The sequence below is a fragment of the Colias eurytheme genome, chromosome 17, assembly GCF_061535395.1.
Source record: "Colias eurytheme isolate Ceu_HAF_F1 chromosome 17, ilColEury1 Martin Lab GWU primary, whole genome shotgun sequence".
NCBI classification, from domain to species: Eukaryota; Metazoa; Arthropoda; class Insecta; order Lepidoptera; family Pieridae; genus Colias; species Colias eurytheme.
In genome coordinates, this window is record NC_142996.1 from 3873130 (window position 1) to 4017308 (window position 144179).

The 144179-nt window shown below is 34.0% G+C and overlaps 12 protein-coding genes, 1 long non-coding RNA gene and 1 pseudogene across 16 annotated transcripts; 6 read left to right on the forward strand and 8 right to left on the reverse strand.

The window, feature by feature from the left end:
• Window positions 1–1809: 1809 nt before the first annotated feature.
• Window positions 1810–28610, reverse strand: LOC149901143 (estradiol 17-beta-dehydrogenase 11-like). The gene is made up of 7 exons (XM_090111806.1): window positions 28362–28610; window positions 18147–18541; window positions 7129–7253; window positions 6070–6180; window positions 5250–5497; window positions 3709–3825; window positions 1810–2112 (listed from the first exon to the last, which is right to left on the reverse strand). Exons 2-7 carry the CDS (start codon window positions 18451–18453, stop codon window positions 1947–1949), a joined length of 1074 nt encoding a protein of 357 aa, XP_089967932.1. The 5' UTR covers window positions 18454–18541; window positions 28362–28610; the 3' UTR covers window positions 1810–1946.
• Window positions 28611–32968: 4358 nt separating this feature from the next.
• LOC149901144 (short-chain dehydrogenase/reductase family 16C member 6) lies at window positions 32969–37749 on the forward strand. The gene is made up of 7 exons (XM_090111894.1): window positions 32969–33091; window positions 34477–34760; window positions 35693–35808; window positions 36128–36247; window positions 36499–36660; window positions 36928–37127; window positions 37426–37749. Exons 2-7 carry the CDS (start codon window positions 34490–34492, stop codon window positions 37520–37522), a joined length of 966 nt encoding a protein of 321 aa, XP_089968020.1. The 5' UTR covers window positions 32969–33091; window positions 34477–34489; the 3' UTR covers window positions 37523–37749.
• A 121-nt stretch (window positions 37750–37870) lies between these two features.
• LOC149901145 (chitinase domain-containing protein 1) lies at window positions 37871–42100 on the reverse strand. 2 transcript variants are annotated; one of them, XM_090111362.1, is made up of 7 exons: window positions 42014–42100; window positions 40410–40620; window positions 40131–40311; window positions 39763–39969; window positions 38785–38946; window positions 38410–38647; window positions 37871–38054 (listed from the first exon to the last, which is right to left on the reverse strand). In XM_090111362.1, the coding sequence occupies exons 1-7, from the start codon at window positions 42055–42057 to the stop codon at window positions 37913–37915; spliced, it is 1185 nt and encodes a 394-aa protein (XP_089967488.1). In that variant the 5' UTR covers window positions 42058–42100; the 3' UTR covers window positions 37871–37912. The 2 variants fall into 2 exon arrangements, with proteins under 2 accessions (XP_089967488.1, XP_089967487.1); XM_090111361.1 differs by lacking the exon at window positions 42014–42100 and having other exon boundaries at window positions 40410–40868.
• Window positions 42101–42272: 172 nt separating this feature from the next.
• ChLD3 (Chitin and LDLR binding deacetylase 3) lies at window positions 42273–50720 on the forward strand. Its single transcript, XM_090111359.1, has 10 exons — window positions 42273–42429; window positions 42555–42627; window positions 45943–46115; window positions 46468–46604; window positions 47270–47395; window positions 48146–48354; window positions 48654–48773; window positions 49010–49167; window positions 49826–50070; window positions 50330–50720. The coding sequence occupies exons 1-10, from the start codon at window positions 42339–42341 to the stop codon at window positions 50606–50608; spliced, it is 1611 nt and encodes a 536-aa protein (XP_089967485.1). The 5' UTR covers window positions 42273–42338; the 3' UTR covers window positions 50609–50720.
• A 1680-nt stretch (window positions 50721–52400) lies between these two features.
• LSm7 (U6 snRNA-associated Sm-like protein LSm7) lies at window positions 52401–53308 on the reverse strand. The gene is made up of 3 exons (XM_090111802.1): window positions 53136–53308; window positions 52860–53043; window positions 52401–52596 (listed from the first exon to the last, which is right to left on the reverse strand). Exons 1-3 carry the CDS (start codon window positions 53166–53168, stop codon window positions 52460–52462), a joined length of 354 nt encoding a protein of 117 aa, XP_089967928.1. The 5' UTR covers window positions 53169–53308; the 3' UTR covers window positions 52401–52459.
• Window positions 53309–53416: 108 nt separating this feature from the next.
• Window positions 53417–74954, forward strand: brun (trafficking protein particle complex subunit brun). Its single transcript, XM_090112066.1, has 17 exons — window positions 53417–53880; window positions 53964–54054; window positions 54158–54388; window positions 55058–55350; window positions 58660–58836; window positions 59375–60004; window positions 60283–60447; window positions 61120–61280; window positions 62272–62509; window positions 62790–63280; window positions 63866–64158; window positions 64481–64562; window positions 70099–70220; window positions 71940–72109; window positions 72511–72705; window positions 73626–73833; window positions 74679–74954. The coding sequence occupies exons 1-17, from the start codon at window positions 53691–53693 to the stop codon at window positions 74905–74907; spliced, it is 3966 nt and encodes a 1321-aa protein (XP_089968192.1). The 5' UTR covers window positions 53417–53690; the 3' UTR covers window positions 74908–74954.
• Window positions 74955–76842: 1888 nt separating this feature from the next.
• LOC149901149 (uncharacterized) lies at window positions 76843–78016 on the forward strand. The gene is made up of 3 exons (XM_090111714.1): window positions 76843–77040; window positions 77142–77334; window positions 77564–78016. Exons 1-3 carry the CDS (start codon window positions 76964–76966, stop codon window positions 77960–77962), a joined length of 669 nt encoding a protein of 222 aa, XP_089967840.1. The 5' UTR covers window positions 76843–76963; the 3' UTR covers window positions 77963–78016.
• A 19-nt stretch (window positions 78017–78035) lies between these two features.
• Pif1 (Pif1 DNA helicase) lies at window positions 78036–80899 on the reverse strand. The gene is made up of 3 exons (XM_090111715.1): window positions 80026–80899; window positions 79546–79709; window positions 78036–79115 (listed from the first exon to the last, which is right to left on the reverse strand). Exons 1-3 carry the CDS (start codon window positions 80777–80779, stop codon window positions 78120–78122), a joined length of 1914 nt encoding a protein of 637 aa, XP_089967841.1. The 5' UTR covers window positions 80780–80899; the 3' UTR covers window positions 78036–78119.
• Window positions 80900–91324: 10425 nt separating this feature from the next.
• LOC149901151 (uncharacterized) lies at window positions 91325–92473 on the forward strand. Its single transcript, XM_090111824.1, has one exon. It carries the CDS (start codon window positions 91352–91354, stop codon window positions 92183–92185), a length of 834 nt encoding a protein of 277 aa, XP_089967950.1. The 5' UTR covers window positions 91325–91351; the 3' UTR covers window positions 92186–92473.
• A 36-nt stretch (window positions 92474–92509) lies between these two features.
• LOC149901152 (uncharacterized) lies at window positions 92510–108614 on the reverse strand. 3 transcript variants are annotated; one of them, XM_090111567.1, is made up of 16 exons: window positions 108122–108613; window positions 107774–108013; window positions 107256–107443; window positions 106596–106734; window positions 104681–104806; window positions 102322–102486; window positions 102048–102146; window positions 100953–101039; window positions 100274–100382; window positions 99707–99917; window positions 99220–99325; window positions 98603–98723; window positions 97871–98029; window positions 96372–96528; window positions 94643–94744; window positions 92510–93993 (listed from the first exon to the last, which is right to left on the reverse strand). In XM_090111567.1, exons 1-16 carry the CDS (start codon window positions 108378–108380, stop codon window positions 93949–93951), a joined length of 2313 nt encoding a protein of 770 aa, XP_089967693.1. In that variant the 5' UTR covers window positions 108381–108613; the 3' UTR covers window positions 92510–93948. The 3 variants fall into 3 exon arrangements, with proteins under 3 accessions (XP_089967693.1, XP_089967695.1, XP_089967694.1); XM_090111569.1 differs by lacking the exon at window positions 107774–108013 and having other exon boundaries at window positions 108122–108614; XM_090111568.1 differs by lacking the exon at window positions 100953–101039 and having other exon boundaries at window positions 108122–108612.
• Window positions 108615–114644: 6030 nt separating this feature from the next.
• Window positions 114645–116346, forward strand: Ada3 (transcriptional adaptor 3). Its single transcript, XM_090111830.1, has one exon. It carries the CDS (start codon window positions 114886–114888, stop codon window positions 116278–116280), a length of 1395 nt encoding a protein of 464 aa, XP_089967956.1. The 5' UTR covers window positions 114645–114885; the 3' UTR covers window positions 116281–116346.
• Window positions 116347–120313: 3967 nt separating this feature from the next.
• LOC149901154 (uncharacterized) lies at window positions 120314–121033 on the reverse strand. Its single transcript, XR_016457668.1, has 3 exons — window positions 120936–121033; window positions 120470–120608; window positions 120314–120354 (listed from the first exon to the last, which is right to left on the reverse strand). It is a non-coding gene; the product is annotated as an uncharacterized LOC149901154 (long non-coding RNA).
• Window positions 121034–134123: 13090 nt separating this feature from the next.
• On the reverse strand, window positions 134124–134739 carry LOC149901155 (uncharacterized). Its single transcript, XM_090111967.1, has 2 exons — window positions 134708–134739; window positions 134124–134501 (listed from the first exon to the last, which is right to left on the reverse strand). The coding sequence occupies exon 2, from the start codon at window positions 134493–134495 to the stop codon at window positions 134124–134126; it is 372 nt and encodes a 123-aa protein (XP_089968093.1). The 5' UTR covers window positions 134496–134501; window positions 134708–134739.
• Window positions 134740–141844: 7105 nt separating this feature from the next.
• Window positions 141845–144179, reverse strand: part of LOC149901156 (uncharacterized) — an 8854-nt pseudogene continuing 6519 nt past the window's right edge.

Below are 144179 nucleotides of genomic sequence, written 5' to 3' on the forward strand. Positions count from 1 at the left end.
CATGTGTTTAACATTTTGTGAAAAAGTCACTTAGAAGTTGAAATGAATAAGTCACTTTTCTTTTGAGTAGTACATATAATTGTTTATCCCGTTGTTTCGAACAGCAACGGGATAATACAACATTACAATATCCAATAGTACAATACCTTCAACATAAAACACCAGAACAATCCCTAATAACCATTAGTGCCATATCACACTAGCGGATTGCGAGCGGTTTCAAAGCGGAGCGGGTGCGCAACGAATACGTTGCGGGCGCGCAACGAACACGCCGCGGTTGCGCAGCGAATTCGTTGCGGACGCGTCATTTTGTATACTCTCGCACAAAAGCCAGCCCTTCCGCCTTGCCTAACTTCCATTCAATATTTCCATCGTTTCTGTAGCACTCAATTTTTTAACCGTACTGTGGAAATGCACTTACTTAACAGTTAACTAAAGATGTAATAACAACTGGAGTTGTTAAAAAAAGGTGCTATAAAATTGAATTACTAGGACTTTTAGAATGTACCATACATTCCAAAAGTATGTAACGACTGACCAGTATAATCTCTCCCATAGCAACGTATGTTATAAAGAGATTTTGTGAACCTAATTATGAGCAAAGTGATAGTGAGTTGCTGGTTGCTTGATAAAATTTTCTATTCACTGCTATTTATCTAATAATAAGATAGCCCTGTTTTAGTTAAGGAGCTTTAACATTTATTTCACTAATGAACTTTCTTAATGAGCAATTAAGTTATCTGATTGCATTTCGACCAAGATTTAATAGATAAAACAATACCCTAAACATTAACATGTTATGAAACTCGTAAAAAATAATGATCTCATAATTATTATACTATCACAAGTTATAAGTAACAACCAGCACGGATTCCATTTTGTTAATGAGTGTACATGACTGCGACGTAAACGTTGCGCATCTGCCACGCGTCCGCAACGAATTCGCTGCGCAACCGCAACGTATTCGTTGCGCACCCGCTCCGCTTTGAAACCGCTCGCAATCCGCTAGTGTGATATGTCACTTAGAGTTTCTCCACCAATAATGTGCGAGGATGTGTAAGCGAGGAATGTGTTTGTAAATTACCAATAGTATCGGGGAATAATAAAACGAGCGACTGAAAATAAAGTGAGCGACTGATTAAGAGATACTGATTTAATAACTTGAGCGGTATGAATTTGAGTAATCGACAAATAAACTAAACAAGCAACGAATATTAATTGATAATAAAATACAGATTGAGCGTACTAAAGGAGGATTGTGATTAATCCATTTGATATACAATTAGAATTCTAACTGTGTGATTACATTACTATATGAGCGACTAAATTACTAGTTGAGCGAATAGATTACTAAGTGAGCGACTAAATTACGCTCATCTAGAGCGACTAAAAACACTAGAATAAATTGTTTAAATAGTTATTTGATAAAACTTTCAAAAACAAATTGAACTGATAGTACCTACTCTGTCCATTATAGTATTTTTCAAAGTGATTTTTCTATTCGAAATACCTTGATTAAGATAAAATGCCACTCAGTATAAATAAATCATATGCCAAATAATGAATATAATACAAGACGTAATTTTGTCACTCAAACAATTAATATTAGGTCGCTCAAATATTATGAAGCTGCTCATTTTGTATTTTAAGTAACGTAAATTAATGTTTGTTAGTTGCTGATCTCTTAATTTTTCATCGCTCGCAGTCAGTCGCTCACTTAGTAATTCTGTTACCCCAATTAATTATTTTTGATAACTAAAACTTTAATTTACAGTCACTTGTTTAAATACTACCCAATAGTATCGCTTCTAACGCTAAACGCTTAACTTCAAATTAAATGAAGCGATATGATTGGTTATTTACAAACACATTCCTTCCATCCTCGTACATTATTGGAGGAAAAGCACCCTTATTCATCATTCGAATAAAATAAGATTAGAGCATGGTCAGACATGTCGGTCGTGTCTAGCGGGTGGGACTAAAGTCATTGGACGCGAGTCCTTTCCGGGCGTGGGCGCGTCCAATTTGTGTTTGGGCATGGGCATGGGCGCGGGCATCGCGTCCGGCACGAGACCGCGGATCATTTCGGACGTGCATGCCCATGGGACAATCCTGCAATGTTTATGTATTGTTATCTACTTACCTTTGTTGTTGTTACGTTGTATGTTACTTATCTTTAAAACGGCATGCATGTTCTTGAGATATGGTTAAGAAGTGAAGAATATAAATTTTAACTGTTTACAATATAATAATAAGTACGAAAGTATAAGTAGCTTTCCGCCCGCGGCTTCGCCCGCATAGTATAGGAAAACCTCCATAATTCCCGTTTTCGGAATAAAAACTACTAAAGTAAATTTAAATTTTTAGATCTCAGTCTTTCTACCAAGTTTCATACAAATTTTCGCATTTAGTAGTTACGAAAATGTACGTACATATTCCAATTCATAAAGATTCTTTTGTATTAAGTTACATTTGCACATTTTATCAATCAAGAAAACCCAGCTAATTATACAATCTCAATATTTATAATTTTTATCGATCTAGTTTCTAGATATAGAATTTAACGACTGCAGGTATAAAGTATAAACACGAAATCTATTAAGATTTCATTGACCTCAGCCAAGGCCTTCAAAATGTTTTAGGTCAAGACTGAGTAGCTATGTATCGCGTCATTTACGACGTTGTATGCAGTTTTGTAAATTACAAGATTGGAGATAAAGTTTATTTATATTGCCATTTCATAAGCCCGGTATGGTAGTTTTATGGTATCCACAATAAACATAAGTTTATATTGTTTTATTTTTATGTTATTGTTATTATTCAACCAGGGTCAAGAAACTCAATTCTGCGAATGATACTATGTGTGAATTTATAATTCTTTCATAAGAATTTTTTAACTTTAATTACTAAAAAAGTTTCTAGCACCGTGTCAAATATGTAATTAATAATAATCAATAATGTTTAAAAACGATTCAAGGTATTGTTTCCTTCCTGTTTACAGTAACCGACGTTGCTTGAGAATTCCTTTTAAAAGAAGTCAATGTGCAAATTTGTTCCGTTTTACGGTTTACCCGTGAATAGGAAATAAACTTATATTCTCAAGTTCAAAAAATTGTCAAAATGAGGAAATGACTCACTGTTATTTTTTTTTCCTTAAACTTATGTCAACTTATGTTTATTTCCTTTGGAGCCAAAACTTTCCATTAGTGAAATTTTATGTTTGATTGCAATATGAATATTCTAAAAACCAGTCTCTGTCAGTTCATACAAATTGCAATACTTTTACGCAATGTGGTTGATTTTTCAACATTTATATAACACTAGCTGCCGTCTGCGGTTTTGCTTCAATTTTCATACACTAATTACACATTATCATATAAATTGAACCAATTGAAATTGGAAACAGATTGAGCCCACTTCGATTTTGTTTTGACAAAACACTTGTAATGGCCTATTTTTCTTACAGGTCTAATCCCAAGTCTAAATTTGATACTTTCTAAGATAAACCCAAACAAATTAGTTAATTTGTACTACTTTATTTACCTATATGTCGCTAGAAACGCTTAACTATTTATGTACCTAATATATGTAGATAGATAAAGTTTCAACAATATAGTAAGTTCAACTAGACTATTTTCCATATGGATTACTAAACCCAACAAACAGACAAATTTGATTATAATTAAATAAAAACACAAACATATTTACCATTTGAAAGGCAGCAAAAGTCTGAAGTATGCGGGTATCATGGCGAGCCGCTCGTTGGTCCGTATCGCGTACACCACGCGATCCGCCACGTCATTGGAGTTCAACTGAGGGACGATCCTGGAAACATTTTGTATATATTTAATGATTTTTTTTCGTAATAGTGTACTTTGCTCTAGTTTTCAGATAGATGACACGTTCCGCATTCATACCAATTTCTACCCTCTTTTTCACTCCATCATTTTCAATATCATTATGATAGATCGAATCAAGCAAAGTGTATCATAATAAACATAATATTATGTACCCACATAATGACATACATTCACACATAATATAAAAAAACTTGACAAATACATACCTGCATAATTAAAATACCTACGATAAACATACCTTCTGGTATAATTGGATAGTCAAAGCTCAAATACTACGCAATTCTAACCGCGGCTGTACACACTCGTCGAGAGCCTCTCGTCGAGAGCCTCGGCCGAAAAGACTCTCGTCGAGAGCATGCCTGTACACACTCGTTCTAACATTTGAACTGAAGACTTACACGAGAATGGACGTAGAAAAAGCTGCTGCTATTTGTCTTTGTGCCGTGAGCTATTATAATTTTTTAAACATTTACTATAAAAAAAAATTCTCAAACCATGGAGAAAAAGAAGATGGTGGATGATTACCATGCACCGCAGTAGAAACAGGGAAATAAATATAAAAACTTCCTGAATAATGTATTTTATTGTATTTTTAAGGAATCAATAGAAATGCTTCTTTGTTTCAGAAGTACAATGGAAAATCAATTGGCTGAGTTGGTGGCAGAACCTTCTGGCCAATTTAAAATAAATCCATAAAAAATAAGTTCCATAAAAAAGGTTCTGTTTGATAACACTCCAAAAACTGTAATTCTCGTTCATTAGACCACATAGTGAAACACGTGCGTTCATAAATAACGTCAGCGAGCAACTAACTGAACAAGTGTGTACATGCTCGCTCTCGTTTGCCTCGCGAGACTCAACGAGACCCTTTGACTCGGGCGCAAAAAACCGACCAGTAACCGAGACAACCGAGGCGAGACACGAGAGAGCGAGACAAGACGAATGCCACCATGTACATACTCGTTCTCGGCCTGTCTCGGTGTGTCTCGGCGAGTGTGCACAGCCGGCATAATAGGAAATATCTATGGAATTTCATTTGATACGTGGGTATTTTTTATGATTTGTTATTGTTTTTAATATAAAAAGCATACTGTACTTACTATACAGAATAAATTACTAACTTACTACATATTTTTTTTCTTCCATGATTCATATAGGTATGAAGCTTTTTCATGAATAAAATTGACTAACAAATGAATAAATACTAATTTTTAACTAGAGTCATTGTTATATTATTGGAAAATAATATAAATACGGCCCCTAAAAATCTCAAACGGGATAAGGGATTAACATATACTTACTATGTTTTAAACATTTACTTTTAATCCAGTTTAATTCAGATCCAGAAGTTAGGAACTAGCAAATCATTAAAACACATAAAACACTTACCTGGAGTTAACTTCTTCAAACATTCCCGTAGCTCTAATAAAGTACGGGCAGATGAGTGACGTATGGACGCCTTTTATTCCCTTGGACTCCAGTTCCACATTAAGGGCTTCATCGAACCCACACGCGGCGGATTTGGACGCGCAATAGTCGACCAATTTGGGGACGCCCACGTGCCCGGCCATGGACGCTATGGTCACTATATGCCCGTCGTTGCTTTCGATCATGTCTGGGATAAACGCTTTTACTGTCTGTAAGAGATGTTTATTGTTGTATATTATTGTATGTTGTTAAAATATGATAAACTCGAATCAAAATGATTCCTTGAATAAAGTAAAATATGAGATAAGGAGTTATTTAGGAATTATGTATTTGCAAAATGGCGCTATGGTCACAATATGCCCATCGTTGCTTTCCATCATGTCTGGGATAAACGCTTTTACTGTGTGTAAGAAATTGATTTTGATACCTATAGATTTAGCTATCAAATGTATCCTAGAAATAAAGTTTTGACAAAGAGAATACTGTTACACCTACTGTTATAATATATTGTGATTCTAAATTAGGTACCTATCAGCTGTGTTTACTTGCATGAGTTTATTTCATTTAAATTTATAATTTTTACGATAGATGCTCATAAGTTATAACTTATACATAACTGTTATTCTGTTTCGGAGACCTTGAATAACATAAAATGGAGTAACTCTATTTTTCATAATTAGTTTTACACAATAATGATTATGATTACCACATATTATATTAAAATACACTTGGATATAAATAATGGGATAAAAATAAATCAATGATAAAAGAAATGACTTACCCAGAAATGAGCCAAGATGTTCACATCAAACGTCCTTTGGATGAGATGGTCCGGTGTATCAAGGAGGTACATACCAGATACTACACCCGCGTTGTTCACGAGAAGGGATACCTATAATTTTAATAATAATTCTTTAGTTTCACAAAAACATTCTAGATAATTTTACGACACTATTTATATTAAAAATATCACAAAAATATCATGAAAAGTTATTACATAATAATAATATATGTATATGTATTATATTTCGAAGATTTCGAAGACCATAATAATTTGATTAAAAATTATATAATAAGCTGGTAGTTAAACCTTTGGTATCTATTATCTTAGGAAATCAAGAGTATCGTAAATAACATTACCTTGAGAACGGTCCTAAAAATGTAGAGACAAACAGCATTAAAACAAAAGGATTAAGTAGTAATTATGTGGAATGTCTTGCTTATAATAAAGCAAGATTCAAGATATCATGTGATATTTCAAATTAGGTTTTTCTCACACATAAATAGAAGCTATGATTTTTTTATATACCTACACTTAGCTAACAATTGATATACATATATTTTTTGCAATCATCTTTTCTCAGGAATAAAATCAAATCAGTTAAAATTTTAATTAGGTACCTAAGTTTATGGTATATATTTTGAAAAATAATCCATTCTTATACACATTAACACACACACATTAATGCAATAATATCATTTTCATTCCCACTTTAAGATTGTCTTATTTACGAGAATCTCCATAATGTTGTTTTTGTAAGCGTAAGTATTTCTCACACTCAAACGATTTCGTGAAATTGTTATGTAGGTAATAATTAACATAAACATTGCATTCTTATTATGTATGCTAATAGATAATATATGTAACTTGAGTTAATTAAAACTTGAACCTTGAACGAATCTTCTTTATTTGTAAGTATTTGTATTTACTAAATATTTCGTATATTAGTGATCGTTGAATGTTATCTGTGTTTCTACACTAATTAAAAGGTTCCCAACTAATGCAATATTAAGAAAACTGTTTGTGTTATGTGTTGCAATAAAAAGGTATAATTTTTACATTTCCCACGTCCTTTCGCACTTGGTCGGCAACTCGGTAGATGTCCTCCCGAGCGGCTAAGTCTACGACATAACCGTAGCATTTTCCTCCGATGCCTTTGACTAGTTTCACTGTGTCTTCAAGTCCTATGAAACAAAAACGTTGATTTTGAAAAACAGCTTCAAAATTTCAAATCCATTAAAACTTATCTGAAATAGGCATTTTCTTTTAATTTTAAGTGGGTAAAAATCGATGTATAGGAGTCGGTTAAACATATAGATGAACCTTATAAAAGTGTGTTAAAAATTAAATTATACATACCTACACCGTTATTCTGTATGTACTAGATAATAATTATATAATACGTAAAATATTTTACTATTTATAGTTTGAGGTTTTCGTAGATTCACATAATTCTTTGTTCACATTGGCCTACTGATACATTTGCTGGTCGGTCAATGATCGAATCCGTAATTGCCGTATAATTTATTACCTAGTTTAAACCGTCAATTAGTAGTAAAGCATATTCATACTGAAACGCATATTTATATAAACAACAACTAAAATTTCCGATTATTAAAAGAAAAAAAAGATATTTTTTTTTGTTATCTTACTTCGCCTGTTATAAACTACTTTTACAATCTTGATTATCTATTGATACGCAAATAATGCCTAGCCATTAGCTTTGAATATCCACACCCCATTGTACTAGATATATCGGGTTCTTGAATGCGTTATTATGAAAGCAATCAAAGGTAATAACTATAATGATCCAGCGGTGCAAACACAAATAGAAAACCTTGCTTTGTGCCCATTGTAACTTCAGAGGATGAAATTAATATAACGGATACAATATTCGTGAGGTATAACATAGATTAACAGCTTATTTACAAATGGAAAATACATAAGTAATATTATTTACAGTTTAATAAAAAATAAGAAAGGTTATTGACATGCGGAAAAAATAAAATTAAGCTTTGAACTTGTGTGCAAAATAAATTTAAATAATATTTAATTGCAAAAAGACCATTATTTCGACAGAATAATAAATTATGATTAAAGAAATATACCTATGCAAATACAAAAAGTATGAAATTTGCCATAATATATCATCGGCGAAAAACGATTATAAAATAACGGAAAATTAATCTCCATAAAAAATGTAAAGCGTATAAAATATTAATACTTTTTAGTTTTAATACAAAACATTGGACATGAGAATAATAATAATTTGTGTATATGTAAAGTTATTTCATGCCTATTTTATAGAATTTACCAAATTGTTTTACGCGCTAAGGTTTTACGTTTTAGATTCCCTCATATAAATAACAAGAATGTTAATCTATTCTACCTTTAACTCACCCAGATGCATCTCAAATAACATGTTTACTATAATGAAAATTATTATCATCTGACCTTTTTAAAATTATAAGCTATAAATGCACTAAGACCAGAAATGCACGTTATTCAGTCGGTACTATTAGCTTTATTTGTTTTTTTCGACGACTCTACAGTACCCTTTAGGACAATTATATTTTTTCTGTTTATTCTAGAGTAGATACAAACTTGTTTGTAGTTCAACATATAAAGCCTACGAGAAAAATACTCCTTACCATATTGCTTGTTACAGGAAAAACAACTGGCGTATAATTAAATAAAATTTAAATATTTCACAACGAATATAACTATTGAAAAAAAACTAACTAACTAACTAACTATGTATATTGTATGTACTTATCTACTTACCGCAATTATCTAGACTTTCAAGAAAACTGTAATAAGTTCAGTGACATTGTAAATTGCAGGTTGGAAGGCATTAACTTTCTATAATAACATTGACAATTACCTTGGTTGCTGTCTGTACGTGGCTATTTTATATTTTCATTTAAATATCGCTTGAAAGTACCCATAAAGGTTTATAGCCCTTGGTACGTAACTTTTATTTATAGTAGAACAACTGTAACAAAGTACAAGGTTAAACTTTTAAAACAGTGTTATTACTTTTATTAATACAAGAAAAATTAAATATATTTTTACATGAAATCCGTTTGAATGTTTTATATTTCCTAATTAATCAGAATTATTAGGATATCTTTAATTTATCTTACAGATTACAGACCCTTTTTTTATTTAGCTTTTATACCTATACTGATTCCCCCCGTCTTTTCAGGTCAGTGATTTTTATTTGTTTTATTCTGACATTTAATACGCCAATCAACAGACAATTTGTTGCTTGCTTCTTTATAAACAAGTATATTCTGTTTAATTTGGGTAAGAGCCACTAACAATGTTCTGGCGCGAAACACTTCTCAGCTTTTTTATCAAAATATCTTCATAGCTTAACGGTTAAATACAGCTTTCTTTACACATTACTGTTATGTGTGAATCGATCGTGAATAGGAACACATTAAGTAGTTTTGTTTAATGAAAGAGTTCAAGCACAACATGTTAATTAAACACTCAGCTGTATTTGCTCATTGTGAGTTAAGAATTCTATTGCAGCGAGATAATTATCGTCTGCCTTTGTACAATGTATTTCGTGTTCGTAATTGTCCAATACAAAGGTTTAGTACGTTAGACATAAGGAGGAATGAATCGATAAATTTTAATAAAATGCTGTAAACCAGAACATTTAAAAAGATATATAGATACAGATTCTAAAGATGGCGATTTTATTGTTCCTTAATTTAACATTTTCACAGGCATGATTCAGCCATGTCTTTAGAAGTCGTCGGTGATACCTACCTACTTTCCTACATTCTCAATATAATATGTTACAGGTACATATATATTTCCTACCTCTTATACAATTATAGAACACTTATTCACTGTTCATTGGCGCGTTCCTTTCCTAGTTTCGCAAGAAACCACTTCTGTAACGAGATTGATCTTTGAAGCGTGACCATAGCTCATGATAACTACTGTTTCTCACGGATGATACGAATAGATCGGCTAACTCACGTTTGTATCAAAAATATTGTTTGTCATCTCGCTCGTTAACAGCAATTGTTGGCCCAAAAAGTTATTATTAGTTACCTCTAAGAAACAATTAATTTTTTAATACGAGTATAATAAGGAATATCTCTCCTCTTCATCTTTTATGACAAAAAATAGTACTGAATACAAGACTCAAAAGTGTGTTTTATATAGAGATTGCTACTTCTGGCTGAAAATTACCGCGGTAACCTTTAATTAATATTTACCACTATAGTAATCTTATCTACTATTGCGTTTTTTATCTCTCAGTAATTCCCAAACTGGTCAATGAAAATATTCGTATGAAGTCAAAATTATTAACATATGGTGATGATTTATAACGTCATAATATAATAATAGCTTCGTCATTTTATAATCTTGTCCGATGCCGTGCTTTAAGTTTTTTGACCTACGATTTTCAAGTTTTGAATCTAATGAGGACAGAAGCTCGAAAGATAACGGGAATATTAAAAAATGTTTTGACGAACATACTAAATCCAAATAAACAAAAACAGAGCATGTGTGCCGAGCACACGTGTCAGAAGTGAAACTTCTTCGGCAAGATTCAAAGATACCTACCAAAATCGTCGCCTTACTCCATAACGTGACGGTATTGCTATGACGCGACCTTGAAATTTACTGTCAACGTGCAGAAGTTTCACTTCAAAAATATTTTAAATTTTTGCTCCCTTGCATGATTCAAGTAATATAAATCTTCAAGATTTAATTGGCAGTGGAAGTGCTAACTAAATATTTAAAAGTAAGACATGCACAATGATGTACAACTTCCATACTCTGTTCGAATTTGAACCATTTTGATCAATATCAAAAGGTAAAAATAGATACAATTTCGTAAAAATGTTACCTTTCACAATTTTCAATTTGCCGAGATATCTTTGGATACGTGAGGCAGGCGTACATACTATATCTATACAGCTATCTACATCTATATATGGTGCAATTGCAGGCTGTAAACATGTTCAATAGAATGTATTTTTTAATTAAAAAAAGATTATTTCGTAACCGATCTTGGCCCACTACACTTGGTGCGTTGTTCCAATCAATGAACGCGTTCCACTTGCAAAATAATTGTAAACTATCCAGCTTACCTTGAACATTTACCCCGTAAAACAATTAATATCTCAAATATAATGTACAAAAAACAATAATAAATAATAATAGAAACCCGATTTTATAAAATATACTCATGAAAATTGTAACGTTTTCGCTACGTTTCAATTCAATGATCTTTATAAAAAAACAACATCAAGAAAAAAATATTGTCATCATTTTACGTGTTGATTCGATAAAATTCCATGAATCAACTCTATAAACAGAAAAATACTAAGAAATTATCGTAAATGTTTAAAATCTACATAATATATTATTATTATGCCTCAATTTTCAACAAAAACTCCAAAATTCTATGAAGGCCTACTTCGAATTATAAAAAAACATTGGAAATTCCAAGGTCTAAGTAATATTATAAGGTTGCATATAATATGAAGATACGTCATACGACAAAAAACAAAAACATGTACGTACTTACATATATTTTTTTTTGTTTTAGAATGTTTTAACTATACCAGCTACTAGTTATTATTCTGTGACTATACACAGAGAACTTACACGCTTAAAAATACAGGTAAACATGTTTAGAAAATGGAATCAATACTTACTAGGGAAGAGGCTATTATTTGTCAACCGCCAATTTATACACGACCATCCAGCCTTACAAAATAACAGACTTATAAGTAGTTATTTTACATCATCAATATAAAGAAAGAAGGCAAATATATCATTATGTAAATCGCTTTCTGATAAGGGTTGGTTTGAAACACTTTTAAAAGATAAAAATGACTTGACGAATGAAGAAAGACTGTTCATACTTTAATGTTTTACGAACGATACTGAAACTTAATAAAGAAGTTTCACTTCAAAAATTTAATGGACAGTTTAATCGGGTAAGTGCTTTCATAAAATTAAAAGAGGTATTCCAAAACGAAGTCAACTTGAAAATATGTGCATAGGTAATTAGAATTAAATTGTGTGATTTTTTTAAAGCCTAATAATATATGGTGTTAATTCAGAACCACTTTTTTTTTTTGTGTGGTGTCTCTCAATGTTAGCCAGAAGGGCTTCTACATTTTAACGCGGACGCGGGGGTGATCTGAAGGTTCACCCTGGTAGCGACATGCACAAGGGCGTCCCCCCTTGACGGGGACATTCAGAACCACCTAAATGTTTCTAGTTTTGGATTTCCGTCAATATATCTTTGTACATTGAAGGTTCTAAGGAATTACCATAATATATGCATGACATCTCGAGGTTTATACAAGCTGTATTAAAATTGTCTATATATATAAGAACATATAAACCTTGCTAGAAATATTTAAATAATTGCGTTTTGTAGTATTTATGCGCATGCTGATGTACGTACTACGTGTACCATAGAACTGGAACAAATTGCACTTTACGCAACGTAAAAACGTATGTAGAACACGCTTGAAAGTCAAAAAGACCTAAAATCAAATTAGTCACAGTTTCTGCCTCTTGTAATGATGTCGACGTCTTGTTAGTTGTGTTTGATAGTGACTGCCCAATAGATAAGAAATGTTCACAGTTCGGTGGAATATTTAAGATCAATTTTATACTGATTTCCTTAATTTACATTTACTGATGTCGCCACTTTTCTCATTTAGACTCTTAAGTGTTCGTGAAATAATTATACATCCCCCATATCACACACTCAGGTTAATCGATAACTTACACGAACAAGCCAAATAATTAGTACTAATTGTTTACTTTCGTCGTATAAATGGAAAGAAACCAAGATACTTTTGTCAGCATAATATGCACATTTATATGTACCTTGAATTTTACGGATAAACAATACTCTTTCTATTTTTTTACTTATTTGAACTTATGTCCAAGTCCAATATAATAATAAATAACTGTTTTTAATATAGCAAAGTTAAATAAAACTAACGGATGTTACACAATCTAGCCATTTAATTGTTTATAATCATGATGACCATTAGCAAGCTATAAGTAATTACAGTGCATTAGTATACAATAAAATAAACAGTTACATTATTTACCTTGCATAAAGTATTCTCGTAATGCCTAAGTAAACTGAGCTACGATGAAATTAACTCAGATTACCTACTAATATTTTACGGAATGAATACCTCGGTATTTTTAAAATTGATCGGGTACCTATATAAATATAATATTTTTTATTTGTTTGTCTTTAGTACCTCGTTAAAAAGATTACCATTCACATTCAGAAATTTGTTCTTATAATTTATATTTAGTACTTCCTAGTAGTACAGCAATATCAATATACTATACTTAGTGTGGATATAGTACAGCAATACCTATATATAATTGGAATTTTATTAAATAAAACTGCATTTATTCTCTCATCCATAATTATTGCACATGCCATGTTGGCCTGTCGCATTCATTTCCTTAACTTTATTAATTATAAATATAAAAATGAATCGCAAAATGTGTTGGTAAGCGCATAACTCGAGAACGGCTGAACCTATTTCGATAATTCTTTTTTTATTATATTCCTTGAAGTACGAGGATGGTTCTTATGTAGAGAAAACGTAAACATGTACCACGGGCGAAGCCGGGGCGGACCGCTAGTTAATTATAAATATGGAACTATTATTCTATTATCTTCAGATTATATTAACAAATCCTTAGCAAAACATCATACGCTTATGTCAATTAGTATCGAAAGCGGATTCTATTCCTTTACGTTTTGACGTTTGTCTCGACGCTCAGTTTCTAGATATTCAATGACAAACGTCAATAGGCGAATATTATGGAGATGCATTCTGTTACGTATTGAGCGTGTAAGTTTACAAAGTAAATTTTCATTCAGTATATTTACGCCTTTCTCTACATAAACGAGGGACCGTTTACTTGAGGAACTGTTAAACAAATATTATATTTGTAACTTATCTTCACTTCACGTGAACAAAAGATGGAAAGTATTGGAGTTAAAGGTTATTTTGATTACTCTTATCTACTTCGAACGTTTATTATGCCAAATATTGTAAAGCATGCATAAGCATATTATTTTAAAATGTTTACGAATATTATAGTTATGTATTTGAAAATTGAAAGTAAAATTAATTTTAATATTTGTTTGATAGGGTAGTTTTATTACTAGATAGCTCGTTTCAGAGTTATATCCCATATATTCTGTGGTTATATATCCGTGATAAAATAGCCATGAACCGTTTTAATTTTACGATATAGAGCTTGTAGCCATCGCTCGTTAGAATATTCATATTTTCAAACTACTCTCTCTCAGAGATAACTCCTACGTTATTCAATAACACTTTTGCAAATTATACATGAATTATTTTATATTTTTACAATACAGTCATTGTTTTTTGCTATTGCTCTTTATATTTATATAAGTACATATACATAATATATTTTTATACATAATTGGTAGCAGATTACTGCTTAAATTGCTATTTACATTTGTGTGATAAAGATGATTAATTAGTTTTTCCGTAACTTTGTTGACTTTAATATTTTATTGTTTTCCATGTTTGATATATATAAGTATGTACTACGTAATTCTCATGCAGTCCACTGTATATTATAATTTTGTATTTACAAATAAAATTAACGAGAACACCTTGATCTCTTTGAACAGTTTTATACACGACCTCAACTCGCATGCATTCGTTATTGTAGATACGAGATGAAAATAATCTTAACGTAATAATATAATAAAATAATATAATATATAATTATAATTAATAAAAAAATAATAATAATAATATAATAAAATAAAATATAATAAAAATAATAATATAATAAAATAATATAATATATATTATAATTTGTGACAAGCAATTATTATTAGTACCATGAGATAATCGTTTAATAACAGTTTAGTAACGACTACTTAATTATACCTACGTCTTCTAGAAACAATAGATTTATATAAAGTTGAAAAATATGTTGTGTTCACATCCTTGTTAGAACAATTATGGCGCCAAGTGCCATCATCATTCAGTTTTCAGGGGCAAATACATCATAAAATTTAAAAAAAAAATATTTTACTAGTAGCATGATGATATATAGCCTATAATCTTCCTCCTTCCTTGTTTGTTTGTTTGTTTTAACGCGCTAATCTCAAGAACTATACTGGTCCGATTTTAAAAATTTATTTCGGTGTTCGATAGCCCATTTATCGAGGAAGGCTATAGGCTATATATTATCACGGAGCGCAGCTAGTGACTTAATAATCGTTTTTGTACCTATGTAATTTTTAACGACTTCTGTACTTTATAAAGAGATCGATGACTAATCTGGTACACACTGGCACAATGACCATGGTTTTGTTTAAGAACCTGTATATAAGTTATGGTATTGTTAAACTCCACTTGTTGGCATTTTTGTAACATTTTTCGGAACAAAATAACAGACAAGAGAATAAAGGTTCGCGTGACATGTTCGAACTACGGCCACGACGAAAATGTGTATTTCGCTACTTACGTAACATCCAAATTACTATAATAGGCAGTCTTATTATTTCTTTGTTTCATGCTGTCATATTTTGTTACGGTCTATAATTCTCGCATCTCAATGCTATATTTATTACATAACAGTGACCGCGAAAAGTTTGATTTACCTAGTAGATACCTACGCATTAATCGATTGCATCCAAATAACTATAAAATAGTTACCGTCTATCATAGTACCGTTAAGTACCTATTCCTTAAAGTAGATTGAAAGTGGTAGGACCAAATGTAATAAAACGTGATATGATCTAAAAATAAGTCATATTTTTTTATCTTACATTATGAAATAACCACATCATGCCTGATATATTGGCTATCTACGTAAATAATCATACAAATAAATGCTGTATGCCTACAATATAATGTTCGATTCATACGTAAAATGGATAATATTCTTCTTTCTTCTTTCAGATAACAATGATTTTATGAAAATTTCTTATTTTTAAGATTATAAATATACTTGGACACCAAGTCACGTTCTTTTGTTTTATCTATGAATTTACGCTGAGTTATACATATAATTATGTAAGTTGGAGTCGTGACATAATAATAAAACATTACAAAATGCATTAGTTCATATTAATAGTGCATGATGTATTAATTTTATTATGATGGACAATTGTATTTTCTATACTTTTCACTGTTGAAATAAAAAGAAGAATTATTATGTAGTTAATTCTTACAGAGGGATTAGTAATTTGTTATACATACCTACTTGTGTGAATAATAAATGTGCCTAGGCAATATTTTATTTAGGATTTTTTAACACAATCAGGAACCGGAACGAGTACGGTCATAAAACTTTACGCTAAAAGATTTAAAAACAGTATTTATAAAGCAATTTACACATAATAACGACGGAAATAATAATTATTTTTTTGTTCATTAACGTAATATTTTTACTTTTTATTGTCTTAGTGCTCTCATCTCTATTTTTATTGACGAATAAAAATAGGGTTGCAAAACGTAATTAATTATTTTAAATAATGATTTTAATTCCAAGTACGTTGTATGCAATATAAATATGTATTATGGAACATTTGCAAAATATAACCGAACATATGCAAGATACAATCGCAAGATTTCACAAAACAATTAAAATCAAATAAAATTGTGTTCCGCTGCTTGACTTTGATATAGTTCAGTCAGTCTCATGTGAATTAATGATAAATATTAAAAAAATTATAACAAAGTGGATATTTTGATCCGTAATAAAAACCATACATGTAATACATACATAGAAGATTACTTTAAGTACGGAGCCAGCCCTTTCTTACCATAATATGTATTATAAGTATGCTTATAAACATATGTACTAATTTTAAACAATACCATTCATGAACATTTTCATACTCGCCTGCAATAAACGTTATCAATTTTTATACCTATTTCTACCATAGTTAGCAGCATTTGAGGTCTTATTATAACGGATGATTAAATATTTAACAAACAATTTTTATTTTGGTCGGAATAAACATAAGCTGTTTAATTTTGGTACCTGATTTAAAAATAATTATGCATACAGAGCTGTCAATTAAAAAAAATCAATGTGTGCCAATATGGAAATAACAGCTGCATTTAAAAGCTTCTGTTCTGGTTTAATTACTAAAAAAGGCTACTCAAAATATATAAAGGACAAACCAAAATGGTAAGGTTGAATTAAATAAACTTTATGCCTATAAATAGGCGTAGAACATTTATCAATTTATAGACTATCGAGTAGTTAAAAGTATTCTAAATCTAAAATCGATTGCAATTCGTAAACATTAAAGAAAGCCAGAAAATTTTACTGTATATAAATGAATATAAGACGGCTTTAATGATCACTACAGACAGAAGTTAATAAACTTCACCGACTTTCCAAACGATTAACGCATAAATAAATGAACCATAAAATTTAGAGATGCATTTGCAATATATCTGCCTACTATTTGTAGGTCAAGACAAGCCGTGTTAGTAAAACGTGTATACTTTTTCTGTCTTGTAAACTCAAAACGATTAGTGCAAGGTCAGTTGAATATTAAACTATTTAGTAATGGTGATGATATAACATAGAGATTACATGGATAACATAAACAATAATTTTAAAATATGGTGTGTTCTTCAATATATAAGTATTTTTCAATGCAGTTTGAGTGTTTTAAATCTCTTTCAATTTATTAAAGGTGTAAGGTGACCAACTTGATAATAAACGGAAATTCGACCTCGTTTTATTTAAAGATTGCATTTAAAGTACTTATAAGATTCAATAAAAATAATTAAAACCCTATAATACACATATCTACCTATATCTTTTTAATAATGAATCACCAGTTAGAAATATTCATAATCTTTTTAAACTGTTAAATAAACAAACTATTTTTTTTAAGTCGTAACAATTATGCTAATGTAGCAAAAAAGGTGATTGTAATGCAAATTTCGAAAACGTGCTGAATATATGAATTCAAAATATCCCAGAATAGACGGTTCTATAAACAATGATGATATATGATGATTACTAACCTTGTTTATTTATATCCCATAGCACAACCACACATCCGAGCCTCGCGAGTCGCAAGGCAATAAGGCTTCCCAGACCGCCGCCCCCGCCCGTGATCAAGGCAATTCGACCCTTCAGGTCTTTTTTCGGCTTCCCTATGATCGATCTGTATATTCCTTGAAACAGATATCCTATAACTGTCACCAACGTTACAATTAGGTCGAAAATTGATTGGATCAAGGTGTATTTGTTTCTCATGCAATCTGGTATCTCCCTCGTCAAAGGGCCCGGCCTCATGCCATTAACGTACTCTTGAGTTTCCGTCGACATGTTTTTGATTGTTTTTACTTAGGTATTATATGTGTATGGTTCCTGTTACACGTGTCCCGTTAGTCATTACCACATTGGCATTTGTTATCTGAAAGAAACAAAAACAGTATTAAATATTATCTACTAAGTACAAATGGAAGCTCATGTAAATAATTTTTATTTAGATAATAAATTCTAGACCTATACTAAAGTGGGTCATTTGTAGAATGTCACATTTAACGAATATAAAGTGAATACTGAGGGCTCATTCTGACCTTAATTCGTTTTTAATAGCGAAGATTAAATCATTTGGAAATCACGCGTCTTCGTGAAATTAGTTTCAATTCTAACGTTAGCTGTATTATATCTAACTAGCTTACCGCCCGCGGCTTCGCCCGCTTTGACTTAAACCTAATAAATTATATATACTAAAACCTTCCTCTTGAATCACTCTATCTATTAAAAAAACCGCATCAAAATCCGTTGCGTTGTTTTAAAGATTTAAGCATACAAAGGGACATAGGGACACAGAAAGCGACTTTGTTTTATACTATGTAGTGATAATGGACGCATTTATAAAATTTTGCGAGGTTTTTATTTTAATGTTTAGTGTATATTGTATTCTAAGATTTCTAAGTTAAAAACGCACAAAATATGTATATATAGATGGGGTTACAATTATATTTACAATTAGGTATATTCTTGCATATAAAAAATTCCATTATAACATTATGTTGTGAAACTGGGACGATGGACTAAGATATCATGCATTTGAAATATTATAATTATAACCTTGTCAAAAGTCTCTGTTACAAAATATTTATGTGTTTGCAGAACTTGTTGGACCGGTCCTTTGCCCTTGACAATTTCCTTTGAATATCCGAGAAATTCGGCACTGTCTAATGCCCTTTTGGACATTGTTTTGTTCCTTGCTATGAAAAATTATCATGAAGGTAGGTAAATATTTGTACATAATAACTCAGGCCCCGGAATCACAGACACAATAGAAAATCTATTGTGTCGAGGACGGATCGGGCCATACGGGGCTCAATGGGTTAAAATTTATATAGTCCGGTTACCCGGTATGATATGCATAAAGCTTTACCTACATTGAAAAGTTTTAATGAATTAGTAGCACAGATTAGTAGGTATGCTTCTAAGTGTGATAAAAATGAGTTCCATAAACCTATTTCCGATGTTTAAAAAAAATATCATGTGTAGGTAGTACCTATAAGACATTTCTTAACGTGTCTCGCAACTTTTTTTTATTTAATTATGAACGCATATGTATGTAGAATAAATCAACGTTGAAAATGAATCGCATCGGATGTAACACACAGTGCACGCAATTTTAAAACATGCAGTGCCTACTCAGCGGACACAATGGAAATCACTTCACACCAATCTCTAAATACAGAATACAATAACTTTTATATTAATCATTGTTTTATCTTTTCTTTACTCTTGCTTTATTTTCGACATAATTTATACTATAATTTTTTATAAGGTGAGAAATAGTAAATACATATTACATTTTATAAATACATTTAAATTGCAATATACTTTATAACTCGAGGTTACATAATAATTGTTGAATATCTGCGCAATACATTTTCTTGAATACGAATAGATATGAACATGTTTTATTGGATGTTAAAAGAGCACTTTAATTGTATTGAGCGCCTTAGGCGCTAATTTTTGTGTACGAGACAGGTACTGATATTTTTAAATGAATCATTGACATGGAACGTGGTACAGAATGGTGGTATGGTAGAAGCTAGTCGTTTACTCCTTCATACGTCGACGACCATGTCGCAACCTATCGTCGGTCGACAGCGCAATATCATTGCACAAACTGTGCTTAAACTAGGGTTTTCACATATTTTTATTAATATAAAAATAATAAATATAGAATAATTTAAAAGGAACACTTCTTTCTTCTGTTCTAAGGCAGTACGGAACCGATTAATTACAGAAATTTGTTGCACTGATGGATGTTCTGAGAACTTCGAATAGTTTTCATTTTTCGATATGTACCTACTCTACGAAAATAAAAACAAACACACTAAGTCTAATGTCACTAATGACACAGTCTCAATTAAAAAAATATATCATCAATTAATAACCAATCTTAATCAAATGCTTAATTGGGACATGTTACTCCAGAAAAGCAAAGAAAGTTCTGGAGTCCAACTAGATAATATTTTCGAAATCATCTTTAATTATATTGTTATAGTGTTCTATTTTTATCTGGAAGAATGCGAGCAAAAGTCTTAGATACACTGTGTCAGAATACAGTCTATATTGTAGTTAAAACAAACATCATGCCACAGCATCATGCATTTGCAAACGCCAATCTTCCATATCATCACCTTTGACAACCCTATGAATAGACAAACTGTAAGGCTTGGTTCCGTCATCAGCCGAAGGTCATTATGATATTTGCGAATGTTCAGTGGCAGCAATAATTATTGCGTTAATGTATTAGCGTTGTTTTGATTGTGCCGCCTCCAATATTTGGCACTTCTTTATGTACATAAGCTAGATAAGTCTCTTTGGAGGTTAGCATTTACAAATAGTAATTGCTCAGTTATTTTATTCAAATTATCCTTGAATGATTATAGCTGAATGGCTGAATGGCTTAATAGCAAATCTATATGTACCTTAGCGTAAATGCTATCTTACTAGTTACTACACAGTGTGTACCTTCTACTCGTAAGCTTATCATTGCTACGTGGTTATACTTGCCTGTGGCGATTGGGCAAGCATTCATTTAATTTTTAATGAATGGGCATACCTATACAGGATGTGACTTTTAACGATTAAGTACTTAATTACATCCATTAGGTTATAAATTGTCATAAATTAAATTATACATAAAATATTCGTATGTCAAATAAGACAATTGATTTATTCAATAAATTGAACAGTTAACACCGTTACAATTCCGTCCGTTGTTTGTAAACAAACGAATAAATTAATAAGTAATGAATATTGAACACTGTGCACATAGAAACAAGTGTACGAGACCTTTATTTACGATCTCGTACAATACACCGGCGTGAAGGTTATCCATTGTATCTCCATAAACAAATTCAATACTAACACAATAAGTCTAGCCTTATAATGGGACAATTATTAGCAAACCCATTTAATTCGTAACTCAATACAATCACTTTTGTTTATAATCTATGTAGGTATTGTCCTACGAATTTACTTTTAAAATAATACTAAGTCGGTGCCTAAGAAGGGATATCAGATATAGATACAGGCTAAAGATAATATTGATCAGTCAGTGAAAGGAAAGCCTCGTTTATTCAAAATAAAATTAAAATACCTACTTGGGCTCTGTTAATACCTCTAGGTATATACGGATACCTCCTTGTTCCGACACAATGTGTAGTTCATTGACGCACGTGCCTTTGACGCAAAGTGTATAAGAAATATCTTCTCTACACGAATTTGAACTTTAACACTTCTTTTTTCAGATTGGTAGAATAATCGCCCTTATTATGAGGAAGATAAAGTCCGTGTTGTAGCTTCACATACACAATCATTGCTTAACTTTACTATTAGATATAATTAATTTAGTTAGAGTCATAACTCATAAATTCATAATATATGAGTAGGTAACTACGAGATTTGAAAAAAAACAATGAACTTGTTTGCAAAACTCGTTTTTGTTTAAATAACTTCTTTTGTAATAGAATTAGTAAAGTTTCAGACTTCCCAATATATTTGATACGTTTAGCATATTGCAAGTGAAACATTTTTACTATGTTATTATGCTAAATATGTACATACTTGCAAACAGGCAGGTAATAATTAATGTTTTACAAGTCTAGGATTTTTTTTGCCCTTTGCACATTAACCTTAAAAGGTACAACTACTTATATAAGTTGGGTCATGCTTAGGTATGGCGATGGTGTCCTTTTGTCGAGGTTCACCGTGACCGTGGTATGACGATGGTGTCCTTTTGTCGAGGTTCAATACAATGTTTTCCGTATAAACAAATATTTATGACGAATACAATGACGTACAATGGCCAAATATTACAACATATTTAACACAATGCTCTTTGCCTAAACGCCCTAAAGGGATATTTGATAACCGATTGTGGCTCTTTCTTGTAACGTGTTATTTCTACTGTTTATAAGTTATGGTGCCAAGGGGTACCAGTTTTGTAATATTACGTCAATATTATATGAGCTCTATGTAAAAAATACATTTTTATTCATAGTATTATTGTAAAAATAAATCATTCTCAATAAATTCATGTAAATTTTTGTGTCAGATGGACCGTCCTTTTCCACATAGATACAGACGCCATTAATCAGTCTGTATGTATACATATATAGTGAATTTTCGTAATATATTATATTTTATCTAGATCCGTTTCGAAATTTAAGGTTTTTTAGGTTATTGTGTAATCATTTTCAAACTAAAACAGCATATAGATAGATGGTAAGAAACTTTAATATTCGTTAGGTATAATACGATGGTGCAGATCATAATTATTATCTTTACGTAAAAGGTACCCTAAACAAAAGAAACATCATAACATATGTACGTCATCATGTTAGCATTCACGTGACAGTTGCCTAATTAGCACAGATGCGTAACACTTTTAGCTGAAAATGTGCTAATTATACCAATAGATCGTATGAATTATAGCTTTTCACAATTAGTAAATTACATAACTAAGTCAAGATACGGTTGTGATACGGTGAAGGACAGGTGTGCAATAATCCCAAATATCATTTTTAGTACCAATAGTTTCATCACTGCGGATATTTAATAATAATTTATAATTTATAACGATCTCAGCATGTGTTATAATAATTTCACAACTATTTGAGTAAGATGTAGGTGGCTATTAAAAATATGAGTTTGGAGTAAGGTTAGCCGTTAGGATTTTTTTGACAGTTTACGCAGGTGAACGACCGAATGAATGAATGTAAATTAATATACGAATGTAAATGAATATATATTTTATATTTTTTAACTGTTTCTATCCATAGCCAAAACAACTTTAACAAATAATCGAATGAACAAGTTGTTCGATTATGTCTGAGTTAGATGATGATTTAAATGAATAAAAGGTATTTACCTCCATCGTATGTTAATTTCTGAAACTGGCTATTAATTATACTTTTTGCAGCGATGTTTTAAAAATATAAAATAATATTCGGGTATCCGCTTTTCAAGAGATCGAACTTGGCGAAACATTATACTGGCAAAAAGTATATGGTCAAGTACAAAGTAAATTGTAGGAGTCAAGTACCTACAAAGTAAATTTTACGAATGTAGACAAAGTGAATAAATGCTTTTACAGAGTCAATTACATTCTTCCAGGAAACCTACCAGACAAGTGAAATGTCGGCGTGTAATTAACCTGCCATGTTATAAATGTTAACCTCAGGGGACTACGTTTTGTGTATATTATTCTTGTAAGTGTTATCACAGGATCGTAACTGGGTTAAGTGTAAATAAAGGCAGCAAATTTAAACAGGAAGTTAGGAAGTAAGTAATGCGTAACGTACCCTAGTTACGTAGGTATATAAAATTACTCAAACGGCACAAATACTCTGCCAAAAAGTTATCAATGAATTGTATTGTACATGTTTTAACATAAATTAGCACTTTGGTGAATAATAAAGTACTATACACCAAGTGTGTTTGCAGTTTTGTGTGTAGATTTTTATTATTTTCATTTGCATGAGGTGTGATGCAGTATTTACCGAGAGCTGCGAACCGTAACAGATTAATCATTTATGTTTTTACCACAGATAAATAATTACTTACTGCTACTATTAGTAACTTGCTATAACTCGTATTTATTATTATCGAGTTATTTGTTAAAGGTCAAATAATAATGTTTTTATAGAAACAAATGTTTTGCTAGGTAATAAAAAGCCAATTATTTATATCGGATATACTTACAACTATGACGTAGGCGCAGTCAGTCGTTTTCGCACGCAACAAACCATTCACCAAAACGTGTTCCGATGAAGAATTTATAATTACTGCATCATTATAAATAAAACCTGCCAGTTAAACACTACAGTTTGTGATAATTAAATCATATTAAGCAGAGATATACATCATCACGTTCTCAATTATAGAGTTTCGATTTCTTGACTGTCTGTAATATTGTCACTGAATGTTATCTTTAAAGAAAATACATTTCTTTAGCATCTTCAATAACTCGATACATCACATAGAGTAGGCCATAAAGCCTCAAGATTATAAATATTAACAATTTGACAAACCTGTTTTTGAAGTAGAACAAGTGTAAGGTCAATTTAGGCATTTCTTTTCTTTTTATGAACTTTCTCTCATACTTTCTCTAAACGATGTTCATTTGAATTATATATTTAATAAACGCACAATTTTATTGTATGTTTTAGTAGAAATTTTCTGTACAAATACCTACTTAATTGAATAAGCTTTTGAAAAAGGTACAAAATTACAAAAAAACAACCCTCATCAAATATGTGTTCATAATTAATAAGGATTCGTTAACGATTAAAATCAAAAGTGAAAAAAATTACTACCCAATTGTTCAAAAAATAAACGTCCTTATAAAGTAAAAAACATTTACCACACCTAAGGTCAGGAATTAATAATTCATTGCTTAAATTAATTTTATTGTTAATTGATAAATAAGTATATCAAAAACAAATAGCGGTTTTAAGGGTAAACTCCTTTCCAAGGATTAACAATTTATAGCAATCAAAAAGGCAAACACGTACGCAACGCCGGCATTGACCCACAATATTAACTATCAATACAAATTACCCAACAATTATTATCATTGAGTCTTTTATATTTTAAGATTTAATTGCTTTAGATATGCAATAATTGTGATATATTCATATTTATAATGTTTTTAATCTTATTCAATCTAGAAGAATGATGACTTTTGCATATAAATTGCAACTCCCTTCTAACATTGAGATTAGGGATACAATAACTAAATATAATTTTTATGTTTGTATTTTATGATAAAATATTAAAAAGTATATAATATGGTATCGATATTATCAAGTAGTCTAAGTTATACGTGATATAGGTGATGTAATTTATGTATGCATGATGCATTCAATCTTATTATGTAAATGAAGTACATAAATATTTTTATTTTAAGTAGGTAAAAGATTTAAGATTTAATCAAAATGGCAAAAACGAACCTTCAAAGAAGCAGGAATTAAAATGTTATGAAGAAAAAATGCTTCATACTGAAAACTAATGACGTAAATGTGAACGTTCGCGTCGGTTAAAAAGTTCAAAAACTTCCTGAATTTTTTTTATAAGAACCTTCTCTTTACAATAATTAAAACGAAAAAGCAAGAATTAGAAAAGGGAAATAGAGATTAAGTTTTAATTTTAATTGACCAGCGGATTAATTCGTAGCATTTGTTCTTTCTATAACTTTGTTTTGTATAATTTGTTATCAGTGAATATTATATTAACTCATAGGATACGTTAATTTATATACGTAAATAACGTTATATAAATATTTAAGCACAAAAAATTTCGGTCACAAGAAAAAATTACTATAAGTAGTTACGTTCTAATTGACATTTTGACAGAAAATTTATGTCACAAAAAATTATAAATGGCATACAATATGAATAAAGATTAACGTTTTATTTAATATTCCTACATAGGTAGATAAGTAAATGTAAAGATAATTAAGTTTTTATTTTCAGAAAACATATTATTTCGTTCCGTTTTTGTAAAATAATTTTGATGTAGGTATGTAATTATAAAATAAAAATTAAGGGTAATTAATTCTTATTTGGCAAGTGCAAATTGAGCAAAATATATGAGCCATAGCCGTTTAAATAATCATAAATATTGCGAAAAATCCATCATTTTTTATGCTTTTTATGAAACGCAGTAATTTTCAATTAGTTCATCATCAACAATACACATAATTTTCATTTATTTCTCCAAAACTGTTGAATGAGTCTCAAAATATATCCTCTATAGTAAATACTAAACGAGTACTTACTAGAGGCTAGGCGAATACCAGACGGCCTTCACTATTGCCTAATGCGATAACTCGCTTACACCTGATCATAGCTGGGAACCTATGCATCAAATATACAACGATAATCAATATTTTGGCGGGAAATTGCTTTTTCTTTCAAAGAAACTGTAATTTAGTAAAATAATAAAAAGTAAATTTACTCTTAATAACATATTTCCGCATTGTGTGATCATCAGTTGAGGCTAGCAGCTGTAAACTGATTTTTTATGTTATGCTCGTTATTGACAGGAAAAGGTTGGTACAGAAAATTCTTGGAAAATGGACGGAAAAGAATTTATATGAAAATTATAAATTATATGAAAAACCGGCGTAGCGTTTAATGATAATTTTATGTCATGGATTACAGGTTGGGTTTTTTCGCTATTACCTTAAAATTCTGCTAATTTAAGTTTTTGTCAAATTTGCATCACTAGTTTATTTATATATTATGTAGGTAGTATGCCATTAAAAACTCATCCTTATTACATAATTAACCCAAAAACTTGACAATCTACTTTTAAAATGTTTGTAAAACAATATGCCCATGGCCTACAGAAGATACGCTCTCAGCTGGTTTTAACAAATTTCGCAAATGTAAATAAAAGTAATTTTGTAATCGCAATATCGCTTGTAGACTAACCGGACTAGTTATTTTCAGAAACGATGATTTACAAAACATACATTGTGCTACATTTACATTGTAATACATTTAAGTTTTAACTTTGTTTTAATTTATAATTTTTATGTTTTAAAAAAAGTGATGTGATGATCCCATGTCCCCTAGTGGGGTAAGGGGCAGATGCATTATACATCTGTTTCACTGATCGATTTTCTTTTAGGGACAAGTAGGTGATCAGCCTTCTGTATCCTGCCAGACCGAGACATTTTTTTCTCTTCGTCTCCACCGGGAATCGAACCCAGGACCCCCCGGTGTTACGCTCACGCGTCAACAACTGTTTCTGTGATCTGTGAGGCGGTCAGTTAGGTCTTATTTATTTATTATTTTATGTTTAAAAGCCTCCAGTGATTTTCCGGTTTCGCTGACAAAAAACCTTTACCTAGTTACTCAATTATTTCATGCTTTGAAAATACATAAATTAAATAAATAGATATACCTATTAAGTATGTTTAGTTAGATTGTTATTATAAGATGTTTCAGATGTCTCTGGATATAGTCGGCTACACAATAAAATTACCTAAGTAATCAATAATTATTTTCTTAGAAGGAAAGAAACTATTTTCTGTGTCGCAATAATTAAACTAGTGTTGTAAATTTAATATGATGGTGAAACATAGTAATAAAAATTATCAAAATGAATAACATAAATTACAAATACTTACAAGGTACTTTAAAAACATAAAATATAAAAATAATGCTAAATGTTGTACGTATTTCGATTACCACACTACATTACCAATGTTATATTGAAATCAAAACGTTTCTACCCGCTTTGATAAATTAATAATTAGGATAATTTTACTGTTCGAAATTCTTTCCTATTTTATTGATTTGATAAATTGATTTTTTGGCAATTGTTATGATAAGGTCAAGTTTGGAAAGGCGTCGACGGCCAACAAGTGCTTGAATGGTAAAGAATAAAGGTGAAACAAATTTCTATTTCCTACAGTTACACAAAAAAGAAACAATTATTTCTCCATAAAAATCTTAACGTACTGTTTTGCTCAGTGTTAATTTTTAGAGTATGAACGAATTTTGTGTAGTTTCGGGTTTCATTTTCTGATAACATGAACATTTTGTTTTATTCAAAGTCAGTACACTGAGAACCGCGATCGCCTTGAAATACTTTCCAATAGTAGGTATCTGCTGGACTATGCGAAAACGTTTACCTAACATGACAACATTTAATTAACACTACATGCTCAAACTTACCTATTCGATTATTTTTCTTGCACTTTCGTAATTTGGGACTTGGAAAGATGATCAGCCTGACGCACTTTTTCACTTATTAATTTTATATTTTATTTTGAAAATAACGATGACAAAAGACTGTCATAAAATATGAAAATTTTAATTTTCGAATTTGGAACGCGTTACGCGCGGCTGTTGGGTCGTTGTTTCGAACTGGCCGGCAACAGCGCGCGATGCTGTGAATCGACTGTGTGACTGAGCATATCAACGTAAAGCGGGCTGTTCACTGCGCGCGCAATCTCAAAGTTCGACCCTCGCACCCTCTTCGAGATCATGACCTTCGTGCATTTCCTTCAGCTGCACTATCAATAACATGCGGTTAAAAATACAAACATGATATTTATAAAATATATAAACTTTTAAATTATGTAAATCTGTATACCTGAAGACTTTCCTTTCGCTACATTTCATAAAAAAAATTGATTATTATACGGAACTTTAAAAATTATAAAAAAAACTTAGGTATTATACCTACACATTTTTTATAAGTGGTAATTAAAATTTTAAGATGATTTAATTTTTTTAACAGTAAAACTTAGATGATTTTAGTTTTATTTAACATTAGGATTAAGAAAGCTCTATAATATGTCTTTTTAGAGCTTTGTCGAGTAAAAAAAGGTTATTTTTTTATCCCGTTTTAACCCGGGCGAAGACGAGCCAATCAGCCAGTTAAAATATACGTCCTACTTCCTAGTATATCGCCTGGAAGAAATCGCTGATAAGCGATAAGGTCACCTTTTGTACTTTACCGTTTACGTCCAATCTGTACTAACCTGTGGTACTAACAATAAATTATATGTTAAATGGTGTTAACAATAAATAATTAATTAAATTAATAAATATATTATGAATTGTGAGCATTTGACTCGTTTTCTCAGGGTCTCATAGAAAAAAATTCGTTTAGCAAAAACTAAACAAATAGGTTCGCAACGTTCGCAAAGTACCTATTAAATTTAAATATTTTGGTAAAAAAATTCAATATTCTTGATGAGGTTATTAGTGTTAAGTTTAGGTAAGTATTACGCATTTTCATAATATAAATAATAATGTATACTTTTTTGCCAGTATTGTATTCTTTTATATTGTATATCTACATATATCAATATAGGTACCTATATAATTATTTCTGACAAAATTATTTTCTAACTTTTTGTCGTAGGTATATATCCTTCATATATGCAACTAACTCGATAGGTATCCAGATTCCAGATTAGAATAAAAACCGTTGAAAATTTTAGAAAAAACTAATTCAAATCATGAAACCGGACGGAGCTGGAGCGAACATTGTGTTGTAGAAAAGGCGAAAGATGATGATGATATAGGTAGATTTTCTCGACTTCAAAAAAGAGGAAATTATATTAATATTATATTTCACTTGATTGAAATTTGAAATGTAATTTGTTAAAAAGTTCATAGATTTGCGCTGTATTGTATGGCAGGTAAATATAACAAGCGATACCTCCATGATACCTCCAATAAGGCCGGACACATTATATAGTGAATCTTTATTTTACCTTTTGATGCAGAATAATTATTACTGAAAGAATTAGATGGAACAAACTTGGCTGCACAGTATTACAATAGGAAATAATATTGTAATACTGTGCTTGGCTGTATCCGCAGCCCGCACAGCGGTTTTTATTCTCGCATATCAAATTTGCGAACACAGCCTCAATCAAGGGTCTCCTTGCAACACAGAGCGCCATCTATTGTAAATATTGAGATTTAACCGCAAGCATTCTATTTCTATACTCGAACCTGCAATTTGAATTCAGGTAATAAATGTTACGCCTTCGTTCTAATAGATGGCGCTATTTAATAAAAATTAAAAATTGATTTTTTCAATATTAATTTATCTATTGTATACGTAGTATATTATTATTAGTCTGTGCTATGGTCTAGTCACTAGTGAACTAGTGCATGCACAAGTGCATGGAATAGTAAGTGTAGTAACACAAATGCGATCTCTTGTTCCATAGATAGTGAAATGCTTTTGAATAGCTTTTCTTCTTCTTCTTTTTTTCAAATGGCAACTCCCGATCCCAGTGAGGACGGGGATAGCTTTTGTTAACATTTCATCAATTCAATGACAGCAATTCACGCACAGACACGCATCCTCGGAAGAACCATGACTTTTTTGTTCAATTTAATAAAAACAAATAGTTACCAACAAGATACTTAGGTACAAAGTATTTCAACCCACTCTGGTGGAATGTAATAACAAACGAATATGCTAATTGTATATTTTAGTTTGAGCATAGCTAAAGCACTCGGGGCTTTCAAATCAGTTAGTTTCGACAGCAACTGGAACAATTACAACACAAGAGGTAGGTAGGTATATTTTGAACAAATTATCTTACCAATGGAAAAACAACTCTATGGGATATACTGTATCATATACATCATGAGTTAAACAAGTAGCAACAAAACAAATAGACAAATAAATTATTTTAAATTCAAATATTTTGAGGGTAGATTGTTGTAAATTTTTTTTTTCAAAATAACCGTGTAGGTATGTAAAAAAAATTCTTGAATGTAGGTAATACTATGCCTAATATTATAAACTCGATTCTTAATAACTCTCTGATACGCTTTCACGCCTTGACCACTGAATCAATTTTGATGATATTTGGATCTGAGATAGACTAAAGAAAACAACAAACAAACGCTCAAACAAATACAGTAGAACTTTATCACAATAAGTTCAACAAAAGAATATCTTTCCATACCAGTATAGTAATCGATTATATTTAAATCAAGCGTTACTAATACAACATCAATACTATTATTGTCGGAAGGCATTATCTGTTCATCGCAGAATATATTTGCATAATGCAATAATTGCACTTTGCTAGTTTTGAATAACAATTGACTTTATAGCCTTTTTTTATGGTAACTACTAACTAATAATAATTATTTGCTAATTCTATTCCTGTATTTAAATGCTGTTAATTTATTAAACGTCAAAACACTTCCAAATTTAAAATTATGCAGTGTAGGCTTACAACAAAAAATTTATAGTGTAGAGTTGTCTGTGGTAGACTAGGTATATTAAAACTACTGCAGCAAAGACATGACTAAAATATTATATTCCTGCACCCTCTTATATATTATGACTAGCTATTGCCCGCGGTTTCGCTCGCGTTAAGAAGTACATATTACCTATTATAAATTAAAATTAGGTATCGTTTTTTTTATTATATCCCCCTGGAGGAAGAATTCATCAAAATTCTTTCTTAGCGGATGCCTACGCCATAACATCTAATTCATACAAACTTCCATCCCCTATTTTATCCCCTTTATAGGGTTGAAATTTATCAGAATCCTTTCTAAGGGGATGCCTACATCATAGTAGCTTTATGCATAAGTCTCAGCCTGTTCGGTTTATAATTGACAAAGTTTCATATACAATTTCATCCCATATTTCATCCCCTTAGGGGTAGAATTTATCAAAATCCTTTGATAAATTTCCTTAGAGGATGCCTACGTCCTAATATTACCTGCATGCCAAATTTCAGCCCGATCCGTTCAGTGGTTTGTATTTAGACTTTTAGATTATCCACGATAATTTTGTGAAGAATAATCAGATCATTTATGACAAACTAATCTAAATTATTCCTTTTATTACTTTACAAGAATATAAAATGAAAAAGCAAGGACGTAGTTAATTAATTATTATGCAATTAATTTCGTCAAATTGCACAATATTATGTTGTTTTTTGGTAATCTGCGACATATTTTGCGACTAGAAAGAACTTTGATAAAAATATATGTCGGTCTACTCTTCCATACACGTACCTACTATACTCTACTCTTTCCTATAGGCTATACCACCCTATACATACCTTTAAATACCGTAAGATAGGTACCTATAGGTAGTACTTAAATTGCTTTGAAGCACGAAAAAAAACACGCCATATGTAAACAATATCTACTTACAAATTTTTTCGTTAATATTCATTCACGTACAATAAACAATTTTGGCATATGCATTATGCACGCATGGTGGGTACATAGGTGCCTGTAGGTTGAACCATTATAGCCTATCAGTACGAGTATATAAAATTAAGAAGAGATAGACGTACCTAGTAGAGTAAATAAAATAAACTGGTAGAGTTTTTAATTTATGCATCAATAGATTCGATCAGCAACATTCATATACTTAGTTAAAAAATACGCTGAACTCATGAAATTATTGTATTATCACCTCTCCTTGATAAGCACATAAAATTTGAAATCTTTCCGTTAAAAGTGGGTCAAAATCGACTCTAAAATGAGTCGATTACATACAAACATATCTACAGATGAAGCTAATGGGAGCGTGCTAATAAGCTTTCAATTGACTATCACATTATTTTTCCATTGTATATTTACTATAATTTCTCTTTTCAACTAATCTTGTTAGTTATATTACATAGTACAATCTTATTAACATCAAGTAACTATATATAGACATTCTTATAAGTCCCGCAATGCATATTTTGTCTTATAAGAACTATCCCAAAAGTTCCCTTGAAACCGGGATCATTGGCTTCCAGGTTCTTGTGGACAAAAAATATTAGATGCAAATCAAAGTACCGTTAAGGAGAAAGCCTCAGAGTAGAGCACAGTTGTAGGCCAACCGACGGCCGTAGTACGCGTTGATTGTGAAGTGAACAACTTTATGTACATGATATTATTTATATAAAGAGGTACGTGTTTAATATTAGAGTGTGGAGTAGAGAAAAAAAATATATCTTTGATTGATATTTTCACAGATATTTTTCTGTTTTTATTAAAGTGAATTTATGATAATAAATTGTAGGTATTACAATGCGAGATAACTCTACATTTTTCTGTCAATTAGTATAGAGATTTGTATTTGTTTTGGTGATAGCTTTAGTAAAAATATTATATATTTCAGGATTTATTCAAAAATAAAAAAAAAAACGTAATTTTACCGTTCTTATAGTCAATTATATTTATTGCCATAAACGTTTATCGGTAAATTGAAAAACAACTTTCTTTTAGACAACCTAACTTTCTATATTATACTCACTAACAGCATGTATGCATAAAAATCCGCCAAAAGCATATAAATGAAAACAGAATGATACATTCTCATCTCGTAGAAATAGTCGATATCTCATTATAGGTATTAGAAAAAATACTCGCTATAGGTATACAGAGGAAGATTTTTTATTTGGGCATCTATCATAAAAAATGGTAGATATATGTCGGAACTCGGAAGGCATTTTGACCTCATCGAAAATATTTTTCTATGAAAAAAATATTCTCGAACATACTTGTAAAACAAAAACATCATCATCTCAATATATCCTTTATATACCTATATATATTTTAGTGGGTGTGTTGAAATTACTTAAAATAAAAGTACCTAATAGACCAATATTTCAAATAATACTATTAGACGAAGTAAACAAATAACCACTAGCATTCTTTTACTTGTAGAGCTAGGCGCCTAAATCAGTGAAGGCTGTAACTGACCTTTCCTAAGTAGGCTGCATGCATTTATCTAGATGTATCTATCAATCTACATTATCAATACAATATAGTCTTAAAATTATACATCTTGTTTTAAACCCAAAACTACTAAAGATAATTTGAATTTACATTACTTAGATATTTTTTTGAAATGTTGAATGAATGTCAGTGGTGCAATAGGTTCCGAAGCGAAGCGCTTTCATACATTAATTCATTTGATGTTTATCTGTAATGATTAAAAACATAAATAATGTTAATAAGTCTACAAGGCCTCCTTACTTAATCATTCTACCACCACTAATAGATGCTGCTCTACGCTCTACCACTCTACAACAACGTATACTTAGGCCTACACGTAGTATTATTATAGTCTTAGGATAGACTGACATGACGTCTAAAAATATGAATTAAAATAAATTAGTCGTAACATTAAAGTATACGTTAGTTTTTAAACCATTAACTAGGTACACAAAAAATATTTTGGTAGATTAGATATAACTAGGTATTATACATAGCGAAACGTAATATTTTTAAGAAAAAACAAATATCGCCATTTATGTTCATATCTTTATCATTAATTTTCTAATTTCAGTATAATTTCAAACATGATGACAGACAGCAAAATGAAGAAACCATCTCAAGTGGCGAGCATATTTGACATCGCGAAGGATACTGTCCTGTTCCTTGTATTATCATGTTACTACATCCTTGAATCTTTATTCTGGACGTTAGTTCCGAATGCTATCAGGCCTATGAAGAGTTTGAAAGGGGATGTAGTCCTCGTCACAGGAGGAGGGGGAGGAGTGGGGAGACAATTAGCAGTAAAGTTGGTTCGGCTGGGTGCTAAGGTCGTAGTTTGGGATATAAATGAAGAAGGTAAGATTTTATGCAAAAATATATTAGCAAGAGTCATAGTTAGGCAATATAGAGTCGAGTAAAAGAACGAATGTAAAATATTCTTTATTGGTGTTCGTTTCGGTATTCTGCTATATAAATATCTACCCAAGAAAGTTATAATAATTGCACACTTATTTTCTTTACTTTCTAAATAAATACTCCTGTGAAATACTCTGATCGTTTACTACCTACTTATTTTTTATGTCAGACGTCTGTACCTATACTAAATAAAATGGAAAAGTATCAATGTCCATTGGCTTTATTTATGAGAAAAACCAAGAGAAAAACAAACGGCAATATTAGGTAATTATGAGGTGCAAGTTGCAACATGAATAGAGATACGTGGCACATAATAAATATTCATAGACCATTCTCAAGACGTAAACACCAAACACACCGTGAATAATTAAGTAAAGAAGTCAACTGTCAACAAGAAGATAATATGTACTTACTTAATCATAAATTAATATTTTAACCCTTGGGTAGGTATTTAAACTTTAAGACTTTTTAAATCATTTCACTAAAGTTACGCAATGCAATACTCATGTTGTAAGAGAAAATAAATGGGTTTATTAGGTCTTGGTATCACAATGCCCATTTTAATATTCAGAATGGGTATTTAAGTACCAGTTAAGTAAGGTTCTATTGAATCCATGCCAGCTTTATTAGACTTCAATGCGACTTAATAAGTACTTATTAAATTACCTTTTTGACCCGACGTTCCGATCTCTTCGGTGAGCGCGGTCATGGCTAAAGCATTTAAACTCTGTTAATTATACATATAGGTATATAGATAATCTTTAATTTCAAGCACATTTCAAATACTCGCGTAAAATCCAACGAAAGATTATTAAGATAATTTTCAAGTATTTTCATTTTGTAACAATATACACTACATTTTTATTTTTCAGCATTACGAAAAACATGCACCGCCGTTAGAGATGAAGGATATGAAATATCCAGCAATGTAGTCGATTTAGCAGATCGGGCCGCAGTTTATAAAGCAGCTGAAAAAGTAAAAAAAGAGGTAAGATATATTAGAGGGATTTACATTATCATTTCTCATTTCGTAATGTACGAGTATGGCAATCGTCATTAGAGCTCGAGCGTCTACACCCACAAGTCAACGTAGTCTATAATTCGTTCGAAAGGTTAGTTCACTTTTAAGATTTTAATAATAACTTTATTTCTAATGAGCCCGTTAACCTTGCAAGTTGTTTTTCGATACGTCAACAATCATTAACGATTTAACGTGGAGCAACGAGTCGTAAAATAAATATTCAATTTTAAGTAACTAAGTATGTTATAATTAATTTGTAAGAAATATAAATGAATATTTATTTCAGGTGGGAAAGGTGGATGTTTTAATAAACAATGCGGGTGTTGTTTTCGGGGAAACTCTACTTGAGCTCAATGATACCGCCATAGAAACTACCTATAAAGTCAACATTCTATCCCATTACTGGGTAAGTACTAAGTATAATGACTCCATCGTCAACTCAAAACAATATTTCATTAATACGTACTTATAGAAAAATTACCATAAGAAAAATCCCTCTGGAAACTAAGAAAAAAAATATCTATCCATCTCGATTTGGACACACATAAGGCTGATCAGCTACTTGTCGTTAAAGGACATCGATCAGTGAAACACACACATATAGATGACAATGCATTTTATTCTTTTCTGTGTAAATAAAAAATGTTTTCTTTTCAGACGGTAAAAGCTTTTCTTCCAGACATGATAGAGACAGGAAAGGGACACATCGTTACTGTAGGATCAGTGGCTGGTCTGTTGGGAACATACCGGTGTACTGACTATAGCGCGACTAAATTCGCAACTGTGGGCTTTCACGAGAGTCTGTTTACTGAATTGAGGGTAATTTTATTATTTTATTTACATGAATATGCACTTGGTTATGTGAATAATTGCTCACAATTATTCCCCTAAGATATTTTTAATGAATATAAAAAATTGCTCGCGAGTCCGGATTCGAACCCACGTCTATCGCGGATCGCCGTACCGTGGCGTGGTGGCAACGCCCAGCCTCTCAGTGGACTATAATATATCTATCATTTGCGTAAAAAAAGAAATTGGTTAAAATAAACGTTTTTGTATTTTTTCATTTCAAACATTTTTTTTCAGGCTCATGGCCACAACACAATCCAAGCAACACTAGTATGCCCATACTACATAAACACGGGCATGTTCGACGGAGTGACTCCGCGCCTAATGCCAATGCTCGAACCAGACTATGTAGCAGAGACTATGATCGATTCCATACGGAAGAACGAGGTTAATTGCATCATGCCTGGTTCAGTTAGATACCTACTGCCTCTTAAATGGTAAGATCTGAATTTATACGATTTATATAACTACAAACTAGTTTGTAACGATTACTTTAGGGGACAATTAATGCTTCATCCTCTACAATAAAAGCGAGTTATTTAAATTTTGCGCATCATGGTTATCAACTGTTTTTCAACAAATTTTTACCATGTATACGGGGCTTTATAAACATGCTGTTATTTCAACATAAAAACTTTCACTTAAAAATATTAACGACTCGACTCTACATTTTTTTTTCTGTTACAATGATTGTCAAATTTTTTTAATTATTGTTTGTTTTTATTGGAATTTCAGCCTTCTCCCAGCAAAAATGTGTTGGGATTTGATGCACAGAGTAATGAAGGGGCCACAATCTATGATGGAACTGAAAAAGAAGCCACAAGCAGCCTAAGGCAAAACTCTGTTGTGCGAAAATGTGTTTTATGGCATAGGGCATTAAAGTATTAAGTTGAACAACATTTTAATATGTGTTTTGTTAGGATGAGGTAGTTTCTTTGTAAATAAAATTGATTATAGACTATTCAAATTCAAAGACTGATGTCTTCTGATCGAATTATTACGTTGTAGCGCGTAGTTTTAAGTTTTTATTTAAAAAATAAAAATTTCCATTTTTCCACATACATTTTTTCTTTCTCCTCTATATTCAACTGCCCTATCAAAAAAACCATACTTGTAGAACGTGTAAGTTCGATAAATTCTCATTCTAATAAAGATAAGTTTTTAAATACAAACACACAAAAAGAGGAGATAATTTAATTAAACCTAGAAGTAATATCACATTTCAAAATAAGTCGTAAAAATAATCTAATCCTTGGCCGAGTTCCCAAATGGCTACTCCAGTACCAAATTCTTTTGCAAGATCCAGTCTCTTTTGAATGGAGTATAGAGTTGGGAAGAATACCTTTTTCGCACCTTGTGATGTCCTGGGAAATAAAAAATTCAATATTAAGTAATTATTTCTGGTGTGACATATTCCATTGAAAAGGGTATATTTTATGTACTGATAGTAAGTTCAAGAATACTTATAATTGAATAAAAAAAATGTTGTGTGGTTCTATGAAACCACGGTAAAAGTGAAACTGTTCGAACGGTTCCGAACACTGCTTTGTGTAGTGCATGTCGCGTGACGGTCGGCTGCCGAGTAGGTATAAAGCAGTGTTCGGAACCGTACGATAATTATCGTACAAATACGATAATTTTGTGCCTAAGTTTCACTTTTACCGTGGTTTCATAAAACCACACAACATTTTTTTATTAATAGTTTTCTTAGTAAATTACCTGATTTCAATATAATTTTCGGCTGTATTATTATTGTAGGACAACATCTGATTATTTTTGGCATTTTTCAATAATTCTATGTACTCCGCACCAACAATAGGACCACCTCCATTGGCTGTATATGAGTTGCCATAGAAATTTAATCCAAGAAGTATTTTAGATCTTTTGGAGGGATTTTCTTCATTTTCAATTAACTTTTCTAGACACAATCTCATCCAATATAAAGGTGCATTTGGACCTGGAACAAATTTATCATTGTGATGTCAATATCATATCAATAAATTAAAAAAAAAATATATTTCTATGAAATAAAAATCCTACTTTAACAAGGTGAAATAGAAAACAAGTTATGGGTACATATCAAAACCAACTAACCAGGTTTCTGTGGATTTGAGAAATCATATGTCATCACAGAAATAGCTTCTACATAAGGGTAGACATCATTATAAGCTTTAATGAAGAATTCATCACTGGGGTAACCTCGGAAAGGTGGGTAGACTAGAATAAGTTTCAAGTCATCTTCACTCATTTCTAAACCTGAAAAAATGTTTATGATATTAAATAAAATTATTAGAAAAAGTATATAATATACAGGAGTTGCTACAAACTCAACAAAAAATAATATTCTAGAATAATGTAGCATTTTATTAGTGACTAGCTTCCGCCCGCGACTCCGTCCGCGCGGATGTCGGTCTTCGCGTGGATGGTTTATTTCTCCATTTTGAGTAACTCTGACAATAACATCTTATAAATATCTATTGGACTCAAATACGGCTAGGCCTATAATAATACCCAACGTGTGTTCGCTGTTCTACAGAACAACGTCTATGGATAAAACTGAAAAATTAAGATTATTTTTTTTCTTCGTATTTTTTCAGGATAAAAAGTATCCTATTTTACGCCCAGTTTAATAAGGTATAATTATACCAAGTTTCATCGAAATCGAACCGTTAGTTTTCACGTGATGTCTTCACATACAGACAGACAGACAGACAGACAAAAATTTTTTTAATCACATATTTGGGTTTGGTATCGATCCAGTAACACCACCTGCTATTTATTTTTTCAATATTTTCAATGTACAGAATTGACCCTTCTACAGATTTATTATAATATATGTATAGATAGATATAATTTGCTAACTGAACAAGGAAAAAACATTTATTTTTTCTGATATAACCATTGTATACGGCAATACTAAGTTTCGTCAAGCATTTTCCTAACATAACATAACAAACAAAATCTCTAGTAAAAGTACTTCAACACCATTATCAATTATTTAAAAATTAGCTACACTTTAAAAGCATACAAAAAACAAAAGGTACACAATAATTGATTATAAGCCAATCTTACCAAACTGTTGGATAAATTTAACAGATTTCTCCACATACTTTCCAATCTGTGAAAGCATTTCTAACACTATACCATCAAAGTTCCACTGTTTGCATGTTTTCTTTACTTCTTCAATGAGCGCCTTTTGCTCAGACAGTGATGATGGTTCTTTGAAAAATGCTTTCAAATCTGACGCTTGCCAGTTTTCAAATAGCAGCCGAGGCATTACTGAAATTAGAAGAAATTAGCGTAGAACTTTTTCCTACCAATGAGTCAAGTCCAATCATTTCAGTGTCAATTCATAAAGGACACACATAATTACTTTAAAAATATGTTTGACAAATGACATGGTTGATTTTAATATTTCAAGCATAATTTGAAGTACTTACTTTTTAAATTGCTTGAAGCTCCTTTTTGCTTCACTACTTTCATCCAGGCATGGTCAACATCGTGCAAACCAGAAATAATGTAAATATTAGGACTCTGTCGCTTGACTTGCAACCAAACTGGTGATATATAATTAAATTTGGGTCCCCACATTTTGGCCACATCGTAGCCTTTGTTATTCCACTGTGAATATAACATTTACAACATTATTGTTATTTGTTAATTGAAAATAGATATTGAGTAAGCTGGTTTTAACTCAATACAATATATACAATTCTTACCGGCGTAACAAAACCCAAAACTGCATTGTTAAAGTTACGTGTGTTGACGTTTTGATGGTAGGTAGCGTGATATTTTATGATATCCTTCGCATATGGTGTTTCGACTACCAATTTCCTATCCAACACATTATTTTTTCGTGGACCATCTTGCGGTTTAACACCTTTCTGTGACTTTTTATCAGCCGGCGGTGATAGTGTGGCAAAGCAAACACTGAGCATAAAAAGTACTTGTATTATTGTAGAAAGGCATCTCATCTTTCGGAATATCAATTATTTATCTTTTATGACTAGAATTACACAAATACGAAATAAAATAAAACACCGGCTATTCAAAACGATCTCGATGGCTGAAGCCCTTAGCTTTTTTTAAGTTTTGACTTTTGACAGATATGGTCATCGACGGGCTGTCAAAAATCCTACTTGACACTAAATTGCAGATCAAACATATAACCATAATTCTAAGCATATATTTTATACGGATAAATTTGTATTTTTAATAATTTAGGGAGGATCGGAAGTTTTTTTATAGATATGAAAGATATACATTAAGATATTACGTCTTCTTTTTTAAACTCTCTTTCTCAGTTTATTTATTCAAGTTATTATAAGTAGTGTCTAGCTCTATTTATGAATGAATGAATGAATGAAAATACTTTATTTGGACCAAAACAAGGAAACAACACGAAAAAAAACACAGACAAATCAAATACCGTGTACAAAAAAGGCGGCCCTATCGGCTATCGCTAAAACATCGATCTCTTCCAGGCAACTTTTAGTCGACTTATTAGTCGAGGATCTTGAGAATTACTTTTTAATTTTTATGATGAGGATTGAGGTTGATGGTCCACCACACTTATGATCACAGAATAGTATATTTGTGGTACATATAACATACATTAACGTCGTAAGTTGTAACCTGTATCTGTACAATGTAGCACAATATGAAAATATTGAAGCATGTTTCCGTTCTTTCTCTCTCCTGTGTCGAAAAAGCGATCACAAGACGGGATTCGAATTATATTTAAAGCATTTGAATGCTATAAAACTAAATTTTCAAATTCGAGTCTAGGAGAGCCGGTTACATCTACATATACTTCTATACTAATACTAGCGGTCCGCCCCGGCTTCGCCCGTGGTACATATGAAAAATAGATGTTAGCCGATTCTCAGACTTACCCGATATGCACAGAAAATTTCATGAGAATCGGTCCACCCGTTTCGGAGGAGTATGCAGACTAACATTGTGACACGAGAATTTTATATATAAGTAAGAAGAAGAAGATTATAAAGAGGAAAGGTTTGTATGTATGTATGTATGGTTTTTACGCATAAACTACTGGACCGATTTTGATGAAATTTGGCACAGATAATCTTTAGACCCTGAGAAAGAACATAGACTACCTTTTATTGCGAAATATGTACCACGGGCGAAGCCGGGGCGGACCGCTAGTAAATGATAAAACATGTGACATGTCAGTTACCTACATACAAACATACAGGTAAGGCTAATAAAAGCGTGTTAAGTAGGTATTATTATTTATTAGGTACCTACATACTTTTATGTAACACTTCAATTCTCCAATGGAAGTGCTTTTCATACATACCCATACAAAACGTTTGAAAAATTAAAAATATCAAATTTATACATCACCAAGCACAATTATTACGAAGCTATCCAATTAAATAACGTACCTAATACTTGTTACTTGACTATCAACTATCGTTATTCGTAACACTCGTTCTACAAGTTTCAAATGTTCCAAAAACTTTCTTCTACATCCATCCTTTTTCAATCCTGACTTCCTTGATAGGTTTATATGAGTGACTTTAATAAACGGAAACGTAATTTAACATTTACAATAATTATTTAGTACATTCTCCACAACAAACATAACATCTACGGAAAAGAAAGTCCATCGGGTGGTAGCGATGATTCAGTATTATAACAGAAGCTGTGGCCTCAACATGGCTTCACGACTTTCTCGACTTCGTTATTTAACTCTAACGTTAATATTTATAGGTAATATTTAATTCTACAAAACGTTGAATTCACTTGGTGTTAATTAATAATAACAGTGGCTTCTACAATTTGAATTTATTGTGATAGAAGTGTAGCTTGTGTTATACAAAATTCATATTTTCCAGGCATTCACGGTAAACATGTGCAAGACAGGGATTCAATTAATATTAAATGCCATGAGAATGGAAGGTTTTACAGGTAAGCAAGTTTACAAGTATTACTATTACTTAATTCGAAGTGACGTAGAACTGAAATCTTGCGAATCTCCACTCTAGGCGAATAAATTATGGTCAACTGTCGATTTTATTTTCTACTAGCCGCTCCGCGCGGTTTCACCCCCGTGGCTCCTCTTCCGTTGGTCGTAGCGTGATGGTATATAGCCTATAGCCTTCCTCGATAAATGAGCTATCTAACACCGAAAGAATTTTTCAAATCGGACCAGTAGTTCCCGAGATTAGCGCGTTCAAACAAACAGACAAACAATCTCTTCAGCTTTATAATATTAGTATAGATAATGGATCGTATAAAACTTGAGTAAATGAACAAAAAAAAATTATCTTTAAAGTTCACAGACACTTTCTAAATAAGTTGCTCTATGTTATTTTAATCTTCTTATCGATAAAATAATATTAAAATTAATGCACTCGCAATTGTGTTCTCTCCACAAATATCCGGCCATCGTGAGACCAAGATTTGGATGGATTTTTTAACAATTTCTTTGTTAAAAAATCCATTGGATCTCAAGAAATAGGACTCATATATCGACCTTTATAATATTTTCTATATCAATACATATAGACCATTCATCATTATCATAATAGCATTCATAATTATTAGATCTAAATACTTGTGCTAAAATCTGAATATCCCAGAAACGAATATTTCTAATTGCTATCAAATATTATATGCTGTAAATAAAATCTGAAATAAGACTTTCAATTAATATTTTTAACCATAACCATAACGAATACGAATAATTCGTTTGGGAGCTACGATATGCGGATACTAGAACGTAGGTTCAAACGGCTGCAATATAATCTGAAGACTGCAGATATGACCTTGATAATTGATTATGAATTAACATAATCTAGATAACACATGCAAGCTAAATATATTCTATACTTCTCAATTCTCAGTTTACACTTTGTAATAGATCAAATAAAAAAAATCCTGCCAGAGTATTCTACAATTTCCGAAGACGAACTCGAACTCAACTCAATTTGCAAATAATATATTTTGTTACATATAAGTACCTATCTTACGTACTTATTTAAAGTAATTACTTTGCCTGTAATAAATCAATAAACTTTTTATAAGGAACTATTATTAATAAATTATTGTATAAATAAATGCTAAAAAATAACTTAGCTTCAAATATGCTTGTATAATCAGTATGCATGTTTACATCACATTATATAGTTAATGAACATTACATAATGCATTTAATTCCCATTTTCATGCATAAGTAAAAAATAATCAATTACATTTTTATTATTTACTTAAATAAAATTTGGCCCGTTTAGAATTTTGATATATTATACATATAACGCATATCAGAGTTCGGACACATAAAAAAGGTTATCATCTCTATACTGTATATAAACAGGAATCCCTATTTCCTTTGGAGGCTAAACTGATTTCGATAATTTTCATTTTGTTGTGTTCGTTATTTTCGGGAGAAGGATCGTATGAAAGAAAATCACAATAATCTTGCGCCTTGCTTGCGCCCAAAATTAAAAAAAAAATACGATAACCACAGCTTTTTTAAATTCACGGATTTGACAAATTGCGCATCGGCCATCGGCCATAGACAGACAGCGTTTGTCGGGTCAGATAGTTTAGGATAATTATAAAATAAATACGTTGGTCATAAAGTTTGACCAACACCAGTTCCGGTTATAGCGGTCCGGGGTAGAGTGGTGCTGGGTGCACCGGTGCAGCTGCAGGCTCTATGCGCCAGCTCGTAGAGGGCGCCAAAATGCGTAACGGAACAATTTTCGTGCATATTTATTATTTATACCTTATTGGTTTTATGCTCTACGACCTACGTAATAAATAGCAGAAATGTCGTGAAATTGATAACACTAAAAATTTAAAAATATGGTAAATATTAATTTTATGAATGCTATGAAAGCGTCGATCAAAGGACACTATTTGAATTTTCGGCTCTAATTTCAATACGGCATTCATTATTCTTTTACTTCCACTAAAAATAATAAAATCGAATTTCTAACCTTCGTTATCTCCCTTTCTAAAACGAACTTTCACATATTGCCAAAATTACTCATCTACATTCTACTTACTTAAATATTTTATTTTAATACCTTGCTATTATAACTAAGTCCCGTTAAAAGATACTAAAATATTTCAAGCATATTATGTATTATAATTTATACATGCGATGAAATAATTGACCGTAGCAATGACAATAACATCAACAGGCAATTATTGAATCAATAGTTTTCCGTAAATAAACGCAAATACTTGGATTAGCACACGCGAGAAAACTCACGCGAGAGTTACAGACTACAGAGTTGACATGGACAATGAAAAGAAACAAATGTGATAAGTATATTTCCCGCCAATGCGTGCGGCTGTTGACCCGCACTTTCGCCAACCTTGAGCTTGGCAGATCGCGGCCATTTTCAACAGCTGACTGAAACACATTTGCATAGAGATTCTATCAATAATATGTTATCCTTTTGGGTTATTAAAAATTCAATCCAATACATAAAAATCTTAGACTTACCTATTCTAGCTTTCGAATATGTTTCGAACACAAATTTCACTGTATGTCTGAAAATGAACATACCTACCTACATATTGAATTTGCTTATTTACAAGAACTTTTTCAAATAAAAAGTTATGTAGGTAGGTTTACATACAAATAAATAATCACTAAATATAGAGCCTACTTTTCACAGATCGGAAAAAGTTATGAAATTGTAATGTCCCAAAATAAATTAAATAGGTACTTTAGCAACTTTCACGTGTATTTTCAAGTATGCTTATATTATTGTATTTATTTACCTATAGAATATTTTTATGTAGTATTTATCATTCCCTGTCGCGTCTCGAGAAATTCACTTTCGCTGTTTACTAACCACTGCAACTGTCGATGCCAAATTATCGCATAATAAAACGGATGTGTCACAAAAATAAATATAATATGAAATGGAAACAAATAATGTGATAGTTTATGTAATAATTTAATAGTAATACATGAGTGTACTAACTCTAGTAGACTGCAGAGGCAAATCGCCTAACTTATTATTAAGGTTAGCGTTAACAAACTCACATAATATTGAATCATTGATGATTAGAATTTGGAGATGAATTTGGTATATAAAAATTAAACATAAAGGGAGAGTTTACATGACAATCTGCTGTCGCAAAAAAAGTCAGAAAAAGAAGTCAATAAATATAAACCTCAGACACCAAGACGTAAAATAGCAACTTTGTTGTCCACTATAAAACTAACAATGCAGAAAGTACATTTTCCATTTTTCTTAGAAACCCTGACCGTGAAGAGGAAACAATGTGGACTGCAGATGAGTGCTCAAAATATTATCTCTGCTTAGAAGACGAAGTATTCGAGTTTCAATGTACAAAGGGGCTGCTATTTGATGTGAATCGACAGCTTTGTGATATGTACCAGAATGTTCATAATTGCGATCTAACTACAGGTTTGTAAATGTTTACTTGCTTATAACGTGTGAAATCATTTGCATAATGCATTATAATCACGTTTCACGTAATGTATCATTCATATCATTGTAGCGTATTTTTTATAAACTCATCAATATCGATCTTAGTTTTTGCTTATCTATTGTCTATCACACACAATGTTTTAGATGTGGGTAATTAAAAAAATGGTGAAGATATATTCAATTTCAATAGCTATGTAAGATATCTTTGGTGCCTTCAAAGTTCAAGCGTCTTTTCACTTTAAGGCAACCCATTAAATTTTAATTTCTACCTTATACCATAATCATTTCATAAATGCTATTCAGATAAACCATAAGTAATTCTTCCCAGAAACGTTAGTGCCAAAACCACTGCTAGAAACAGCTAAATGTGCGAACGACACGCATCTCGGCTGCGCAGACGACACTTGCATCCCGGCGGAATACTTCTGTGATGGCTCCAATGATTGCTCCGACTCGTCAGACGAAGTAAGACATCATTATATTTGCTCATTAATGTCATATTCAAGCACGTTTTGTTGTAGTAAGCATTTATACGATGGATAAATCATATCTTTGTCGTCATTTAAGATTGAACAAAATATAAACTGATGCGTTTTTCACCTATCATTCACGCTGATGCGTTTTGTATGGTGAGAAAGATCTTTCAGATTTGAGATAATCATTGTTGTTAATTGTTTCCTTTATGAGATATTTGAACTCTCTTGTTAAGTCAGCTATATCATGTTATATATTTACATAACGAGTTTTCGCTAGTGTTTGCGTCCACTTTCACTGCATATGAAATTTACTATTTACTGCTAGTCCACTTATACAATAACTTCCGATGTGCCGCACTTTTTGTTATAGGAAGGAAAACTATTGTAGCATGATTCATTATATTTTCAAGTGCAACGTAACAAATAACTGGGTCATTTGTATCATAAATATCAATCAATTTTGATTATCTATTGTTATATAAATTCGTATGTATAATTGATAGATGGTCGTAATAGGGTTTAAACTTTAAATTAATTAAATTGATTTATATTACGTGAATTTAACATTCATAATTCGGTAATTAATTCCAATACTTATAATGAATTTTATGAATTAGTACAACGATCAGGTAAATACATTTTCTTTATCAACAGGGTTGGTGCGACGTCAACTATGATCCAAATGCAGCTTTACCTTGTGACACAGGATTATGTCACTTACCGAACTGTTTTTGCACCAAATACGGTAATGAAATACCGGGAAATCTAGTTCCCAGTCAGGTAAGGAGTCATCCAATAAAAATGCAATTAAAAGATAATACAAGTTATCCGGTAGCTAATATTACGTAAAAGTCGAAGGAAGTTCAGATGATTCCTAGAATGAAATCAATATTATTTTATTCAATATTAGGTATTTATTTAAAAACATTTACATTAACCGTATTCACAAACACAAACAACTTTCTTAGCGGAAGAGATTCCGATATCATTATCTAATAATATTTTAAATTGGATAAGATTATTAATTTATAATTTTTCCGTAAAAATAATCGCACCTAATAAATATATTTCCCATTGCAGTTATTTGTGCAGATTCTTCTCACATTCACATTGCGTTTATTTGCACAATGTTATGAATATCACGTTTCAATGATTAAGTAGGCACTTTGATACATGATCGTTTTAATAACGATCTAAAAGTGCGTCTACAAAGTAAAGTGTCAAAAAACAAAGCAAATATTATCAGTGGTCTACAGAAATTTTAGTTCACTAAATCTATATATATATAACTCAAAGGTGACTGATATAGTGATCTATCAACGCACAGTCCAAAACGCTGGACGTATGCGTATCGGGCTGAAATTTGGCATGCAGGTAGATGTTAGGACGTAGGCATCCGCTAAGAAAGGATTTCCCGAAATTCTTGCGGGAACGGGGAAAAGCGGGTATGCACGTACAAAGTCGTGGGCGGAAGCTAGTAACTATATATTTGTAGACTGAGTTTTGACTTTAAATATTAAATGTCCCCAGACACCACAAATGATCACCCTTACATTCGATGGTCCCGTCAATCACGAAAATTGGGATATCTACACGAAACACATTCTAACGTCAGAGAGAAAGAACCCAAACGGCTGTCCCATTAAAGCCACTTTCTTCATATCGCATCCGTATACTAACTACCGACACGTGCAAAAATTATGGAACGACGATCACGAAATCGCTGTTCATTCAATAACGTAAGTATTTGTTTCTCATTGTACATAATCACCTGTTATGTATTATTTTTGGTGATCTGTACCTGGCAATCGATCATATTGTGTCAAATTAAAACGAAATCATCACTAATTTGAACCTCAGAAGATGTCCGAGTAAGAATATACTTGCGGTGTCATTTCAATGATGTAAGCTTAACGTGTGGTCTAAACTGCTAAACACTGCATAGAATTTTTACGTTGAATCAAAAATGACTATTTTTCTTTGAATTTTCTTTGAATTCGTACTATGAATTATCATTCAATACGATGAACAATTACAGACATCGCGGTCCAGAAGAGTGGTGGTCTAAGAATGCTACAATTGAAGATTGGTTCGATGAAATGGTAGGACAGGCCAACATTATCAACAGATTCGGTCGAGTTTGGATGGAAGAATTCAGGTAACTCCTCAAATACCATACGTAGACTATAACTACATCGATGACATTTTCTCGCTAATTATTTTATTATGTTCGAAAGAAAATTGAAAAAATATTTTTTATTCAAAGAAACGTTAATATTACGTTTGCCAAAAAATATTGGTATTAGCCGTGAAAGCACAAACAAAGCACTTACTTCCGATTTGTAGTTATTAGACTTACAAAACTAACCGCAAAATAAAAAAATAAATTTTCAGAGGAATGCGGGTACCATATCTGTCTGTGGGTTGGAATAGACAGTTCTTGATGATGCAAGAATTTGGTTTCGTATACGACGCTACTGTGGTCGCGCCTTCAGTCAATCCTCCCTACTGGCCTTACACTTTGGATTACAAAATGCCGCATCAATGCACTGGTAAGCCACACTCTAAGGATTTAAATAACTTTTACTTCAAATGCATTGGCACCTGCACTTTGAAAGGAGACTTCCCAAGCGACTATATGGCGCTCGGTATCGGAAACAAACTTATTGCGCTAAGATGAAATATAGCACAATTAAAGATTGATAGATAGAAGTTCATATAGCTGCAAAATGACGTACTGAAACTGATTTCGAAATTTCCATATTTGATATCTAAGCAACTAGAAATAAAGACCATCTTCAGGCGAATTTGCAAGACCACTAAAGTGAACGTAAAGGTGACATTACAAAATAACCATATTTTAGATCTAGTAAACAACTCTAGCGTGAGAGCAGTTAAGTAAGATGTTATGCGAAGTTATTGTTTGCGAAAACTGTATGACAACTTTGTTGGTAATCGTTTCTCTCATAAGATAGCCTTAATGACATACTTTCAAATATATAAATAAATTCAAGAAGCGGTTTTTTCTTTTATTATTGTAAATGACGTAGCGAAAACAGAATGGTAAAAGGTGATACGAATAGTCTTCCAAGCTTCACCAAATAACAAAAAAAAAACATGATAATGGTGTTTTGATAGGGCTTTAGATAGGACATACAGAAAGTTAGCCTTCCTCAGAAACTGAATTATCAATGACACGTTTAATTTCAGGAAACAACCAATATTGCCCAACAAGAAGCTACGCAGGGCTCTGGGAAATGGTGATAAACCCACTCGAGAATGGTGAACACACGTGTGCCACACTCGAATACTGCCCTTCCACACTCAGTGGTGACGACGTGTACAACACCCTCATGCATAACTTCAAGAGACACTATTTGAAGAATAGAGCGCCGTTCGGCATCCATTTGAACTCCACATGGTTGAAGAATAATGATTATCTCAATGCACTTAAGGTGAGGTCTCATTCATGAACATGGATATGACACATCGTTAAAAGTCCTAATGAATCGATTGGGAAAATATCCATAATAAAATTATGCCGACAGCAACAGCAGATATAACCTAATTTAATAAAAACTACCTTTTTCATTGCAAATTCCGTTTAACTTAGAGAGAAACTTCACGCGAACGCTAAATTCGAGACTGACATTGTATTACGAAATACAAAGTGTAAATAATATTCGCTAAACACCCTAATTTTATAAATTGCAGAAATTCACCGACGAACTGCTAAAACTACCCGACGTGTACTTTGTAACATACCGCGAAGTCATCGACTGGATGAAACGACCAACGCCTGTAATACAATTGAAAAAATTCCAACCATGGCAGTGCAAAAACCGACGTTTCCACGAATCCGAGATCGCTTGCAACAAACCCAAAACTTGTAAACTACCCTCCAAAGTTTTAGAACACGACAAATATATGATCACGTGTGTTGACTGCCCTAAAAGCTACCCCTGGATACGAAACGAATTCGGCTTCGATTGAATATAGATAGCATAAATAAATACCTATAGTTACCAATTTAGATTTAAGTGTTAATTATAAATAATATAATATTATCAAGTTAAATAGTATTATTACAAATGACTGAAATAGATTTGCAAATAGTTATTTTTGCAACAAGTATTGTGATTTGTTAACATTATTTTAATGTTTTACATATTTAAATTGTTTATTCTACACAATCCTATAAATCCATGCCCTATAGATTGGGTTGTTATGTTTCGGTGTTGTTATGATCAAGGGTTGTATCAAAGGATTTTTTCTCACAAAATACTTGTTTTCTTTGTTATACATACATAATTTATTATTAAATAATTTTATTTCTTGTTAAATATTTATTGCTTATTGTTGTAATATTCATAGTGTCATCATGTAAAACCTTTCTCTGATAAGTATGTATTAAGTTAAGTTTATCCATACTAATATTATAAATGCGAAAGTAACTCTGTCTGTCTGTCTGTTACTCAATCACGCCTAAACTACTGAACCAATTTGCATGAAATTTGGTATGGAGATATTTTGATACCCGAGAAAGGACATAGGCTACCTTTCATTGCGAAATATCTACCACGGGCGAAGCTGGGGCGGACCACTAGTATTATACCCCAAGGCCCACACTATGCTACTCGTCCTGCTACTCGTGCTGCTCCTCGTCCTGCTCATCGCGCTGCCGCTCGCCTCGATATTGCCGTGTGGCCACACACTGCTCTACTCGCGCGATTAATCGCGACGCTCTTCACTAGGGATGGGTCGTCGACGTATTTTTCATCAACGAGACTAGATAGTTAAATGTCGTTCATCAACTAGTCATTCAACTAGTTAAAATCTTCGACTAGTCCATGTGTAAAATAAATAACTATTATTAAATAAATTCTTAAAACAATAAATTCTAATCTCAATTTAAAAACAATTAATAAATATTTATGCTTTCTTACAAAAATTATACTCCCAAAAAAAGTATTACTAAAAAACTTATTATCGTTTGTTTTTATAGTTTAAATTCAAAACATTGGTCTTGTTAACCAAAAATATTTTTTTTAAAAAACTTCAAAGAAAAGAATTTATTCTTATCAATAAGACTGTTTAGCCGTTGAATTCAACTAGTGCATTGGTGAGCGATGGACTAGTCGAATCGTTGAGTGTACATATAGACGGTTAATTTAACTAGTCCGTTGATTCCATGACGCCCATCCCTAATTCGCACTCGTATTGCCGGTCCTTTGACTCGCGCGCAAAAGCCGACAGCAGTGAGCAGGACGATGAGCACGACGAGTGGCATGACGAGTAACGTGGCCACACTACGTCCCTGCCTACTTCCCTCGTCACTTCCCATACCACTCGTCGAGTCGTGTGGCTGGGGTATTATATAAACATGATGAATATAGTATTTGTCATTTATATACAGTATATTATATTCTGTTGAATCTTTGTTCATGTAATTTCTTAAACATTTAAAAATTAAATGATTTATTTTTACAAAAAATGTTTGCATTTAATAATCTGCTGAAACACTTGGCATAAACGACTTAGGTATTAATTCCTTATAACTTTTTCTACTGTTGTGCATTATCAAATTAAAATATATCAACTTCCTTTCACAAACAGTGAATGGAACAATTTACCAAATGCGGTGTTTCCGAACAATTACAACATTGGGACTTTCAAGAAAAGACTTTGTGTTTTTTATAGTCAAAAGTAGCCACCGTTCAACATCATGTAGCACACCTGTCTCTGCTTACTCTGACAAAAAAGGGTATGATGTGTAAAAGATAAGTATTGTAAAAATGTTTTTATTTACTTAGACTTATATTATACTTAACTTATGACTTAACATTACTCCTGTGCAATAAACGGATTAGGTATTGCTTCCATGCCATCCATGGGACAGATAAGTACTATAGACGTACCTCGGCACACAACAAGCCCCAATGCCCTTGTATCATCCAGCAATTTGTAGGGATCATCAGGATCTAGAAAATAAACACTTGGTTTTACTTATTTCTCTAAACACAAACAAATACTATATGACAGACCATTAGGTAGAAGAGTACATTGTATATTGCTATCTATATTGTTCTTACATATGAAGGTTAAAACTTAACATTTCTTATGATGGACTAAATTGTATTATATACACATATACACAGTTTTTAAAGAATTTTCTTATAGAATGAGTAATACAGACAGTATAATATGTACCTATATGAACAAACAACTTTGTGAAAGAACTTACCTCTCAAATATTCTGTAGTGTTGTCCAAAACTAAATTTAATAAAGGATCGTAGCCTTTTAATATGCCTGCTGCTTCCCGACCACCGGCAAATTTAACTCTTATACTTTTTTCTAAGTATTTACTTAAATCGAGAATGGACTCTTTCCTACGTTTCTCCTTATTATCTCCCGCTCCTTGTGCACTCTGTTATAAGTAAAAACAAACAAATAAGCATTAAATTAAACAAATTTAAACACCTAAAGCATTACAAAAATAAGAGAAGCGTTAATCCAAACCTTCGTTTTTTCTCCTCCTTCTTTAGAAGCCATTTCAAAATCCTATTTTAATTTTTAACTGATTACTAACTCTAAAATATATTTTAATAATTTGTATTGAAATATAATGATGTATTAATCGAATAAAAACTTTGTTTTGAAGTTTTGAGGTTATTAATGTTGACATGACATTGATATTTAATTGACCACCACAGAGTACAAATCCGTACTTATATATTACGATACAAAGTTTTTAGAGACTCTGTAGTTTTATTAGACAATGGCGGTCCTTGACTGACAATTGACATTGATTAGTCTTCTAAAATGACAACAAATCAATTTTTATTTGTGAAAAATAAAAAGTGTAAATAGAACCAAAATATTACAATACTACATAATAAATTCATTTTTTCCTATGTTTATTTTCAATTTGAGTTAGACTCTGACTACCTGTAGCCAAAGTGCGTATCTACTTTACAGCTTCGTACAATATCAATAAAACTAGTTCACCGAAGTAGGTGTTAACAAATGGGTAATGTATTTAATTAAAGCGTTGCCTTCAACGTAGCAATTTCAATGCGCTCATCGGTGAGCTATATACTATCACACGCCCCTGGAGAGTCGGTGATGTCGCACCCTGACTACTCGCAGCAAATCCAACATCACGCCTGCTTGTTGGTACTTGTTAAGGGTATTGGGGGCGTCTTGAAGAATTTCAATAAACTTTGGGAGCGTATCCAAAAAGTAAATAACATAAAAGTTACAGGTATGAACTTACCATTGTTCTATTTTTTGAAGAATAAATATAAAATTCTAAAAATGAACTAAATGTTTACCTATGTCTTTTAGACTCCAATGGACAAGTAAGAGATATCTGGGTAAGATATGTGCGCGATTATCCAGTCGAAAATAATGATTGGGGAGATTTTCAGACTCATAGGTATGCTTTAAATTAAAAATTTGTTCTCATATGAGCAAAAGACAAAATAACACCTGATATCTTCAATTAATTATTCACATAATATCACTTATATCTTTTTCAGGCGACTCCTCGGTTTAATAACATTGAGTAAGTTCACAAACCAAATAGAGCTCAATGAAGTATGTAGAGTACATGAATCCCTTAAAGTGAAGTACTCCAATACTCTTTATGACTCCCGGGCTTTTATGTTTGGGCCCGGCAGCAACTTGAAGAAACCTGAGCAAGAACCTGAAACTTATAGTGCTACAGAAGATGATAAATCATATAAGGAAAAGTGCAGCATTAGTGATAAGTATGTTTTTGTACAAGTTGAGGGTTAGTTTTTTTTTTTAATAAAATGATTGTTATAATGTCTAATTTATGACTAATATTACCTGAATATCTACTAAAAGTTCTCTTCGTACACACTGTAAAATTTTAATAATTAATCTTAATATATATAAGTCTCGTGTCACAATGTTTGTCCTCAATGGACGCCTAAACCACTTAACTGATTATAATAAAATTCGCACACCATGTGCAGTTCGATCCAACTTGAGAGATAGGATAGGTTTTATCCCGGAAATCCCTCGGGAACAAGAACTATGCGGGTTTTTCTTTGAAAACGCGGGCAAAGCCGCGGGCGGAAAGCTAGTTTGATATAAATTGATTGTTATAATGATTAATATAACAATCATATCATTATGTAAATTGAGGGTAGTTTTTTTTTAAATATAAAATGATTGTTATAATGATTAATATTACCCGAATAACTACCCAAAGTTCTCTTGGTACTCACTATAAAATTTTAATAATTGTTAAAATTAATATTAACATAAAACAACAAAGTTTTGAATACATAATTTAAATAAAACATTAACAACAAAGTTTTAATTTTTCAAATGTTCCCATTAGTTCACATTTCAATATATGTATCTTTGATATCATGCATTTTAACATTTAATATCTCTATTATTTACAGATCAATTCCAGGTGAGCAAGCAGACAGCCTATCGTCCACTGATAGTTTCCCTCGATCATCGTCATCTGCTTCATGCAGTGTACTTGAAGAGCACTTCACAACCCCATCAAACTTTAAAACCCATGCAATGTTCTATGGAGAAAACGACTCGGTATTAGACCTGGAACAGCATGTAGCTGATTTGATCAATTCATTGTTCTGGGTGGTGGAGTCCAAAAGACTGGAGAGGTCTAAGGAAAAACTGGAGAAGGTTTCTTTGTTGCTTGCGCCATTTGAGAAAAGAGATTTTGTTGGTGAGTTGGGAATGTTTTTATTATCACAAATGCCTTACTACCCTGATAATAGATGATATTATATGGATATGCTACTGGGTATTTGCCATGCTTATTAAGGCTGCAGTCTAGCAAAATTGCGTTTTCAACAAGTTATTTGACAATTTTTTCCCGGCTAATGAAATGATAAACTGAATTTTTTTTTCTTGTTTATCAATTAGTGTTATATACGCAATGCGCGTGAATTTTTTCACATTTATAAAGTTACTTTATTTTACCTTAATCAGGCCTTCAAGATAAGTCTCTTTCTCCCAAAGACATTTCGAGCTAAGTTTGTGCACTCACTACGTTGCAACCGATTACAATTTACACAATCTGATCAGCACATTATTATCCTTATATAGTCGTTATTAAAAACTGCTGAATACAATTGCCGAAAAACTTATGATTTTCTTAATTAGAACGTTATAAATTCATTAAATTTCCCATTTTTTGCCTTACAAAATCTATTGATAAATACTGCTAAAAGTTATTTTTTCCATTAATTTATTCGAGTTGGTTGAAGACCAATGAGTATTAATCCTTTAAAAAATTTTTTTTTGAATTTTGATAATTCTTTAAATATTAAAAAAATATTTAAAATAATTAGGAAAAATCCTAGCGAATTTCTTTAGTCGCGCTCCTTGGGCCGGAGCGTTCTGACGTGTGCTCTACGCTCGATTTTCCTTCATACCGAAGTGAAAGTTGCTCTACTTCATTAAATTTAATATTTTTGTTAATTGATTATTTTTATCTTAGTTTTGTGCAAATATTCGTATTTTTAAACATTTGATTTCGATATGGAAAATAAACGAAAAAAATACGCGTGTAACTACTAGAAAAAAAATTATCTTCGAACATAAAGTTAATGAAACCAAATAGATTGCAAAGGTGATTGGCAACAATTTCTTTATTTTCTTTAAAACTAAAGTAAGCTCATAAATTTTCTTATACCTAATATAATTTTTTTGAAGTTCCAAAAATGTTTATTTTTCGTTTGAGAAATACGAAATATAATATAAACTTGTATTGAGAACTTGAACTTCCCAAGTTCATCCGGGAAATCCCCATACGGGGAAAATGATTTGTTTACTCCAAAATTGATCCGAGGTGTTTTAATTTTTTCTTCTAGTCATTTTCAACGTAGCGGCATGTTGTTTGATTATTAATTTTGTAACTTAAATACAGGATGTTGGTTTTATATTCTGATCTTACAGACGCGCTGACAAATTTAGTCCGCCATTTCTAGTTTAGTCTACCAACTCTAAGTACCAATATTAAAACGAATGGATTATCATCACATCATCAAAACTCAGATGTAATGGAAGATCACAATAACATAGAAAATTCAGTGGGTGTTGAGAACTAAACAAACAGAAGTAACAGAGACGCGAAGAATAAAAAAAGAGGACGAAAACGATAATTCGTTGATGCTTTCCCTTTTCGACGTATTGTTAGGGTACATCACCAATCTGCAAAAAACAAAACTGATGATTCCCAATTGCTGATTAAAAATGAAAAACAAATAATCGACAACAGTGGTGAAAAATTGCTGATCACAATGAAACATCCTTCAGTGGTAGCAGATTTACTCATTTAAAATGTATCGGTGAACAGCGTAAAGGAGAGGAGGACAGGAAAACATTATGAATGTGGATGGTGGATTGTATACAGGGTGTAATCGATAAGTATGTGCAGGCGATTATGACGTTATTATTGCAGGTACCAAAAAACTTAAAACTGATATCGAAATTACTTTACCTAATGAGCAAAATGACAATAATAACTTTTTAAAAGTATAACGAGAAATATCTAAAAAATTTACTTTATACACTCCCATATCAAAAAGGGAAAATGGGACTAGTAGAAGTTAAATGTCTAATTCCGGCAAAAGACATGAATGCGGAAGATGCGGTTAAAAAAAAATTTAATATTTGAAATACAATGCAAAAAATAACACTTTTGTCATAGATAAGAATCATGACTATTTTTTCCAAATTCAGGGACAACTAAACGTTGCAGAAGCAGAAGTCTGCTTATTTGCTGTTTGGACTGGAGTGAATCATTCGTTAAAAATAGAATATATAAAAAAGTATGTAACGTTTTGGCAAAATAAAATGATGGACCATTATCAAGATTTTACATAAATTGCCTACTGTCAGAATTGATTGATTCAAGACTTCAGCATTCGATGCCATCAAGGACCCATCCTATATCATTCAAGCGATTGAAAAAAAAGAGATAAATCCAGTGCAACCGATAAAGCATCAGAATGCTAGCAAAAGATTTATTAGGTTTATAAATATAAATCTATATATTATACATAATATAATAAATCTGTAGAAGACGCGAAGACTGACATACGCGCGGACGGAGTCGCGGGCGGAAGCTAGTCAGAAATAAATATCTTTTGTTTTCATTTGCGTATTTTTCTATTTTATAATTTTTTAACACAAACATTACATTTTTTTTATTATATACAAAATTTGTTTATCCGTTTTATTAGTTAAACTGAACAACTTTCACTAAGAAACTTAGGTCGAAAAAAATGTATAGAGTTATGCATTTTGTATGGAAAGCTTATTTTTTTTTTATATTTCGTCCAAATTTCTTTGTAAGAGTTGATCAGTTATATAAACATGAAGTTGAAGATATCAATAGAAAGTATTCGCAAATCTTGTGTACTGATAAAAAAAATCACCCGGTGTAATTTTCACGAAAATTGTTTCAAATAATTGTCATTTTTGGTACTTATTACGAATATTACATTATACGAATGATTTAATTTTTAAAAATTAAGTGGAGCAACTTTCCCTTAGTACATTTGTATTATTTACATATAGGATGACAGGATGCATTTGTTTGCACTACTAGACCAAGCCCTTAAGGCAGATTGCAGGTTTAGAGGAGAATGAAAAAAAAAAAATTAGAGATATATTTACAATTTTTATCTACAATTTGAATGTGCTTATACTTGTCAAATATCATTCCAATTTATAAAGAACTAGATTTCCGCCCGCGGCTTCGCCCGCGTTTTCAAAGGAAAACCCGCATAGTTCCCGTTCCCGTGGGATTTCCGGGATAAAACCTATCCTATGTGTTAATCCAAGTTACGTGAAAGAGTAACAAACATCCATACATCCATACTTACAAACTTTCGAATTTATAATAGTATTAAGATATTAAGATCATTCATATATATTTAAGTCAAATAATAAAAACATTGCAACCTTTGAAAACATTAGTGGATAAAATTTTAGTTCTTTTGTTCATTTCTATGTATATTTTTAGGTCTTGATATGGAATCACGAAGTAATAAAAGGAGATGTATGGGAAGAGTAACAAAGAACTTAGCAGATCTTACATTACAAGCAGGCTTAGTTGCAGAGTCACTAAATTTGTACCATTCAGCTGCAGAAATATTGAAATCTGTAAATGATTGGCTATGGCTGGCTGCAGCTAAAGAAGGTAAAGTAAAATATTTATTATTTTTTTTAAATACTCGCCTTTCACATTGTTATGTGCCTGATGACAATTTATTACATACTAGCGGTCCGCCCCGGCTTTGCCCGTGGTACATGTTTCGCAATAAAAAGTAACCTATGTCCTTTCTCGGGTATCAAAATATCTCCATACCAAATTTCATGCAAATTGGTTCAGTAGTTTAGCCGTGATTGAGTAACAGACAGAGTTACTTTCGCATTTATAATATTAGTATGGATTCTAGTGAAAAGTGTGAAAGTGAAGTCCCATGTCCCCTAGTAGGGTAAGGGGCAGATGCATTATACATCTGTTTCACTGATCGATTTTCTTTAGGAACAAGTAGGTGATCACTGATCAGCCTTCTGTGTCCTGCCAGACCGAGACATTTTTTTTCTTCGTCTCCACCGGGAATCGAACCCAGGACCCCACGGTTCTACGCTCACGCGTCAACCACTGTACCAAGGAGGCGGTCTTCACATATTCTAGTAATTCCTGATGAAATTGTAATATAAAGTATTTTAAGGTCACTGCGCCGCATCCGCTATTCTTATATATCCGAACCTACGGAACTCAGCACCACTACAGCGCAATGCGAGTCTTCAAGAAAATTCACCCTTCAAAATGAAATCACTATCGCTCTATCAAACAAATGATCCATTTAAGAAATTTAAAACGAGTTCTTCACCGCTTAAGTCTAAAGTGTCCAGTCCAGTTAATCTGCCCGGTGAATTGAGTCCATCGTCGTCAGAAAGTTTGGAAACATCATCTAGACAGTCGGAATCTGAAAATGCTGATACAGAATCTTTAGCATCGACCAGTGAAATTGAGTATCAAAGCCAAAGATCATTCTTAACTCCAGACTTGCCTTCGATTCCGAGACAACCGCAATCACAACTACATAACCAGAACCTTCTCAATGGTGAAGCTATTGCCGAAAAATATCGTATAGCGATAATACATTATAGCAAATATCAAAATGCTGGTATTGTTGAGACAGAGGCGTGTTTCAAAGCCGCCAGAATAGCTGTGGAGCAAAATAACTGTTTGACTGCATCGGGTTTCTTGCAAAATGTTATGTTTATTAACCTAACTTTGAGTGAACAGGAGAAAATACAGAGATTTGATACTCTTGCTGAGTTGTATAAAGAAATTGGTAAGTAAGAATGTGATTAACCGTAAAAGCCTTTATTTTTAATTTGACAATGAGCTAATTAATGTTTGGTTCTATTTTTATTAAGAGCTAAATTGTTATTGCATGTATTGTTATATATCATTCATGATGTGTTTCTTAAATAACCTTTTCTGAACTTGAACACTTAGCAACGAATTTAATCACAAAATATTTCTATGCTAGTTGCCGCAACAGAAAAATTCTGATATTATTATTATTATTATTTTTTGTAAGTACAAACATGATTAATTGTCTTGTAGGATTTCTTCGCAAGGCCGCATTTTGTCAGCGCTTGGCGGCCTCTCGTCACGTGTGCGCGAACAATCCAAACCCAGATTGGCAGCGATGTTACTTTCTATTGTTGCATAGCTTTCCGGGACACAAGCTTAGCTTAGACCCTAATTATGTTATACAACATCAAGTTGGTAAGTCTCTATATTCATTGCATTAGTAGTTGTATATTTTAAATTTTTAACCCTAACATAAATTTGTAAAAAAAAATTATACCTCGTAATAATATGTATACAGGGTATAACAGATGTATACTATAATAATTTATGGAACATACAGCTATTCAGACATTGATTGTGTAAAAAATAAGACGGAACGCAATTTTTTATTTGATAAATTTTTATAACGTGTGTACTCCTTAATGACAACACGCCGACCCACATTTTTCTATTTTTATTTATTACTAGATTTCCGCCCGCGGCTTCGCCCGCGTTTGCAAAGGAAAACCCGCATAGTTCCCGTTCCCGTGGGATTTCCGGGATTAAAACTAACCTATGTGTTAATCCAAGTTACCCTCTATATGTGTGCTAAATTTCATTGTAATCGGTTCAGTAGTTTTTACGTGAAAGAGTAACAAACATCCATACCTCCATACATCCATACATCCATACATCCTTACAAACTTTCGCCTTTATAATATGTATTAGATTTAAGCTGCCTCGCTGCCTGTATCTAGTACTCATACGTGTCTCGTGTCACGTACGAAAAAAACGGTATTAAAGTTCATAAACTAAACAGTAAACGGTCATAAACTATGTACTCTTGAGTTATCGACCGTTAAATTTAGCGATATATTGGTTGGCCAGGTTGGCCAGCCCTGCAGATCCAGATGCTCCAGGAGGTGGTGGTGGCGGCGCGGCGCATGGGGCACCCCGCGCTGGCCACGCGCCACATGACCTTCCTGCTGCAGGCCATGTGGCCGCACCTGCGCGCTAACGAGCAGCGCGAGCTCGCCATACAGCTGCAGGTCCGCTCCAACTGACACACTCTGTTCCCCCAATTAAATGACCTTCCTGCTGCAGGCCATGTGGCCGCACCTGCGCGCTAACGAGCAGCGCGAGCTCGCCATACAGCTGCAGGTCCGTTCCAACTGACACACTCTGTTCCCCCAATTAAATGACCTTCCTGCTGCAGGCCATGTGGCCGCACCTGCGCGCTAACGAGCAGCGCGAGCTCGCCATACAGCTGCAGGTCCGTTCCAACTGACACACAATTTCCCCAATTAAAATAGCTCAAGGCATGCGTCATCAAATTTCAGTAGTACAACGACTAGCACTATCTTAAATCTAAATCGACTTTTAACCCATTGAGCCCCGAACGGCCCGATTGGTCCACGACATAATAGATTTTCTATTGTGTCTGTGATTCCGGGGCCTGAGTTATTAAGAAGAGAAAGAAATTTTATACAGTATTGTTTACTTTGTCAAATTTTCCCAACAAACTGCATTACTGCAACAAACGGCTTGTCTCAAATGTCTGTAGCTTTTAAGGTACCCATTTGTTGTAACACATACCTATTTAATTAATTTGCCCGACCTCACCGCTTTAAATAAATAAATAAAATTCATTTATTTCAGGCCACATAGCCCATATAGTATTAGTAAAATCTTATCCTAGTGTTAGTATTACAAATTACAATTACCTATCAATATTTATTCCTACAGCCTAATTTACAAAGCCAATTTTAGCTAATAACTTTATCATAATGATAGTTTAAAAAAACTAAAAAACACGCTTTTTATAGAAAACCGAACTAAAAAATAGAAAATTTTATCAAATTAGTGTATTGTCATCGGTCCTCAATAAATCTACAAAGTTTGAACGAAATCTGGCCGTTTAAATTGGGTCAAAATCGCGCCCAAAGAAGTCGGTTACAAACAAACAAACATACAGGTGAAGCTAATATAAAGCGTGTAAAAATAGTTTAATACCTTTACTTAGACGCTATTTTTATGTAGGCTCTATCCGCGCAATGCGAAGGTGGTCCAGTACCACTCGTACTGGAGACGGGTGAGGTGATCCCGCCCGCGAACCTCACGCGCGTGCCGCACTGCTCGCACTTCGCCCCTCGGGCTCTGCCCCCCGCTAGAACACCGCACCTGATCAAATCCAAGCCCCAACAAGGACCTTTTATATTCACTCCGATACATTTTGGCAGTTTGGATAGAAAGGCGAGGAAGGATGAAGGGAAGATGGGTAAGTTAGTGAAGATATTTAAAACAATAATCTGGTTAATGGTTTTTAACTTCTAGTGGTATTTTTTTTGTTCAAAATGATTATAAGACATATCAACGAAATTACAAAACTTTGAATATTTGCTTCATTAATACTGTTCCAATTATTTACATTTATGTTTAATTGAATGCTTCAGGACGTTAAAAAAAATTCTCAATTAGATATAAGAAAAGTTTAACCAAAATATTTATAAAACTCCTGCAATATTTTTGCACCTTATAATGTGATAATATTTTTTTAGAATACCTATGGGTAGAAGACGATATATGCGAAGTACAATTAAAATTGACAAATCCGTTACCTTTCGAACTGAAAGTATCTAACATGCGTCTCCTCACTTCGGGCATAGTGTTCGAATCGATACCAGAAACAATAATTCTACCACCAGACTCTCCTACAACCGTTAATCTTCACGGTACTCCCAAAGAAATAGGAGAATTACAGATTTTAGGCTATTCCACACATACATTGGGAATAAAGTCTAATTGTAGGCTTAAAAGTATGCCAATGCCTAACAAATTTCCCGCGTCTTTTACTATCGAAGTGATTCCCAGTCTGCCCACAATTACTATTGAAACTGTAGTTGCTCTTTCTGGAAACGTTTTGTCTAATATGGAAACTTCTGGAAGCGTCACTAATGTATCCCTTTATAATGGAGAGAGCACTGAATGCGCTATCAAGATAACCAATACGAGTAATGTGCCTATTGAGTACTTGGATTTGTCTATACAGGTATGATTTACATTTTACTCTATTTGACAATATATTAAAAAAATACTTTATAAGGAGTTCTGCAATGATTTCATTAGGAGATGTTTTATTGCGATAGGTTTGCAATTTATAAATATCGTATTAAATATTAACCCATTGAGCCCCGAACGGCCCGATCGGTCCACGACACAATAGATTTTCTATTGTGTCTGTGATTCCGGGTTCCGGGGATTATAATTATTGGTTTAAATTACAATTATAAATACATAAAAAAAAATGTTGTGTGGTTTTATGCAACCACGGTAAAAGTGAAACTGTTCGAACGGTTCCGAACACTGCTTTGTGTAGCGCATGTCGCGTGACGGTCTGACGGCTGCCGAGTAGGTATACCTACTCGGCAGCCGCGATACACGCGACATGCGCTACACAGACCAAAAAGTTTGAGACGATGTAATAAAAGTTTCACTTTTAAATACTACTTATCCTTTATTTTCATACTGTGAAAAACATCTTTTTAAAATAATTCGAATATGTGACTAAGTGACTATGAATTTATTTTAATTTTCCACCCAACATCATTTATTATTAAGAACATTAAAATTTCAGTCAAACATGGACAGCACGCTGCAAAGCAAAGTGTTCCAATGGTCGAATGACGACCTCCAATCGCAACTGCCGATCCAGCCCAATGATACAACAACTATAACAATGAAACTATACGGGGAAGCGGATTTCCTTGATCTAGGCGGTTGTGATCTATTCCCCAACAGTTTGTCGAACTATCCCTCTAGAGTGGGATCGCCCGTGCCTAATGCGCACACGTCGTTACCAACTCAAAGCTCCAACCCACAGAATTCTTTGAGCAGCGGACTTATGAATAGGACTTCGGGGAGTTTTAGGTGAGATTTTTTATATGCAATTTTAAAAAATATCTTCTTTATCTTTATTTTTTATGGAAATATAATTATCACCACAGAAGATAAGAATGCTTTCTTTTGAAAATTATAATAATTCAGGATGAATATAATAATTCAGGATGAAATTCAAATTTTGAAGTTTCACCCGCGTGGCTCCGCTCCTGTTGGTCTTAGCGTAATGATATAAAGCCTCGATAAATGGGCTATCTAACACCGAAAAAGAAAGTTTTGTAATATAAGTATGGATTACACTTAAACATTGTTTATTGTTTCTGAAATGCTGTATTTGCATATTTTATTTAAGATCTACAAATTCGCAAACAACGAGTTGGTCTGCGCCTATATCGGTGATGCCACCTTCGAGAGGGCGACAAATCGAGGCACAGGTAAATATTTTCTGAGTACCCTATTTTGAGTTTATTGAAATGAAATTGAAAAAAATGAAAAAATATTTATTTCAGCTAAAACACAATAACAATAGAAATTTATTTATATAAGAATTTGCAGTACGTTATTAATTATTATACATCTATAAGTTTTAACTATAGCTCCCACACTAAGAGAACTTGTGTCGTGGGAGCTAATTATACATAAACACAATTTAATTTTTACTATAGTCAATATATTACCCTTATTCATAAATTAAATTTAATCTATTATAATAATTGTTGTGACTGACCTTTTGGCTTAGTTGGTAGTGACCCTGTCTTCCAAGCCAGAGGTCGTGGGTTCGATTCCCACCCGGGGCAAATATTTGTGTGATGAACATAGATATTTTTGCTCTGTGTCTTGGTGTTAATTATCGATATAAGTATTTATTTAAAATTATATATCTTTATAAGCCGTCTGGTTTCCATAACACATAGACCGGGAGATACTGACACAAAATTTCGAGTCATTTGTAACAGGATGGCGGTTCTACAGGGGTCTTAGTACGCAATGACAAAAAGAAAAACGATGGCGTGAACGCTGGTACCGGCGTCTTAGTCGCGTGGGCGTTAGTCGAACTCGTCGGAAAATAGCGAAAGTCAAACGATTTGTAACAGTATGGCACTTATTTTTCCTGTAAGTTTGAGGATCAACAAATATAAATACAAAATTTCAAAGATCTAAGTGTTGGAAATCTTCACTTATATAAATTAATAATAAATTAAGTTTTCAAGTATAACAGCACTTTTTCCCCCTACTAGAAGTATGGCAAATATAATAATGGTCACATTTTATCAAATACTCACCAAAAATCCAAATGCAAAACTGGTACAAAAAGTTTGGCGAAATAAAAATTTTTTGCAGATTTTCGGCGGTATGGCGACCATTTGGAATCGTCCGAAAAGTATGGCATGGCGATTTTCGTAAATGGCTGCACGACGATAGTTACCTGTGCAAAAGTTAGCCTGGTACAAATGGTTGAATGATTGTTTTATTTAAATCAACACATTCGCGTCGGTATGGCGGGCTGTAAGTCACACCGGAAAAGTATGGCATGACACTACCGCCTACTACTTTTTTATGGGCTATCGGTAAATTCTAAAATTTTTGTGTTACAAATCGTTTGACTTTCGCTATTTTTCCGACGAGTTCGACAAACGCCCACGCGACTAAGCCACCGGTACAAGCGTTCACACCATCATTTTTCTTTTTGTCATTGCGTACTAAGACCCCTGTAGAACCGCCATCCTTGTTACAAATGACTCGAAATTTTGTGTCAGTATCTCCCGGTCTAACAAGATCAGATCGTGCCGTGTGTCAAAATTGTCCAGAAATATTTATAAAATACTAGCTGTGTCCTGCGGTTTTACCTGCAGTGCTCCGCTCCTGTTGTTCATAACGTGATGTTTTTTTTTTTTTTTTTTTTTTTAAAGGCACCCGCCATCACAGGGTGTTCGCGCCACCTCTGGAATATTGTCCAGAGACGTTATTTTCATTTTTTTTTTATTTATTTACAATCACAATTTATATCCACATAATAAATTAAAAATAGAATTATTACAAAATAAAAATATTACAAATACAAAATTAAATATTAAAATACTGGTAAATAAAATAAATAAAATAAATTCTACAACAATTGAAACTATCCCTAATATCACAGAATCACATCACACCCCATTATTTCGCTTATTGACTACTTCTACAATATATTTACAATATTTAAAGAAAGTATCCCTAAACTTATCCCCCAGGGCGGAAGGTAGATTCTCACCCGTCATCGCCATGCCTAATTTTTGTTCAATAGCATATCTATTGCTTGCAAAAATAGGGCACTCGAGTAACAGGTGAGGAACCGTCTCCTCTACTCCGGGCTGACATAGACACGACGGATTCTCCTTCAGCTTGAATCTGTTCAAGTAGAAGGCGAATCCGCCGTGACCAGTCAGTACTTGTGTGATGTGGTGTGTGATGTCTATTTTTCCGACTACTTTGTATGCAGCAGCAGCGCTTGGGAAAAAGAGCTTCGTGACTCCGGCCGTTCCTCCTACTTCGTATCTCCTATCCCATTCGCCAATCGTATCCTGTCTCAAGATACGCTTGACGAATGAAACAGGACACAGATCGTAATCCGGTTTCCTCCTCAACCCCAGAGCGGCCCCCTTGGCTAACTCGTCTGCCCGTTCGTTCCCCTTCAGCCCTGCGTGCGCCTTGATCCAAAACAGGGAGACCTCCCGCCTCTGCGATGCAGCTTTTCGGAGGGCCGCCCGTGTTTGCACAGCCAGGGGATGAGGGGAACTCAGGGTGACCGCCTGGAGCGCCGATCTGGAGTCGCTGAGGACACCGACCTTTGCCGCTCCACTCTTGCAGGCTATATCTACTGCTCTTTTGAGCGCAAGGAGCTCAGCCTGATAGACGGTACAATACGGCGACAACGCAAGCTTGATGGCCTTTGTCTCGATCGCACCTTCCCATACAGAAAGGGCGGCTCCGACTCGACCCTCAATCTTGCTGCCGTCCGTATAGATCCTATGGACGTGGCTGTCAACCACGTCGGCATAGGTGCCCTCATCTACCAAGACGAACCCCAGCTCTACCTGCTCTGCCGGATGTGGGTCCTCAATCGCGGGTGCCATTCGTTCCACCTCCCTGTCCCTCATCACCGCCGGGTGCGACACGCCCCTCTTGATCTCATAAAGCCTCGAAGCTTCGAGTATTCTGAGATCAAGAGGGAGTATCCCAGCCAACAGCAACGCAGAGTTCAGAGAGACAGTCCGATATGCTTTGCAGATCTTCTGGGCAAAACCTCGTTGAACGGTGTTGAGCCTCTTTCGGACCCCCATCCTTTCCGCTGTGGGCGCCCACGCTGCTGATGCATACAAGATAGTCGGTTCTATAACGGCGATATATATGGTCTTAACTACTTGGGGGTTAAGCCCCCAACTTACTCTGGCTGCTCTCGCTAACAGCTTGTAGCGGGCGATTGCCTTCTTACAAACGCTCCCGACATGGTCGTTGAATGTCAGGCCGCCATCAATAATTAGGCCCAGTATCTTAATATTATCGTAATATTGGATGTCCACACTCCCCATTGTAAGTCGTGGCTTGTCATATTTTAGTTTTCGTGTCGAGAGCAGGGCACATGTCTTGTGTGGCGCGAATTTTAGCTTGTTTCTGACACCCCATTCGTCAATTTTTGCTAATATGCGGTTTGCCTTGACCTCTACTTCTAAACCCGTATCTCCATCGAACACTAACACTATGTCGTCGGCAAACGCCTGACAGAACACTTCCATCTCCTCTAACATCCACAGCAGGGGATCCAGCAAGAGGTCCCACAGGAGTGGTCCACCTATGGACCCCTGTACGCACCCCTTGTTGGTCTCCCTACTTACTTCCACACCTGCATACCTTACGTTCACTCCCCTTTCACTCAGGTAGCTGCTAATCACCCGCCTCATGTTCACCGGACACCCAACTTCGGCCAACCGCACCTTTATGGCTGGCCACCAGGCGCTGTCGAAAGCTCCCTCTATGTCCAGCGAAACCACAACAGAAACCTTCTTCTCCTCCCTCTTATCTCTGATATGGTTCACTAGTCTATAGAGGGCGTCTTCGGTGCTCCTCTGTGGCATGAAACCATACTGGTGGGGGCTTATTTTGGGCAGCAAGTAGAACCTGAGTCGGGCGACCAACATCTTTTCGAAGATTTTGCCGAGAACAGGTAAGAGACCAATCGGTCGATAGGCTTTCGGTACCCGGTATGATTCCCTGCCCGGCTTTCTCAGGACCACCACAGTCGCCCACTTCCACTGTTTGGGGAAGTAGGCGACAGTGAGGCACCTGTTCAACAGCGCAAGGAACCACTCCGGGTTACAATCTACAGCGTGCTTGCAGATGTCGGCCGTGAGGCCATCCGCCCCGGGGGCCTTCTTGGGATTGAAGGACCTAACGGCTCCCTTCAACTCCTCCATGATGAAAGGAGGATCGTCCGGACCCATCGGCGGTTCGGTGTCCAAGGACTCCGCCCGCCGGCGCGTCAGACGATGTTCCTCACTTTCACCACTCTCCGAGTCCACGGGGTAGAAAGTCTCCGCCAACAGTTCTGCAGAGCTTCGGGCGTCGAGGGTTTCACCGCCCCTCGTAAGAGACAGATCCTCCTCTCTCCTAGTGGCTCTGTTCAGCACTCTGTAGATGCCCTCCCAGACCCCCTCTCTATCCTGTTTCCGGCAAAACTCCTTCCAGCTCTCGCATTGCGCATCTTTCACAGCCTTTTCATACTTCTCCTTTTGTTCAAGATACAATCCAACAACGCGGTTTCTGCGAACAAGTGCTGCGTTTCGGATCCTGCGTCTCCTCGTGGCAACTTCCTTTTTCATCTGCGCGAGCTCATCATTCCACCACGACAAATTGAATTTTTGTGTGTGTTTTTTGGTCGGCATAGTGTTTCTGCATGTCTGTGTGATTGCTTGTGTGTAACTGTCTATTGCCTCGTCTATTTGTTGTGTGCTGTGTATTGTGTCTATGTCGTGTGTAGTCAATTGTCTGTCCGACATCAGCTGAGTCAGTTTCTCATGAAACTGAGTCCAGTTTGCCTTGCGTGTGTTAAATATGCGTGTAGTTCGTACTATGTTCGTGCCTGTGGATTTCTGTTGTCTGATGCCGAATGATATGCCGTTGTGGTCCGAGCTCGTGAGACCCTCCTCTACTCTCCAGTTGCCCACTCGGTTCAGCAGATCGTCGGAGCACGCTGTCACATCCACGTAGCTGGAGAATCTTTTCCCCCCTCTCACGGTGTCGAATGTTGGGATGTCCCCGGTGTTGAGTATGTGCATACCCATTGCTTCCAGTACAGCAGACATATCCCTACCTCGCTGGTCTTCCTTGTCGCCACCCCACCACGGGCTCTTTGCGTTCGCGTCACCTCCCAGGACCATCTTATTGGAACCCAACTCTCTTCCTATCCGCATAAGATGGTCCAGGTAGGGCCCTATTGGCTTGTCAGGTTCGAAGTAGAAGGACACTACAATCATCTCCCAGGCTTTGGTTCTGAGGGTGGCCACAACAATATTGTTGTTGCTAAGGCGTGCATGTAGTTCGACGTCCAGTGAGTCATCGAGTACCACTACAGACGCCTTAACTACTCCACCTCCTTCCCCATCGCACTGAAAGATCCTCACTCCATTGTATGTCCCCATACTCCGAGCCCCACCTACGTAGGGCTCTTGTAGTAACGCTGCACAAGCCTTACGCTTGGTGGCCTCGAGCAATAGCTCTTTAGTGGCGATTTGACTCCGCTGGAGGTTGGCCTGTAATATTTGGTACTGGAAGTACATAACGTGATGTTATAGCCTTCCTCGATAAATGGGCTATTTAAAACCGAAAGAATTTTTCAAATCGGACCAGTAGTTCCTGAGATAAGCGCGTTCAAGCCAACAAATAAACAAACCCTTCAGCTTTATTATATAAGTATAGATTTATAAAAAATTGTAGATATTAATAAGATACGCGGGCGGTGCGGGCGCAGAACACTGCCGCCAGTCCACACTGCAGGTGAATTTGGAACTATTGCCCAGTGTGTCCATCACGCATTGGGATGTGATGCCTGCTGAAATGTAAGTTATTTGTGGTGCTTTTTTTAAAAATAATGCCTGACATTTATTTAAAGTTGATAATAAATATTTATTAAAGTGCACAGTTAAAGTGACAATTTTTGAAGTTAAGAACATTTGACACACCAGTCGCTGCTGTCGTTTTCTGAAATATTTCATTTCATTCAGATAGTTAATGTTATTAATCCTTTACAATTACATATTTAACTGACTTTTGTGTTGTTAATTTTATTAAACAAAAATGTTTTGAACACACTTTAAGTCAGGGATCTGTCACTTTTATAGTTGTCTATGTGAAATACGACAAAACCAGATTAAAGAGAACCCGCGCTTAAAATTAAGAGGAGGCTCTCTAAATTTTATGTGAATTTGCATTAATATTCTGAAACAGTCACACATACAATCAAAATGGAACTTTAGTATAATATGATTTATTGGGTCTTTTTCGTTCCATGTTCACTCACTTACGTAATTGTAACATTTTCGCTCGATTCATATTTTAATTAAAAATTATGTCTTTTTTAAGGATTATTACATTTTTAAAAGATTTACTTGGACTTTATGTCTAAAATAAATGTTAACAGTAAAAAAATATAGTTTTACATACGTAGTATATTATTATTAGTCTGTGGTTTTACTATCCAATCCCAAGATAATTTTTCTCTAGATCAATTATTACTTTAGTTATAAATGAAATAAAAGAATTGAGACTTACGAGATTTAGTTACGAAATCGAACGCGATCAAAGAGCGCACGCGAAATTCAACTTTATTACGGCTGTGTTAGCGTCTAGCACCGCGTAGCGGTCTAACCGGTCTCTCAGTGCCAGAAATTATGTTAGAGAGCCTCCCCTTAAACCCTGTCTAAGGGTTTTTGTAGTATAAAAATAGTTTGGAAAATCCAAAAGTGCACGCCTCATAATTTTTTTTTAATAATTATTTATTAATTATTATTTTTGTTTATTTAATAACAATTAAACCACATCGAATCAGACCCTGAAAAATGAAAGGGTTCTATTCCTGAGCATACTCAAGCGTAAGAGAAAAAAAAAAGACTCGATTAGTAAAGTATTTCGGTCGCTATCGTGTTAACAAGAAAATCCTCCGCACATACAGACACACGGACGTCCAAGACAGAACTTTTTTAAACTGTTTTTTAACTAGTTTAAATAACAAAAATGACATCAAAAATATCATGAACGTTAAAAATAGTGTTTTTTCTTAATATGTGTGTGTATGTATTATCTTACAAGTGCAATGTATGATACATAAAGACATTTTAAGTTTGAAAAATCAGATGTTTTGCGCGAAGCGACAGTAGTACCCACCTCAACGCTTCGCTTATGAGGCGTGCAACAGAGTTAGTTTTTTCCCATTCGATCTCGTTATTTAATCCTGAAACAAAATTGTATGCGCGCTACAATATAGACAATCTAAAATATGTACTTCTTCCTACCAGCTATAATTAAATTCACCGCCTCCTTGGTACAGTGGTTGACGCGTGAGCGTAGCACCGAGGGGTCCTGGGTTCGATTCCCGGTGGAGACGAAGAAAAAAAAATGTCTCGGTCTGGTAGGACACAGAATGCTGATCACCTACTTGTCCCTAAAAGACAATCAATCAGTGAAACAGATGTATAATGCATCTGCCCCTTACCCCACTAGGGGACATGGGACTTCACTTTGTTATAATTAAATTCAACAATACTCTTTCTTTATTACAGTCCAAGTCAACTATACCTTGTGCTAGATATAACGAATCTAACAACCGAAGAAATGGACCTGCATTACACGAACAACAAACACATTCTCATAGAAAGCAAGGAGTCTTGTCGAGTGCCCGTGCCACTTGATAGATGCCCTTTTAATTCTACACCTAAATCAGTTAATGAAGGTAAATAAAACTAATCTATCTATACTTTTTTAGAGCATGGAAAAAATATATCTTGAAGCGACATTCGAACACGATACGGCAAAGAGATGCGAGTTCGAATCCCGTATCGTGTCCGATTTTTTTCTATTCTTCAAAAAATATCATTCATTTGAATAATAATTTTTTTTTTTTATATAAAAATACCCCTAAAATTCTTAGAATATAACAAATGTTTCTTTCGTTATGTATCTTTATTATCAAATCTTAAAAAAATATCGTCGAAAAACAAAAAAAAAATCACATAACTCATTTCAAACACTACAATGCACAAACTTCTATCTTACAGATACGCTAGAATATTGTCGAAAAACAAAAAAAATTCACATACCTAACTTCAAACACTACAATCTTCTATCTTACAGATACGCTAGAATCAAAATCGATAAGCACTGGAACATCAAACAGTCTGGAACACATGTGCTCGGAACACATCACAAACAACGTGGAACTGCGGTGGAACATGTTGCAATCGAACATTTCGGGACGGGCCTCTGTTAAAGGCATTACTTTGTCGCAAGCCATGATTGATATTGTGAGGATGTCTCCGCTGAATTGGGGTTAGATTTTTTGTTTGTTACATGATCCTAATATTATAAAAAAAGACGGGTTGCACTCCGGGAGTGCCGGCAGAAGTGAAAACTTGATTATTAACGTTGAGCATGTTTGATATCCATCCGTTTTACGCTTTTTCGATCAGGCCACGTGTCCTGACGCGAGTTTTAGATTTTATACCCAACGCCGCTAAAGAAGTTTTCACTTCAAAAAATAAAAACATTACTGTTGGTGATGTGCTACTTTTATAAAGATCTCTGTTTTGTATATTTATATCCAAGACTTTGCAATGAAAGGCACACAAATAGTGCTAAAGGTTGACGTTTATGTACTGATTTGCATTCCATAAAACGGCAAACTTAGCTTGAACGAGTTGTATAAATAATAATAATTTATTATTCGATAATGACATTGTCTAGAATTTTGATTGTATCTATAGGTACTCATACTGACTATAGATTTTTTAGTTATAATTATCCTAATATACAGGGTTACTTGTAAAACACCAGCAACCTCGCAGGACAAGATAGCTAACATCATAAGTAACAACAGTTGTTCTACGACTTTTGGCATAACGCAATAAATTATTTTTAAATGATTTTTTAAACTTTTATTGTACTCTCCTAACATTTGTAAGTATATATTATATGTTCTATTCATTATCGGATGGACGAAGCGACGGCCCCTTCCCCCTCTCGTTCGCTTTTTGTTTACGTAATTTTTGGGAGGCGTAGAGTTTATAATATTGAAACGGAAAATTAAATGAATATTTATTTTTGTATGAAAATAAAATCTAACAAATTATCAAAAGTCGTAGAACAAATGTTGTTACTTATGATGTTAGCTATCTTGTCCTGCGAGGTTGCCGGTGTTTTACAAGTAACCCTGTGTAAGATATTTTATTGTATTTTATTTTGGTTTGCAGAAGTGAGTATAAATGATCAATACATAAAGCCGCAAGAGGAATTCAGTTGCAATGCAGGAGAATGTCTGTCTCTCGGAGTTGCCATTTGGAATAATCTAACGCGACCCCTTCACAAACTGTGCTTATCTGTGCAGTTCTTTCAAGATTATAATAACGGCGTGCATAATTATAAACTGGATAATTCTGTAGCAATGGCTGGGAATAATAAGTAAGTATGACATCCTATCCTATCCTATCCTGTCCTACTTCCTATTAATCTTCTTATATATAAAAATGAATCGCAAAATGTGTTGGTAAGCGCATAACTCGAGAACGGCTGAACCGATTTCGATAATTCTTTTTTTATTATATTCCTTGAAGTACGATGATGGTTCTTATGTAGAGAAAACGTAAATACTATGTACCACGGGCGAAGCCGGGGCGGACCGCTAGTAATATTATAAATGCGAAAGTTTGTGAGGATGTATGTGTATGTTTGTTACTCATACAGAAAATAATACTGAATCGATTACAATAAAATTTAGCACACATATAGAGGGTAACTTGGACACACAATAAAAACACATAGGATAAGTTTTATCCCGGAAATCCCACGGGAACGGGAACTACCCGGGTTTTTTTTAAACGCGGGTGAAGCCGCGGGTGGAAAGCTTGTAATAGTATATTGCTGTAATATGATTTGTAGATAATTAGATATAGTATGTTTTGTTTATGATATTCCAACCATAACTTATAAAACCCATTTTGCCTATATCGAAATTTTAATAATCCATACTAATATTATAAATGCGAAAGTAACTCTGTCTGTCTGTCTGTTACTCAATCACGCCTTAACTACTGAACCAATTTGCATGAAATTTGGTATAGAGATATTTTGATACCCGAGAAAGGACATAAGATAGGTTTTATCCCGGAAATCCTACGGGAACGGGTTTTTCTTTGAAAACGCAGGCGAAGCCGCGGGCGGAAAGCTAGTGTAGAATAAAGTATTTATGTAGAAGAAACAGTAAAAATCTGTTATTAATCGTATTATAATGTTGCTATTGTTTTCAGGGTAATATTAAAAACGCTAGAAGAAACAGCCAAAGCATACTACGAGTGTACAGTAGTATTTTTGACTCCTGGTGAATTTAAAATTGATATTCAATGTTCTACCACAGAACCGTTGACAGATGATACCACGGTTTTAAGAGATATCGAACAGCCGTCGATCATACCCTGTGGGGAAATAAGTCATGTATGGAGGTTCATACCCCATGTAGCTATAAGTGTTACTGATTAGATTGATATTTATGTATTTAAAGTTATAATAAATTATAATCTATAAAAGATTTTTTGTTTGATTTTTAATGACTGCGTAAGTAAATTATTTAAGAAAAGAAATTTGAAAATATTCATTATTCGTATTGATAAATGATACTGATAACACTGATACTGATACATAAAATATGTTGAGTCCGTATATTAGAAGTTGTTTCACGATACCTACACAATATAGAGTGGAAATTTTCGATGGGCCCTAGAAGGAAAGTACTTGAAATACAGAAGATAGCGAATTTTGCTGAAGGAAACATTCCATTATATTTAAAAGAAAATAGAACTACATTCAAAGATTTTCTAAAATTTAATTGCATCGAACTCGAACTAAGTAAAAATTAAACTATTGTAATTTTATGTTAGTTAGTTTGTGTTGTGTTAGTTTATGTTAGTCAAAGCAAATATATTTTGCGAAATAGGGGCTACTACCCTTTTGGGGCTAAAAAGTTTAAAGACGGGTTGAAACCCCGTAAAAGGGCTAATTCAGCCCGAAAGGTGGCCACACTGAGTATTTTGTACAGTGCGACACAAAAGAGATGAAAATAAATGAGGGCGCCACCGTCGCTCATATAGCAACACTGATACTGCGACGCAAGCGATCTTGATACTATAGAATAAAAATCCAAAAATCTATATATATAATCTAAAATAAATACCGCGATTTAAACCGTTATAATTGTTTCATTGTAGCAATAGTGTAAATTTAAGACAAAAATACATTAGTATTTTAATTGACCTACCTAGGTCAAATTTTACTTAAATGTATTTGGAATTAGTTATTTTATAAAAATCGGTCAAGTGCTTAGACTGCAGAGGCGCACATAGAATCAAACATACAAACAAACAAGCATACATGCAGCTCAAACACATTACCCTCTTTCTGGGTCCGTCGGGTAGAAAAAAACAAGGCGATTTGAAAACCACATATTTTTATTTTTTTTGTAGATAAATTTTGTACATTAATATAATTCATCAAAATCTAAATATTCTACTCCTTCAAAGGACTGATCATCACTCTGTTTCGAAGTACTGGCAAGAGGGTACGGGGCATCTTCAGTATCTGTAAATATGATACAGTAAATATGATTTTTTTTCTTATGGTTTGATTGATTAATAGATAGATAGCTGTATGAAAACAGTTATCACTATACTATGTAGTAAAATCTAAACTAGGTACTTTATTTGAGGCTGGTTGGATTGGATATAACTTCTTGACTCAAATTGTGCTGGTCGCACTATAAAAACTAGTTTTTGTTTACATACAAATAACCTCAAATTAAATTGCGAAAACGTAATAATCGCCATACATACATACATTAAACACTCGTCACTAATGGAATATTCTATTTTACGTAGTACTGAGCAAAAATAAATGGAATCTCACCGGTATATTCTGCTGTACGTTTGTAAACGTTTTCCAAATCAGTCAATAAATTTCCAGCTTGAAATTCGGACAAACACCGAATAAAAACTTTATACACCACATCACGGACACCGCTACGTTTAACCTTTTTCATAATGTCTCCTTTTTTATTTAAATTTCTTGTTCTAAATAACAATTTTATCTCAATAATTCTCCACTTCACGAAAAAAACAACAAATTTTTATTCAACTTGACAGCTACATTGCCAATTCAGGGTTGCCAGGCAATGAAAAACGAATTAGTTCCAAAATAATTAATTTCATCTCTTTTATGTCGTACTATACGTTGTTGTGCGAGAGCAAGACACAGATTTTACGCTTTTACAATAATACATAATATTATACGATTGTAGAGTATATTTGTCGTTAGTATTATCTGTGGCATGAGTGTCAACTGTCAAACATTATCTATGTTTCTTTTCTTGTCAGTTGTCACTTGTCTCATGTTATGTGTGTAAAAAATTCATCATTTGCATTTTGCGTCATTGGCGTGTTTTTGTCGTTAGATTTGATGCTGCTTGCTTGTTCAGAAATATTTAATCCCCTGTTTAATGTATAAGTCCTTATTCTAGATTTACCCTAATCGAATAAATCACAATATGACATCAACTCAATGTGTTGTACAATTCTGCAAACTTTCAATTTTTAATAAAGTGCCTGGTGTAACATTTCATGGGTAAGTGCCGCCTAAAATTTAAGTTTCACTTCTTAATTGAAACTGTTTTATTAAATAATACACAACGAATATACTAATAATGATAATATTCTTTATTATAGATGTCCGACTTCGTCTGAAATGCGAAATAAATGGCTACATGCACTGCGGAATAAATGTGTTCTTTTAGATTGGAATAAAAGCAGGATTTGCTCGAAACATTTTGAAAGTAAATGTTTTGATTCACAAAAAAAATTAAAGGATAATGCAGTGCCAACAATTTTTCCCAGTCTTAATAAGAAACCTGTACCTAAGGTATAAAAATATTTTAATTTATCTTTTAGATTAAAGATTCTTAATAAGCAACTTTTCATATATTTCTTAAGAAGAAATTGGTATTTCCATAATATTAGATGATACATTAGTGAATTTCATTATAAAAATATTTCTGTTTTACAGTGCTTAATTTGAATATTATGTTAAAATCATAATTTTTCATTCATATAGAGTTCCAATTGTTCACTAATTTTGTTCTTATTTGTAGACATACATCTCAAGAACTAAAATCGAAAGAATTTTAAGTAGAATGACGCAACAAGAGATTGCAACTGATATAAAAAATTCAATTAAAAAGCTAAGAGAGCCTACCACATTAGAAAGTATGGTGAATGAAGAATTGAAGTTCAAAGGAGAGGTATCTACTGAAGCACAATTATGGCTTATTTTAAAGAAACAGGAACATTTAAATACAAGACTGACAGAACTTTTAGCTCAAAGTAAAAAACAAGTTGAAGCTCTGCAAATCAACATTAAGCAAAGCAAAAGTAATAAGAAAGATGACCCGAGCTTGGAGACTCACAAGTATATTGTAAAGTGTCTACAAGAAAAACTCGCTACCTTTGAAGAACAAATTGAAATATTGACTGCAGTTGAAGCTAGATAAGTCATGTTTAGAAAGGAAATTAATTCAATAAAACTAATTTTTAATTTTAAAAAATCTTTATTTCAATCCCCAAATTCAGTCTCTAAATGTCAGTATAAAAAAATAAATAGTAGCACAAATTAATCTATGGTAAATTAGCCTAATAACAGTCTTATGATTACTTTCTTCTTAGTTGTTTTTCTATAATATCTCTTAATTTTCCTTTTCTATTAGTTTTATCTGATAATGGTCTGCCCAGTGGTATAATTTCCATTTGCTGAAGTCTTCGTCTGAATTTCTGGTAAAATTCTAAAACACTAGGGTCGGCCCATACATGTCTTGAGTCAAAATCTAATACTCGTAAGGTGTTTAAACTTTGTGCTCTACTTAGAGCCACATAAGCTTGTCCAGCTTCAAATATTTTGGACAGTGACATTTCAACACAATCCAATGTTAGTCCTTGTGACTTATGTATAGAGAATGCCCAAGCCAAATTCAGTGGTACTTGTCTTCTACATAAAAGAGATCCATTTGCATTTTTCACATACCACCTCTCAGTTTTTGCAGTATATTCCTTTTTATTTTTAAATCTAACTACAGGTAAACCTTCATCAAATTTTACTACTACACCTCTTGCTCCATTAACTAGTCCAGCATTTACATTAATATTTTTTAACAACATAACTTGAGCACCTACTTTCAAAACTAATTTGGCAGGTGCAATAGTTTGCATATCTAGCAGGCTCGTTGCACTATCACTATCTTGGGCTGAATATACCTTTTCTTCACCTTCTAAATCACGTAATTTTGAATTGTTTATCATTTTTGAGTCATTTGTATGAGAACACAATCTAGTTGCAAGAATACCGTCACTTTCTATTTTCTGTCTTGCAGTTTGAACAAGACGCTCACTTATTTCTTTGGTTACTCGGCCTATTCTGATACTATTCAGTATGGATATAAATTCTTGGTCAGTCTGTCTGTGTACTTCTTTTAATTCAAAACATAGATCTATACAATTCTCCCAACATGAAGTCTGAAAACAAAATTTCTTGGCAGCTTTTGTTTTATCTACAACAGGAGGCAGCTGCAGGAAATCTCCACACAGAATAAGCTGGATTCCTCCAAATGGCTTATCATTTCTCCTGACATGTCTTGCTACTGCTTCCAATTTCTGCAAAAAAAAATATTTTTTTACTTGTCCAGACCTTTTTTAGTTTTAATAAATATAATTTTCTATCTCTATTTTACCATTCACATATCAAAATTTTAGGCTAAAACTTTTTTCAAGTTATTGTGCATGAGTAGAAGTAATTGAAAGATAATGTACATTTATCATAAAGGACAGTTTTTACACGCTTTATATTAGCTTCACCTGTATGTTTGTAACCGACTTCTTTGGGCGCGATTTTGACCCACTTTAAACGGCCAGATTTCGTTCAAACTTTGTAGATTTATTGAGGACCGATGGGCGATGACAATACACTAATTTGATAAAAATTTTCTATTTTTTAGTTCGGTTTTCTATAAAAAGCGTGTTTTTTAGTTTTTTTTAACTATTATTATTTTACTAAATAACTAACAAATAAGTTAAATAAGATTACCTCAAAATAGGCTCCGTCAACCATAGATATTTCGTCAATAATGAGATGTTTGCATTTCCTCCATTTCTGCGCCACCAGAGGCAACTTTAAAGCTTTTTCACATATCTTCTCTACTGTTCCACTCCCATCTCCAATTCCAGCAAAAGCATGCAATGTTGTTCCACCTAAAATATAGATAACATTAAATTTAACACATTCCATATTATTCTTAGTATGTTTTAATAAAAAAAAATGTTGTGTGGTTTTATGAAACCACGGTAAAAGTGAAACTGTTTGAACGGTTCCGAACACTGCTTTGTGTAGCGCATGTCGCGTGACGGTCGGCTGCCGAGTAGGTATACCTACTCGGCAGCCGCGATACACGCGACATGCGCTACACAGACCAAAAAGTTTGAGATGATGTAATAAAAGTTTCACTTTAAAAATTGTTTTTATGTTTTTTTTTAATACAAATGTTGATCAATTACAAATATAAATTACCTATATGGCAAGCAGCCACACCAGTGGACGCAGTAGGCATTGTAACATCTGGAGGTAAGGCTGCAACAATTCTCTTTAATAAATAACTCTTCCCCGTTCCTGCTGACCCTGTAAAGAATATATTCTTGCCTCCAAGGCAAGCTTCCAATACTCTCTTTTGTTCTGGGTTTAATGTACTTGCTGTTGTCAAAGGTGATGGGGAATATAATTTTTTAGGAGCAGGTCCACGAGCAACATCCTCTTGTTTTCTTTTCTTTGCAGGAGGAGATGGTGTTGTTGTTGTTGATTTACTGATTTTGTTCTTAGCATTGCACAAGTCGGCCACTGTAACGGGACTGATTTCTTCGAAGGCTTGAGCTTTCCCACTTAATAATTTCGCTCGAACTGTCTGTTTTGATGGTGTTTTGTTGGTAGATTGTTCTCTATCACCAGTCATCTTTACGAATATTGTGCGAAGGAAAGATACAAGGTTTGTCGGTGGCGCGTTAGATATGAATACCGTGCAGCCAGCTTCCTGAAACTTTATACTTGCTTTTCCTTCAGCCATAAATTTCTTAAAAACATTGATTCCTTTTAATGCTAACCTAGTTGCCGCTTGTTTCTCACTACTAACTTCCATAAACATTTCCCGAAATTCATTCCTTATTAATCGTAGAGATGCTGTTTTTAAACTTATTTTTCTTGTAACAGATCCTTGCGCAGTCATCCATTCCACAGTCGCAGCGCACGATAAAAATGATTCCCCAGATTCCATGATTGTCTTGACTTAAACTATACTTTTTTTAATATAATATATCTAATACATCATATTTATATACTTTTTCTTCATGAATAATAATTAAAATATCTATAAAAATCACACGTTGGCGCGTAAGCGCAACTCGGATTTTTAATTAGATAAAGTAAACTGACAGCAGCTAATGTCACTTTGTAAAATAATGTTGCCACATTTAAAGTAATAGTGAGGAATTCAGTTCTCATTCAATCAGATGAATGAACAATGAGTGTGAATAGTTCATCATTTCAAACTATAAAATAACATTATTTCTAATTGTAATATATAAAGCTATATAAGATATAAGTTACTAGTATAATGTAATTATAATCATTTTTTTATTTTTATTTTTACGATGTTTACGTTACTGTTTTCTTAATTTTTTCGTTAATTGTAACTAATTACGTTGTGTCTGTTGTCATTGTTGTGTTTATTTGGTGTTATATTGTTACACACTAAATATTCACTAGACGATCGATTCAATTTCATTCATTCCCGATTTTGAATCATTCACTTTGTGACAACTCTATTTTTATTTCATCAAAAACTGACAACACAGAAAACGTCAGTTTACTTTATCTAAATAAAAATCCGAGTATAGACAAAGTTTGACTTTGACGTAGGTTTGAACTTTGAATTTTACATTGACATGTGACAGTTGATACCAAAATTTAATTTAATAACCAATGAATACTTGCCTTTTTGCTTATATCAAATTTAAGTTAATAAAAGCCATGGATACATTATATAACTTTATATATTCATGATATTCATCGATGAAGGGATCCCACAACTAAGAATAATAAAACATACATTGTTAATATTTCTATTGATATTTTAATTTTTCAATAAATAAAACGTGCACTAGTGATAACTTATTACATGTCGACCTCGTCTTCTTCGTTTTTTTAAGCTATTGCATAGCTTCTATCGCGGGCCTTGAGCGCGGGGACCGAATCGAGAAATTCCGTAACGAAAAAACCTCACGCTCCCCACTCCGACAGACACGGAGAGGTGGCTTGAAGGCATGCTATGCAATAGCTACACGTCTTTTTTTTTTCATTAAAATCCCGGCAATGGAGCACGAGAGTCGAGACCCATTTGATGGTAGGTGATGATCGCCGTCAATGACAATTCACAACATTATAGAATACTGCGAACGTATTGCCGGCTTTAAGGAGGAAGAAGGCATGGTGAAAAGTGTCCAGTAAACCTAACAGTTTGTGTTTGTCTTTGGGTACCAATAACCTATTCCTTAGTCCTTAGTCCTTACCCCTAAACTCTATTGATTCCATATTAGAATATCTACATAATATCTATAAAATATTCAGACATGTACTTGTTTTGGTTTTATAGTAAACGGCCTTTAAACTCCCAAACATCAGAGAATAGGAATAGGTCTTTTGTTCAACTACGGATGCGGACTTGTAGAAGGATTATGATTTGTTATAGAGTTATAATTTCACTATATTTAAATAAAGTAATTAAAGACACAAAAAGAAGAAGACAAGCTCCTAGTTACTGAAAGAAAGATCCTAAGAAAGATGTTTGGGCCAGTGTTGACAGAAGAAGGGGTTTGGAGGAGGAGGAAAAACCTAGAACTTCAAGATCTAATGGCCGAGCCAAACGTCATAGGTGAGATTAAAGCCCAAAGACTCCGATGGCTCGGCCATGTGGAAAGAATGGGGGAAGATCGAGCAGCGAAACGAGCGTACCTGGGACAGCCATCTGGACGCCGTCCGGTTGGACGTCCCAGGTACCGCTGGAAAGACGAAATTGCCAAAGACCTGCGCAGCCTCCAGATTGAAAACTGGCAAGAGATGGCGCAGGATAGAGTCAAATGGAGGCTCTTATTGTCGGAGGCCAAGACTCACTTTGGGTCCCTGCGCCACTCTAGTAAGTAAGTAAGTAACTATGTTTATCTCATGAGTTTCTAAAGATTTTCTTCCTCTTTTTTAGTCACTTGATGAGAATGTGGGGCATATTTTTTTAATCTTTCTTTACAGCATAAAATCGACAGGCCCAAGAATAACGTTACTACTAAGGTTACTACCTACGAGTTACGACGAACCTAATTTTGAAGTGGTAGGTGGCTGGATGGTCTTTGGTGTGAGGATTGGGTGTAGCTTTTTCTATGTTATTTTGATGCTTATTTATGTGTGTCGTGTCAATCTTCTTAGATTCAATCATTAGCCAAAATGTCCCTCATTTGCCCTTGTATGCTACTAAGAGTACTGAACCATCGAACAACCAGTAGTTAACTCTTTAAAAAGTACTGTTAGCTCATCTCATACAAGTTAATCGTTATAATGTCATTTGTTATTAAATGAAAAAAAGACCAATGTATGTTTGTATTTAACTTTTAATTTTACCTCATACCCGGAGACAAGCTGTCACTTGGTGGACAGCTAATAATTCATCGACGGGCCGTAAAAGCGTCTAAAGATAAACATACTGTCAGAAGTAAATAGAAATACACCATTATCCGTACCGCGGACTGCATAAAACGTTTAACGTTTTACAATAAAATGTTGTTTATTTATATAGCATATTTAAACTAGGTATTTGAACCGAAATAAAAACTTATTATACCTACCTTAACCTATTCCCCGTTCATACTAACTAGGAGTACTTAGATATAAAAGGAAAGATACTCTGTGTGTTTTGAGTTTTCACGCCTCAGCTTTTTATGATATTTTATACAAAGATAATAAACATAAAATTAATTTGGAAATATTACAGAACAGTACATTTTTTTTGGTCTGTGGAAAATATGAAAGCGAAGAGGCGGCTGCAAATCTAGTAGGTATATCTAATTTAAAAAAGAAGGCGTAAATAATTCCTAATTCAAATCGTTTGCATGGCTTCTTGCAGCTGGAAAGACAGTATGCACACATGCAGTTCCGATATCGATAGGATACCGTGTATCTAAGCCGTGTATGATTTGCTTGTAGGCAAATGTACGTAGGTACGATTTCTTTTATAAGAGGAGGGATGGTAGGAAAGTGCAAAAGAAGAGTATTAGTAGGTACTATCGTACTCTCCTAGCACTGCACTGCTGTCTACATATTATATGCTAAGCTAAATTCTTCAGCTGTAACTATTCTACCTACTACAATACCTACCACTGAAAAACAAAAATTAATAATTATCATGTAAATTTTACATTTAACTCGTGATTAATGAAACTTTATATCGTTAAACGAAAATCAAAATGTAATTTGATTCACTTTGCCCTTACAATGGCAGCGGTTATTCCATATAAGGATTCCAGTCGGCTGAAATCCGCACTCTTATGACGTAATGAATGCCGCCAGCGGCCAGACGCCTTCATTCATCACAGATGCGATGTTTCAAAAGCCTATAGTGACAGATACCAATGCATGAGATCACCAGCTTTACCAATTAATGTTTTATGTTCATTCGCTTTTTAAACATTATTACCGAACAACCAGTGTGAACGGAAAATCAAAGTAGATAGGAAGGTGCTTATCGAGTAAAGAACATAGACCGTGCTCTACTTTTTAATTTAAAATATCTAGGTACCCAATATCTTAGGTATACGATGTACCTACGTATGATTATTATAGGTATTTGGTTTTCCATCAAAGTTCAACAATACAATTTCAAAATAGATACATATGTATATGTATTTTGATGCATACAAAATAGATATTATACATATTTTCAACATTACCCAGTCTGTATGCGCCCTTATGCGCTACCATATGGAATTTTGATAAGCCACCACCAAGGGAAAGTAACATGTAGTTATATTGTAGATGGAAAACTTTGTTTCAAGAAAACATTTTTGAAAAGAAAAATCTCAACTCAAATATTTCCGAAAATTAGAGAATTTCTCAGGAATTGTAACGACTAAAATCTGAGAAAATTACATTGACCTGTAACGTAATGATCAATATAAGGATTCATCTCACTACCAAACTTGATAAATCAAATGAGTCATTGTATTATTTGTATTTTGTAGTAACTTACATGTAATTTTGTACATAAATTTTCTTGGCCTAAAAGACCTAAAAATATAGGTACTGAAGGTAGTTGTGTACCTACGCTACGCATAGTAAATATACTAAATACCTACGGACTACAGTAGTAGGAACAGTAGGAATGCAATGCACTTCATCCACTATTCAAGGAAACATTACGCCAGTAAATATGATATTAAATTTTATGAATTTCGTTGATATATTTGCTACGTATTTGAGCGGAAGAAGCGAGATATTTAACCTTTCAACACGCCGCTCGTTTGCTTTCTGTATAAATACGATTATTTTCGCGACAATTTTGAAGTTTACTGCGATGAAAGGTAATAATCAATGAACTTAATACAGCTAAACCGTCTGTATAATATAAGTATTCAGCAATTTTGTATACCTGACTTTTAATACCAATTAGTTATATATTGAGATGTGAGAATGACGGGAACCACCCCGGTCCCCGTTTAACAAAATTACCTTACAAAGTACGTAAAAAGTACGTAACTATAGGTATACTAAATATTTCATAGTTCATAGGCAGTGGCCATAATTGGTACGGTCTATACCTAAGTAGGTACCTACCAACTAAACCGTATGGCATGAGCAAAAAGCAATTTTACACTCCAAAGTAGTAAATGAAATAGGTTAAATTTAATTGATTTACCTTTACTAGGTATTAAAGTTACTTGTTAATTAATGTTATGTTCCGATTAACATTTGTTACATAAAACAATAACCATTTGTATATAACATCCTGTATGTATTCAAAGAAAAAGTATGGTTGGTAAGGAAGTTGTTGAACTAACGTAGTCACTAAAATAAGTTTTAAATAGGTAGATACATTTGACAAACACTAGTAATCGATAGAGGAAACGAGAAGCGCTGAAAACATGACAGTACCTATAGGCAAGGTACCCAGAATTAGCGCTATCCTGAAAATACATCTGCCGGTCAAACAATTTAACGGGACATGTATTAATGTTTGCAAATTCCTGTTGTTGCATATTCTGAAATCTAGAATATAGAATAACTCAGTATTGAGTTTATAATGCAGCACTTATTTCAGGTAGGTCAGGTTTCTATGCTGTATTCTGTCGAAACTTATGAAATTGTATAAAATATTTTTTGATGTTTTATTCATCATGTCAGCGAATAAAAATTACTTATGGACATTGAACACTAATTAGTTCATGTTGATCTAGACTACACTAATGTCGCAAATCTAAAATGGGAATTTTCACATTTCACATTTTTAACTCGTTTTTCTTTAGGAATTGGTTACCTAGTTACATAACTAGTTACCTACTCGTTATGTATATTAATTAAGTAGGTATATTGGTAGTATGTAACAAGACGATTTTAGAATAACTATACTTGTCATGTAGCATTTTTTATCGGTTCATTCTTAGTTTTTTACAGGTAGGTAGTCTTTTTTATTCGACAGGAAGGCAAAAAAGTAGCTTGAACCGAAGCGACAAAATCCACTCAAAACGAGCGGATATGTTAAAAACTACACATTCCTCAATTCCTGTAAAGTATCTAGAAAATATATGTAGGTACCTAATAAATAAGATAAGAGTAGGTATTATAGGTAAATCAAATAACAACTTTTACTTGCTAAAGTGTTTTGTATGCAATTTTATTTATACATTCACATTTCATCATTTTTAATAATTTAATTTACAATTTAAATTTTACAATTTTATTTATTTATTACAATTTACAATTTGTACCAGTATTCATGTAAAAGTACCTAAGTATAAAACTATAAAAAGGCTAGGTATTATTTAAAACAATTTCATAAAATGACCAATAGGATGGTTTTTTAATACCGATATTAGACGGCCAAAAACTATTTTTACATAGCTTTTCTCTACTTAATAGAATACCGAAGCATACTTAATCCTGACCCATGATAATTTGCATAATTTCTACTTATTAGATAGTACCTGCAGCGCGGCGTTGACGTCTATAACTTATTCGGTAATAATTAAATTATTTATGTAAGATTGAAGATATGTAATTAGTTGGCAGAGTTCCGAGTAGGTAGGAATGTTGGGGTAGCGTTACCTAACTGAAACAAAACATTTCGTGAGAATCGGACAATCAGGGAGATGTGATGGTGACCAAGCGCATGGAATAAGAAGGATTGTTTGATTGTTGTTAAAAAATCATTAAATAGAGTAATGTATAAAAACAAGTACACTTTAGAAAGTTAACATTAAAATTATTTGAAATTAACAGTTGTTCAATTGATAGGTATGTAAATGATTAGAGATAGCGCTCTCGTGAGTCGTGGGCAAAGTTGAAAAATAAAATTCCTTTCCTTTAAAATGTATGAATAAAAAGGAACTTTAGGTTTTCTATATTATAATTGAGATATAATTTTCAGCAATGAGTACCTATATTCAGAAAGTCCGATATCTACCTAGGTAATTGCATCTGTTTCAGAGTTCTTCTATAAAATTTAATATCTTATAGGTACAATTTTTACGAATTTACCTATCATGATCAGACAATTACATCAACTCAGTATAGTAGTTCAAGCAAGTTTTTATACACACACTACATAATATACCTAACTTCCATAATTATTAGAGAATTAGTAGGTAGGTACCTACCTAAGATAAAATATTAGGTAGGTATATTTTATCTTAAATTGTAATTGATATCTTATTTTATATATGTATAACTAGTTTACCGCCCGCGGCTTCGCCCGCTTTGTCTTAAACCTAATAAATTATATACTAAAACCTTCCTCTTGAATCACTCGTTCTATTAAAAAAACCGCATCAAAATCCGTTGCGTAGTTTTAAAGATTTAAGCATACATAGGGACAGAGAAAGCGACTTTGTTTTATACTATGTAGAGATACAACATTCAAAATAATTAATTAAACGAAACATGGTCACAGTAGTCGGAGAGCTCAGTCTCCACACATGGGACGCATCTGTGCTACACCGACTCGCTGGAGGTATACCCTGAAAACCGTATCTATAGTCCGTATCTGCATTTCATTTGAAAGTTATTAAATAATACAGAAATATATGAATTAGTAAAATATTTGTAACAAGCAACAAATTGCTTTAAAGATTTTCAAGTGCTCAATCGTTCCCAAATTCTGATTAGCGACTTATTAGACTTTAGAGAATTAGTGAAAAACTTAATTATTATTTATGGTTACACTTGAAAGCATCACCTGAAAATATTTAATAAATACTTAGGCATTTTAAAATTAGATATGTACCTAAATCGCCAATCGAACATTCCAAATTGCATAAATTTAAGCATCACTAAATAATAAGTTTTATCTTTAATTCACAATACCAAAAAACCTTTGAATTCGATGAATAACAAACTTAACAGAATGCAAATCCGTTTCCGAAAAATCGTCTTTATCCGACACAGGTGTTCGCAACATTAATGAAATCTTTTGAATTAACCCAATAAACAATAGAGTGTTATCAGTTAAACAGGTAATGCCGCTTGGCGTGGACTATAGAGTCAGCACACGTGTGACGTATTTCCCTCTACGCAGCTGCAGAGGCCTCGCAGATGTTTTATGGCGCTGAACATTTCCAAGACGTTTTATTATTTATTACGCCGTTTAGAACCTAATCCTCATTTTTACTATCCAGAATAAAACAATGGTCATCATCGGTCACTATTTTTGGCATATTGCGCGCAGATGTGCGTTCGCATTGCGTGGGAAAGTGCTTTGCTTTATTACCAAACTTAGAAGCTTACATTAAAATAAATATTTGTAAGAACTTAAAACTCTTGTTTTAATTGGTAAAACCAAAATCTAAGAATATTTAAATGAAACAATAATGGAAAAGAGATATCTTTACGCCGACTTCACACTGAATAAATTATCTGAAATTTTCAAATCGTTTTGATAAGTAAATAAACTAAGTGGATATAAATAGAAGGGTTTTCATAGTTCAATTTGTATACGTAGTATATTATTATTAGTCTGTGGTTCAATGTACCTACTATGGTTACTACAGGCTATAATCACCTATAATTTTACTTAGGTATTTACGTGTGTACGGGTACCAACATATAGGTAATTGTCTACATTTAAAATTTAAATCTATACATATTTGTTAAAATCTTAGAATGCATTTCTTTTTAATTACACTTACTTTCTTTTTAGATACCAAATAATTAACCATCTGTGAAATAGTGGAAGAAATGCCTAGAAATTAGAGAAAATATTTAGTCAAGTGTTTCTGCAATTAGCAATGCAAACATTCTAAGCTTATGTAAGTTTTCAAGCAATCTCGTTATCTAAAGCAGGTGTCACTTTCAGCCGCAAACTCAAAAAAATTAAAATAAACCACGAAGTCGTAAAACCCTTAACAAAATAAACTTAGCTAGGCGTTAATCTCTCGGTTAAAACATCTGTAGCGTACTTAAAACAAGGGGATGACACCGTATTATCTTTTTCATACATTAGAAGGGATTAGTACCTATATTGATACGACGCGAAGCACTTACCAACTGATAAATAATACCTTATAATGCTATACCCACTAATAAGATTCGAAGTAGATTCGTTCCTAGTAAATAAAATAATCGTTGAACTTTCAATGAAGAATTATCTACTTAGAAGTTATTCCTAGATATTTATTTGGATTGTGGATCTAGGATATGATTATTAATTTATCTATAGTTACATGAACCTATGTCAATTTTTGGAAAATTGCTAACTTGATTTAAGATATAACGTTAGTACCTACATAGAAATCTAAATATTATTAAGATTTCTATATGGTATTATATAGTCAGTATAGTATTATATTATCTGTGATACAAAAACGAGAGGATAATTTAATGAAGAACCGAGAATTGTCCCATTAATATTAGTTATGTGGTCATTCTAACCTATATTCAAAGTTTAAGCTTTAGCTAGTATGGTAAATACATATTTCCGTATCCTGCAACGTAGATCAGTTATCACTAGTCATTTAGGTAGTATTAATAAGGGAGAGTCAATATAATAGTTCAAAAATAAAAGCATTAAGGCTTTTGTAGTAACCGTTTACCTTTTTACAACTCCATTGACAACCCCCTTATCAGCTATGCGTGAGAAGTTGGCAGATAACTGTTATTTTATGAATGAAGCTGATTACGGGAAGGCCGACTGTTCACCACATGTTGACAGTGTTAGAAGCATGACTCACAACTTGCAGAAACATGCAGATTTTTAAACATTACTTCACGTACTATTCGACAATTCTGTACATCTAAATTAGATGTGTATGACAGATTTATGAGTAACAGAGAAATTTATTGTAATACGGTTTAAGTGAAACGATTTTTATAAATATAGTATTGAATAATGAAGCTATTAATATATCGTCACTCGACGTTACTGCGGTTGGTAATTATTCCCGAAATAAACTAAGTTAAATAACCCCTTTTGGGCGTTAGGCTGCTTTAAATTATTGTTTTTGAATTTTCAACGCCTGTCTTTTTAAAATATGCGTGTGCGTGGTGCGCCATAGTATATTTTTTGGTATAAATGTTGCTATATAGTAATTGTTGTTTACTGAAGGTACTAATAGTGTACTTTTTCAATTGGGTAGGTAGTTAATACCTAGCTCATTTCTACTTAATTTTAATGAATTCATATCACAAAGTTGCTAACTTACGGCAACCGTTATTTCGAAAAATTTGTCTAACAGGTTCGTAATAAACTTATGAATTATTATTTTCTTTGGGGTTTTAACTATATACTTTACTCGATTCAACTTCGCTTTAACCATACGAGTGTATGTTTTAACTCAAACTAAAATACCTATAAACATGGCCAATGCATGGCCATTATAAAATGTCTGTCATACATTAACATTGTCCAGACATCGACAGCCGAAGCGATCTGTTAAGACATGATAAACATATTAAATATTTATATTCCTTGTGTAAAGCTCGGGTCTGCCGTGGGATAGACTCCTTGGTATGATTGCGTCAGGATTATTTTTAGATTACCGGCGACCGGGTGACGAGACGACATAAAAAGTTATAAGCAAGGGTGGCGCCCGCGCAAGCTCATTGTTTCCTAGCTACAGGCTAACCGAATAAGAATAATCTAGAAAGTAATTAAAATCTTGAGCAATAATTTTTAACAAATAGAGGAAATCATGGAGATTAAAAGACATAAAAATACAGTCGCTACGAAAATATGATATCATCAACAAAGGTGCCATTTTAAGTTCGACAAATCAAAGGCAGGATGTAAATTTATTGATGCGATCAACATGGCGACCGAGCCAATATCTACCTACTTAAGTATATAACGTAGGTAAATGCGACCCCAAAGATGATGGACAAGATAAGCAAACGACGAGCGTGTCGATGTTGCCGTCTCGCTCTAGCGCATGCAACCCTGCGCCGAGAGTGGGAGGTGCGCTTGGCGGGAGGCGCTTGCAGTGGTGATGGTTATTTTTTTGTATCTTGTCAATGAAAATACGGGAAGGGGCTTGGGCGGGCCGCGTCTCAAGACATTCAGTCTCTTGCTACGAGCGGTCGCGGTTACCTCGCGCACATGTTGGACGATATTACAAACTTTGCGCCCGCGTTCCGACCTCAAACTATGAGTTACGACTGTGATAACAGAGTGCCCATCAAACTTGAATGTCCTGAAGAGGAAGATTATTACGGTTACGCGCCAGTGGAAGTCAAACGGGACACGGACATGCAAGGATTCATATCGTCCTCCCCGACGCATCTCATGGACCTCAGCAATGGCCCGGAACGACCCGCGCTACAGCAGTCGTGGCCCAATAACGTGATATTCGAAGGCGAAGAGAGAGATTACCAACAACAACAATACCCGCCGTACGATCAAATGTATGATCAGCGTCAGAGGCATTACTCCCGCTTCTACTTCGAAGATTCCAATTCCCAAGACAGAATGGGGACCTATTATGAGCCGGGAGAACCTTCGAAAATGGCAGAACAGCCGTACCGTGCATCGACAGAAGAGAGAAGCGAAGAAAGTGACGATCAAAGAAGATCAAAGAAAAGATCATCAAAATCGTCTCGAAAGAAAACGCAATCATTCGAGGAGATGCAAATTCAACGAGTGATGGCCAATGTGCGGGAACGGCAGAGGACGCAGAGCTTGAACGAAGCGTTTGCAAGTTTGCGGCAAATTATACCATCGTTGCCAAGCGATAAGTTATCTAAGATACAGACGCTACAGTTGGCGACGCAATATATCGAGTTTTTGTATCAGATTTTGTCCAATAGCGAATCCGCGACGAGCAGCGATAGCAGTGACGCGGGCAACGAACATGGGAAATACTTGGCGCAAGATAAACTAAGTTACGCTTTCTCAGTGTGGCGGATGGAAGGCGAGTGGAACGGACAGACGTGATAACGAATCCGAACCACACAAAAGACACTCTAAATATTCCATATAAAACGACTAGTGATAGTATTTGTAAAAATGTGAAGTTATTAAGATTAGATAGTTTAAGACGGTTGCGTAATGTATAAGTTTTAAATGTGATAGTCGATAGTTGTACAAGAACCAAATATTAAAGTGATATATCTAATTAGGAAATTTATATGTAAGATATTGCACAGCTGCATACCAAAAATGTAAAATTCCAGTTTTGTACATTTTATCTTTTAAATTTATAATAAATATGATTATTGAAAAGTTTTTGTTTTCATAAAGAAACGACCTTATTTTATTTATAATTTATTGATTTCTCAGTATTCACCTTATAATAATAACAATATGAATTAAATAAATGTTTACATGGATTTAATCTTAAACATATTGATTTATGAGCACAAATGTTACAAAATGAAAAAAATGAGAATGTATACAATAAAATGAAGCACTTGATTGCGAAAAAAAGCTGCATCTCTCTTAATATTTTTTAATCTTTTTTATATTATACAACAATCGTAAAATACACATCTTAAGACCGATTTTTATGCTAACATGATATATTTCGGCATGATTAGATATCTAATATTAAATAGACAAATCAATAATATTTATAAATCGTTTTCATTATGATGGATTATTTAAATTTTAAGTAATGTGAGGAAAATTGAAAGCATTGCGAATTTGACTTCCAAATAAAAAATTAAAGAATAATAATTATTTCATATATTATTAGACAGTGCGCGCACGAACAACTTTGTCTCCGCAACTATTTTGTCTCCGCAACTATTTTGTCTCTCCACCCATGGGCTAGTATGAAAGTGCGCGCACGTAGCGACGCAACTCCACATACAAATTGATGGGAGAAACAAAATAGTTGCGGAGACAAAGTTGTTCGTGCGCGCACTGTCTTATATATGAGTCCACCGAATACATCGCAATATATCATATAATTAGCATATAAATCGTAATATAATTAAATATATGCTATCTACACATTGTATTAAAAAATTCAATTCCTACCATAAAAATGGCTGCTATTAAAAACCTATATAATTTATAAACATACATAGTATATACTATATTCGTTTCACTGTTTAATTTAAACTAATTATATATAACTTAATTTTAACTAATAAATATCAATTACAAACAATAGGACACTTTATTATAAAAAAACAACTATTATTATTATATTACATAGGCCTGATTATCGCAAATGCGGTAATGTTTTATGATTCTGTTTGAAAAACAATGGCTTTGTACGTACTTTTTAACATTATCCCTTTAACAATAACCTAAATTAATCATTATAGGATTAAGTCCTATTGTATTGTTAATAAACAAAATTGTAACAATGTGTTTTTTACAAATTCGATTTTTAGTAACATCGCAATTTGTAGAACGTATTTTTTATATTCCTCGAAATTAAATTACAAATTATTGTTACCTTAGAATACATAATATATAAAAGGTAGAAGCGGCATACGCTCCGTTCCGTTTGAAGTCAGCTAATTAGCTTGGTTGCGTTTAGTCGGTGGCGTTGCTACTCTTTTTAGCTAATGCTTTATATGTATATTCTGTCTTTGTCTAACGCGAACAGCTTAACTGGTACTATTCGCATAAACCGCTTCTACGTCAGGTTATATATTTATTCTAAGGTAAAAAAATGTTACGAAACAGTAACATTCAATAAATTAAACATTTATTTTTATTACACTCAACACTCGTAGTTTTCCTTACGGTATAATAAGTTCCGCTGTTTTCATATCCATTTCATTGATCTGAAACAAATAACATTATTTTAAATACATATTTTTATAGTTATTTTTTGACGTGACAACGTCTTATAATTCGATAGCGCCGGCTGCAGGCACGAAAAAACATGACTCATGCGGCGTTACCTCGCTCTGAGGCGTTCCGTAAGGCTTGAAGTGCAAGCGAGAGCGCGGAACGAGTGACAAAGAAGCACAATCGGACGTTGTCACGTTCAATTATCGTCAGTAAACCGACTTTACAGATAACCAATTTTTTTTTTGGGTTTGTGACCGCCTCCTTGGTACAGTGGTTGACGCATGAGCGTAAATCCGCATCAAAATCCGTCGCTTTAAAGATCAACATAAAGAGTGGTAAGTCAAAATTGAAATTAAATTTTAAAAATTAACTTTGGGTATTATATACCAGACGCTATCCCCGCTCCGCCTGGGTTGTGCCGGTTTCAAAGATATTATGTTACTTGGTCAAGATGTTCTCTAATGGTAAAATATATATTTTTTAAATCTAACAAGACGTAGTTTTTGAGTTAAATCGTTGGACTTATTTGAAAGGCTAATAATACCAAAAATATGTTTCTAAAAAAACCCTCGCTTTACTAAAATTATCAACTTTGATTTAAAGTCTGTGGGAAATAAAATAAAAATTGATTTAACTTACATCATTTGGTTCCAGTTCCTTATTAAGATCGTCCGTCGTGAGTGAGATTTCTTCAGTTTCAGGCACTTCGGTAACTTTTAATGTGTTGTCTATGAATTGGGTCTGTTAAAAAAATAATAATAATTAGATACATAATATTCTAATTTAATTATTATTAATCATTCATTTGGGAATAAAATTAAAGAAAAAATTCGGGGCAAAACAAAGGATTTGAGCCCGCATGTTTCGCCTAATATTTCGTCTATTTCGATACGTAATAATAATTATATTATTGAAGTAAACAGGTGTATAATTATGGTAAGAATATTGTATAATTATAATATGTATGTACCTGTGCATGGCTGCATTTATAAAATGGTCATATTTTGTACGTGTATCTTTTCTTACAAAACAACAAGGCGTTCTTTGTAATCAGATATGAAATATATATGTATCTATTTATTTTTTGTGGAAGATTGTGTGGTAATGAAAACTTAACAAGGACACATAGGGTTATTATATAAAGTAAGAATGTATACAGTATATATTATGTCCATGTGCATCGCAATATTTAATGTATTATGTATATTTGAGCGCAAACGCAACGCATGTAGTGCGTTATTTCTGTGTGCGTGTGTGATGCGTTTGCAGTATGTGTGTACACTTTATTATGTACTAGCGGTCCGCCCCGGCTTCGCCCGTGGTACATATTTACGTTTTCTCTACATAAAAACCATCCTCGTACTTCAAGGAATATAATAAAAAAAGAATTATCGAAATCGGTTCAGCCGTTCTCGAGTTATGCGCTTACCAACACATTTTGCGATTCATTTTTATATATAAGATTTGTACAGAATTAAATTTTAATTTTTTTGTGTGTAAATTGTATCTGTGCATTGTACAATAAAGTTTTATTTTTTTATGTTGCGTACACTGTGGCGTATCTTTATCGCACACACGCTTAGCGGCTCATGTGTAGTATTAATTGTGAATGTGTCCGTGTGGGCACGCACTCATCTACAGTGTGTACCGTAGATGTGCGAGTGTGTGCGTTAGAGCGTGTCCAGTTGGCTCGGTCGGTAGTGACCCCAAGCTAGAGGTCGCGGGTCGATTCCCAACCGGGGCAAATATTTGTGTGATGAACATAGATGTTTGCTCTGTGTTCGGGTGTTAATTTAAGAAGTATTTATTTTAAATTATGTATGTATGTTTATCAGCCATCCGGTTTCCATAACACAAGCGAAAGCTTAGTATGGGATCAGATCGTGCCGTGTGTGAAAATTGTCCTGAAATATTCATTATAAATACTAGTGGTCCGCCCCGGCTTCGGCCGTGGTATCTACATGTTTAATATCCTATCTTTCAAGTTGGATCGAACTGCACATGGTGTGCGAATTTTATTATAATCGGTTAAGTGGTTTAGGAGTCCATTGAGGTCAAATATTGTGACACGAGATTTATATATATTAAGATTATGTATGTATTATTAGCCATCTGGTTTCCATAACACAAGCGAAAGCTTAGTATGGGATCCGTGTGCTAAGTGTGAGTTTTTGCTCGCACTCGATCGCGATAAAGTTAACTCGGATTTCTATGAAATTGAAACAGCGCCGCCTAGCTTCCCCATACGTCCGCTAGGGGCGCTGTTCGATTTCCCATACTAATTCGGCTGTGACGCAGACGCGAGCGATCGTGCCGTGTGTGAAAATTGTCCTGAAATATAGATAATATAAATGAATTCCCCACTGACCTGCGGCATGCGGTCGTTGTGCGCCGTGCGCTGGTGGTCCCGCAGCGCGAAGGCCCGCGCGTAGCTGGCGCCGCACGCGCCGCACGAGAACTTCAGGTTGTTCTGCCGCGTGTGCACCTCCATGTGCACGCGCACCGCGTACAGCGACGCGAACGGCCTGCACACAACACATGCCACGTATTATTATAGTTTTTTAAGCTATTGCATAGCTTCTATCGCGGGCCTTGAGCGCGGGGACCGAATCTAGAAATTGCGTAACGAAAAACCTCACGCTCCCCACTCCGACGGACACATGGTGTGGCTTGAAGGCATGCTATGCAATAGATTTACCGCGGCAGTCCCCAAGTGGCCAAGTGCCACACGTCTTTTTTTGACGTGACAACGTCTTATAATTCGATAGCGCCGGTTGCACGCACGAAAGAACATGACTCATGCGGCGTTACCTCGCTCTGAGGCGTTCCATGTAAGGCTTGAAGTGCAAGCGAGAGTGCGGAACGAGCGACAAGAAAGCACAATCGGACGTTGTCACGTTCAACTATCGTCAGTAAACCGACTTTACAGACAACCATTTTTTTTTGTATTGCGTTGTATGTGTAAGATTAAAAAACCAGATTATATCAGTAGACTAGCTGCGCTTCGCCGTTTCACCCACTTGGCTCCGCTCCTGTTGGTCTTAGCGTGATGATATATAGTCTGTAGCCTTCCTCGATGAATAGTCTATCTAACACCGAAAGAATTTTTCAAATCGGACCAGTTCCTGAGATTAGCGCGTTCAAACAAACAAACGAACAGCTCAGCTTTATAATATTAGTATGATTACAAATAAGAGTTTTTCCTGAATGAATACGTTTCGTATGACCATCCCGTCAGATTCATCAGGTAAATCATCGGTTAGCCCATCCGCCGTATATTCTTAGTTACGCCCATTGAGGTATTATTATAGAGAGGGCACCACGAACAAAATCTGTGCAACAAGCGCGGCGGCGCGGGGTAGCTAGTGAGTCACTTTGTAGATATTCTGCCTCTTATTACTTATAAATTAAAACCAATCAAAGTAACAAAAAAAATGGTTTGAGACAATTGACTCTAACTCGTGTTACAAGTAGTTTAGTAGTGATGCCCTCTCTAGTACGTAGTACATAGTAACTCAATGGTTACGCCGGACAAGTTTGTACATGTAGAGTGCGCGCGCGAGCTCCGAGGACTCTGGGGCTGAGGAAAAGAGCAGTGTGCACCGCCCCCTACCGTCGCTTCATAACCAGTGTGGGTTATCCCAGTTTAGTGTTGACCTATCTTTTTAAGTGTTACTATCGATAACGCAATATCGACTAAATCACACCTCTAACTTGCATATTAACATGACTTAAAACTCCTCGGAGCTCACGTGCACGTCCTATGTGTTGGTTTTTTCATTCTAATATCATAAAGATTTCTGAAGAATTTATCCTGCTTTTTGTAAATAATACTTATTTAAATTAAAATATCCTAATTAATCTCACCGATTACACTGCTGGCAAGAGAAAGGTTTTGTGTGTGAGTTCTTGTGGCCCGCAAGTTGTACCGACGTCTTAAACGCTTTGGGGCAAAAGGGGCACTTGTATGCGCGAACTTCCGAGTGCGTTAACAAGTGGTGGTTGTATACGCTGTGTGCTTTGAACCTGCGGGCAATATGGCATTTAATAGGTAAAAAAGGTTAAAATAATAAGTTTTTTTTAATACGTAGTGTGGAATAAAATGTATTTTTTCATTTAGTGATGTGAAAATTGAAATATAATAAACTTTACACTATGTCTTGTACATATTTTTAATTAAACACTTGTAAGTTCTTAACTTGTTCTGAATATTTATAAAACCTAATAATATTTTTTGCATCACAATGTTCTTTATTTTATGACACATTTTTTCATGTACATTTCATAAAGTACAAAAAAAATGAAACAAATTTTAAATTGTAAAAAACTTCAATCAGAAAGAATTATTTTAATTACTTAGAAAGAATTATATTCTTCAATCAGAAAGAATTATATTAGCCCATTGACCACCGAGCGGCCCGATCGGGCCGAGACACAATAGATTTTCTATTGTGTCTGTGATCCGAGGACTGACGGATTAATTATCTACCTTAATCATAAGATACATAATACTCAAACTCAAACATTTATTTATTCAATTAGACTTCTTCTAGAAGCACTTTTGAAACGTCATAGGTACATATACATAGGTATACATACCTTTTAGGACAATGTGGACACTCGTACGGTCTTGCGCCAGTGTGCGTGCGCATATGTAACGTAAGGCAATACGCCACACGGAAAGATTTGCCGCAGATTTCACACGAGTGTGGTTTTTCACCTATATGCAAAAAAATTAACTTAAAATTATAAAAACATTATCGTTAACATCCGTCAAATTTTTCAAACTGCGGCCATAAGAGCTATTAATTTAAGGAATTAGGCCATAAATTATGATATTGACAATTTGTGGGTCAGTACATTACATGGTATCAAAGTTACCTTAAATAAATCTCAATATTTTTTATTTTTTTTTTTAATAACGTCACATATTTTTGATTGAATACCCGTATTATCATAAAATATAATGTACTTAACAGATAAAAAAAATGTGTGCATGTACTAGTGTACACACGTAAGAAGTGAAACTTCTTTATGACCTTATTTTTCAAAGAATAATTTACTATATGCAACTTTACAGAAATACGTCGAATCACGCGTGGTAGGGATAAAAACAAGATGGCGCGTAACGGAAAAATGTCACGCGTAACGAAAAAATGTTGCACTAAATTTTTTTCCAACCCCGATAAAGAAGTTTCAATTCAAAAAACCCTTACCCGTATGTATCCTTTCATGTTTCACTTTCTCATGCGGCCGCGCGAACTTTCGATTGCAGTACAAACAGTGATAGGGCAGCGTGTTGTCCTGTTTGCCCACTGTCACCTGAAATTATTATGCTCTGTACATTCTTCGCATTTGATCTTATACTTATTTCAATGTATTCGAAATATAGTGGTTCAAAAATATTAAACGACTTCGCTTGCATTATCAAAAACTTTACAAATTATGGACAGCGTCAACATAAATTATATTACCAACATTCAATTCGATTGAATCAATTAAAGACACTTACGAAGAGGTATTATGACAATGTCTTGGAATGTACTAGAAACTAAAGAAGAACTAAAGGGATAAGGAAGTTCATATAATTTATTGTTAAAACTTTGATTTTTTGTTGCTTTATAGGACTTTAATATACATAGGTAGTATCTGTTGTGATGTGTTGTTTAGGTGCGCAATTATGTCTTGATGCAAAACACTCACCTTATCTATATTATGTACATTCATGTGCATTTCCAAATACTCCTTATTCGGGAACTTCTTATTGCATATATCACATATCATTTCGCTGCTGACCTTGTGCGAGTTCTGGTGTATTACTTTATAGTCTACGGGTATTAACTTGAAGCAAACTAAACAGAGGTATTTATCGGAGCCCTCTGTTGTCTCTACCGGAGGTTCTATGGGTCGAGCCCTGTAGGAAAAAGAGAGGTGATTAATAAATTGTCATATGTATGATGTTTAATTTATTATGTTGGGTGTGCGAGTGCGTATGTATGCGTGTATGTGTAAACGTGCGTGCAAGTGTGCGTATGTATGCGTGCGTGCAAGTGTGCGTGCGTGCATTTGTGTAAATGATACCGTAAAATAAATAGACTTTTCGTATTTGTTTTGTATGTTTTATCATTATGTGTGTGAGTGCAAGTTTGCGTACGTGTGCGTATGTGTGTGTGCATGTGTGTAGGAACGTGCATGCGTGTATGTGTGTGTGTAAGTTTATCCGTAAGCATTAAACACTGTTAACATTTTAGCAATTATTGTTTAACTTACTTTATAGGATCATGCATCCGTTTGTGTAATTTTAAAGATTTGCTAGTTGGAAATTTTGTACTGCATACTTCACAGTCAAATTTAATTGGTTCCAATAGAGATGATGTATCTGAAATATACATTTAAAAATATATTACAATGCTGCCTATGTTGATAGTATATTTATTCCAACTTATGATGTTCCTAAAATACATATAATATTTGAATAATTTTAAATTTTCGTTGATATTGCTTTATGATTTCAGATAAATTATATCTAGTATACATATAAAAATAGTAGGCATGTCGGTACCTAATACCTGACTTGCCATTTCCGACACATATTGTAAGTATTTCATATTTACAAAAACATTTTATAGTGCATTCACACATTCGTGTTCGCCCTACACCTTGTTACTCGAGAAAACATTCGTATACGAATGGCGTCGCGAATCACTGTTCACTGTGCACACATTCGTTAGTAGTACTTAGTCTGTGGTAGTACAGTAAATTCGCTATACGTGCAATTGCGTGTTCATTATTCGTCCCTATATTCGCACAAATGTGTAAATTACTATCAATATCAATTTCTTTTGATTTTTCATTACAATTATTTAACGAACTGTACGTAATGTATCCCCTCTATCCATATAGAGGGGATACATTACGTACGTCGTTTATATCTTATCAGTTAAGTTACCTGAATTCCCTTTATGCTCATTTATATGGTTACACAAAGAATTCGGTTCGTCAAAAACATCGGGACACACAGGACACGCGAATGTCACTGAAATGCAAATATGACCGTCAAGAAGTAATGTGAATCTGTAACACGGTTTGATTGCTTGAACGCGCTAATCTCGGAACTACTGGTGCGATTTGAAAAATTATTTCAGTGTTAGATAGCCCATTTATCGAAGCAGAGAATATATCATCACGCTAAGACGTATTGGAGTCAATGTCTTTTTTCCTTCTCAGTTCGTTTTATTGGAATGAAGTACCATATTGTTGCGAAAGGGGGCTTGTAACTACACTTTTTATAGTTATATATTACTAGCGGTCCGCCCCGGCTTCGCCCGTGGTACATAATATTTACGTTTTCTCTACATAAGAACCATCCTCGTACTTCAAGGAATATAATAAACTAGCTTTCCGCCTGCGGCTTCGCCCGCGTTTTCAAAAAAAAACCCGCATAGTTCCCGTTCCCGTGGGATTTCCGGGATAAAACCTAGCCTATGTCACTCAGAAATGATGTAGCTTTCCAACAGTGAAAGAATTTTTCAAATCTGCCAAGTAGTTACGGAGCCTATTCAATTCATACAAACAAACAAACAAAAAATCAAACCTTTCCTCTTTATAATATTAGTATAGAAGTATAGAAAAAGAATTATCGAAATCGGCTCAGCCGTTCTCGAGTTATGCGCTTACCAACACATTTTGCGATTCATTTTTATATATAAGAAAGAAGAAGATAAGCTGTGCTGCGTGCACGTGTTTCTCTGTTTGTCTCTCTATCACAGAAATTAGTTCCATCCGGGCGTCACTAGACACCTCTCAAGTTTTTTCATAAACAAACTATTCGATAAATAGTAAATAAATAAAAGATAAGCTAAAATAACTGAAGATAAATAAAACAAAATAAATTGTTGTTTAGAAAGCGAAACATAAAGGAATACCAACGAAAAAGTAAAGTTGAGAAAATAAAATAATAATAAATCCAAATTAATAAAAAATATTAAATAATGTACATACATAGAATAATAAATATTGCTATTTTTATTAAATTATGATTTACCTGGTTTCTCTTTATGAACTTTCATATGCGCACATAAAGATTTTGGGTTGTCATACATGACGGAGCAATGTGGGCAAATATACTTTTCTGAAATAACACCTATAAAAAACAAAAAAATATTAATCACAGTTATTATTTTTTACATAAGTACTTAAAATAAAAAATTGTCTTGTAATTTAACCTAATTATTTTATTATTTTTAATACAATTTATTAATCAATATTAACCTCGTTGATATTATGCGTAATTTACAAAAAAAAAAGTCACGACTTACGATTTTTGCACGGATGACTTCTGAATTCCGACAGCGATGATACAAGATAATTGCAAGTCGTACAGTTATACACTTTAACTTGATTTCCTTTACACTTTAACTTTACTTCATTTGGTGCTTCCATCGTTTTCATCACGACTTTATGAAATTTCATATTACTTGTATCTGATTAAAGAAAGACTTTTTAACTATTAACTTATATCTAATATCTAATATATATTATAAAGGCGAAAGTTTGTAAGGATGTATGGATGTATGGATGTATGGATGTTTGTTACTCTTTCACGTAAAAACAACTGAAGCGATTACAATGAAATTTAGCACACATATAGAGGGAAACTTGGATTAACACATAGGATAGGTTTTATCCCGGAAATCCCACGGGAACGGGAACTATGCGGGTTTTCCTTTGAAAACGCGGGCGAAGCCGCGGGCGGAAATCTAGTTAACTTATATTTACACTAGCTCCCCGATCTTCGCCCGCTTCGTAGAATGTTGAACAAATCATTACATAGTATAAATCAAAGTCGCTTTCTCTGTCCCTATATCCCTATGTATGCTTAAATCTTTAATACTACGCAACGGATTTTGATGCGGTTTTTTTTAATAGGTAGAGTGGTTCTCGAGGAAGGTTTTAGTATAATTTATTAGATTTACACAAAGCGGGCGAAGCCGCGGGCGGAAAGCTAGTTATATACTAAAATATTTCTCAAGAACCATTCTATCTACTAAAAAAACCTCATCAAAATCTGTCAAGTAGTTGTAAAGACTTAAGCAATAAGCATACATAGCGACTTTGTTGTGTAGTAATTTTCGTTGAATAATGTAGACTATCATAAAATGCTTAAACCATGTTGATACAAGCTAATACTGTATTTAGTTTCATACTTAATAGCATTGTAGCGTCTTTCCAAACTATACAAGGCCAGTACGCAACGGTGTGAAACTAATCACGTATAGTTTGGAAATAACTTTTTCACAAAGTTCTTCCAATCTATACAACAGCAGTACGCAAGTACTCGCGTATACTTTGTAGTGAAGTAAGTAAGAATAGCGCTCCAAAATATACAGCGCCAGTACGCATGCGGACTAATCGTGTATGTTTCGGAGTAAGCGCGGCGTCTTTCCATTGCTCGCGCTTATATTATTGTATTGCTGTTTTGAAATCTATTATTAAAATGCATGTGTATTGTGTATGTAATGTTGCGTACTGATCGTATATTTTTTGTATCGAGGATGCTTGTGTCTTCGTTCCCGACTATACTGCACGACTTACAATTGACAATAGTGCTAAAATGTAAGAATCTAATAAGTCCAGAAGAAGACGGTTGCGAGGCGACGGCTATTTTTGTGTAGTTAAATAAAACACGAACCTAACCTAACCCATAGGTAACCCTTATATCTGTTACCTATTTATTTTTCTAAGCTCACCTAATAATATTTTTATTCCATATTTTACTGAATCAATCAAGAAGAATAAAAGTAGATAGATATAGCTTTACAAGTCTTTGATTGCCTACGCCTATTTATTATTTCGCTCAAGCGTAAGTGGTGTAGTAGGTATATTTAGTTATATTTTGCGTACTGATCGTGTATAGTTTGGAACGAAGAAGCATGCATCCGCGTTACAAAGTATACACGATCAGTACGCAAACTTCGTGTATATTTTGTAATAACAAACTTAAAAACAGCATTACAAAGTATACACGAGCAGTTTCCCATGGTTGCGTTCTGGCTATGTATAGTTTGTAAATACGCAGCATTGTACATGATCATTTTTTTTAGAATTAAGAATTACCATAGAAAGCCTGTCTATAAATATGTGTACTTTCAGTCTTCTGTTTAGAATTTATAAATACTAGCGGTCCGCCCCGGCTTCGCCCGTGGTACATGTTTATGTTTTCTTTCCATAAGAACCATCCTCGTACTTTAAGGAATATTATAAAAAAATAATTATCGAAATCGGTCCACCCGTTCACGCGTGATGCCGTGTCCAAGGAAAACGTTTTTCATTTTTATATACGTACTAGCGGTCCGCCCCGGCTTCGCCCGTGGTACATATTTACATTTTCTCTACATAAAAACCATCCTCGTACTTCAAGGAATATAATAAAAAAAGAATTATCGAAATCGGTTCAGCCGTTCTCGAGTTATGCGCTTACCAACACATTTTGCGATTCATTTTTATATATAAAGATACGTATGTATATATAGATAAGGGTAAATTAATTAAAAAAATTTAACTTCTCCGTAAAACATGTATTAAAAATGTTATGGAAAAGTGAAGTTTGAATTGTATCTATTGTTTAATTTTAAAATTCATCAATAAACAAAATACAATAGAAATAAGCCATCTTACCAACTGGTGAATTTTCCTTTACAATACTATTTCCCAATTTATCAATTTGGATGTATTGTTTTTTCTCCAATTTCACATCACCATCTTTATTTATAGGAATTATAACTCTGACTTGTCCATTTTGCTCTGAAATTAAATACAGGCTTGATTAACATTTTTTATGTCTTTGAAAAGTGAAGGGTGGTATTTATTTATTTATTTATTTACTCTTTATTGTACAACATATTACAATGAAAGTACATAAAACAAAACCATTTAAAATGTACAAACGGCGGCCTTATGGCTCAAAGCCAGGTATTATTATGGGGTATGAGACAAAATCAGTTCACAACTGTTACCCATGATTGTTTAAGCTTAAATTTATTACAAACTAGCTAAGGTATAGCTAAAGGATATATTACAATCACCAACAATACATTTTTATATTTAGTTTTAGAGCATTATTTTCACATAAATGAGAAATTTTTAAAAAATATATATATATTACGTAAATTGAAGATTCAAATTACATTTATTTGCAAGAATGCAGTTACAAATATAGTTTGGAAAATCCAAAAGTGCACGCCTCATAATTTTTTTTAATAATTATTTTTTATTAATTATTATTTTTGTTTATTTAATAACAATTAAACCACATCGAATCAGACCCTGAAAAATGAAAGGGTTCTATTCCTGAGCATTCTCAAGCGTAAGAGAAAAAAAAAGACTCGATTAGTAAAGTATTTCGGTCGCTATCGTGTTAACAAGAAAATCCTCCGCACATACAGACACACGGACGTCCAAGACAGAACTTTTTTAAACTGTTTTTTAACTAGTTTAAATAACAAAAATGACATCAAAAATATCATGAATGTTAAAAATAGTGTTTTTTCTTAATATGTGTGTGTATGTATTATCTTACAAGTGCAATGTATGATACATAAAGACATTTTAAGTTTGAAAAATCAGATGTTTTGCGCGAAGTGACAGTAGTACCCACCTCAACGCTTCGCTTATGAGGCGTGCAATAGGTGCTGTTATTACAATTTTATAGTGCTAATACATTACTCTGGGTGTGCAAACATTTAAACAGAAATAAATTAAATTAAACTAATTGAGAGCAGTGGTGGCTCAGTGGTGAGACCTCGGACTTCGAATCGATAAGTCCGGGGTTCGAGACCGGGCGAGCGCGCTGGAAATAAATTGATTTTTCAATTTATCTGCGCATGTTGTAACATCACCACTGCTCGAACGGTGAAGGAAAACATCGTGAGGAAACCGACATGTCGAAGAATCAAAAGTTCGACGACATGTGTCATCCGCCAACCCGCACTTGGCCAGCGTGGTGGATTATGGCCTGTACCCTCATAGGAGGCCCGTGTCCCAGCAGTGGGAACTGGGAACGTATATGGGCTGATGATGATGATGATGATGATGAAACTAATTGTTCATGTCAAAGATTCTAAAAACGTCACTAATTCTTCCTTGTCACAGATTGCGCAATGTAATTAATTTTGTCAGTATTTATATACTTTAAAAATTTGACACCAACAATACTTTTAACAATAATAATTGTTTCTTATAATATCGTCAGATATACCAGTTAGAACATTTTTATTATAATAGGATGATATGGTCTCTAACCCACATTTAATACTCATAATTAGACTGGCCGGTTGGCTTGGTTGGTAGTGGCCCTGCCTTCCAAGCCAGAGGTTGTGGGTGCGATCCCCACCCGGGGCAAATATTTGTGTGATGAACATAGATGTTTGCTCTGTGTCTGGGTGTTAATTATCTATATAAGTATTTATTTAAAATTATATATGTATGTTTATCAGCCATCTGGTTTCCATAACACAAGCAAAAGCTTAGTATGGTATCAGATCGTGCCGTGTGTGAAAATTGTCCCGAAAAAATATTTATTTATTATAATTACCATTTTGTCTCAGGGGTTCTTCTATAATATTGCCGGTGTCTGTGATCATTCTCCGTGAAGCCTGCTTCTCGACCACAGCCTCCTCTGGCACCGATTCATATTCAGCCACTGTATCTGTACTGCCATCCTCTAGTGGTTCCTGAAGACAAAATGTAATTAACATCATAAATTAAATACAATGAATTGTATAAATAAACAGCTCTTATATTTTCTAGCTTTGTATAAGATACAAATACAAACTTTTTTAATTATTTTTTTTTAACTTGATAACGTTTTTAAAATCGTTTTAGTCGGGTGACATGTTCAGAAACTTGTGTCACACCAAAACCTCACGAGCGCGATCGCAGGTATAACGAGAGAGAGACGGACCGATCTCCCGTCTCATCTCGAGCGCTGCCACTGCATTATGTTATCACGTAAACATCTCGATCGTAAACCTACTTTACAAACAACCAATTTTTTTTTACTAACAAATGAATCTGCGATATCCGAATTTTATGCTAAATAAATAAAATAAATAGCAGGGATCATTTGAAATTAAACCTTTCAAACAAAAAATACAAAGTCTAAAACTATAGTAGAACTCAAGGATTCATTATGTTACACAACTGTTGAGAGAAAAAAAAATTGAATTAAACAGAGAAATATCAAGTCAGAAACCTCAACGACAACATCCTCATCGTTGTGGTAGTTTTGTATATGATCCATCACTGATGTAAATGAAACGCCACATGTGTTACAGCTGTACATTTCTTCACTATTTTCCAAATCCAGTTGGTTCTGATCTTCTGTTTTGGCTTCCATTGCTTCATTTTCGACTAAATCATTAGCCTCAGACACATTGGATTCTAGAAATAAATATTCAAAATAGTCATTAATGTCACGTGATAACAAAAAGGATTGTGTTTTGATATATGGAATTATTAAATTGAAACGAAGAAAAATGCAAACTGATAAAAATCTTCGAGTTTGTTTGTTTGAACGCGCTAATCTCAGGAAATACTGGTTCAATTTGAAAAATTCTTTTGGTGTTAGATAGCCCATTTACCGAGGAAGGCTATAGGCTATATATCATCATGCTAAGACCAACAGGAGCGGAGCAACGCAGGCGAAACCGCGGGGCGCAGCTAGTTAAAATATAATATCATTGTATTGGTAGAGGTGATAAAAAGTGATACCTTGAATACTGAAGGAAATTGTTCCGTCATTATTTTGTTTTGATACTAGTGTAGCCCCTCCATTGAGTGCCGAGTCATTATTTGTAACTAGTAAATATCTATTTCCATTTTCCTTTAGAAGTTTTATGTCTTGTGTTTTTATATCTATATGTTTGCTTAAAAATTCTGAATATATTTTACTGACTTCAGAAATGTCTTCTGAATTGTTTTCTAAACAGTTTTCATCTTGTTCAACATTTTCTAAAATTAAACAAGAATAACTGTTATATATTATTGTTTTATTAAGCCTTATAAGCCAATGTAACAATAAAAAAATTTAGCAACATGTAAACATTTTTGAAACCTTACCATTTTCCTCAAAATCTAAATTAACATCAGTTTGCTCTGCTTTATTACTATTTTCATTAGTATATTTGCATATGAATATAGTTTCTATACAATTATCATACTTTAAGTGTGTAATAAGACTATCTAATGATGAGAAACCGTTTTTGCATATTGGGCATACTAATCTTTCGACGATGTGAGACAAATGATCAACTAATGATTCTTTGGAGCTGAACTTAGCAGTACAACAAAAAGGGCATTGAATCCTTAGGTCTTCCATTTTCCAAGAAGACGCCTATAATGACTATTGGAAAATCATGAATAGTTCTCGCTAGAAAAGCTGTTTCTTTATTTTGTAAACATTGATATGTTTTGTAGTTGACATTCGTGTCTCTTCGAATACTTTTGAAGAACTTCACACTAATTTACAGTTCAAATCGCACAAAACACTTCACACTTTACGACTTCACGCCATTCGAGTACTTTGCCCCGTCTACAATAACCATGACATAATCACCATAATGTTGCCATTATGCTATGTTTACAATAAAACGAGATACTCACGCCCTACGCTCACACCGTGTACGCCAATCATGGGCTGCATGCTGCTACAGACATTGCAAAAATTTTTAATTATTTTATTTCAACTAGGTTTCTATAGAAAATCGTAAATACTTCGGAACTACATAACTTTAAACGAACAACCTTTGGAATTTTCGTCTCACTGGGAAGTATGTATTATTTTTATCAGATTATATTGTATTAGCTCTTGCATTATTGTTTTATCATTGCGCCATAAAATCGAATTAATAGCTGTGTTTTACCTGAAAATAAAACACATATTAAATACTTACCTATATTTGAAGCTTACTTCATTGAGAAGGCACCTAGCTTTTTCCGCCTATTCTTCCCTCTCTTTCCGTTGTATGTATGCTATCTCTCTCGCACACCTCTCCACCAGGTGGCGGGGCGCACGATAATGTCGGGCGCTGGATGTTTTTCATTGAGTCGAAATCCACAACAGGTGGACGTTAAGTGTAAGCTTCAAATATAGGTAAGTATTTAATATGTGTTTTATTTTCAGGTAAAACACAGCTATTAAACACTTGACCGTAATTTGAAGCTTACTTCATTGAGACCTGCTTGTTACCCACCTGGTGTACAATATATGGACGCCAATGTGAATTTGAATACATAAGTAATTACTTATTTCTTTATTTGAAAGAGTAAGGTGTGCAGATAGTATACCTACCAATAAATCACACAAATTTTTATATTATATAATATATTAACAATCCCAGATGAAAAGTTAATCAAATAAGAACCAAAAAGTTAATCATAATGATTAAAAGTATTAGAACTTATGAGATTGGTTCAAGCGTACCTTAGTTAACCTTTTGGGCTTGAAAAGTTAAAGTTACTGCAATTTTCACTATCTTTAGCGTAAATCTGCGAAAGCGCCAGTAACGACTTTCAATTACGCATTTAGATGTTACTTACAAAATGAAGCAACAGCTGATCCCGACGAGGCAAAAATACCTCAAACTCAAACCTTTATTTATTCAATTAGAACTCTGTAGAAGCACAATTGAATCATCTTAACATAGAATTACCACCTGTCTCAACTCACACAGTTTTAACCCAACCTGCTACAAGCGGACAAGAAGAGAACTTGGTCCTTACTTTTGGGGTCAGAAATAAATTTAAAAGGTCACCCCTTGAATAAGGCAATAAAATATCAAAACAGGTAAACGGTTTTAATTATAATACAGATTTTTAACATCCAACCAAACCGTGCGGTATCTATTAATGTTTAGAGCCAACGCCACCAATCATAATCTAAACATGGCTAGTACTTTCAGTACAATGCATGAATTATTTATTTAAAACTGATAGGTCATAAACTCTGTACTGGAAACAAATATACTGAACTTAAGAGACTAAAATGATAAGGAGCTTATCTGTGTCCCAAAACTGCAATTACTACAGCCAAGTACATTACTTTTAATCAATTCGGTTTTAAGATATAATTATGATTTACATCAGAACTTATATACCGAAAGCCTCGGGACTACATAACGTGACTTATCTTCTTATTCTTATACTTATATAAAAATGAATCGCAAAATGTGTTGGTAAGCGCATAACTCGAGAACGGCTGAACCGATTTCGATAATTCTTTTTATATTCCTTGAAGTACGAGGATGGTTTTTATGTAGAGAAAACGTAAGTACCACGAGCGAAGCCGGGGCGGACCGCTAGTTTATAATAATAGTGTTTGTGCACAACACTAGGCAGTCAACAGCTATATGAACGTCAGATAGGAAAAGAGCCAAATTTATCCTGTCAGTAACAAAGGATTTTAACTATAGTTACTTTATTCTAATTCAACCAACTACTACTAGCTACTCCGTATGTCTTTTGGATAGACGGAGGCAAATAGGATTTTTATTCCAACTATATCATTTGATATTTTGAAAATGTACTCCACATTTTCATACCGTCAGAGTCATTTTGCAGATTATAGTGGTGCAGCACTGAACACTGTCTATTAGGTGGCTGATGCTGCTGACCGGGCCTTCAGTTCCGCTTTCCAGAATACCTTCACCCTTCTAGGTGTTACTACTACTGAAATAGCGGTTCTCTATCGCGTCGTTCAGGTCTCTAACTGACTAGGATTTCTCATATTATCGTAACAACCCTCGCTCGTTCTAACGAGGATAAATTATCGCCAAGGAATTCTGCTGCAGGATAATGGCAAGAGAGATTATAAGCTTAACTATGCATTATTATGTTAAGGAATATGGTGGGTTTTGAATACTATCGTCGTCTGAAAGTATCTCCTTTCGATTAACTGCATTAAGGATGCAGATCTGATCCCATCTATGTTCCGTAGGAATGCTACGACAGTCTAAACGTTACACTGAACAAAGAAAATTGCCCTGAATATAGTCGGTTGTTCCAACATCCGTAATATGGCTAGCCTAAGGTTAGTTATCCCTTGATTGTAACTGCTACCAATGGAGGCATTGCTCTTGTGTTGTCCACAGTTGTGCGAGTGCAAAAATGAAGAACTGAGCTCGTGGGGAGCTATGTCGAATGAATCTGTGTTAAGATTATGACAGTATAGGACAGTTAGCTGTGGATGCGAAGACAGGACATTACTTTATTCATCCGTAAACACGCGAGGCAGCCACGGACAGCGATATAGCAAGAACTAAACTAGCAAAGTTTAGTTCGCTTACCAGACTTTGTCATGTTTTAAATGCAGTATATCCTCTGAATAGCATTGCATTTATGACTATTGATAAACTTAATTCACCCGTAAACACGAGAAGCAGGCACGGATAGCGATATAGCAAGAACTAAACCAGCAAAGTTTAGTTCGCTTACCAGACTTATATTTTAAAAACCGTATAGCCTGTACATTTCATTTATTGCCCCCCCCCCCTCAAAGCAAAGAAATGAGAAGTCATTTGGCAGAGCTTTCTCGTTAAGGGTAGGGGTTCCAAGTAATATCTAATAATAAGAGGCTTTTGTTTGGAAAGATTGACTTTCCGTTATTTATCCTCTATCCTATGTAAGTGTAACTCAACAGTCAGTATTCTCAGCATTCGTTGAGTACTTAAACGTTTTACGTTAATAGTTGTATATAACTTTATTATACAATATAATAATCCTGGTGGGATGACAAAAAACTTGTCTAACAAACGATTATCCTAATCCCTCAGCGATTTATTGTTTGAGCCCCGAAGAAAAATCTCATGGGTGCAATAATGAGGTCAAATGAGTTGAAAAACGAGTCAAATAAATTGCCTACAAGACCGGGCAACTAAAATAGGCCTATGAGAGGTCAACTATACGTAATCAATCGTCATTTGTTACATTCAATCGCTTTGCGATTAAAAAATCTCTTCCGATATTTGTATATGAAAATTGGTCGGCTAGTGCCATTTAATTACGATACCAAACATACCGTTGACACAAGGCTTGGTGACAATCCTCGAAACCACCGCCACAAATCATCTGCGAGATGATATTTGATCCGACTCGCCTTCCTTTGTTGTGATTAGGCTTTGCATTGGTAAATACAATTTGTTCAATTCCAATTTCCATAATTGGTAAACCAATGGTGGTTTCCTGATTCCTGAAGCGTAAACTTTTAGGATACGAAGTATCAATTTCATGCGCCCATTATTTGACGTATCTAACCTTTATTGTATTTATTAGGTCATTTACTATACTGCCCACTGTGAAGTAGATTTCAAAACCTTTTTCTACCTACCTTAGAAGAGTGAAGATCCGATACGGTCATATCCAAAACTTCTTTCGTGGGTCCTCGTTGACAAAAGCAAATATCTATGATCATTTTAATGATCAATCCTTTGTATATTTGCACCAATCGCCATTAAAGCCCCGCGAGGGCTGATATATATTTGCACCATTTCCCCGTGGGGACGGTTGTTATCAAAGCCCCGCGAAGGCTGATATATATTTGCACCATGTCTCCGTGAGGTACTGTTGTAATCAAAGCCCCGCGAGGGCTGATATATATTTGCACCATTTCTCCATGAGGGACGGTTGTAATCAAAGCCCCGCGAGGGCTGATATATATTCGCACCATCTTTTCCGTGAGGGACGATTGTAATCAAAGCCCCGCGAGGGCCGATATATATTTGCACCATTTCCCTGCGAGCGACAGCTGCGCGAGGGATGTTTGTAACTAGAAATAAGTAGGGCCTGCCAAAAAATGCTTAAGAGACACCCTGCGAGGGTGAATCGAGCAAGAATACACCTTAGTGCTAATATAAAAATAGCAGTAAATAATCATTTAAATAATATAGCAATTAACAAGGTCCTTTAACTTATTTTCCAATGTTAGCGACATTTAATAAATTCATAATTCAAATCAATTCACTAAATTTTAAAATGAACTTCGATTCATATTTATTTTTGTTCATGCAATCGATGTAACATTTAGTTGCTTTATATCCGTTAACATTCCTTACGAACGCAACCATACCGTCGTAGGACGTTATATTTAATTGCACAAAATAATCTCCACTCACCCGCAATTTTTTACTTTTTGTCAAGGTGTACAAGTTTATAATATTATTCTAAAACGTTAGAAGTGAATTGTAAATCCTTTGAAATAAGTGTATCTAAATCTAATTTATATTAAGATATCTCGATAATTATTATACGATAACCCTTTCAGCACAAGTTCAGTAAACCAAAGAATTTAATTGTAAAATTTTTGGTACTTACTCGTTTTAACAAAAAAGTTGCATCATTTGAACATAGGAAACGTAATTTTCAATCAAACTAGCCGTGTGTAATATGTCTATTTTCACATAAAAACGGATCAGAATAATACTCATAAAAGGACACGTATAGACTACGGATAGTTTTGAATGTGTGGAACATTCATGGTACGTATCTACTATACATGAGCGAATTCCATCATTATTCAGTTGAGCGGTAACTCCCGTACGATTTATAAAATAATATCACAACGTGTTCTGACATGTCGTGACTTCTTGGAGCTGACTCATCTCGTTCGATAATTTTTAGTAATAAACTATGATAGGAATTCCGAACCGTTCCTAGCGATAACGACAATGTAATAAAGTCGTAGCAATGGATTGTATGCCTGTAAAGCTTCGAGTTGGCTCATATCCATACTAAGTATTAATTGTAATTTTTCCACGAAAAATTCACTTGTACCCTTGTAATAAAAACACATTATTAAAAATGAAATAAAATATTAAAAATATCTATATACAAGAGAGGGTATTTGATATATCTAGTAATATCAAATAATCACAAAAGTAATATTAACGATTCGAGTAAAGCCGAACGGTAACACCGTTAAAATAGCTTTACTCACAGTATTAAAAATTCAAATATTAATTAGTACATATTGCATAATGAAATATTTCAAAAGAAAAGTTACTATTTCAAGTAAAATGTAACGGTTGTATCGTTAATTTTAAATATCTTTATTCATGCTATTAAGTATTTAAGCATATTGAAAAATAAACTATTGCTGAAGGATTCATTAAAAACCTCAGCATTTTAAATAAAGTCCAACGATTATACCGTTGACTTTAAAGATTTTTACTCATTTTTAAGTAAAATATTATTAGAATAGATGTAAAAATAACTCACTGTACCGATCCGACGGGATACACTTTTTAACACTTTTAGCACTTGCTTTAAGCAATACTTAATACTTAATAGCACCAAGGTTGTAGTCTTGTAGACAACCTTCTCGCGGCGGAAGCTAGACGCCAATGAAAAACATCCAGCGCCCGACATTATCGTGCGCCCCGCCACCTGGTGGAGAGGTGTGCGAGAGAGATAGCATACATACAACGGAAAGAGAGGGAAGAATAGGCGGAAAAAGCTAGGTGCCTTCTCAATGAAGTAAGCTTCAAATTACGGACAAGTGTTTAATTAGGGGTTAAAAAATGTTTCAATTATATCTATAATCTCTGACATTGCCTGTACCAAAAAGCGTTGTCATTGGTTCATAATCGCCAATCGCCATTTTGTTCATTTTTGGGTTTGGCGTTTGCATTTGGTGTTTTCGTATTCTAAACATTTTGAGTGTAATGTTTTTACACTTCAGCATACAAACGTGATAAACTTGAAAAAAATCCAAACAAAAACTAGTTTAAGGTAATGTTTCTTTTGTAAAATAGTGAGGGCATCCTATGATATATCTATACTTAAGGTATTTTAGTGTATGTTTATTTACGCGGGTAAATTAAATTGTCAAAATGTTAGGCAAAAGAATGCATCATAATAGTAAAGGAAGACTGGCGACGAAGGGGCATGATAATGGAAAACCTGCTAGCCCAGGTTTATCTCCTTACACTAAACCTGCGAAAATACCTGGATCCATATCCGCGGGGAAAACAAGAATGGAAATTTGTCCAATACCTTATATTCGTCAACAAGACAATCCTGTAACTTTACCTAGGCTTGCTACTATTGCCGCAAGATCTGCAGATGAACCTATCGGAATGGATGAATTGGATGCTCTACAGTTAGAGCTTGAAACTTTGCTATGTAATACCGCTTTGCGCATTCGTTATTTCCAAGGAGAAATAGAAAGTATAGATACAAATGAATCAAAACGGGAGAAAAAAAATAAAGCGGCTGGTAAGCAGCTTCAGTATCCAGGTAAAAGGAAATTTCCTGACGACAAATTGGTTAAAACCAAAGATTATGCAAAAATATCAAATCAACCAAAAGTGCCAAAGTTTAAGAACTACAGTAACCCTTCATCTGGGGCGTCACATGGATATTCTAATGACCAAGCAAATAATTCAGATAATTCTGTTAAACTAGAGATGTCTCAACTAGCATTACCAAAGAATAATATTCCTTACAAATTTTGGAATTCTGTTGATCCATATTGTGCTCCCGTCACAATGGATGACATAAAGTTTTTGGAATCGCTACTTGTCCAAAGCAGCAACACAACCCTGCCTCCAATTCCTCCTTTGGGAAGACACTACTCAGAAGTCTGGGCAGATGAACATATATCTGAAGATCAAAATGCTTCAAATCCAAATAAAAAGTCTTCTGGCTTATCACCTGATGCATCAAATATGCGAAAGAAGATTGAAAAGAACTCAGAAAATATGATCACGGGTCCTCTCACACAAAGACTGGTGTCAGCCCTAATGGAAGAAAATGTCATGTCATATGAAATGCCCGATATAAAAATAAAGCAATCTGCAACCACAAAAAACAGTTATAAAAATTCTTTGACTCTCGAAAAATGTTTAAGAAAAGAATTAGTGGAACAAGGTATTTTGGACCCAGAAGACTTGCCTCCTCTAACTAATCCAGCTGATGATGAAATACTGGCTGAAATAAAGAAATGTCAAACTGAACTAACTGCGGTTAGAAAGGAAAACTGCAGGAACTTGAAAAATTTGATAGGCTTATGTAAGCAGGAGATGATAAGACTTAATTTGAAGAAACAATTAGACCATGTAGATATGGAATGTATTGATATTTATAAAAAGATGGTGGCAGCTAAGCAAAAGAAAAGACCGATTACTAAAAAGGAAAAAGAAGATGCTTGGAGAGCAATTAATGAACAGATAAGACTTAATAAAGAAATAAATGTTTTGCCATTGACAGGACCAAACTCCAGCTAATTATTATTACTTATTATTACTCAGTATCAGGGCTTCTAAAGAAATAAATTGCACATTTACTTATTATATTTTGTTTTTATTTTTATCAATTGTCCTTAAAGAATTAGTTTTTTGTACCTAGTTGCATAAATAAATTAGAGCAAATATGGAAGTAAATATGTACCTAATTATATTCTTGTTATAATTTTAGATATCGATAGTTAATTAATGTAACACTGTTTTCCAGCATAGCTTCAAAACCTCTTAATTTGATTTTTTTCTCCTCTCCTCTGATCCTCTGATTTTTTTTTTAAATCTTTAAAAAAATCATAATTGATATTATGATTTATTTAAAGAAAAATGTTTTAGAAACTGGCATAAATAAGCCATCTATCATACGCCAATAAAGCGAGGCAGCAATTAAAATATTATTTTTGAAGCAGTCGAAATCTAAGAGTATATATTACAGTAGTATAGAGCGCGTGTATTGCACAAATTGCATCGTAGGCAGATGTGTTATAGAATACTAGTGGTCCGTCCCGGCTTCGCCCGTGGTACATATTTCGAAATAAAAGGTAGCCTATGTCCTTTCTCGGGTATCAAAATATCTCCATACAAAATTTCATGCAAATTGGTTCAGTAATTTAGGCGTGATTGAGTAACAGACAGACAGACAATCTTACTTTCGCATTTATAATATTAGTATAGAAGTATAGATAGATATTCTAATATAGATGTGTGTGTAAGAAATAGGGATGGGTAGGTATCAATTGCGTACTGAGCTATCGATAAGGTAAATAAATATGTATCTTAAGTAAATTTTATGTTCATTAAGTTATTAAAGGAGAAATGTATGAATAAAGTATAAATATGTAATTTTAAATTTGTTTGCCAAGTGAATAAAGTGTGTTTATTCCATTTGAATATTTCTTATATTAATTATAAGCTACTTTAAAAAAATATGTTTCATTGGAATATCAGAAAAACATATGGACTTCTTCACTATTAAAAAATAGAATAAAAGATCGGGTTTATCGCTATTTTTGAAGTGAAAACTTCTTTAGCGGTTTTGAGCACTTTTTCTGTTAATGGGTATAAAATCTTAAACTCGCGTCAGGACACGTGCCGTGATCGAAAAAGCATAAGACGGATACCATTCCAAAATATCAAACATGCTCAACGTTAATTTAAATCAAGTTTTCACTTCTGCCGGCACTCCCGGAGTGCAACCCGTCTTTTTTTTTTTATTTCCGCTTTTTTACTTTTAAACAACCTTTGTGACTATAGTATAGTAGCGTCGCTAGTGGATTTGAGTCGCATGTTCATGGATTCGATTCCCGGCCAGGTCAGGATGAAAAAAAATATTTTTCAAATTCTTTCCAAGATGCCAGACTTCCCATTTATGAGGTAAAATTTATGTAGCTGGCAGCCCAATTCTTCACACACACTAGCGTCTTTACAAATTACCTAACACACACTACAGAAATGAGTTGCCGCGCCGCCGCGCCGCAGCCGCACTCACCACAGATCTATGTGGCACTCACAGAGCTATTGTTTTTAGGTGGGGCGGTATCTAGTCGTAGCGCGCGCGCGGAGACCAATGCTTAATATAATACATATTACGAACAGACTTTCGAACTTGGTGCGACCGGACCACCGTAAAGTATAAACAGACGTTCGAATTTGGTACGGACCGCACCGTGACCTTGGTGCGCTCTGTACCATATTCGATGATGTGTACAGTGGTCCGCCGGACATAATTATTATTATTGACGGTACGGTCGGTTCGATGGCTTTTTCTTCCGAACTTGGTGCGGACCGTACCAAATTCGCGCGTGTTGACGGGCGATCGCACCGGACAGAACTTTAGTCATATACTTATTACAGCTTCAGAGCGTTTTCACATTATCCGATCCGATATCGGATATCGGAAGCCGATAGCCGATATCCGATATCGGAGGGAAGTAAATGTATGAAATATGTACCTGTCTTTCACATTGTCCGGTCCGATATCGGATATCGGATATCGATATTCCCAGTGGCTATCGGACGATAATGTTCAGTGTTGTCAACTCAATTTTCGAAAAGGCAGTATACCAACAGCAAAAAAGCACTAGTTTGTGTATTTTCAGTCTTAAGGGCGCTCAATCATATTACAAAAAAAATATATTTGAACGGGTGACAATATTATTTTAGGATAGTGTAATAAGAAAAAGAAAATGTGAACAAAGATTGTATCACTTAATAAACTTATCATAGGTACTCTAAGTAGGGTAGGTACTACATGAACTTTTATGTTGATAGTGAAAAAATGACTAAATAGCAAGCATAGAAAGACGTACCTAGTCGGTACGTCTTGCTAAAAATACATTTAATAGATTTTGAAAGGTATTTACTAATATGTATTACAAAAACTATTAAGTAATACTAGGTTGAAGTAGGTATTGATATAAATTTATTTAATTTATAATGTGTTAACGTAATATACTTGTGCATACACTATACAAATTACCGATATCAAAACTATTTAGTAAATAGCATATCTAAATAATATGCAGTAATTAATTATATCAAATCTTTTTTACATTTTACTTTTCTTTTTTTGAAGTTGTTTTTTTTTAACGTAGTTATTTTTAATGTATGTACAACTATGATCCTTAGAGTATATATTACAATAGTATAGAGCGCGTGTATTGCACAAATTGCTATGAAATGAGCCGATTTGGTCGGAACAAAGCTTCCAAACGTTCCAATTTGGTCGGATCGGATAGGAAGTTGGTTTGGTCGTATCGCCGGCGCATCCGACCACGTCCAACCAATATTAATAATAATTATGTCGGACCGACCGCTCTCTACACTTTCCGATTTGGTCGTGGTCGGATGGTTGGCACCAACCGAATCGGAACGTCTGTATATGCTTTTAGTGCGCATCGTAGGCAGCTGAGCTATAGATACTGTGTGTGACAAATAGGGATGGGTAGGTATCAATTGCGTGTTGAACTATCGATAAGTTATGTAAATAAATATGTATCATAGGTAAATTTTATGTTCAATAAGTTATTAAAGGAAAAATATATGACTAAAGTATAAATATGTAATTTTAAATTTGTTTACCAACTGAATAAAGTTTGTTTATTCCATTTGAATATTTCTTGTATTAATTATATCTTGTGTTAAAAAAATATGTTTAATTGAAATATCAGAAAAACGTGAGTACTTTTTAAAGTTAATAAAATAAAAGATCGGGTTTAGTGCTATTTCTTTAATAATAAATCAAACAATAAAAATAATGTTTTAAAAATGTTAAATAACAATAAGAAATAATTAATAATGTAAAATGATAATATAATAAATATTAATAATTTTTTTATTTAATTTTATCCATTCTACTATCAAAATCTTCAAAATCAATTTAGTGGTTCAGAAAATATATCGTAACATTACATACTTTACATTTACACTATAATACATTCGCATTCATAATATGAGAAAGTGTATCATACAAAACACACCACAAATTTATTTATAATACATTTTTTAAAAGAGTTTTAATTTTAAAGTTAAAATGGATTTTATTGTTATATTTTGCAGGTTTCTGGCTTGAGAACAAGAAGTTTGGGTTAAAGCTATAGCACAGGGAAAATTGGAAGCCTTCAAAACATTCTCGGCCTTGTTCAAATCATTTCGAATCAGACGGGAAGAAAAGTAAAGTGCTTTGCAGAGATGCTGTGCCACAAGTTTAAGGTGGCATCTATTTTAAATAATAAATATTGTAATTTGGTAATTAAGTATCGAAATAAAATGTTGTCCAAAAAATAAATGTCTATTTGTTTTATTTGAAGCAATTTATTTTAAACGGAGGAATGAGTTATTTTCCCGCGGTAAATTGTAGCCTATATGTTATTCTGATGTTTATACTATATAATTGTAAAGTTCCATAAAAACTCATTCAGTAGTTTTTACGTGAAGGAGTATCAAATGTCCATTCTTATAAATTTTTGCTTTTATAATATAAGTAAGTAGGATACGACAATTGATTTGTAAAAAGATCAACCAGGGTGTCATCATCGGGCCGTTGTGCATATCCTGAGTCACCTAAAACAGGTATAATATTTTATACTCTATGCATACTTCATAATATGGTGCTCACAGAAATTAAATGAAGATTTAGTATTTAATGAAAAAAATAGAAATAAGAATGTGTACAAACCTAAGAGCCAGCAATGCTCATTATGTCCCAGTCTTTGCAAGTGGGACTTTATTGGGCAATGGTTCCGAACATAGGAATCATGTGCTGCACCACCAAATGATGCATCCACATACAAAATGTTTAATTTGGAATCACATAACTGAAAAAATATACATTAATTATTATATTAAATTCTATGTAGGTATATCTAAGTGTTTATAAATGAGTTATTAATGTCTGTTAAAGCAAATACAGATAATTAATGTTGAATAAATACTAATTTATAAAAAGGAAAGGTTTGTAATTATGTATGTATGTATGGTTTTCACGCATAAACTACTGGACCGATTTTGATGAAATTTGGCACAGACAATCTTTAGACCCTGAGAAAGAACATAGGCTACCTTTTGCGAAATATGTACCGTGGGTCAGTAATAAATTGCACATAAAAAAAGGAAAAACAAAAGACAGATATTTTAAGACTTACTATTAAAACATTCAATTAATGAAAATGTTTCCTATTTAGAAATGTTTCTTCATGATCAGTGGGTCTGATTATAGCAATATGAGTTCCATCAATGCAGCCAAGAACTCCAGGAAGTCAGATTCGCGCACGAAGGGTTCCGTATAATTCTATGAATGAATCTATGAAAACAGGAAAAAATACGTACCTACCTTTTTACGAAACCATAAAAACAACCTAAACCGAAATACCTAATAATATTTTTTATAAATACCACCACCATACAATGCAAGGCAGTCAATAAGCATCGCAAATGAATAATTCCAAATTAAACGAATCTTAAAATTTGGAATTACCTATCCATAATCCAAAATTAAACGAATCTTAAATTATCTTCAAGGAATTTTATAACTTAATTTTTTTATTTATCGATATTTTAGTATTCGATAAAGTGGCAAGCACTATCTTTTTAGAACAAAAAGTGGCTACATGTGGATTTGAATGCCAAGCAGATAACAGTGTGTTGTCTCTTTCCATCGCATTAATTAGGGTATTGAATAAAAGAGAGCCACTATATAAGAAACGTTCAATTAATTGTTACTTCTCCAGGCTTGTTAAGCGTCTTATTAACGGTCCATCTTGACGTACGTCCCGCCAAGGTCATACACGATGCACGACGCAAAACGACAGTGAATAGCGTTGACGTACGTCAATAATTATTATTATTATCTTGCTGGATGTGCACGACCAACTTTTCATCCAGCAAGCACCCCCACCACCGCGAACGTCGTGCAGATGGACAGTGAATAGCGCGGACGTACAGCAGATTAGTGTTGCCAACAGAAATTAATGTAAATACTTGGAAACGTGGCCTATTGATATGATTTTTTTGTGATAACTTAGTGAGTACATGAGCAAGCAAGAAATGGTTATTTTTGATTTATATGTACACAGGAAATCCCAATTATCATTACTTTTGGATCAACCTTGTACACATGGACAGTTTATATTCAGAAGTTATTATTTTAAAAGAACTCCAAGGCGAATTGTTGAATAACACAGATTTTATGCAAAAGTCCACTGCAGAAAAATGGCAATTTATTTAAAAAAAATATCTTGACGAATTTGTTTGTTTTAAAAAAATGATTAGCTATATACTCTCTGTTCCCGCCACTTTAGCATTTACTGAAAGAGTCTTTTCGGTCATGAATGTGAAGTGGCGGGAAGAGAGAAACCGAGTTTCATTAAAAATTAATTAAAAATGAGCTCTTGAAATATATAAATTTAGATTTGGAATGTTTGGATTCATATAATTCATTTAAAAATAATGAAAAATTCAAATTGTACAAAATTCAAATTCAAAAATTCATATTCAAAAAGTACAAAAAAATTTTTTAAAAATATTTATTTACTCTTTATTTACCTCCTTTAAAATCAGATATACTCTATTTCTTCAAATAAAAGTTGGCAACTCTAGCCATGCTTGATGCGCGCACGATCGTCAGTAGGATACATCCAGCACCGCGGCCTTGAGCCGACGTATAGTACGACATAAAAGAGATGAAATTAATTATTTTGGAACTAATTCGTTTTTCATTACCTGGCAACCCTGAATTGGCAATGTAGCTGTCAAGTTGAATAAAAATTTGTTGTTTTTTTCGTGAATTGAGATAAAATTGTTATTTAGAACAAGAAATTTAAATAAAAAAGGAGACATCATGAAAAAGGTTAAACGTAGCGGTGTCCGTGATGTGGTGTATAAAGTTTTTATTCGGTGTTTGTCCGAATTTCAAGCTGGAAATTTATTGACTGATTTGGAAAACGTTTACAAACGTACAGCAGAATATACCGGTGAGATTCCATTTATTTTTGCTCAGTACTACGTAAAATAGAATATTCCATTAGTAACGAGTGTTTAATGTATGTATGTATGGCGATTATTACGTTTTCGCAATTTAATTTGAGGTTATTTGTATGTAAACAAAAACTAGTTTTTATAGTGCGACCAGCACAATTTGAGTCAAGAAGTTATATCCAATCCAACCAGCCTCAAATAAAGTACCTAGTTTAGATTTTACTACATAGTATAGTGATAACTGTTTTCATACAGCTATCTATCTATTAATCAATCAAACCATAAGAAAAAAAATCATATTTACTGTATCATATTTACAGATACTGAAGATGCCCCGTACCCTCTTGCCAGTACTTCGAAACAGAGTGATGATCAGTCCTTTGAAGGAGGAGAATATTTAGATTTTGATGAATTATATTAATGTACAAAATTTATCTACAAAAAAAATAAAAATATGTGGTTTTCAAATCGCCTTGTTTTTTTCTACCCGACGGACCCAGAAAGAGGGTAATGTGTTTGAGCTGCATGTATGCTTGTTTGTTTGTATGTTTGATTCTATGTGCGCCTCTGCAGTCTAAACACTTGACCGATTTTTATAAAATAACTAATTCCTAAATACATTTAAGTAAAATTTGACCTAGGTAGGTCAATTAAAATACGAATGTATTTTTGTCTTAAATTACACTATTGCTACAATGAAACAATTATAACGGTTTAAATCGCGGTATTTATTTTAGATTATATTATATAGATTTTTGGATTTTTATTCTATAGTATCAAGATCGCTTGCGTCGCAGTATCAGTGTTGCTATATGAGTGACGGTGGCGCCCTCATTTATTTTCATCTCTTTTGTGTCGCACTGTACGTCGGGGATTGACCGTGAATAAGACGCTTTAATTGCTCCGAGATTGGATTCTCTGTCTACAATTTTTTTTAATTATACCTTTTTTTATCAACTGGTAATTTAGTTTAGTTTTCTATAAAAATTTCTGGCAACACTCATGATGATATTGGAACGATTCGGACAATGTGGAAGGGCAAATTGTATCCGATATCGGATATCGGCTATCGGCGTCCGATATCCGATATCGGATCGGATAATGTGAAAACGCTCTAATAATCTGTGATATTAGTTTAAGCGTCTTATTTACGGTCCATCTTGACGTACGTCCCGCCAAGGTCATACACGATGCACGACGCAAAACGACAGTGAATAGCGTTGACGTACGTCAATAATTATTATTATTATCTTGCTGGATGTGCACGACCAACTTTTCATCCAGCAAGCACCCCCACCACCGCGAACGTCGTGCAGATGGACAGTGAATAGCGCGGACGTACAGCAGATTAGTGTTGCCAACAGAAATTAATGTAAATACTTGGAAACGTGGCCTATTGATATGATTTTTTTGTGATAACTTAGTGAGTGCATGAGCAAGCAAGAAACGGTTATTTTATATTTTTATGTACACAGGAAATCCCAATTATCATTACTTTTGGATCAACCTTGTACACATGGACAGTTTATATTCAGAAGTTATTATTTTAAAAGAACTCAAAGGCGAATTGTTGAATAACACAGATTTTAAGCAAAAGTCCACTGCAGAAAAATGGCAATTTATTTAAAAAAAATATCTTGACGAATTTGTTTGTTTAAAAAAAATGATTAGCTATATACTCTCTGTTCCCGCCACTTTAGCATTTACTGAAAGAGTCTTTTCGGTCATGAATGTGAAGGTGCGGGAAGAGAGAAACCGAGCTTCATTAAAAATTAATTAAAAATGAGCTCTTGAAATATATAAATTTGTATTTGGAATGTTTGGATTCATATAATTCATTTAAAAATAATGAAAAATTGTTAGGTACTGCAAAAAGTATAAAAAAAATACATTTTTAAAAATATTTATTTACTCTTTATTTACCTCCTTTAAAATCAGATATACTCTATATCTTCAAATAAAAGTTGGCAACCCTAGCCATGCTTGATGCGCGCACGATCGTCAGTAGGATACATCCAGCACCGCGGCCTTGAGCCGACGTACGTCGGGGATTGACCGTGAATAAGACGCTTTACTATAATTTTTTTTTATATATAATTTTGCTAAGCTTCTTGTACATTATATTGGCAACACACAAACGTCAAACACTTTTGAATCGAGACATCGAGTAGGCAAGATGGCAGATGCCGTTAGCAATAAGCAAATAGCAATGTTAAATAGGTATAATATATAAAATGTAAACTGTTCTTTTCTTTAATAAATAACTAAGTGAAGTTATAACATGCTGTTTGAATTAATTATTTAACATGGCAGCAGTCCGTGGTTGAAAAGTTTCGAAAAGTTTAACGACAACGATGAGTGGGACGACAAAGATGTCCAAGCAACAAACTAGTGCATTATCCAACAAACAACTGGAATATATTATATCGTCGGCTAAAGTGTCAAACCTCATAACTCCATTACATCAAATTTTACAGGAGATACAAAAATCATCACCACGAAAAATTTTGCATGAAGGTTTGTTTGATTTTATACATTAACTAGCGACCCGCCCCGGCTTCGCACGGGTGCATTGCTGATACTAAATACACTACAGAAAAACTGTGAACGTTGTATATAAAAACATAGCGGCTTCGCACGGGTATAAAATATATAGCCGGGCGGCCGGCCGGTAGGTACCGCCGCAAACGCTACGTCCCGCAATTTTTAAATCTGTAATATCTTCGAAAAAATTCACTTAAATCATACGGTGTAAAGGGCCATATGGATCTATATTAAATGAGCAATGTATTCAAGGTATTTAATTGGGTAAGGATTAATGCTGTATTGGTTAAAATCGCTTCGAAAATTAGCCATTATTTGTCGTAAAAAGTAAATGACAAAAAGAAGTTATTGTGGGTTATCCATAAGAGATAGACATATACCATCGCGGACTTTTCTGTAGACCTTTTCAATGTGTATAATACTTAGTACATTATTTTGATAAAACTCGTAGGGTTCAGCCTGCGTTTGCAATGTAAGGTCAATGTAGGGAAGTCTGGCATACTTTTCTAAAAATTATGTTTAACTAAACTTTTTGAATCGAGATACGCTTTCTAAAGTAACTTGTGTCGTCGGAAATTATGGGTAATATATTTATTTACTTATATTGGTCTAAAAATAATATTTAGATTTATATGATATTTTTTAAAACTCAGCGTGTAGACGGACTTCCCGTGCAGTCTGAGGTAAGTCCGTCTAGTAGCAATATAACCATAACTTATGAGGTAATATGTATAGAAACAGTTTCTAGCAGTGATGCAAAACTGGCATTGTAATATGTGTTTTATGTGATTGAGAATAAGGTTTACATTTCAAAGATAATTTATTTTATTTTATTTTAAGGCAAGTCCGGCATATCTCCAGTGACAGTGGTTGTAAACATTCGACCACTGTAACCGAAGATATGCCGGACTTGCCTTAAAATAAAATTATTGCGATTTTTTTTGGTAAATAAAATAGTATGTAAAAAATAAATCTTTATTTCTTATATATAACAAATAGCAACAATAAATTTTAGAACATTGGCTTAATCTAATCATTTGTACTTACTATTTTATACTTATGCATTTTTTATACTTAAACATTAGCTTAATCTAATGCTATTATCATTTGTGCATATATGCATTTTTTAAACAAGAAGTGTTCAGTGACAAAATCAAAAATAAAGTTTAAGACATTGGCTTAATCTAACATAACATCGCATGAAAAAATTGCTTAATCACTACGAGATCTGTTTCTCTTAAGGCGACTACACCACCGAAACTAGCGCCCCCCCAACATTTTATTTTTTTACTCCTAAACCAGATCAAATTTAAAAAATCTAGCTCAGTACTTTGCTAGTATATTACTTGTAGTATTTTTGGTATTACTTTTCACTATTCTAACTGTTCATTATTCTAGAGAACTTTTGATTCAAAAGTTCTCCTAATTTACCGAATGCAAAATAATGAAAAGTAATACCAAAAATACTACAAGTAATATACTAGCAAAGTACCGAGCTAGATTTTTTAAATTTATTGATTACCGCCAAAAGTGGCTACTTTTGGCGGTAATCAAAACTTCTCTAGAATAATGAACAGTTAGAATAGTGAAAAGTAATACCAAAAATACTACAAGTAATATACTAGCAAAGTACCGAGCTAGATTTTTTAAATTTGATCTGGTTAAGGAGTAAAAAAATAAAATGTTCGGTGGCGCTAGTTTCGGTGGTGTAGGCCTCTTAAGCGTTGTATATATCACCCGAACGTCGTAAGTCCCCACAAAGTCTTATATTAACATCAGTCGTAAGTACTTGCTAAACAATGAATTTTAGGACATTGGCTTAATCTAATTATATAATCATTTATACTAACTATTACTTTTTTATACTTATGCATTTTTTATATTTAGACATAAGCTTAATCTAATGATATTATCATTTGTGCATATATGCATTTTTCAAATAAGAAGTGTACAGTGACAAAATCAAAAATAAAGTTTAAGACATTGGCTTAATCTAACATCACATGAAAAAAATTGCTTAATCACTACGAGATCTGTTTCTCTGCGTTGTATATAACACCCGAACGTCGTAAGTCCCCACAAAGTCTTATAATAACATCAGTCGTAAGTACTTGCTAAAATCACGAATTTATAAAAAATAGACAGTGTCATCATCGTTAGGGCGTATTCAGAAAGAAAGCTTGAAACTTATAAGCGCTTATCGGCGCTTGTCATGTTCATATATTTTCCTGTCAGTGCTGTCAACCCGCGCAGGAAAATATATGAACATGACAAGCGCCGATAAGCGCTTATAAGTTTCAAGCTTTCTCTCTGAATACTCCCATAGACAGTAAAAATTCTTTGGGATTGTCTGAATTTTGACAGACTAATTTTTTTTACAATAGATAGGCTCGGTACATCATCATGGTCCTTCTTTTTTGTTAATATGAACTTTAATGGTTTTTTCACAGTCTTATAAAATGTTATCGAGTAATATATTTCGTCGTCACCGGGTTTTAGTTCTTCTACATAGCCTACGTAGTATGTCCATTTTTTCCGAATTAAGTATCGTACGAGTACAATATCATTAATGCTATATTTTTGTATTAGTTTATCATTTTCTGAAATAAAGTTATTTGAATGACCACTATTCTCACAGTTTTCTGTTTCGAACTTACTATTTTCTTCAACTTCTTTACTTTCTTCAACTAGTTTGCTGCAGGCTTTCTCAGGTATCTCTTTTACTATTTGTGATTTACTTTTGTCATTTTGCAATATTACCATTTCTTCTGTTGTTGACGCATCTTCTTCAAAACTATGTTCACTGTCGCAAATGTCGGAATCACCGTACTCACTTATGCAATCCGAAACACTTGTCGAGTCGTCTGAAGCTACTTCATATCGCTTTTTCTTTTTAGTTTTTATAGCTTTTTTTCGATCTTTTTCATCGACACAACTCTTTTTACCAACGCCTTTCCCTTTTTTCGACTTAATTGTTTGTTGTTTTTGTTCTTTACTAGCAGGCTTCTTTATCGAACCTGATGGACCGGGTTCCATTATCACTTTACTTTTTTGTGTTTTTGTCTGAATTTCCTTTGGTTCTTTCTTAATATTTTTTTATTTTTTCTTCCATTTTACGCCTTAAAACATCGTCATGAGTAATGACTTCTGCTCCTGGTCCCATTCTTTGTCGCTTAAGTTTTGTGTTGTTTCCAGGTTGACTTTCATCAAAAGAAGTTCTTCAAAAGTGACAATTTTATCCTCTAATACTTGGATCCGCTTACCATCACTTTTGGAATTTGAAACGTCTTTATCGTTGGATTCGGATGCCTCACGTACTTGATTTTTTAAACGTTTTCTATTTTCCAGTTCAATTTCATCCTGTTTGTTTAGGTCATGAGCATCAATCATAGGAGAACTATTTGAATCTGAATGCTGCTGGGAGACAAGCTCTTCACAAGTTGCTGTGTGCGCTACTTTTGAAATGCAATTAAATGCTAATGAAAAAAGAGTTTTTGGGTCGCTTTTGGTAGAAGAGTTCTCAACTTTGTCATCAAAATTAGGACATTCTTTTTGAGAACTTTCTGAAATCTGTTCAAGCTTCTTTTGGGACTCAAGTTTTTGGAGATTTTTCCATTGTTCTAACTTCAACGAGTCGAACTGCTTCTCTTCAACCGCCTGAGGATTGAAAGGATAAATTCCTGTCTTACGGATTCGGACGTCGGTTCTTCTCCGTAGATACTGCTTTCCGAATCGGTGGTAAATTTTAAAATATGTAATGACGTTTCAAAAGTGCTTCTATAAGAAGTCTAATTGAATAAATAAATGTTTGAGTTTGAGTTTGAGTTTACGAAAACCATTCTTTAAAACTTGACTGTCGATCTGTATCTAAACTTCTCCAATTAGCCTCGCAAACTCTTTTTTCGACAATGTGACTCCAACATTCAAACGCTGCCATTTCACAAGAAGTTGATCCCAACGGTCTTTAAATGATTTCATGACTGCCACGTCAAAACGTGACTGGTGTGCGCTGGTAATTTCAATATTGTTATATTGGCTTTGCGAGCCTCTTCGATTATATTTAACCCCACATGGGTCGCGTGGCCATCGTATGTGAGCAGAACTGGACGTTCATCCCCAATATTTGGGATAAAAACTTTTTTGAAGTACGTCTCGAATACGTCGCTTTCCATCCACCCATTCTTAGTCGCGGCATAAGTTGTGCCTGGGTAAGCTTCTGGAGATGTCCATTCGTCCCACATATGCTTGCCTTTAAAAATAACCAGTGGCGGCATTTTTTCTCCAAGCGCGTTAATTCCAAGCAAAACAGTTGTATTATCCTTTCCGGGCGATGAAATGACTCTAGTAGCCGCGTGTCCTTTAAGTCCAACGATTTTAGTTTTTTCTGGGTTTTTGGAGAAACTTGTCTCGTCTAAATTCCAAATTGCGGACGGTTTTTCTAAAAGATTCAAGTCATTTAATGTTTTGTCAAGTAAATTGAAATAGGGGTATACGATAAATGGGTTTATGGCTTTCTTTCTCGCGTACTCCACCGCTTGAGGTTTTTTAACAGATAAATGATGTCGCTTTTTGAATGCAGTAAACCACGAATTACCAGGTGTTCCGTTTTTAAATGGTGTAGATATTTTGTTTTTCTTCACGAATTCTGCCACCATTTCCAGCATTTCTGTTTTAGTTAATCCAAAGCCATGCTTTTCCATAAGATGAAGACAGGAAGCTAATATTTTTTCTACAGGCAACGGTAATGCCGTGTTTCTTCCTAAAGAATTTGATTTTACATATATAGATATAACACCCAGACCCAAGAACAAATAATTGAGTTCATCACACAAATATTTGCCCTGACCGGGGATCGAACCCGGGACCGTCGGCTCAGTAGGCAGTTACTTTACCACTGCGCCAACCGCGTCGTCAATATAAACCTTAAATCACTACATATCACACACACATCTATTAAAAAAAAATGCATCAAAATCCGTTGCGTAGTTTCAAAGATTTAAGCGTACAAAGGGACATAGGGACATAAGGACATAGGGACATAGGGACATAGGGACATAAGGACATAGGGACAGGGAAAGCGAATTTGTTTTATACTATGTAGTGATACTTTATAATACTTATAAATTGAAAAGGAATATTATTTCAATAAAAGAAATCATAAAAATTCGCGGCATGTGTGTTAAAATGGAGTTACGAGATTTGCCTGAATATAATATAATTGGGAAATATGAGTTTTGCTACTAGAAATACTCAAATATTATATGTAATGTATTTATTTATTTAAAAGAAATCAAATATGACCGCTAAAAATTGAGATAAGGTAAATGTACGTAATTCTGGAGTACTAAGGCATTCTTAACTTTCCTAGCAATTTCCAGTAACCTCGTAAGTCCTGTGTTTTTTTAACCCTACATACATAACATACTTAGGTACCCTTAATAGCATAACGTGAGGTTGATTTGACTTACACATAATTTTTATCGAATTACACTGTAGTTTTTTAATATTTCTATGAAATTTATTGAATGATATTATTAAACTAATTTAATAAATGAAATAAAAACGCGTTTTAATTTGTATTATCTTTATTTTACATAAAAACAAAACATAAACTAAAATTATCTGAAAAAAAATAACCTAAATTGAGTATCTCTATCTCTTTGGATAAAAACACTTAACTAGTAACAATAATATATATTTTTTTTATTTCAATGAAATTGAAAACATGAAAAATAGAAATATTAAATAAAACAGTCTTAAAATAGGAACTATTTGCAGTCTGAGCAAGTCAATATTTTATGCTCCCCGCAGACAGGTTTTTTGCAATTTTTGCACTCAGACTGTGTCTTTCTTCTGAGTTTCCATGGGCAGAAGGCACAGTATTTCCTTTTCTTCGCAGGAGGATCATCTTCTACTTCTGGTGAGTTTATGGCAGGAGACTTTGGTAGAATATTCTGTATGTTTTTACGCAATTTGCGACTCAAATTAGGAATTTCGAGTCTTTTCTCCATCCATGGCTTTACTAAGTCATTGCTCAACTGTTTCATAAATGCGCGTCTGTTTAGAGGCTTTTCCTTTTTGGAAAGCATGTTGTGGCAATAAATAACATAACTATTGACAAATGCCATATTGAGCATGCCGTAGAATAAGGCCATAGGCCATCTATTCGTCTTTCTACTGCATGACATCAGTGTACACATTTGATCAAATGAATCAACCCCTCCCTTTGTCTGATTGTAGAATTCAATCATATCTGGTTTTCCAGAGGTCGATTTGACGACGCCATCTTCATCACATGATGACAAGAGATATACTATCTTAGAAGGTTTGGGTTTGTATGAAAGTAACGTTAACGGACCGTCGTAGCAAAACATTGAGGTTCCAATTGCTCTATTCTTTGTGTTTTTTAGTTCTTCCGGTATTTCTCTTTTATTTGAGCGTAATGTACCAACTATAGTTAATTTATAAGGTTCTTTGAGTAAAGATTTAGCTAGAGGTACGGATGTGAACCAATCGGACGGATGTGATTGTATTGGATAACTCCTTCATGAAGTATTCACCGAGAGGTAGTCCATTAGTTTCTGTTCCTTTACCTAAGTAGGGAATGGCATCAAACATATATTTTGTTGAACTATCACAGATCATGGGAATTTTAATACCATATTTACTTGGTTTGTTTGGTATATACATTCGGAATGGACACTGTCCTCTAAATCCCAATAATTGTTCATCGACGGTCACATGAGAACCAGGAATATAATTTATTCTACACTGGGTAATAAACAGATTCAATATTATTTTGATAGGAGCAAAAACATCTTCGGAACGATTAGTCGAACGTATGGATTTGTCATCGAAGCGGAGGGATGCTAGAAGAAACACGAAGCGATCTCTACTCATAACTGATACGTAACGTGTGCCAGAGAATGAAATATCAAACAATTCAACAGTCGTGAGATGATTATCCTTCATTGCAGCTGTCAATGTTAAAATCCCAATAAAAGCTCTAATCTCGTCAAAAGTTGTATCTCTGAAGGTGGCAGATATATCATTCAAGTTTCGTTTTTGACCAATCTCAACATTAGTCCATTTTACGATTTCTTCTAATATTTCTGGAGTAAAAAATATATCAAAGCACAACAATGGTTCAAACAGATTTCTACACATTCTTGCTGGCCCTCGCGATGTTCTGGCAATATTTAGAGCGGGAGTTCTCGTCTGAGTACGGCCTTTTACTGTAGACCAGCAGTGATTGTTTTTTCCCTTTAGAGATCTTTGAGGCAATATGATGATTCGATTTGACGTTGAAGTTGAAGGAATATGAAAATTTTCGCTCACCTCTGTAACTTCCTCTGATACAATGTCTACTAAATCATCCTCATAGTCACTTTGTACGTCATCAACCGTCAAATTATCTTCTTCTTCTTCGCTACAGGCATCGACAGTTTCTGACTCTTCCTCCAAAAACTCTTCAATTTCAAAATCTTGCAACGCACGAGATGTCATCGTGAAGTGAGTTTAACTGAATTATCAATCTATGAAACCTAAAACAAGTACATAAATATCAAAACATGTTCTAAATAAACTAAAACCACGGATTAGATAAAAAAGGTTGGATTGGCAATGTTCACACTTTTGTTTGAAAACCAGCGTCGCCGCCTGTCTCCCACCAATCAACTCCACTACATGAGAAATAATAATACAGACACGAATTACGCGCACTAATAAACAAAACACACATAGAACGCAGGTGTCTAATTACTTCTCTGCTTGCTCTAATCAACAAGCGACTAAAAAGTATGAACGAAGTATGATTGTCTAACACGTTAAACGCTTTAAGAAAAATCGAGTGTTTCCATTCAGGCCACAAGGCTCATCGGTGAGCCTTATCATACCGGACCGTTCGAGCCATGGTGGTCACCCGTGAGCCGCGTGACAGGTCCAACGTAAACGCTTCCCACAAGCCACAGACTGCAGCTATGAAACAAAACGCGTATGAAAGTGAGCCGCGAGGCCCAGTAGCCGGTACGGACTGCGTGGTTTTCAAATCCGATGGAAACTTACTAGTTTTATCCGGGTTTTTGTAAGAATGCTAGGGTTGTTGTTAACGATATGGTAGAAAATATTATTTAGATTTAATTAGGACAATAAAACATATAATAATAATCAAATATTTATTGAAATAAAACACATAATGAAAATACGACACTCTTATTCTAAATTTACGACGAAAAAAAATTATTTGTGGTTCTTGTTAAAACTAAAACAAGGCAAACAAAAGAATGGTTTAGTTGGGCAGCTTTGGCAATAAGTGGAGACATTTATCGACTTTGTTTTAGCCTGTTTGCTACCCATGACTGGTACGTTATCTGCATTACATTGGCGACATGTCCTTCTGACTTTTCTAGCCAAGCCCTCTTTTTTTTCCAAGCAGTGTTTCTCTCTCTTTGGTCTTTGGTTAGGCTCTGCCACAAGATTTTCTTGGGCTTTGCAAAGATTCATCATCATGGATCTCCGGAAGTCTACCATTTGTAAGTTTTTTTTAGTCACAGACTTGTACAGAGTCAAAGCATTTACCATCGCAGTATTTAGTAATAAATCAACAGCCAATTTCTTGTACCACTTTACAGATTTTCGCAACGGGGAGGAGTATGCTGCCATTTGATCCGATAAGTCGACTGCTCCTTTGGCTTTGTTGTAATCAATTATGATCTGCGATTTCATGACCATAGTGCCCCGACGTTTTTTTATCATTCCAAATTAATCTGAATGTTTGGTTGACAATACCAACACGTCCCTTTTGTCTCTCCATTTCATGGCAGTAATACCATCTCGACTCTCCCTGGCAATAAATTCTCCTTTCTTGACTTTCTTGGGTAGGTTCCTCCTATTCTTTCGAATTGTTCCCACCAAATGGGTTTCATTGCTTGCACTTTGAACACGCCGCGCCCTTGTACTTCTGCTTCTACCACGGCTACGCCCACCTCGTTGGCCACGAGCACTTTGGGCTCGACCACGTCCACGTCCACGTTCGCGTACTGCAACTTCTGCTTCTCCATCTTCAGATTCCGAAGATGAAGATGAGTCGCTATTTGATTCTTCGTCGGGTTCAGGAATATACACATCTTCATCATCAGAGTCCTCGAAGTCAGAGTTATTGAGAAGTTGTGATATCTGCTCGTCATCTACTGCTACAATAAAAAAAACACGGTTATAATAAAGTCCGAACGTACCACCACAAGTACAAATTTCTTTGACCAGTCACGAATCACCTTAAATATATAGTTTGCTTTTAAAGATTTATAATTTTACAATATTCAATGTTTATAGGCACTATTTCAGGCATAAAACAATAGAAAAAACAAATGATTACATGGATTTAAAGAGATATTCTTACCTCGTGCTGACCGACAACCGAACCGCGTGGACATCTTGCGAAAAAGTGACACTGACAGTTGACGTAACCTGTCTAACATGGCGAAACTGACCATAGAGTAAAGAATGATAAGGACCGTATTAGTGTTACCATTGCAAAAAAAAACCGGTAAACGGGGAATTAGGATTTTGTACTAGGGTAAGTAATTTTGTGCTTGCTGCTTTCTAAAGAGCTCAAACTTTTAGGTGTACTTGTGCCAGAACTTGGCGCAGTTCCTGCAGAAGATTTAGGTATTTTTTCATAATTAACTGCATTTTCATCGAAGGGATACAGGCCGGCCTTTCGAAAGCCATTTTGAATAATTTCTGGTTGCAGAGTAGTTTTGATGGCTTTTTCAAGCACGGGACCAAAATCTTCTCGCTTCAAGCGTCTGCCATTATTCTCCATCCTCCAAGTATGTACTGCTTTGCTCCAAGCATTTTTACGTCCATAGGTTGTAAAGCATGTGTGGCGCTAGGCAACAGAACTGTCAGTATAATGTTTTTTCTTTACAAAATTCGCATACTGGGAGCGACAGATGAGAGACATACCCATCCAGGAAGAAAGCTACAGGTCTTGTAATATTTTCTTTCATCAAAAATGGCTCAAATTGATTTGCCACGTACTCATAAAATGCCTTTGATGTCATCCATCCCGAGTCAGTACGTCCGATGGCCCAAGGATATTTCAACAATATATTTTGTGGTATCCTTTTATATGCAAATAATGCTAATAATGGCATTAGTTTCCCGTCAGCTGACGCGCCGAGACAGAGCGGACCACGTGCGAAACAGTAACCCTCTAATTGTTTTGTATCGTAAACTGTAAAGTTGTGTACACTTAATTTAGTTTTGTAGTACAAGGCTGAAGCATTGGATTTCGGGCACAGCAAAACAGATGTCCAACATTAGAACTTCTTTACCACTTTTTTTATTGCTTCTTTTTCTGCTCTTGCAGCATTTTTCATTTTAATAATATGGTTGTTGTATTTTTCCTCCGAAACGTTTTTGCATTTATGAGCTTCACAAAGGTCGCAAAGGTCTTTTTTCGGTCTGAACAATGATAAATTCCATGTCATTAAATACTTTAATATATTATATAATACAGTAAACGAAACGTGGTCATATCCATTTTCTTTGGCAAAGACATTATTGTATTCATTGATTTAGATATCATTGTAATAATTAAGTGTTTCTTTCCCAAATAATCACCAAATACAATTTAGATGACTGTGATCTATTTACAATAAGGGCTTTCAAGCTTCGGCAAAGAATTGAAAAACTTTTTTACTTTCTCTTCTTTCTTTGATTCATTGTGTTGTGTTGTCCCGGTTTGTGTCTCAGTTTCATTTCTCCTGGTTTCATTTTCTATGTCTTGTCTATTCCAGTTTAATAACATCTACTCTCCGATATCCAAAAGTTGTCTGTTTTCTTCTCGAGTTTTCTTTTTCCGTCCTTTTTCTCACAGTCGGTTTACTATTGTTAACGTTTTAACATACATTTTCTTCTCTTTCCATGCCACAACTACAAAAATTGTTGAAAATCATGTTTCTCTTCTGCTACTTAGTTTACAATGGCACCTAGATTTTAAAGCTTTTTCCTTTTTGATTTTATCGTAATCCCATGAATCTTATTTTTTCTTCCCGTAGTATTGCATACCCCTTTCTAGTAATTTTTTCGCAGTGCTTCTCTTCCAATTATATTTCTTCCAATATGTCACTTTTCTTAGATCTCTTACGTTTTGGAGTGTCATCTGACTATTTCGGTTCTCTAACAATAGATTCATCCAAATTTTCTAATACTTACACAACAATGGAGAATGATAAGCTAAAGAAGGGTCAAATAAATTGGTTACTAGACAGTGGATGCCCAGACCATATTATTAATAAGTACTTCAATTCCTATGAGATATCTTCCGCACACTTTTTTTATATACTTTTAATGGCAACAGGGGTGACGCATCACCTTTATTTTTAAACTCAAATAAAACAGCAATTTGTAAGAAAACGAAAGTTATTTATTATGAGATCAATCACTTATACAATTATTAATGACATGAAAAAAATATTAATTATGGCAACCTTAATTTGTTTTTTTTTGGGTTCAATGCAGTTCAAGCAAATATCCTTACGGTGTTCAGTGCAAGCGGGCTGAAGACATTTTGTGCAAAAAGTTTTTACTTTTTTGTCCCATTTTCTTGGGCATAGTGCACATCTTGCTTGTTTTTGCAATTTTACAGGGGGCTCACCTTCAGGAGTTTCCTGGTTTATATTTAGAATATCACGTAAAGTGACTCCTAATTCTCGCAGCATTATATCCATAATGGAGAAAAATATTTTTTGACTACTTGGTGCAATATGTAAATGAGGTACATAACTTGATAGGAAAAATGATAAAGGAACTGCGATGTGATAATGGGAAGGAATGCACGAATGCAAGAGTTTTTCAGTTCGCAAAAGAGAAAGGAATTATAATAAAACCCTGTCCAGAATATGTTCATCAAATAAATGGAACAGCAGAGAGATACAATTGTACATTAATGAATATGGGTAAATGTCTTTTATCAGTAGCAAAGGTAGAAAGAAGATGGTGGCCAGAAATAATTAAAACGGCTTCTCATCTTAAGAACAGAACTTTGATACTATTGAAAGGAAAACAGTTGTGAGTGTCGTCGAGTGTCAAATCGTGTTAACCTGTGCTGAAAATGTCTATCGGTGCAAAGTCGGCGTTGCCAAATACCAGTTTATTGATTGGCCATATTCCAGGTTTGGAAAAACCACCTATGATATTCTTTGGTGTAAATGATTCCAAATATGCTAATTTTGACAGTTCAGCAATTTTGTATAATATGGTCAAAGTTTTTCCAACATTTTGAATGTGCCAGTCGTTGAAAGCTATTTTCAATTTGCCTTTGAAGGGTCTGAACAAACTGACATCGAGCGGTTGCAATTTGTGGGACATGTGTGACAGACTCAAATATACAATACCGTTGTCACGACAGTAGTTAACAGCTTCTATTGAAATGTAAGATTCGTGATTGTCACAAATGATTAGAATTGGGTTATCCGTAATCCTTATTGCTCGAAGTAAGGCGTTGAATGTGTTTCAAAACTCTTATAAACGATTCTGGTGTCATCCAGCCGCTTCTGTTTGCCAACCCTAGACTTCTATCAGGTGCACCACTGAGGAAGTGATTTTTGTAGTGAACTCTTGGAAAGACATAAGCTGGAGGAAGAGAAGAACCAGTTGCAGTAATAATACCACAGAAAGTAACTATCGCGTTCTGCAGAAACTATTTGTCTTACTTGTCTTTGTTTTCTTCCAGCAATAACTTTAGGAGTGGAAAGGACTGTGCTTATGCCTGTTTCGTCTAAGTTTATTATTCGATCAGGTGTAAAATTGTCTCATTATACGTTCGTAATTATTATGAAATTGAGCTACAGCAGCTTTATTGAAAGCAAAGCTTCTTGCTTCGCTTGTGTTTGCTGAGTTTCTCTTCCTGAATCCAGCTGCCCAATCTTTCCCAGCGCATTTGTTTTTTTTTTTCAGGATTTTGGATAATTACACCCTGAGGATTCTGCGTACTGTTTCAATGTAAGGCCGTAGTGTATTTTACTGCAATTCAATAAATATTGAGTCAATGCCTTTTCTTGTTCGGTTGTAAAAACTTGTGCAACGGTATACTTGGAACCATAGAGTGGTTGCTGACCCAGAATTATTCGGACACTGAACAATACATAGTTCAAATAAAAATTTAGCAAACGCAACCACTATGGCCACTACATCCACTCACGCGCTTACACACTCATTCACACATACATTCACACACACACACACGCACACTCATAAATACACACACGATCACACATGCATACAAACACGCACACTCATTCAAACACGCACGCACAACATATGAGTATATCTACTAAACTTGAGTTAAAATGTAGATATAATTTAAATTTTATTTTGTATAATTTTGTATAAAAAATAGCTAAATTACCTAAATCATTATTGAAGTTAATATAATGCTATAGTTTTGTTATTATTGTGTCATTAAGGAAGGTGAACCCCAAAATACAGGCTGTCCTAGTTTGGGGTCCAAATGTTACATGTTTGTACCTAACCCACAAATTTATCAATAAATTATTTTTATTTTATTTTTAACGTGATAACGTTTTTAAAATCGTTTTAGTCGGGTGACATGTTCAGAAACTTGTGTCACACCAAAACCTCACGAGCGCGATCGCAGGTATTACGTGAGAGGGACGGACCGATCTCCCGTCTCATCTCGAGCGCTGCCACCAATAAGACGTTATCACGTAAACATCTCGATCGTAAACCTACTTTACAAACAACCAATTTTTTTTATTTTTATAGATGTTCGATGAAGTAGCTGTAGCAGTGTGTGATGATAAAGCTGCAGTAGTAGTGTGTGATGAAGATGATGCTATTTGTGCCATCTCCATAGTTGGTGCCATTTGTGGTGAAGATGGACCTGCTTGTGATTAAGAAGATTCTGCTTGTAATGAAGAGGATGCTTCATTTGTAGGTAATGTTCTGGTAGCTTCAAATGATTTTCTGGCCTTTTCTATGCGATGTTGTAGGGTTGCAGTTTTGATGCCATATTTGTCGGCTCTTTGCGTATAGATAAAGTCTTCAACAAAATTTCACGTATTTCATCTTCAATGTTTTCTTCATTGATATTATTTCTATTGGTTTTGGGTTTGTACGTAGAGATGCCAGATATGTTCAAAGAAAAAAACCGGACAAGTTTTAACTTTTTAACGTTTTTTATACAGGGTTAGTTTTCAATGACCAGCCAAAATTTAAAATTAATATCTAGATATTAAACCAAAGGTACATTTGAAATATTATTGTCGAATAAATAAAAAAATAATAATAGCATTCATTTGAAAATGTCTTATAAATTTCTTAAATCGTAAACACGCGATAAGCTTATTGAGAATCAATGCACTTGTGTGCGTGCGCGCATCGCGAAATTTATGTGTGTGCTAACTTCTACCTATCTAGGTTGTTGGACTGAATTGTGCTTTTGTAATGTCCACACGTTCGCTTTTTAGTGGTGGACAGGAATGAAATCTAATTAAAAAAAAACGTTTTTTTTTCATTCGATCGAAAATGTTATCGATTCTGAACCATTTCTGAAAATTTGGCCGGTCATTGAAAACTAACCCTGTATATTTAGAACTCGACCTGACTGACTACTTATTGCCTGAGATGGCATCTTTAAATTCAGTGCAACTAACATTTATATTCCTTACTAGCGGTCCGCCCCGGCTTCGCCCGTGGTACATATTTTCGTTTTCTCTATATAAAAACCATCCTCGTACTTCAAGGAATATAATAAAAAAAGAATTATCGAAATCGGTTCAGCCGTTCTCGAGTTATGCGCTTACCAACACATTTTGCGATTCATTTTTATATATAAGATTTATAGTCCTTAGCGTATTGAATGGAATCCACGCTTATATGACTCTCGTGATTGTCAAATATAATGAGGCATGGTCTCCTTGGAAGATCAAACATGTTTCTGAAAATGTTTCATAAATTCCACAAAGGTAGCAACAGTCATCCAGCCGCTGGGATTTCTAACACCACTGGTGCCTGGAGGAGCATTATCTAGCATTCTAGCTCGTCAGTTTTTTCTGGGCAAAAAAGGTGTCAAATGGTTTCCAATGGCATTAATTGTGGAGCAAACCGTGACAAGTTCTCCTCTTTCGGCGGATGTAACTTTGAACACTTGTTTTAAGCCGCGGCAGGCTACAATTTTTTTCGGTTTATGAACCGTGGTTATACCGGTCTCGTCAACGTTATATATTTGATGTGGAAACTGGAATCTGTCCATTAGGCTTCCTAAATTTCCAAAAAATGCACCAACATTGTGCCTATTAAAGCTGGTAGCTCGTGATAGACTTGTAGCCTCTGGTTTTCTTAGCGATAACTCTTTATGACGACTCATAAAACCCCAAAACCCATCATAAGTGGCCTCTTCTTTATCTCAAACTCAAACTCTAACATTTATTTATTCAATTAGACTTCTTCGAGAAGCACTTTTGAAACGTCAATACATATTTTTAACATATACCACCGATTCCGAACAGTGAGGATACCAGTATTCTTAAAGAGATCTCTTAGTGAGTCCCTAGCACGTAAATTATATATAGAGCGTATGGCTCTTTTCTGTAATATATATGTATATAGTTTTTATATCTGCAGCCCTGCCCCATAGCAGAATTTTGGATCGTAAGGGCTGTCGTTATTTCTAATTTGTGAAGAACCAGCTGCAGTTTAGGTCTATTATTGAAGGAACTCGTAAGGGTATCTCTATTACTGGCCATACATAAGGAAAGCAACTTTGGGGGAGATTTTGCAGATTCATTTTCCTTTTCATTATCAGAAATATTGGGAGTCACATCGTCATCTGGAATTGGCACTGGTGCAACTGGCGCATCATTTTCTGTATTTAACATGAGGGCAGGGGAAGCAGGCGCAGTATTTTCAGCCGTTAAAGATTGATCAAGTAAAATAGACGGTGACACAGATGGTGCGGTCATAATATTTTCTGTTTCTGTTTGCACAATTTCTCTATAAGTAACGTAGGAGCTTAAAGCTTAAAGCTCTTATTCGTCATCTGTGAATATATCAGGGTTGAATGGAAAAATTCCAGTAACTGAGAAACTTTTCTGAATATTTCTAGGAGTCATTGCATTGGGGTAAGCACTGCCTAGACATCCAGCCAAATCATATATGGTTAACGGCCGCCCTGGATGACTGACCATCCAATTATCGCATGCAGTATTGTAGTATGACTTCAACGCTCCCAATACAATTCGATCCAAAGGTTGTAATTTTTGAGAGGTATGTGGTGGTATATTTAAAAGATGGATACCATTATCTTTGCAGTAGTTTATAGAGTCAATAGTAATTTGTGACTCATGGTTATCAAATATAATAAGACAAGGACTGTCCTTGGTGCATCTTAACTGCTTATTGCTTGCTTGGAAAAATTTCAGGAAAAGTTGGAAATTTGGCCCTGTCATCCATCCACTTGGATGTGGAGCTCCTTCAGTACCCGGTGGGCCACCATCTATCATTCGTTGCTGCCAATTTTTACGTGGGAATATAATAAATGGTGGCAGGTGGTTACCAATAGCATTTATAGCTCCACATACAGAAACAAGCTGCCCACGTTCTCCAGATGTGACTTTAGACACTTGTTTGAGACCTCTAAACGTTACAACTTTTTACTATCTTGAGGAATAATTTTTGAAAAGTGTACAGGTTTCATGTAGCCAGTTCTGATACTTTACATATTGAATCCAAAAAAATTGTAAGTTTTATAATCATTTATTGGGACACAATTTTTAATATTCATATTTTAGTATAGGCAGATTATGATGCAGAAAAGTTAACTTTTATGTGCGAGCAGCATTTAAACGGCTTTTTTTTTCGTAAACTAGCCCTGCTTCTGAAAATAGCCGCTCACTGTATATGGAGCTTGCTGGTGTGGAGAGATACTTTGCCGACACCTTACTTAATATGGGGTAATGCCTTCTGTTAAATCCCCACCATTTGTACGGATCGATATTTCTTGCAGCCCTAGCCGTGCTTAAGTAATGATCTAATTCAGAAGCTGCAGAATTTTTTGGTTGAGCTCTGCTGGTTGCCGCTTCGTTATCAGCAGCTTCTTCGAAACAAGACCAAAATAAATCATGAGCTTGAGATACAGTATTTTCCGAGACATTGACAAGCCCTGGTTGGCAATCTAACGAATAAGACGTTTGAGCCTGGGTTTTTGACGTTCGATCAACTTGATGAGGTGCACGAGAAGTGCCAGGATTTTCTCTATCCAGTGCAGTATCTGATATCAGGAATGTAGTATCTGGCAAAGCATTTCGGTCAACTGGATAAATACCGCTACCTCTAAAGCCAGCAAAAGCATTTGCAGGAGTGGCAGCGCGAATCCAAGCATTGCATATAAGCTTTCCTGCGTTGAGACATCTGATCTTTTTATTTCTTGGTTAAAGTAGGTTTTCAATGGCCCAAATACTGATATGTCTAAAGGTTGTAAAGCTGAAGTTGTGTGACTAGGCAAACACAATAAAATTATGTCGTTATCTGCAGCCGCTTGCAGCATATTTGGTGCACTTGAGTGTGATGAGTGACCGTCTAAAATAAGCAGAACTTTCCCGTGCGGCTTCAGAGGGATAAAATGTTCTGTTAGCCATTTATCGAAATACGAAGCATTTATATATATGCCGATTTTTTATTCATATAATATACTTTTGAGCCCATTGGAAATCCATCTTGAAATTCAGGTTTTTTATTATCTTTTATTATAAAAACTGGTGGAAGAAAATTACCAATTGCATTACAACATCCAACGATTGTCATTGTTTCACCTTTCTTGGCAGATGTGACTGAACTGAATTGACGACTTTGGCACCTTTTTTTCTATGACTTTTCTGGGTTTATTATTCAATTGGATTCCAGATTCATCCATATTGTATAATCTTTCCGGTTTGTCCAATAGACCATTTTCGGTCAAGACATCATAATCAAAATATCATAGAAGTTATTTACTTCTTCTACTCAAGCACTTGGCTCTAGCCGTGCTAGCGTGCGTAGCTCTAGTCTAAAAGAAAGCTTTGGATTTCATTCAATAATATCAATTTCAAAAAAATTTTTGAACCATGCAGCTCCAGCCATTTTGTTTTCATGGTCAAAATTATGTTTCAGCTCTAGCTTTTCAGCAAATTGGTAAGCTAACATACGTATGGATTGACTATTTGGGGGAAATCCTGCATCGCCAAGCTTTAGAATGTGCTTAATGTTTTCCTACAAAAAAAAACTACGTTAATAAATCTAGGTATTGACAACTTACAGTAATTAGTTCAATAAAAGTTTTTAAAATCTTGTATAACATGACCTTTAATACATACCCAGTGTCTGCTTCGTTGTATTTTTAGCAGCATAACGTCTTCGCAATGTTCTTGATGGAATCCCAAACTGTCGGGATATTTTGTTTATCCCCATGGTATTTCTATCCATTTCGTCGAAAGCTGACTGCAATTGTTCTGTAGTCCAAGAACATACTCGAGCTCGAACTCCTTTCTTTCTTTTCTATTTTCGTGGCATGGTTCTGCTACAATCACTAAAAAGTCCAAAGACAAATATATTATGTAAACACATAAAAAAGAGCTACAGAATACATAATAGTAGCTAAACGCTACAGAACGGACACTCTCCGCCTCCCGCCAAAATTAAACACTTACCTCCCCCGCACGATCAGTCTAAAAATGGCCCATATTTTTCTACAGGGACGATACGCAAAGAAGATTGACAACATTAATCAAATTGACTTAAAGTAATTTTATTATTTTGGATTTGTGATTATCGATTTTCGTAGAAAATGGTTAGATATTGTGCTGTTT

Coding starts and splice junctions, on each gene's coding strand:
- LOC149901143 (XM_090111806.1), bottom strand. CDS start 18,453: ATGTCGACGGAAACTCAAGAGTACGTTAATGGCATGAGGCCGGGCCCT. Junction 6,181..7,128: donor TGCGAAAGGACGTGGGAAAT/GTAAAAATTATA, acceptor TTAAAATTATAG/GTATCCCTTCTCGTGAACAA. Junction 2,113..3,708: donor CTTTTGCTGCCTTTCAAATG/GTAAATATGTTT, acceptor TAAACATTGCAG/GATTGTCCCATGGGCATGCA.
- LOC149901151 (XM_090111824.1), top strand. CDS start 91,352: ATGTTGGACGATATTACAAACTTTGCGCCCGCGTTCCGACCTCAAACT.
- LOC149901149 (XM_090111714.1), top strand. CDS start 76,964: ATGACATCAACTCAATGTGTTGTACAATTCTGCAAACTTTCAATTTTT. Junction 77,041..77,141: donor CCTGGTGTAACATTTCATGG/GTAAGTGCCGCC, acceptor TCTTTATTATAG/ATGTCCGACTTCGTCTGAAA. Junction 77,335..77,563: donor ATAAGAAACCTGTACCTAAG/GTATAAAAATAT, acceptor TCTTATTTGTAG/ACATACATCTCAAGAACTAA.
- ChLD3 (XM_090111359.1), top strand. CDS start 42,339: ATGATTCAGTATTATAACAGAAGCTGTGGCCTCAACATGGCTTCACGA. Junction 47,396..48,145: donor GAAATCTAGTTCCCAGTCAG/GTAAGGAGTCAT, acceptor AAATGTCCCCAG/ACACCACAAATGATCACCCT. Junction 49,168..49,825: donor AATGCCGCATCAATGCACTG/GTAAGCCACACT, acceptor GTTTAATTTCAG/GAAACAACCAATATTGCCCA.
- LSm7 (XM_090111802.1), bottom strand. CDS start 53,168: ATGGCTTCTAAAGAAGGAGGAGAAAAAACGAAG. Junction 53,044..53,135: donor AAGGAGGAGAAAAAACGAAG/GTTTGGATTAAC, acceptor TACTTATAACAG/AGTGCACAAGGAGCGGGAGA. Junction 52,597..52,859: donor CACTACAGAATATTTGAGAG/GTAAGTTCTTTC, acceptor TTTATTTTCTAG/ATCCTGATGATCCCTACAAA.
- LOC149901145 (XM_090111362.1), bottom strand. CDS start 42,057: ATGTATAAATTTGATATTTTTAATTTTTCAAACGTTTTGTATGG. Junction 40,312..40,409: donor TTTTGGGTTTTGTTACGCCG/GTAAGAATTGTA, acceptor TTATATTCACAG/TGGAATAACAAAGGCTACGA. Junction 38,055..38,409: donor GAAAATTATATTGAAATCAG/GTAATTTACTAA, acceptor TTTATTTCCCAG/GACATCACAAGGTGCGAAAA.
- LOC149901144 (XM_090111894.1), top strand. CDS start 34,490: ATGATGACAGACAGCAAAATGAAGAAACCATCTCAAGTGGCGAGCATA. Junction 36,248..36,498: donor ACATTCTATCCCATTACTGG/GTAAGTACTAAG, acceptor TTTTCTTTTCAG/ACGGTAAAAGCTTTTCTTCC. Junction 37,128..37,425: donor TACCTACTGCCTCTTAAATG/GTAAGATCTGAA, acceptor TTGGAATTTCAG/CCTTCTCCCAGCAAAAATGT.
- LOC149901155 (XM_090111967.1), bottom strand. CDS start 134,495: ATGACGAGCAGATATCACAACTTCTCAATAACTCTGACTTCGAGGACT.
- Pif1 (XM_090111715.1), bottom strand. CDS start 80,779: ATGGAATCTGGGGAATCATTTTTATCGTGCGCTGCGACTGTGGAATGG. Junction 79,710..80,025: donor TGTGGCTGCTTGCCATATAG/GTAATTTATATT, acceptor TCTATATTTTAG/GTGGAACAACATTGCATGCT. Junction 79,116..79,545: donor TTGACGGAGCCTATTTTGAG/GTAATCTTATTT, acceptor TTTTTTTTGCAG/AAATTGGAAGCAGTAGCAAG.
- LOC149901152 (XM_090111567.1), bottom strand. CDS start 108,380: ATGGAAGACCTAAGGATTCAATGCCCTTTTTGTTGTACTGCTAAGTTC. Junction 108,014..108,121: donor TTTAGATTTTGAGGAAAATG/GTAAGGTTTCAA, acceptor GTTTAATTTTAG/AAAATGTTGAACAAGATGAA. Junction 107,444..107,773: donor AATTTCCTTCAGTATTCAAG/GTATCACTTTTT, acceptor ATTTATTTCTAG/AATCCAATGTGTCTGAGGCT.
- brun (XM_090112066.1), top strand. CDS start 53,691: ATGCGCTCATCGGTGAGCTATATACTATCACACGCCCCTGGAGAGTCG. Junction 58,837..59,374: donor GCTGGCTGCAGCTAAAGAAG/GTAAAGTAAAAT, acceptor AAGTATTTTAAG/GTCACTGCGCCGCATCCGCT. Junction 70,221..71,939: donor GATGTGATGCCTGCTGAAAT/GTAAGTTATTTG, acceptor TCTTTATTACAG/TCCAAGTCAACTATACCTTG.
- Ada3 (XM_090111830.1), top strand. CDS start 114,886: ATGTTAGGCAAAAGAATGCATCATAATAGTAAAGGAAGACTGGCGACG.